Raw genomic sequence first — 144179 nt, 5'->3', positions numbered from 1 at the left:
CAGGCGTCGGATCTTGTTGAGTGTTATTTTAAACAATTGGAGCGGCCTTTGAGGCTCTAAAAGGACAGCTTTGATTTGATTAGCTTGAGCACATGGTTACAATATACCCTATTACAGAATAAAATAAAACAGAGGGGTGAACTATCAATTCATATAATTTATTTGCATAGATTTAATCATCAAATCAATTCACCAAGTAGTGAACATAAATCATTACTTCGTAGAATTGCAGGAAATTCATTTTAAAACAGCCATAAAATCAAGTTTTTGGTGTGGTATCCATGCATCTCAATAAACTGTAACCTAAATGCATTATTACCTTCAACTTGGCCCAATTCACTTTTTCAATTTCCCACCCTGACATAGCCTACCAAGCTAGAACGGGCCCTGCGTCTCAACCAATCGCCAATATAACCAGGCTCTTGGGCTTTGCGGTGACCACTTTGGTTTGGGTTTCCTCAGTAGAACAGTGTCGCTGTAACCAAGTGGTCACATATCGTTCTGGGTTCCACTGCACAACAACAGGTCGGTGGAGTTCTATGAACATCAAGGCAGACACTGTGATTTATTTTTTTCAACGTTCTGAAGTTGTCAAGCCTCCAATGGGCCTCTGCAGTGCACACATGTAGCCAGAGAGAAGACAGGCAAGAAACCACCATTTACCTTGTAATTCAATCATTTTTTCATAACATTTTTGTGAATGGATCAGAATAAATGTTCCTTGTATTCTCAAATTGAAAAAAGTGAGGTCCCTTGGGCTCCCCCAGCACTACACACCTGCTTGCTTGTAAAGCGACCGCAGCTGCACTGCGCTATTTCATCGATAGAAAAGTTGATTGCAGATAAAAACGCAGCCCCCCCACCCCCAAACGACTTCCCGTGCCTATGCACATAGGCCTATCTCTCTGTCCGTTCTTAGCCTGTAATTTCAGCAATTTGTGTGGTATGAAAAAATATTCTGCTAATATGTAAAATTATGTGGTTCTCTGTAGCTCAATTGGTAGAGCATGGCGCTTGTAACGCCAGGGTAGTGGGTTCGATCCCCGGGACCACCCATACGTAAAAATGTATGCACACATGACTGTAAGTCGCTTTGGATAAAAGCGTCTGCTAAATGGCATATTATTATTATGTAGAATTGCATGACATTTTTATAAAAGGCTATTTTGTCTCCAACCTGCAAATACGATGATAGCTTCATGCAATATTTTTACTATGAAGAAGATCTTTCCACCCCTTCTTGTTCGGTTCCGCGGGAGTGCATATAGTATAGCTTAACTTTTCCTATTATGAGTCATTTAGCAGACGCTCTTATCCAGAGCGACTTACAGGAGCAATTAGGGTTAAGTGCCTTGCTCAAGGGCACATCAGCAGATTTTTTCACCTAGTCGGCTCGGTGATTAGAACCAGCGAACTTTCAGATACTGGCACAACGCTCTTAACCACTAAGCTACCTGCTGCCTATTCATTCTCTATGGTAAGTCTTATCACTACAGGTGTAATACATTTCTGGCCACTGGTTGGTTTTGTGTCGCAGTTCCACTCCCCATAGGCCATTGTAGAAATGACACTTTCAGTCTGTCTATTCCAGGGTTCCCCAACTGGCGGCCCCCGGGCCATGGTTTTATTTAGCCCCCCAAGTTTTCTGAGCAAAAAAATTAAAACATTGTTGGACATTAAACTGTAAAAAACACCAGGAAATTAGCTCCAATTGATTTTAATTTGGGAAATCTGTTTCCAAGTATTCCCACGCATAATAGAGACGTGGTCATATAGAAATGTAAGCAAGGATTGAAATGATTATGTTTTAGTCATATTATATCTGTTTGGGATTCTTGCGGTCAATTTGCAGTCTACAAATCTTGTTGCTGATCCCTGGTCTATCCTATAGCTATACCTCATGGAACAAGGAGCGAACAACCATCACTGTAGACACAGACCTCAGTTATTTAATGATAGTTATTACAGACAGATCTGGCATTTCTCCATCTGTAAATTACTACTTACAACACAACTGTCCAAGATAGCTAGCTAGCTACAAAGCTAACTGGCTAGCTACTGTAGCTAGCTAGATAACTTTTGATCCAGTTCGCCAGCAGAGCACCACTCGCCAAAGAGACAGGTTAGTCACTTTTGGTTTTAGAACTTTCTAATCATCTCTTAAGTTGCTTGGCATGCAATCACACTAGCTACATACAGTGGGGAGAACAAGTATTTGATACACTGCCGATTTTGCAGGTTTTCCTACTTACAAAGCATGTAAAGGTCTGTAATTTTTATCATAGGTACACTTCAACTGTGAGAGACGGAATCTAAAACAAAAATCCAGAAAATCACATTTTATGATTTTTAAGTAATTAATTTGCATTTTATTGCATGACATAAGTATTTGATACATCAGAAAAGCAGAAATTAATATTTGGAACAGAAACCTTTGCTTGCAATTACAGAGATCATACGTTTCCTGCACACACTGCACACACTGCAGCAGGGATTTTGGCCCACTCCTCCATACAGACCTTCTCCAGATCCTTCAGGTTTCGGGGCTGTCGCTGGGCAATACGGACTTTCAGCTCCCTCCAAAGATTTTCTATTGGGTTCAGGTCTGGAGACTGGCTAGGCCACTCCAGGACCTTGAGATGCTTCTTACGGAGCCACTCCTTAGTTGCCCTGGCTGTGTGTTTCGGGTCGTTGTCATGCTGGAAGACCCAGCCACAACCCATCTTCAATGCTCTTACTGAGGGAAGGAGGTTGTTGGCCAAGATCTCACGATACATGGCCCCATCCGTCCTCCCCTCAATACGGTGCAGTCGTCCTGTCCCCTTTGCAGAAAAGCATCCCCAAAGAATGATGTTTCCACCTCCATGCTTCACGGTTGGGATGGTGTTCTTGGGGTTGTACTCATCCTTCTTCTTCCTCCAAACACAGCGAGTGGAGTTTAGACCAAAAAGCTCTATTTTTGTCTCATCAGACCACATGACCTTCTCCCATTCCTCCTCTTGATCATCCAGATGGTCATTGGCAAACTTCAGACGGGCCTGGACATGCGCTGGCTTGAGCAGGGGGACCTTGCGTGCGCTGCAGGATTTTAATCCATGACGGCGTAGTGTGTTACTAATGGTTTTCTTTGAGACTGTGTTCCCAGCTCTCTTCAGGTCATTGACCAGGTCATTGACCAGGTCCTGCCATGTAGTTCTCGGCTGATCCCTCACCTTCCTCATGATCATTGATGCCCCACGAGGTGAGATCTTGCATGGTGCCCCAGACCGAGGGTGATTGACCGTCATCTTGAACTTCTTCCATTTTCTAATAATTGCGCCAACAGTTGTTGCCTTCTCACCAAGCTGCTTGCCTATTGTCCTGTAGCCCATCCCAGCCTTGTGCAGGTCTACAATTTTATCCCTGATGTCCTTACACAGCTCTCTGGTCTTGGCCATTGTGGAGAGGTTGGAGTCTGTTTGATTGAGTGTGTGGACAGGTGTCTTTTATACAGGTAACGAGTTCAAACAGGTGCAGTTAATACAGGTAATGAGTGGAGAACAGGAGGGCATCTTAAAGAAAAACTAACAGGTCTGTGAGAGCCAGAATTCTTACTGGTTGGTAGGTGATCAAATACTTATGTCATGCAATAAAATGCAAATTAATTACTTAAAAATCATACAATGTGATTTTCTGGATTTTTTTTTTGATTCCGTCTCTAACAGTTGAAGTGTACCTATGTTAAAAATTACAGACATCTACATGCTTTGTAAGTAGGAAAACCTGCAAATTCGGCAGTGTATCAAATACTTGTTCTCCCCACTGTATACAGTATTTAGCTAAAAAGACTGTTGATGAATTTGATTGTTTCTTTGTAGCTAGCTATATAGCTTGGTTGTAGGCTACAGTAGGCTAGTACAGTAATGTTACAGTAGCTAGCTACACCTTTACTGAATGACAACAATGTAGCCTGAACACTGTTCTGTCTAGCTAGTTGGGCTTAGAAATTGATAAATGAATATATGGAGAAATCACACATTCATGCAGCTGTGGTGGTGTTTTAGCTATCTACCTGCTTTAATAAAAAGTGAAAATACTTCAGCCTTTATCCATACCAGCAGGTCTCCCATTAAAAAAGTGATGTTGACTTCAATGTCCAGGCTCTGTCATAGCCGGCCGCGACCGGGAGACTCATGGGGCGGCGCACAATTGGCCCAGCATCGTCCAGGGTAGGGGAGGGAATGGCCGGCAGGGATGTAGCTCAGTTGGTAGAGCATGGCGTTTGCAACGCCAGGGTTGTGGGTTCGATTCCCACGGGGGGTATGAAAAATAAAAAAATCATGTATGCATTCACTAACTGTAAGTCGCTCTGGATAAGAGCGTCTGCTAAATGACTAAAATGTAAATGTAAAATGTAATGGGACAACCAGGTAATTAAAGCTAAAATGTTATGTGCACTCTCACTAGATAGAAGTGTCTGGTTCAGTGGCAGATTTTCAAAAGAAAATAGACAAAGTATCAGCAATTCTCAATCAAATGAGACACACCTGGTCTCATTAATTTACATATGTTACTTAGATTGAGAATGATTTCCATATCTTTTATTGCTCATGGTGTAACTATGTGCTGTTGTTTTGAAACACACAGTAAACCAAAAGCAGCCACCATTACTGTGGGTGCCGGATAGAAAACGGTGGTAAATATCTCATTCAACTTTCATTAAATTCCTAAATGTAATTTACTGTGTGGATATATTTATAATTTATGTATACTCAATGTTAATGTATATAGGTACTCCATTCCCAAACGTGAAGCTGCCTGACCCTTGCATGAAGGACCAGAAAAAAGTTGGCTTAAGGTATGACTTCGTATTAAGTAAAGTCACTCAAGTTCATATTTAGATTTAGAGTGACTGACATGAATTGGAGCATGAACAGGCTTAGTCTACACTCAGGTGGAACAATGGATATGCAATGCATATCACAGCGGTCGAGAGGTGCGTACATACTTGCAATGTAGCCTACATCCGTAGTTAAACTGGAGTGGTTGTCAGCATGCTTCAGTTCGGCTGGCACCTAGCCGAACTCTGCTAGCCGAACCGAACGAGTGTGCTAGCATACTCCTTAAAAGATCTTCGCTTGAAAAATTTGAAAAAAAGCAGCAATAGGTACTGTTTGTCCATTTTGAGATGCTGTAGCCAGTTATGCACTTCCTCAAAATAGTCCGAATTAATCTAAGATAACTCACGAAATCTGTCATTAATTGACAATTTTGCAGAATAAATCTTAGTCGCGCAATTTTACATCTAACTAAGATGTTTGATGCAGTATTTTTCAATGAAGAAATGTCCATGAAAACGAGATGTCTCTTGTTGAATGACAATAGACTTTATTGAAGAATCCCTACCAATCACCAACGAAGGGGCGTAGACTTCGGCTCCGAACTTCGGCTAGCCTCCAGAAAATGTTTGTGCCCGAACACCTGAAGAAACCCTCACCGCAGTCCAAAACTAACAAAAACGTCACAAAATATCATAATAATATATGCACAAACTCTACCGAACTGTTCGGCTGGGAAGCATTCAGACACCTTAAACCCCAGAGGTTTTGTAACTTCACATGATTAAGCCTATATCTATACCAATCTGAATGTTGATATTCTTTTTAATGTACACTGTTGATAGTAGTTGATGCCAAAGCGAATCACTGAATGTCCTACTACAAGGACTCGGTCAGTTTGACAAACTTCTGTGTCATATGAACATGCACACACACACCAGGGATTGCCAGAGCGAGTACACTGAGCAGTCGGGAAAAGCTCATATTGTGTGTTTAGGGACTGAATGCAACAAAAAGAAACAGCACAGCGACATGATCACACAGTTCACTCTCTGCCTCTCAATCGCCCCATTGCTCGCTCACTCTCACATAGTTTAGCTTTATGATTATTCTCATTTAAGGTCATTGGGGCTCTATTTCAGGAGAGGAATGACATGTATGACATTCTGGCTCTCATCTCTGCTGAGACCAAGCAGCGCAGGCCAAGCTCTAACAGTGGTCCTCTCTACAAGCTGTCCTGTTCCACTCCCCTTTGGCACCAGCTCCTGCCACAACAAAAGAGGAATTCCTGCTGGATACAAGTCATTGAAATGATATCACACACACATACCTATGTGCGCAGGCACTAACTCATTCTGTCTTACACACACACAACACTTGATTTCGGTGAGTGTATAGTAAAGGCTTTGTCATTAAAATAATATTGGGCCTCTCTTTCAGATCTGCCAAACACACCTCTGCCAGCCACACCACCACTGCCCTTGACAGCTTCTCCACTGGGCCCATCAAGAGATGAGGTTGTGCGTTCATCTTGGACCACGGCCGATGGACAGAGCCCATTAGAGCTGCCAGTGATGGGCTACTGGCCAAGCACCACGGGGAAGAAGAGATCCTGAAGTGGGTGGATCTGCTCTGCTCTTAACACCAACCCAGAGAAGCTCCTAAAGACACACAGCTATGGCATTATGTTACTGCAGAGTGAAACGCTCAGTGTCCCAGTCATGTATCCTGCCACCTGCACTTACACAGCAGAAGGCCTCACCAATTCAAGTATGCCATTTGAAGATTTTGCTGCCGCTGCCTTCTTTTAATGGGAGCTGGAGGCCTTGAAGCAGAGGGGGGTAGTGAGGAAGAAGTGAACAGAGGAAATAAAAGATCCTCAGAGCAGCATTCCTCCAGGCCGTCTGTAAAGTTTCTGCCACCAGCCGCTAAAACAAGATCTGGCTTTCCCTTATTGGCAGGAAAATATCGAGTTCCTAGCCAAAATGTTTTCCCTGTACCTGGCACAGGTCATTGGAGGGAGCTCCAACAGTCTGCCTTTTATGAGACTGAAAAGCAGAGATGGATGGCGGAGAAGGTGGAGTGACTCTACAGACACACACAGAAATAAATAGGAGCTGGAAGTGGTTTGGACTCGTTTGATTTGTATTTATTTCACAGTTACTGTCCATTCTTTTACATTACTGTACATACATTGTTGTATATCACTGTATATATTATTGTTCATTTCTATTTTGCGCAATTGTTGCACAAAAACCAACATTTTATTCTAATCCAGGTGAATATGTCTTGAATTATAAACACATTTCTATAATTAGTGTGCAAATAAGTTTGTTGTGCTCCAACACTATCATAAATATGGCTTTGATGTCATTAAATTAAACCTCAACATTTATATTGTCTTTATATACATTAAAATGGCAAATGCAACGTTCTCCAAATCGAAGACGTCCTCCAGCGATTTTCTGAAATTTTACTTTTGAAAAGCAATATCCCAACTTTAAATACAACATCTAACATTTTTAACAAGAGCGTTTTTTATACTTTTTAGGCATTCAATGAGTTGGTCTGATGGGAATCTGTGATGTCACCAGCCTCCCCCTTGCTTGAGGAACAATAGAGAACAAAGGGGGGTCGAAGATGGCGATACTTTGAGCGGGTGTATTTTAATGTATGTCCCGATAAACCAGGAAGATTATAATCAATACTTGAGGATTTTAATACTTTTTTGGGGTAAACTGACCCTTACTTATCTGAAGTAACAGAAGGTGATTGGAAAACACGGTAATCACACGACTACATGGGCAGAAGAAACCGAAAAAGGCAAGGCATGGCTGAACAGATGCTAATCACCTCAGGTGCTAGCAGCGAGACAGAAGCATGCAGCCCACGTGAAGACTTTCCAGAACTCATTGCAAAAGACTCCTCCTTTTCGCCACTTACGCCGAGTAAGAGCCCTTCTACCAAATACAGGGCAGTCGAAAATTGTTCTGCCAACCCTGACATTCTCAAGGCAATCTTTGAGAAACTGGCCATCATTGAAAGGAAAACAGAGACTACCTCCAAATCAATGGTCTCTCTCAGCCACTGTGCAGCAGCTCCTCAACCAGGTGTCAACCCACAGCGAAAAAAGACTAACAATGGAAGCTGCGACAGAATGTCATTGAAATCCAGCGCCAGCGCCACAGCCGGAGATGGAACCTGAAACTGCATGGGGTGCGAGAAGAAGACGGGGAGAACATACGGAACGTTACCATTGACATCCTCTGCAAAGTAGCACCCAGGATTTGAGACAAGCTCCCGGACGTCGTCGACGTGGTGCACCCACCGCCTGGGAAAACGAAGGGATGACAGATCTCCGTGGACAACCATCATGCGGTTCACAATGAGAATCTACAGAGATGTCGTATGGAAAGAAGCAAAGGAGTCCAGGTTTCTCGTGGAGAATAAACTGCGCATCAAAGAGGCTCTCCCTCCAGAAGATGCTGCTGCAAGAGGAAAACTTTGGCCGGTAGTAAAAAAAAAAAAAACTAGAGGAGAAGAGAACATCTTTCAGCAGCCCTTTTGCATTTATCGATGGAAAGAAGATCGTTTGCCAGGACGTCGAGTGAATGTCATGAGAGTACTGAATGTTTTGAAAACACTGTGCTCAGGTACAGTGAGGAGAACAAGTATTTGATACACTGCCGATTTTGCAGGTTTTCCTACTTACAAAGCATGTAGAGGTCTGTAATTTTTATCATAGGTACACTTCAACTGTGAGAGACGGAATCTAAAACAAAAATCCAGAAAATCACATTGTATGATTTTTAAGTAATTAATTTGCATTTTATTGCATGACATAATTATTTGATCACCTACCAACCAGTAAGAATTCCGGCTCTCACAGACCTGTTCGTTTTTCTTTAAGAAGCCCTCCTGTTCTCCACTCATTACCTGTATTAACTGCACTTGTTTGAACTCGTTACCTGTATAAAAGACACCTGTCCACACACTCAATCAAACAGACTCCAACCTCTCCACAATGGCCAAGACCAGAGAGCTGTGTAAGTACATCAGGGATAAAATTGTAGACCTGCACAAGGCTGGGATGGGCTACAGGACAATAGGCAAGCAGCTTGGTGAGAAGGCAACAACTGTTGGCGCAATTATTCGAAAATGGAAGAAGTTCAAGATGACGGTCAATCACCCCGGTCTGGGGCTCCATGCAAGATCTCACCTCGTGGGGCATCAATGATCATGAGGAAGGTGAGGGATCAGCCCAGAACTACAAGGCAGGACCTGGTCAATGACCTGAAGAGAGCTGGGACCACAGTCTCAAAGAAAACCATTAGTAACACACTACGCCGTCATGGATTAAAATCCTGCAGCACACGCAAGGTCCCCCTGCTCAAGCCAGCGCATGTCCAGGCCCGTCTGAAGTTTGCCAATGACCATCTGGATGATCCAGAGGAGGAATGGGAGAAGGTCATGTGGTCTGATGAGACAAAAATAGAGCTTTTTGGTCTAAACTCCACTCGCCGTGTTTGGAGGAAGAAGAAGGATGAGTACAACCCCAAGAACACCATCCCAACTGTGAAGCATGGAGGTGAAAACATCATTCTTTGGGGATGCTTTTCTGCAAAGGGGACAGGACGACTGCACCGCATTGAGGGGAGGATGGATGGGGCCATGTATCGCGAGATCTTGGCCAACAACCTCCTTCCCTCAGTAAGAGCATTGAAGATGGGTCGTGGCTGGGCCTTCCAGCATGACAACGACCCGAAACACACAGCCAGGACAACTAAGGAGTGGCTCCGTAAGAAGCATCTCAAGGTCCTGGAGTGGCCTAGCCAGTCTCCAGACCTGAACCCAATAGAAAATCTTTGGAGGGAGCTGAAAGTCCGTATTGCCCAGCGACAGCCCCGAAACCTGAAGGATCTGGAGAAGGTCTGTATGGAGGAGTGGGCCAAAATCCCTGCTGCAGTGTGTGCAAACCTGGTCAAGACCTACAGGAAACGTATGATCTCTGTAATTGCAAACAAAGGTTTCTGTACCAAATATTAAGTTCTGCTTTTCTGATGTATCAAATACTTATGTCATGCAATAAAATGCAAATGATTACTTAAAAATCATACAATGTGATTTTCTGGATTTTTGTTTTAGATTCCGTCTCTCACAGTTGAAGTGTACCTATGATAAAAATGACAGACCTCTACATGCTTTGTAAGTAGGAAAACCTGCTAAATCGGCAGTGTATCAAATACTTGTTCTCCCCACTGTATATATAGCTACATTGACTTGAAAACGTTGTTGTCCTATTCTTTCTAAGTCAAATGAAATCGTTAAGAGTTAGCTAAATTACTCGAGTAATAAGTCGATTGTCATTTTTACATTCACCCCATTTTATATCACCAGGTTCATAAATGTGAATACGGGTTCATCATATTGATCACAACTACCTCGGTTTAGGGTAGTGCAGTTGTTTTTCAAAGCTCAGGTTTCCTTACTAGTTACCTAGCTTACTAGTTCAACTAGTTATCCAGTTATTCATATCACTACACTTTTGTTTTATTATTGTTTTATTTTTTCAGGTTATGCAAGGTTTTGAATTCAATGAACTAAATATTGTTTCTCTAAATGCCAGGAGTTTACGAAACATAACTAAAAGCAAAGCACTTTTTTATTTTGTAAACACTCTAATGCAGATTTCATTCTACTCCAGGAGACACACTCCTGCGATTCAGATTCTAGTTTTTGGAAATCACAATGGGGAAATAATGTTTATTATAGTCACGGGTCTAATCACTCAGCTGGTATTATGATATTGCTTCATAAGTTTAGAGGTGATATTTCAGAGTCTTGTGTGTCCAAAAATGGGAGATGGGTTATATTGCTCTCCAAACTAGATAATGCTGATTTATTATATGCAATGTGTATGGGTACAATTCTCACACCTCAAATAAGACTTTATTTTTGGATCTTGCTGATAAGCTTACTGAGCTGCAAAACAAGTATACAAATGCTTGGCTTATAATAGTTAGAGACTTTAATGAAACACCTGATAACTCTTTAGACAGATTTCCACCTAGAATAGCTCAAAGATCTCAGAATAGTGACATCATCATCTCATTTTGCAGTAAACTGATAGTGGTTGATACATGGCGTTTCTTTAATACAAACTTAAACGAATACACCTGGTGTAATAGGTCAATGATGGTCAGATCCAGAATTGATCTGTTTCTCATTTCTCCCCCACTTATACAGTATGTACAAAAATTAAGTCATAAACATGCTCCTTTCACTGATCATAAAATTATATTATTGAAGTTAGAATGTTCTGAAAAATCCAGTGGCATACGAGGATACTGGAAACGTAATAATTCACTTGTAAATGATCGAGTCTTTAACAAGAGCATAAAGAACTTGATCATAGACTCATTTAATTCCAATGATTTAGAACCAAAGCATGGAAGTAACTGGGAAATATAAAAATTCAAAAGTAAGATCTAACGCCATTACACATAGTAAGGAACTAAAGTGCCAAAAATGTTTGAAAGAAGATGAGCTTATGAATAAATTGAATGTTCTTTTAGAAAAAAATTGATACCCTTTCAGCAGAGGAAGAAACAGACTTGAATACATCTTGAGTAGAACTAGATCAAATGTACATTGATTTAGCTAAAGGGGCCTTTATTAGATCTAGAGCTAAATGGGTTGAGGAGGTTGAGAAAAACACAAGCTATTTTTTTGCTCTTGAAAAAAGGAACTATAAGAGAAATTCTCTTTCTGCCTTAAATATTGACAATACCTTGTGTAAAGACCCTAAGATCATCTCGAGCGTTGTGTATTCTTTCTGTGAAAATCTGTATAAATCTAATTTTAATGGGATTGAACGTGAACATTTTATGAAACATGGTCATGTTCCAATTATTTCTGATGAGTTCAAGTCCATATGTGAAGATGAGTTTTCTATAGTAGAGATTAGAGATGCGCTTAAGTCTATGAAGAAGGGCAAAGCACCAGGAACAGATTGTCTTTCTGTGGAATTTTATTTACACTTTTGGCAACATTTAGAGGGACCAGTATTCAACATGTTCCAAGAATGCCTAGCTAAGGGTGAGATGATTACTACCACGAAACAAGGGGTTATTTCCTAAAACCTGATAAAGATTCCCTTTTCATAGATAATTGGACACCTCTTACATTATTAAATGCAGATTATAAATTGATAACTTTAGCATATGCTAATAGACTTAAAATGGGCCTAAACCACCTTATTAATGAAACCCAAACTGGTTTCTACATCAGCTGTAACATTAGATTAGTTTTAGACTTGATTGATTATGCTGATTCAATTGACTCAGAGGCTATTATTTTATTCCTCGACTTTTGTAAAGCATTTGATACAATTGAACACAAATTCCTAATACATTCGTTGTACACTTTTGGTTTCGGGACTAGCTTTGTCTCTGTTATCAATATGTTTTACAAATATATTAATAGTTATATTATGATTAATCGTAACATCTAAAATATTTAATATTCACCGTAGTGTATGCCAGGGTTGCCCTATTTCAGCCTTCTCTAGAATTACTATCTATTAGAATTTTATACAACCCTGAATTAAAAGGTATTTCAATATTTGGAAAATAAATAAAAATATCTCAATTAGCAGACGATACAGCTCTGTTTCTAAAAGACAAGGATCAAGTTGCTATTGCACTTAATATTATCAAATAATTATCTTCTGCTTCTGGTCTGGAACTTAACTTAAATAAATGTGAAATATTGTCCATACATAACTCAAATTACCAATCTGTTGAGAATATTCCAGCGAAAAACCATATTGTCCTTCAACATCTCAATTTCTCTCAGAGATTAAAGAAAACAAAATCCATCTTTAATAATGGGCTCCAGCGTGACCTCTATTATTGGAAGGGTTTTATTGTCCAACGCAGAGGGTCTGTCATGGTGTCTACTCTGCTCTATCGCTATTTGTAGCTGATCAAACCAGCAAGGATATCAACAAACTTTCCTAGACTTTATATGGAAAAATAAACAAGTCAAACTTAAGAAGTCTGTAATATCAAACCAAAGAGCTGATGGTGGGTTTGAAGTACTAGACTTCATTGATATCAACAATACCTTCAAAGTAAACTGGATAAAAATATGTATGCTTAGCTCTGAATCTATATGGTACTTCAATCCGTGTCATATTTTTATGAAATTGGGTGGTCTTCAATTTTTGTGGAAGTGCAACTATTCTCCAGCAAAATTACCCATCAAACTGTCCAAATTTCATGAACAAGCCCCTTTAGCCTGGAAACTATGTTATGTCCACAACTTCTCCCCATACAAGGCACTTCTGTGGAACAACAAAGATATTGTTGTTAAAAACAAGTCTTTGTTCTTCCCTAAGTGCTTTGAAATAAATTATATATTTGTGCTTGATTTATTTGATAAAGTAGGAAATATAATCTCTTATAGAAAGTTATTGGAAACATACAACTTCCCAATACATTATAAAGAATGTAATTATATATGCAAAGCAATACCTTCAGGACTTACTCAATTAATGAAATCTCATTTGTGTTTTGGAGAACATGTCAAGGTAGATGAACAACTTCTGTTAGAAGGTTGCCTCCTGCTGGACAATAAATGAAATATTACATTCTTAAGATGGACAGATACTCCAATCTCCGCTGTGGAGCTTTGCAGCTCCTTCAGGGTTATCTTTGGTCTCTTTGTTGCCTCTCTGATTAATGCCATCCTTGCCTGGGCTGTGAGTTTTGGTGGGCGGCCCTCTCTTGGAAGGTTTGTTGTGGTGCCATATTCTTTCCATTTTTTAATAATGGATTTAATGGTGCACCGTGGGATGTTCAAAGTTTCTCCACAACTTTGTCCCTGACCTGTTTGGAGAGCTCCTTGGTCCTCATGGTGCCGCTTGCTTGGTGGTGCCCCTTGCTTAGTGGTGTTGCAGACACTTGGGCCTTTCAGAACAGGTGTATACAGTGGGGAAAAAAAGTATTTAGTCAGCCACCAATTGTGCAAGTTCTCCCACTTAAAAAGATGAGAGAGGCCTGTAATTTTCATCATAGGTACACGTCAACTATGACAGACAAATTGAGAAAACAAAATCCAGAAAATTACATTGTAGGATTTTTTATGCATTTATTTGCAAATTATGGTGGAAAATAAGTATTTGGTCACCTACAAACAAGCAAGATTTCTGGCTCTCACAGACCTGTAACTTCTTCTTTAAGAGGCTCCTCTGCCCTCCACTCGTTACCTGTATTAATGGCACCTGTTTGAACTTGTTATCAGTATAAAAGACACCTGTCCACAACCTCAAACAGTCACACTCCAAACTCCACTATGGCCAAGACCAAAGAGCTGTCAAAGGACACCAGAAACAAAATTGTAGACCTGCACCAGGCTGGGAATACTGAATCTGCAATAGGTAAGCAGCTTGGTTTGAAGAAATCAACTGTGGGAGCAATTATTAGGAAATGGAAGACATACAAGACCACTGATAATCTCCCTCGATCTGGGGCTCCACGCAAGATCTCACCCCGTGGGGTCAAAATGATCACAAGAACGGTGAGCAAAAATACCAGAACCACACGGGGGGACCTAGTGAATAACCTGCAGAGAGCTGGGACCAAAGTAACAAAGCCTACCATCAGTAACACACTACGCCGCCAGGGACTCAAATCCTGCAGTGGCAGACGTGTCCCCCTGCTTAAGCCAGTACATGTCCAGGCCCGTCTGAAGTTTGCTAGAGTGCATTTGGATGATCCAGAAGAGGATTGGGAGAATGTCATATGGTCAGATGAAACCAAAATAGAACTTTTTGGTAAAAACTCAACTCGTCGTGTTTGGAGGACAAAGAATGCTGAGTTGCATCCAAAGAACACCATACCTACTGTGAAGCATGTGGGTGGAAATATCATGCTTTGGGGCTGTTTTTCTGCAAAGGGACCAGGACGACTGATCCGTGTAAAGGAAAGAATGAATGGGGCCATGTATCGTGAGATTTTGAGTGAAAACCTCCTTCCATCAGCAAGGGCATTGAAGATGAAACGTGGCTGGGTCTTTCAGCATGACAATGATCCCAAACACACCGCCCGTGCAACGAAGGAGTGGCTTCGTAAGAAGCATTTCAAGGTCCTGGAGTGGCCTAGCCAGTCTCCAGATCTCAACCCCATAGAAAATCTTTGGAGGGAGTTGAAAGTCCGTGTTGCCCAGCGACAGCCCCAAAACATCACTGCTCTAGAGGAGATCTGCATGGAGGAATGGGCCAAAATACCAGCAACAGTGTGTGAAAACCTTGTGAAGACTTACAGAAAACGTTTGACCTGTGTCATTGCCAACAAAGTGTATATAACAAAGTATTGAGAAACTGTTGTTATTGACCAAATACTTATTTTCCACCATAATTTGCAAATAAATTCATTAAAAATCCTACAATGTGATTTTCTGGATTTTTTTTTCTCATTTTGTCTGTCATAGTTGACGTGTACCTATGATGAAAATTACAGGCCTCTCTCATCTTTTTAAGTGGGAGAACTTGCACAATTGGTGGCTGACTAAATACTTTTTTCCCCCACTGTATATACTGAGCTCATGTGACACTTAGATTGCACACAGATGGACTTTATTTAACTAATTATGTGACGTCTGAAGGTAATTGGTTGCACCAGATCGTATTTAGGGGCTTCATAGCAAAGGGGGTGAATACATATGAACGCACCACTTTTCCGTTAAGTATTTTTTTCATTTCACTTCACCAATTTGGACTATTTTGTGTATGTCCATTACATGAAATCCAAATAAAAATCAATTGAAATTACAGGTTGTAATGCAACAAAATAGGACAAACGCCAAGGGGGATGAATACTTTTGCAAGGCACTTTATATAAGTACCATGTATTATTATTATTATTATTATTATTATTATTATTATTATGTAGATCTGAAAGACTTGGATAGGTTTAATGAATATGGTAGTAGTCACAATTCTTCAACTATCCAGTCCTCTCAGATTTAGGGGCTAGGTGTTGTTTTGGGACAGGTGCTATCTGTCTTCTAGCTTCTCTCTCATCCCTGACTCTAACCCTGGTGCAGTTTGATCTCATGTGTCAGATGAACCGATGTGGATGTGGTGGAGGAGTCAGGCGCAGGACACAGAGGCTTCGTCCAACACTTTACTAGTCGAAAGTGCAAAAATACAATACACGGCCTCGAAAACAAACAGAGGCGAGTGAATACGTAAACCATGCGTAAACACTAAACAAACAAACAGAGCGTCAACACGCAGCTCCGAAATACAGGCAGACAACAACACACAATCTAACCAATACAAAACAGGGAACTTATAGGACACGTAATCAGAACACAAACAGACACAGGTGTACAAGACAGACCAAAGCAATCACACCACGAAACATTCAACGGTGGCAGCTAGTACTCCGGGGACGGCGAACGCCGAAGCCTGCCCGAACCAGGAGGAGGAGCAGTCTCGGCCGAAACCGTGACAGTACCCCCCCCCTTGACGCGCGGCTCCAGCCGTGCGCCGACCCCGGCCTCGGGGACGGCCAGGAGGACGCGGACCCGGGCGCGTGGGATGCCCACGGTGGAACTCAGTCAGGAGGGATGGATCTAGGATGTCCCTCCTAGGCACCCAGCACCGTTCCTCCGGACCGTACCCCTCCCACTCCACGAGATACTGGAGACCACTCATCCGGCGCCTCGAGTCCAAGATGGTCCGGACCCTGTACGCCGGGGCCCCCTCGATGTCCAAAGGGGGCGGAGGGGTCTCTCCTATCTTATCTTCTTGGAGTGGGCCAGCTACCACCGGCCTGAGAAGAGACACATAGAACGAGGGGTTAATATTCTTGTACTCAATAGGCAGTTGTAACCTGTAACACACCTCGTTCAATCTTTTCAGGACTTTAATGGGCCCCACAAACCGCCGACCCAGCTTCCGGCAGGGCAGGCGGAGGGGCAGGTTTCGAGTCGAGAGCCAGACTCGATCTCCCGGTGCGTACACCGGTCCCTCACTGCGGTGGCGATCGGTGCTCGCCTTTTGTTGACGGATGGCCCGCTGCAGATGGACATGGGCAGCGTCCCACGTCTCCTCCGAGCGCCGAATCCACTCGTCCACCGCAGGGGCCTCTATCTGGCTCTCGTGCCATGGTGCCAGGACCGGCTGATACCCTAAAACACACTGGAAAGGTGTTAAATTGGTGGAGGAGTGGCGGAGAGAGTTCTGGGCCATCTCTGCCCAGGGGATATACCTAGACCACTCCTCCGGCCGGTCCCGGCAATAGGACCTCAGAAACCTACCCACATCCTGGTTGACTCGTTCAACCTGCCCATTGCTCTCTGGGTGGTACCCCGAGGTAAGGCTCACCGAGACCCCCAAGCGTTCCATGAACGCCCCCCAGACTCTGGAGGTGAACTGGGGACCTCGGTCAGACACAATATCCTCGGGAACCCCATAGTGCCGGAACACGTGGGTAAATAGGGCCTAGGCGGTCTGTAGGGCAGTAGGGAGACCCGGCATTGGGAGGAGACGACAGGCCTTGGAGAACCGATCCACAACGACCAAAATGGTGGTATTCCCCTGGGAAGGGGGTAGGTCGGTTACAAAATCCACCGAGAGGTGGGACCATGGTCGTTGTGGAACGGGCAGGGGATGTAACTTACCCCTGGGCAAATGTCTAGGCGCTTTACACTGGGCGCACACCGAGCAGGAGGAGACATAAACCCTCACATCCTTAGCTAACGTTGGCCACCAGTATTTCACGCTAAGGCACTGTCCGGCCAATACCTGGATGTCCAGAGGAGGGTGATGTATGAGCCCAATAAATAAGACGATCACGAACCTCGAGCGGAACGTACGTCCGCCCCACAGGACACTCGGGGGGAGTAGGGTCGGTATGCAGTGCCCGCTCGATTTCCGCATCGACCTCCCATACCACCGGAGCCACCAGACAAGACTCCGGCAGTATGGAAGTAGGCTCTATGGCCCTCTCCTCTGTGTCATACCGCCGGGACAGGGCGTCTGCCTTACCGTTCTGGGACCCTGGGATGTATGTGATCTTAAAAACAAACCGGGTCAGGAACATGTTCCACCTAGCCTGACGAGGGTTCAATCTCCTAGCTGCCCGGATGTACTCCAGGTTACGGTGATCAGTCAGAATGAGCAAAGGGTGTTGAGCCCCCTCAAGCCAATGCCTCCACACCTTTAGGGCCTGGACTACAGCTAACAGCTCCCTGTCCCCAACGTCATAATTGCGCTCCGCCGAGCTGAGCTTCTTGGAGTAGAACGCACAGGGGCGGAGCTTAGGTGGCGTGCCGGACCGTTGTGACAGGACTGCCCCAATACCGGTCTCAGACGCGTCTACCTCTACTTGGAATGGTAAAGAGGGATCCGGATGCGCCAGCACCGGGGCCGAGGTGAACAGGTTCTTCAGTTTGACAAATGCCCTGTCCGCCTCAGCTGACCACTGCAAACGAACCGGACCCCCCTTTAGCAGGGACGTAATGGGAGCTGCAACCTGTCCAAAGCCCCGGATAAACCTCCGGTAGTAATTAGCAAAACCCAAGAACTGCTGCACCTCTTTTACAGTGGTTGGAGTTTGCCAATTACGCACGGCCGACACACGGTCTACCTCTATCTCCACACCAGACGCGGACAACCGATAACCCAAAAAGGAGACGGACTACTGGAAGAACAGGCATTTCTCTGCCTTGACATACAAGTCATGCTCCAACAGTCTTCTCAACACTCGGCGCACCAGGGCTACATGCTCGGCTCGTGTAGAAGAGTACACTAGGATGTCGTCGATGTACACTACCACACCCTGCCCATGCATGTCCCGGAAAATCTCGTCAACAAAAGATTGGAAGACTGAAGGAGCATTCATTAACCCGTATGGCATGACGAGATACTCGTAATGACCCGAGGTGGTGCTAAATGCCGTTTTCCATTCATCCCCCTCCCTAATGCGCACCAGATTGTACGCGCTCCTGAGATCCAACTTTGTGAAGAACTGCGCTCCGCGTAATGATTCTGTCATAGTCGCAATCAGTGGAAGAGGGTAACTGTACTTAACCGTGATCTGATTGAGACTACGGTAATCAATACACGGGCGCAAACCCCCGTCCTTCTTCTTCACAAAGAAGAAACTCGAGGAAACCGGGGAAGTGGAGGACCGTATGTATCCCTGTATCCCTTCCGCGGAGCCGTGTATATCCCCTGTCTCAAGAGGAGACGCGGCTATGGAGACTTACATAGCCGAGTCTCCTCTTGAGACAGGGGATATACACGGCTCCGCGGAAGTGCCGCTCCTGTTTGGAGATTTATCGCACAGTCCCCCTGTCTATGAGGTGGTAGCCGTGTTGCCCTCGTTTTGCTGAACACAAGTGCTAAGTCCTCATACTCAGGGGGAATGCGCATTGCGGGCACTTGGTTCGGACTCTCTACCGAGGTCGCCCCTAAGGAAACACCTAGACATTTCCCTACACACTGGGCAGACCACTCCATAAGAGCCCTCTGTTGCCACGCAATGGTAGGATCATGGGCGCTTAACCAGGGAAGCGCCAGCACCACGGGGTACGCAGGAGATCATCTGATCAGCCCTGATTAATCTGATCAGCCCCGACCCCAACGGCCGGCTGTCTAGGGCGTGGACAGGAAAGGGGGCTTCTACCGGCCGAAGGGGAATTCCTAACCTATAACAAAATGCACGATCAATAAAATTCCCAGCTGCGCCTGAATCTACTAGCGCCTTATGCTGGGAATGAGGTGCCACCTGTGGAAATCTCACAGGAATACTCATGTGACCAACAGAGAGCTCTGGGTAAGTGGGGCGCCTACTCACCTGAAATGACTCCCCAGTGCGTGACCTGTTGTCCCCTCTCCCAGGAGACCCTCCCCAGCACCTGGCCGCGGTGTGTCCTCCACGGCCACAGTTGGTGCAGGGGATGGCCCCCCTCGGGTTCTCTCTCCTCCTCTCTCTAGCGCCAGCACCCCCGAGCTCCATGGGAATCGGCTCGGAGGTGCTGGAGGGTGGAATGGACGACCCCCACTCGGGACGTCCGCGGGTAGCCAGCAGGGTGTCGAGACGGATGGAGATGTCCACCAACTGGTCGAAGGATAGGTTGGTGTCCCTGCAGGCCAGCTCACGACGAACGCCCTCTCGTAGGCTACACCGGTAATGGTCGATGAGGGCCCTCTCATTCCACCCCGCATCCGCCGCTAGAGTCCGGAACTCCAGGGCGAACTCCTGTGCGCTCCTCTTCCCCTGTCGGAGGTGGAACAGACGCTCCCCCGCCGCCTTTCCCTCAGGTGGGTGATCGAAGACAGCCCTGAAGCGGCGGGAGAACTCCGCGTAGGTGATGGTAGCGGCGTCTATTCCCCTCCATTCGGCGTTGGCCCACTCCAACGCCTTGCCGGATAGACAGGAGATGAGGGCGGAGACGCTCTCGTATCCCGAGGGCGATGGGTGTAGGGTAGCCAGGTAAAGTTCCACCTGCAGGAGGAACCCCTGACACCCGGCTGCAGAACCGTCATATGCCCTCGGGAGCGAGAGCCGATTGCCCCTGGGTTCCGGTGCTGAGAGAGGAGGATTGGCCGTTGGTGATGGGATGGTGTAAGAAGACGTGGGCACCTCCCCAGTAACCAACCGGCGCAGAGTGTTGGACACCTCGTCCATGGCGGACCCAAGTTGCCGGATCATGGTATCCTGATAGCTGATCCGTTCCTCCAGCGACTTGGGTGTCGCAGCTGCTCCTGCTGACTCCATAGTTGGTGTGTTGTTCTGTCAGATGAACCGATGTGGATGTGGTGGAGGAGTCAGGCGCAGGACACAGAGGCTTCGTCCAACAGACTTTACTAGTCGAAAGTGCAAAAATACAATACACGGCCTCGAAAACAAACAGAGGCGAGTGAATACGTAAACCATGCGTAAACACTAAACAAACAAACAGAGCGTCAACACGCAGCTCCGAAATACAGGCAGACAACAACACACAATCTAACCAATACAAAACAGGGAACTTATAGGACACGTAATCAGAACACAAACAGACACAGGTGTACAAGACAGACCAAAGCAATCACACCACGAAACATTCAACGGTGGCAGCTAGTACTCCGGGGACGGCGAACGCCGAAGCCTGCCCGAACCAGGAGGAGGAGCAGTCTCGGCCGAAACCGTGACATCATGTTAGAAAAAAAAGAGCATTTCTTTGCAATTAAAAGATTGTATGAAGAGAAGGACTCTCCCGACAAGGTTGTTAAAAATATAAATATATTTTGAACCTTTGTATGTTTCCTTTGTATCTACAGTTGAAGTCGGAAGTTTACAAACACCTTAGCCAAATACATTTAAACTCAGGTTTTCACAATTCCTGACATTTAATCCTAATAAACATTCCCTGTTTTAGGTCAGTTAGGATCACCACTTTATTTTAAGAATGTGAAATGTCAGAATAATAGTAGAGAGTGATTTATTTCAGGTTTTTATTTATTTCATCACATTCCCAGTGGGTCAGAAGTATACATACACTCAATTAGTATTTGGTAGCATTGCCTTTAAAATTGTTTAACTTGGATCAAACGTTTCAGGTACCCTTCCACAAGCTTCCCACAATAAGTTGGGTGAATTTTGGCTCATTCCTCCTGACAGAGCTGGTGTAACTGAGTCAGGTTTGTAGGCCTCCTTGCTCCCACACACTTTTCAGTTCTGCCCACACATTTTGTATAGGATTGAGGTCAGGGCTTTGTGATGGCCACCCCAATACCTTGACTTTGTTGTCCTTAAGCCATTTTGCCACAACTTTGGAAGTATGCTTGGGGTCATTGTCCATTTGGAAGACCCATTTGCGACCAAGCTTTAACTTCCTGACTGTTGTCTTGAGATGTTGCTTCAATATATCCACATCATTTTCCTTCCTCATGATGCCATCTATTTTGTGAAGTGCACCAGTCCCTCCTGCAGCAAAGCACCCCCACAGCATGATGCTGCCACCCCTGTGCTTCACGGTTGGGATGATGTTCTTCGGCTTGCAAGCATCCCCCCTTTTTCCTCCAAACATAATGATGGTCATTATAGCCAAACTGTTCTATTTTTGTTTCATCAGACCAGAGGACATTTCTCCAAAAAGTATGATCTTTGTCCCCATGTGCAGTTGCAAACCGTAGTCTGGCTTTTTTTATGGCGGTTTTGGAGCAGTGGCTTCTTCCTTGCTGAGCGGCCTTTCAGGTTATGTCGATATAGGACTCGTTTTACTGTGGATATAGATACTTTTGTACCTGTTTCCTCCACATCTTCACAAGGTCGTTTGCTGTTGTTCTGGGATTGATTTGCACTTTTCGCACCAAAGTATGTTCATCTCTAGGAGTCTCCTTCCTGAGCGGTATGATGGCTGCGTGGTCCCATGGTGTGTATACTTGCGTACTATTGTTTGTACAGATGAACGTGGTACCTTCAGGCGTTTGGAAATTGCTCCCAAGGATGAACCAGAGTTGTGGAGGAATACAATTCTTTTTCTTGGCTGATTACTTTTGATTTTCCTATGATGTCAAGCAAAGAGGCACTGAGTTTGAAGGTAGGCCTTGAAATATATCCACAGGTACACCTCCAATTTACTCAAATTATGTCAATTAGCCTATCAGAAGCTTCTAAAGCTGTTTAAAGGCACAGTCAACTTAGTGTATGTAAACTTCTGACCCACTGAAATTGTGAATTATAAACAATTGTTGGAAAAATTACTTGTGTCATGCACAAAGTAGATGTCCTAACCGACTTGCCAAAACTATAGTTTGTTAATAAGAAATGTGTGGAGTGGTTGAAAAACTAGTTTTAATGACTCCAACCTAAGTGTATGTAAACTTCTGACTTCAACTGTATGTTTTGAACATTTATTTTAATATTTTTCAGATTTTAAAGAAATGGGCTCTGTATTATTTACATTTGCATCATTTAGCAGACGCTCTTATACAGAGCGACATACAAATTGGTGCATTCAACTTATGATAGCCAGTGGGACAACCACTTCCTTTTTTTTATGGGGGTGGGGGAAGAAGGATTACTTTTATACTATTCCAGGTATTCCTTAAAGAGGTAGGGTTTCAAGTGTCTCCGGAAGGTGGTCAGTGACTCCGCTGTCCTGGCGTCGTGGGGGAGCTTGTTCCACCATTGGGGTGCCAGAGCAGCGAATAGCTTTGACTGGGCTGAGCGGGAACTGTGCTTCCGTAGAGGTAGGGGAGCTAGCAGGCCAGAGGTGGATGAACGTAGTGCCCTCGTTTGGGTGTAGGGTCTGATCAGAGCCTGAAGGTAAGGAGGTGCTATTCCCCTCACAGCTCCGTAGGCAAGCACCATGGTCTTGTAGTAGATGCGAGCCTCAACTGGAAGCCAGTGGAGTGTGCGGAGGAGCGGGGTGACATGAGAGAACTTGGGAAGGTTGAACACCAGACTGGCTGCAGCGTTCTGGATAAGTTGTAGTGGTTTAATGGCACAGGTTGCAGTAATCCAGACGGGAGATGACAAGTGCCTGGATTAGGACCTGTGCCGCTTTCTGTGTAAGGTAGGGTCGTACTCTGCAAATGTTGTAGAGCATGAACCTGCAGGATCGGGTCACCGCTTTGATGTTAGCAGAGAACAACAGGGTGTTGTCCAGGGTCATGCCAAGGTTCTTTGCACTCTGGGAGGAGGACACAATGGAGTTGTCAACCGTGATGGCGAGATCATGGAGCGGGCAGTCCTTCCCCGGGAGGAAGAGCAGCTCCGTCTTGCGGAGGTTCAGCTTGAGGTGGTGATCCGACATCCACACTGATATGTCTGCCAGACATGCAGAGATGCGATTCGCCACCTGGTTATCAGAAGGGGGAAAGGAGAAAATGAATTGTGTGTCGTCTGCGTAGCAATGATAGGAGAGACCATGTGAGGATATGACAGAGCCAAGTGACTTGGTGTATAGAGAGAATAGGAGAGGGCCTAGAACTGAGCCCTGGGGGACACCAATGGTAAGAGCACGTGGTGCGGAGACAGATTCTCGCCACGCCACCTGGTAGGAGCGACCTGTCAGGTAGGATGCAATCCAAGAGTGAGCAGCGCCGGAGATGCCCAACTCGGAGAGGGTGGAGAGGAGGATCTGATGGTTCACAGTATCAAAGGCAGCGGATAGGTCTAGAAGGATAAGAGCAGAGGAGAGAGAGTTAGCTTTAGCAGTGCGGAGAGCCTCCATGACACAGAGAAGAGCAGTCTCAGTTCAATGACCAGTCTTGAAACCTGACTGGTTTGGATCAAGAAGGTCATTCTGAGAGAGATAGCAGGAGAGTTGGCTAGAGACGGCACGCTCAAGAGTTTTGGAGAGAAAAGAAAGAAGGGATACTGGTCTATAGTTGTTGACATCGGAGGGATCGAGTGTAGGTTTTTTGAGGAGGGGTGCAACTCTCGCTCTCTTGAAGATGGAAGGGACATGGCCAGCGGTCAAGGATGAGTTGATGAGCGAGGTGAGGTAAGGGAGAAGGTCTCCGGAAATGGTCTGGAGAAGAGAGGAGGGGATAGGGTCAAGCGGGCAGGTTGTTGGGCGGCCGGCCATCACAAGTCGCAAGATTTCATCTGGAGAGAGAGGGGAGAAAGAAGTCAAAGCATAGGGTAGGGCAGTGTGAGCAGGACCAGCGGTGTCATTTGACTTAATAAATGAGGATCGGATGTCGTCAACCATCTTTTCAAAATGGGTGAGACGAAGTCATCCACAGAGAGGGAGGAGGGAGGGGGAGGGGGAGGAGGATTCAGCAGGGAGGAGAAGGTGGCAAAGAGCTTCCTAGGGTTAGAGGCAGAAGCTTGAAATTTAGAGTGGTAGAAAGTGGTTTTAGCAGCGGAAACAGAGGAAGAGAATGTAGAGAGGAGGGAGTGAAAAGATGACAGGTCCGCAGGGAGTCTAGTTTTCCTCCATTTCCGCTCGGCTGCCCGGAGCCATTTTCGGTGAGCTCGCAATGAGTCGTCAAGCCACGGAGCAGGAGGGGAGGACCGAGCCGGCCGGGAGGATAGGGGACATAGAGAGTCAAAAGATGCAGAAAGGGAGGAGAGGAGGGTTGAGGAGGCAGAATCAGGAGATCGGAGGGAGAAGGATTTAGCAGAGGGAAGAGATGATAGGATGGAAGAGGAGAGAGTAGCGGGAGAGAGAGAGCGAAGGTTGCGACGGCACATTACCATCTGAGTAGGGGCAGAGTGAGTAGTGTTGGAGGAGAGCGAGAGAGAAAAGGATACAAAGTATTGGTCGGAGACTTGGAGGGGAGTTGCAGTGAGATTAGTAGAAGAACAGCATCTAGTAAAGATGAGGTCAAGCGTATTGCCTGCCTTGTGAGTAGGGGGGGACGGTGAGAGGGTGAGGTCAAAAGAGGAAAGGAGTGGAAAGAAGGAGGCAGAGAGAAATGAGTCAAAGGCAGACGTAGGGAAGTTAAAGTCACCCAGAACTGTGAGGGGTGAGCCATCCTCAGGAAAGGAACTTGTCAAGCTCATTGATGAACTCTCCAAGGGAACCTGGAGGGCGATAAATGACAAGGATGTTAAGCTTGAATGGGCTGGTGACTGTGACAGCATGGAATTCAAATGAGGAGATAGACAGATGGGTCAGGGGAAAAAGAGAGAATGTCCACTTGGGAGAGATGAGGATTCTTATGCCACCGCCGCGCTAACCAGATGCTCTCTGGGTATGCGAGAACACATGGTCAGACGAGGAAAGAGCAGTAGGAGTAGCAGTGTTTTCTGTGGTAATCCATGTTTCCGTCAGCGCCAAGAAGTTGAGAGACTGGAGGGTAGCATAGGCTGAGATTAACTCTGCCTTGTTGGCCGCAGAACGGCAGTTCCAGAGGCTGCCGGAGACCTGGAACTCCACGTGGGTCGTGCGCGCAGGGACCACCAGATTAGAGTGGCAGCAGCCACGCGATGTGAAGCTTACAGTTACTTACAGTTAGTGAATACATATTTTTTTATACTGGCCCCCCGTGGGAAACGAACCCACAACCCTGGCGTTGCAAACGCCATGCTCTATCAACTGAGCTACATCCCTGCCGGCCATTCCCTCCCCTACCCTGGACGACGCTGGGCCAATTGTGCGCCGCCCATGAGTCTCCCGGTCGCGGCCGGCTGCGACAGAGCCTGGATTCGAACCAGGATCTCTAGTGGCACAGTTAGCACTGCGATGCAGTGCCTTAGACCACTGCGCCACTCAGGCTAATTTTCACCACATTGCTTATACACCTATGTAATCCTCTCAGATTAGTGCACAGGGTTTAGGGTTTAGGTGCTAGTGGTTGATTTGGGACTGGGCTGTACAGTCGTGGTCAAATGTTTTGAGAATGACACAAGTATTGGTCTTCACAAAGTTTGCTACTTCAGTGTTTTTAGATATTTTTGTCAGATGTTACTATGGTATACTGAAGTATAATTACAAGCGTTCCATAAGTGTCGAAGGCTTTTATTGACAATTTCATTAAGTTTATGCAAAGAGTCAATATTTGCAGTGTTGACCCTTCTTTTTCAAGACCCCTGCAATCCGCCCTGGCTTGCTGTCAATTAACTTCTGGGCCATTCTTTATTCATGGCTGTGTTCTTAGGCAAAATTGTGAGTGAGCTCACTCCCTTGGCTGAGAAGCAACCCCACACATGAATAGTCTTAGGATGCTTTACTATTGGCATGACACAGGACTGATGGTAGCGCTCACCTTGTCTTCTCCGGACAAGCTTTTTTCCGGATGCCCCAAACAATCGGAAAGGGAATTCATCAGAGAAAATGTCTTTACCCCAGTCCTCAGCAGTCCAATCTCTGTACCTTTTGCAGAATATCAGTCTGTCCCTGATATTTTTCCTGGAGAGAAATGGTTTCCTCGCTGCCCTTCTTGACACCAGGCCATCCTCCAAAAGTCTTTGCCTCACTGTGCGTGCAGATGCACTTGCCTGCTGCCATTCCAGAGCAAGCTCTGCACTGGTGGTGCACTGATTCCGCAGCTGAATCAACTTTAGGAGACGGTCCTGGTGCTTGCTGGACTTTCTTGGGTGCCCTGAAGCCTTCTTCTCAACAATTGAACCTCTCTCCTTGAATCTTACTAGCAGCAATATCCTTGCCTGTGAAGCCCTTTTTGTGCAAAGCAATGATGAAGGCATGTGTTTCCTTGCAGGTAACCATGGTTAACAGAGGAAGAACAATGATTTCAAGCACCACCCTCATTTTAAAGCTTCCAGTCTGTTATTCTAACTCAATCAGCATGACAGAGTGATCTCCAGCCTTGTCCTCGTCAACACTCTCACCTGTGTTAACGAGAGAATCACTGACATGATGTCAGCTGCTCCTTTTGTGGCAGGGCTGAAATGCAGTGGAAATGTTTTTGGGGGATTAAGTTCATTTTCATGGCAAAGAGGGACTTTGCAATTAATTGCAATTCATCTGATCACTCTTCATTACATTCTGGAGTATATGCAAATTGCCATCATAAAAACTGAGGCAGCAGACTTTGTGAAAACTAATATTTGTGTCATTCTCCAAACTTTTGACCACGACTGTAGACTAAGGTAGGAGCAGTCTAAATTCAGCCATCACTCAGAGCTCAGGTAAACCGGGGAAGACTAACGCTGACATAGTTCTCTCACCTATTAATAGGCACCAATACATAAAACATCTGTGTGAATTCACTTACCTACCTAGTATATAACAAATATGACTAAACCGGTGTTATGTGTGTGTGTGGGCTATGGCTGCTTCATGAGTTATGACAACTGAACTGATGACGAAAATGTGTTTGAACCACTGGCACTGTGTTGATAAACATCAATATTTGATGGCGATATATAAATGCTGGGGCCTGTTCAAGGGGGTGTGACATCACGAAATGTTCACATAGAAATGTATTGTGTAGCATAGATATGTATAGAACAGATATGGGAATATCTTTCATGTAGTATAGGGAATCGTGTTGGCCCAATTCATTACATTTCTACGTGCAAATTTCAGGGGCAAGTTTTCCCGAAAGTTTCATACAGATGTAGGATCTTAATTTGAGCCAGTTTGCTACAGCAGGAAAATAATCCTGCAGCATCAGCAAATGTGAATTATTATGTGGATTATAATTAATGGAATTTTTTTAAGGGATTGATACATTTTTAGTTAGGGCAAATCAAGTCTGAAATTTCAAAGTGGGAATGACAAACTTTAGAAGTCTTTTTAAAACTCAAATACACTACAAGTTTTGATTTCCTACATCTGTAGCACTAAGATCATTTTACAACCATTGCATACAATAGACTTAAATAACAAATATTGTAATGCTATAAATCTTCTGGGAAACTCACCCCTGAACGTTTCACCTCACAGGAGACGAGGGACCTATTTGTGGAAGGAGAGGTGGTGGAAGAAAATGAAAAATATTACCAAATGAAAATGTGGGTCCTTGTCAAAAGTAGTGCACTGTATATGGAATTGGTTGCCATTTGGGACATAACCTTGGTCTGAGTAGCCGAGTCCCGCTGAGACTCACAGTTTTTCTCTGAAGACTGGGTGTTGCTGGGCTGCCCTGGAGCTGATATGGTCGTCAAGGTCATACTCCAGCATGTGAAACAGACAGACTGGTCTCAGAGCACTGGGGGATCAACTGGGACAGACCACAACTTATCCTCCGCAGAAAGTTAAATTACATTGTATGGCTGTGTGCATGCAGAAGTAGGCAGGGCTGCTCCCCGCGACTGGCCCTTTCCACAGTCACCTTGAACTCTCCCAGCTTTCACCCCCCCCCCCCGGACAGTGTCACCAGTCTTCAAACACACACTGCTGCACCTCCATGGCCCCTACACACACTCTATTGAAGTAGCTATCAAGCTCACATGAGTAGTAGCCTATAAGTAAATATGCTGTGTATAAATGGTTAGTTATCTTTTTCACAGAGACACACAAACCCTTACTAACGCTGGCTAAATAGCAAGTAGCAAGCCTACCGTTACAGTAACTTACAGTAGCATTAGCTAGCTAGCTTCAAATGCTAGTTACAGAATCTAGCTAGTTATGTGCACAGCCACTAGGTTAACGCAGTTATATACGTTAGATGGCTCTGGGTTAACGTTAGCTTGCTAGATTACCATTATCAAGTCAAGCAGATAACGAGCAGTGAAATTATTATCAGTCTCTTCCTGTTTAATATGGCTAGAATATCATCTGGCCAGGATATACATGGACCATCCTATTAGAAATATATCATTTTAAATTACACACTAGTCAGAGACGAAGATTCTGTATAGTGAACTTTGGTTGCACATGGTCGATGATCCGTTTTCTTTGCAGTTATAACTAGCTAACATTAACGTAACTACTACCGTAGCCTCGTCAACTCGACCACTGCTGAAGTGTAGTTGACGAAGCAAGCTAACTACTAACTAGCTCTATCTTTTCATATTAACATGTAATCAAAAATACATCTTGGCCTAACAAACAACACAAGCTACAATTGAAAGCTTTACACATTTAAACTCACTGGAGGTTAATTTGGAGTAGCCATTCCAATGTTGTTGCTTTGTGGCCATATGGCTATCCTGTGATCATTGTGTCTTTCTGGCGTTCAGATGTGATGACAACTTCTGCCAAGAATTTCTAGTTCAATGGAGATAGCCAACTGAGAGAAACCCATTGCATTTGTGCATTATTGACACTAATCTATCTCCATAGTACAACACCTGAAAAGACTGATACAAGTCCTGCTGAGACTGGCTGTCCTAACATGGACACCATAACCTTACATGCCAGCTGACCAGGAGAAGTGCCTGGCAGAGGAGAGGCGGCAGGAGTGCATGGCCGAGTGTCTCTCAACTGGAGGGAGAAACAACAGGCGTTTGCAGACATCTTCAGCGCTAAGGAGGACCTCAAGTCTCAGAGGCAGAACAGCCTGACTCCAACCCCTTCTGCAGCACCCAATGTATCAGCAATAATCCTACTTTTCTCAGGTAGTTGAGATGTTAACAGAATGACGACAGACAATAGGGCCATCTAGCTGTTATTGTCAGGCCAGGGGTAAATTCCTCACTTACTCACTAGTTGTTCATTTGATTTGTGTTGACTGATTTCTCCCCAGTGTCAAGCTAATATCAAGAGATTTTTCTTGTGCATGAAGGAGTGACCAGAGGGTGAAGATTCTGAAAAACCAAGATGGCACTCCCAGGAACTTAATGGTGAGAAGGTTTAAACTACCATTTGACAGAACATCACTGTCAAGCGATGAGGTTTGTGCAAAGGTTATTCTATCCCCCCGCTCTCTCTCAGGAAGGGGACCCAGTCTTAATCTCCACACCAGAGACTGGGGCTGAGGATGCTGACAGGAGCTCATCCAGGTAACCAAGCACATTATCGAACTTGGCACTCTTTTTTCTAGAATCCCAGTGAAGTTGTTTTTCCATCCCGCTATATATTTTTGTTCCAAGTCACGTTCAGTTTAGATGTACAGTACTAAATGTTGACACTTTTGTGACTGCTTCCTTTTCCCAAGAGCATGTTCAGAGTATATGCCCCGCGAGAGGCATGTTCAGAGTATCTGCCCCCGCGTTCTCCCGGCATGGGAGAACGAGGCTGGACAGCCACGGAGGAGGAAAACTGGAATACTTCTGGATCCAACAGATGAGGAATGACGAAATTACACACATCGTTCAACACTGACGCGGTACAACCCACTTCAGAATAGCCTCTTTATGATCTAATGATATATTGCAACAAGCTTTTGTTTGTTATCTTTTTCTATTTACAAAGGGGAAAATGTGAAGATGAGTCAACTTATCATGCAAAAGTTGAAACTACAATTAATCATGAGAAAATGGAACACCATTTGTAAAGAAACGTGTAATAGTTTGAATTAAAATAGTGCAAATAACAAAAATGTGTCAGTGCTCAAGAATTGGACTTTATTGACGGTTATGCAATATCGGTGCACAATACTCATCACTTGAATACATGAACAGAATCCATTGCTTTCTACATACACATGGTTTGTGAGCACATTGGCTAATCTTGTTGGGCAAAGTTAATATTTTATTTCATGATTTCATTAATTTTTAAGTTAGCATGTATGCCTTTTTTCGCTATACAAAGCAAGATTACTTTCTCACGTAAGCTTTCATTCGCCAAATTAAAAGACAGTATAGAATTCACTTAAATGTCTGATTTGTGAAATAAATCAAACATATCAGTATACATTTATAAACTCAATATGCTGGGGAAAATATATTCCTGTACCCCACCTTTGACAAACGTTACAGGCAAAAGGGATGGGGAGGTAACAAAAGGTATCCAATTAATTTTGTGTTACGTTCTTAGACGTTCACACTATTAAAACAGATCGAGCTTCATTGGAAGACCAATCCAGGGGTTGTATTGTGTTAGTAGACCAGGATATATATACTTCTGCATTTGCTTGGGCTTTCTTGTATAGGTATTTCTCTAAATAAACAACCTTCTGTATTCCAGCACGAAACGCAAAGCCCATCTAAGAGGTAAAAACACAGGAAACTTTTGAAACGTTACGGCAGCACACCAATGATTAACTTAGTTTATGATTTTATGTAACAATTGAAGTATGACGGAGTATTGCAACCACTCGGGTATGTGTGTATCTTAAGTCTACAGCCTTGCTTGGGAAGAATATAATTCCCATAAACAAAATGCAACATGTCTCCTTATCATCAAAAGGGCATTGAAGAGAACTTTGGTTTGAAACAAAATTGGAAAATGGATTTCAGACAAGCGTCGGTTGACCAAGCACACAAAGACCATGGTTTTGTTGACTTGCTCTCTAGATTGGACATTTTTTGTATGGCCTGTCAAATACAAACCTTTTCTTCAAAGGGGATAACAACTGATATCACATAGTGTTAATGCAATACTAGTCACTCAATTAGTTAATGTGGCAAAACAAAAAAGTACAGATGTGGTTTGAGTCAGTCCATAGGCTACATTAAATTCATATTGCAGAAACGGGACATGGACCCAAACCAAATCAACCATTAAAAGAAAGGTGAAAGGGAAGATATTTCTCAGCCTTTCTCAGCCTCAGCTTCAGTAGCCTATATAGAGCACATATGCCATGATAACATGCTTGGCTATATATTGCAGGACATAAGCAGTCTCTGGTAGTGGTTAGTTTAATAATAAGGGGTGATGAGGGTGGTAATATGTAGATAGCTGTACTGTATGTCAAGGTATGTTTCTCTACTCTATGGTGCCTGACAGTTCTGGTTGGTTGGTTTCTCAGTCGGCCTCTTCTTCTGACTCCTCTTCCTCAGCTGTTTCCAGCCAGGTTAGCCACTGGTTGACCTAACAGGGGAGAGAGGTATAGAGGGTTAGCAACTGTTGACCTAACAGGGGAGAGTATTATACAGGGTCATGTTAAATTGGGCAGTGTAGCAGAATGTTAAGCAAAAATCTGTGTTGTTATTGGACAAGTTCAGGTAGTAGGCTACCTCCCTGTTTCACTCAGTTTCAAAATGCTTTCCAACTACTGTGGTAGCAAGCATAAAGACTTTTCATGATTTACTCACAAAATAATAAAGGACTGGGTACACATGTTTTAGTGTATAAAGCTATCAGTTTGTCAAATTTGACAGATTTCTCTTTTAAAAAATTACCTGGAATAAAGCTTTTCCCTTTCCAGGGAATTCTTGGGTAATATCTTCTTTCCATGCAAGGAAGGCTTCTTCTTCAATGATCTCCATGTCGTAGAAGTGGACATAGTAGCGCAGCAGCATGCCTGAAATAAATACACACAACACTATGACAACTACACACAGTATGCAGCAGCAGATACAGTTGCAATGAAGTCTAGATAGTATTTGGACATGAGAGTAGGATATTCTTCTATCAAATAGCTTCAAACTGACAGCTGAAGCAAAAGTTAATATGTTTCCACCAAGTTGACACTAAATGATTAGTTTCAATGACAGCCTGGCAAGTGGCAGTAAACCTACCTTTGGGAAAGTGGCTGGCGTGGCAGTGCACCTGCAGGGCGTACAGGGCTGAGACCTGCAGCTGGGGCTGGTCGTGTAGGAACTTCTGCATGACGGGTTTGAAGGCCAGCAGCAGCTGCTTCTCCTGGTCCAGCTGCTCTTTGGAGGGCCCCGCCGCCTGCTCCTCTCCACCACTGCTGCTGCCCTCCTCCTCCTCCTCCACACAACACAGCTCCCCCGAGATGTACTGCAAGAAACTGGGAAGAGAGGGGAAGTGTGGGTAGAAACAGTAAGAGCATGGTCAAATATATACACTTTTGGAAGCATTCATTCGTGTATTTTCCACATTCCATTAGTTTATTTGTGTCTTCCCCCACCCCGGTGTCCATTAAATATTGTGCAAAAATAGACTGAAAGGGTGATTCTATATTGTGACAAGTACAGTCCAGATGCCACTGTCATATTGGTCTCAAGCCTTGAATGAATACTTTTATTCAACCATAAGCAGTCTAAATAAAGTGGAATTCAAAAGTAGTCTCCATCCTGGAGGTTCAGTACCTACCTGGTCATGAGGATGTTGACAAAACCCTTGTCGGTGTGGAGCTTGGGGGAGATGTTGTCTTTGATCCACTTGTAGATGGCCTGCGGAGAGGGGTCAGCCTTGATCTGCAGCAGCAGGTCCTTTTCTAGCTTCAACAGGGGGAACAGGAAGCTCAGGCCCTTACCCTCCAGGATCTCCAACATGCGGTCCTTGTTCTGGTCAATCTCTGGAGGACCAGAACGGACAGACAGGTCAGATTAGCCATAGCATCACTGACAAGGAAGATGAATGTGCCGCAGTCTCTAATGATTACAATATGTGAACAGTATCAGCAGTCTTTTTCGTTGGTCATATGTGATATCAAGTGCCTTTAGTATAATGATCACGAGACGTCATCACATGACAAATTTAACATCGCAGTGAAATTCTTACTTTTCAGTCACTAAAGCGCCTTAAGAGGGAGAATGTGGGGAGGGAGGGTTATCGACCTACCGGGTAGCATCTTTTGCATGTTGACCTTGCTCTGTTGGAAGAGGTCAGTGAGCCACTCCTTGTCCTTGAGCTTGGCAGTCTGCTGCAGGCAGAGCAGGAAGAGGGGGAAGTGGGTTGCGTTCTCCAGAGGGTGGGCCAGCTCAGCCACGCTCACCAGCTCAGATATGAGGGCCCGGGCTGCAAACTGGGCCAGGTAGGATTTCACAAGCGGCACGTCCACCTCGATCTTAGGGCACTGGTCCAGCACGTTGAGGAAAGCCTTGGAAGCCAGGATGGAGGAAGAGAGAGAAATAACGTTAGGCAAAAGACATTGGTGAGAGGAAAACAAAGCTATATCAAGCGCATCAAAAGTATTTGACATGAATGTCAAAAACATTGCATGGAAGAGACACATACACTACCGTTCAAAAGTTTGGGGTCACTTAGAAATGTCTGTTTTCCATGACAACATACATTAAATGGAAATATAGCAAAATGAATAGGAAATGTAGTCATTGACAAGGTTAGAAATAATGATTTTTAATTGAAATAATAATTGTGTAATTCAAACTTTGCTTTCGTCAAAGAATCCTCCATTTGCAGCAATTACAGCCTTACAGACCTTTGGCATTCTAGTTGTCAATTTGTTGAGGTAATCTGAAGAGATTTCACCCCATGCTTCCTGAAGCACCTCCCACAAGTTGGATTGGCACTTCTTACGTACCATACGGTCGAGCTGCTCCCACAACAGCTTAATAGGGTTGAGATCCGGTGACTGTTCTGGCCACTCCATTATAGACAGAATACCAGCAGACTGCTTCTTCCCTAAATAGTTATTGCATAGTTTGAGCTGTGCTTTGGGTCATTGTCCTGTTGTAGGAGGAAATTGGCTCCAATCAAGCGCCGTCCATAGGGTATGGCATGGCGTTGCAAAATGGAGTGATAGTCTTCCTTCTTCAAGATCCCCTTTACCCTGTACAAATCTCCCACTTTACCACCACCAAAGCACCCCCAGACCATCACATTGCCTCCACCATGCTTGACAGATGGCATCAAGCACTCCTCCAGCATCTTTTCATTTGGTCTGCATCTCACAAATGTTCTTCTTTGTGATCCGAACACCTCAAACTTCGATTCATCTGTCCATAACACTTTTTTCCAAACTTCCTCTGTCCAGTGTCTGTGTTCTTTTGCCCATCTTAATATTTTCTTTTTATTGGCCAGTCTGAGATATGGCTTTTTCTTTGCAACTTTGCCTAGAAGGTCAGCATCCCGGAGTCGCCTCTTCACTGTTGACGTTGAGACTGGTGTTTTGCGGGTACTATTTACTGAAGCTGCCAGTTGAGGACCTGTGAGGCGTCTGTTTCTCAAACTAGACACTAATGTATTTGTCCTCTTGCTCAGTTGTGCACCGGGGCCTCCCACTCCTATTTCTATTCTGGTTAGAGACAGTTTGCGCTGTTCTGTGAAGGGAGTAGGACACAGCGTTGTACGAGATCTTCAGTTTCTTGGCAATTTCTCGCATGGAATAGCCTTCATTTCTCAGAACAAGAATAGACTGACGAGTTTCAGAAGAAAGTTATTTGTTTCTGGCCATTTCGAGCCTGTAATCGAACCCACAATTGCTGATGCTCCAGAAACTCAAGTCTCAAGAAGGCCAGTTTTATTGCTTCTTTAATCAGCACAACAGTTTTCAGCTGTGCTATCATAATTGCAAAAGGGTTTTCTAATTATCAATTAGCCTTTTAAAATGATAAACTTGGATTAGCAAACACAACGTGCCATTGGAACACAGGACTGATGGTTGCTGATAATGGGCCTCTGTACGCCTATGTAGATATTCCATAAGGAAATCAGCCGTTTCCAGCTACAATAGCCATTTACAACATTAACAATGTCTACACTTAAATGGACAAAAAAAATGATTTTCTTTCGAAAACAAGGACATTTCTAAGTGACCCCAAACTTTTGAACGGTAGTGTACCTGCATGAAGTTCTCCCCGGTGACGAGGCCTTCTGTGCGTAGCGTATGTATGAGGGTGCTGGCGTGCTCCTTATCCTCGTCTGACCGGTCCAGCGACACCACAATGATCTTACTCAGCATCTCCGGCAGGAAGTGCTTGGGAGCCTTCATCTCTCTGACACCGTTCACAGCGTCATTAATGTTTTTGCTGTTCAGGTACTCCGTCACAACAGTCTCCTAAAGGGGGAGGAATGAAAGGTGAGCGTTGTTTAGTGTTGCGCGGTGTATCGTGCCAATGGTATATCATGATAACAAAGCTTAATACCGTCATTTTCAGCAGCTCCTCCCTAGCCGGCGGTGGTTTCTTGCTGGTCTTCTGAGGTTTCTCATGAATGGGAGGGGGGTTGCTTTTGAGGCCGAGCTGTGGAGACTGGGGGAGAAGGGGGAAGACTAGGTGATGAACTACACTGGAACAACAAACAGGGCAAGCCCTCAAAACCCCAGTTGGAAATCGGGGTTGGGGTCAATTCCATTTCAAGAAGTTCCCATTGCTTTTTAGTGAAGAATTGAAATGTAATCGACCCCAACCCTGGTTTGAACACTGGGGGTTAAAAAGGTGAAAGGTGAGGGGTGTGCTCTGCTGATCCCTTACCTGTCCCAATGGAGGGGTGTTGGTGCGGGGGGGCTGGGCGCTGGGGGGGATCATGGTGGGGATTTGGGGCTGCAGCTTGGGAACCTGGTTCTTATTCAGGAGGAACGACTGAGCTGGTCTCAGGCTGATCTAAAACACGGGATCAGCAGAGATCAGAATATCATGCCCTCATATCTCATAATCAGTCAACAGACCAGATACCAGTTGTAGAGAGATGTAGCATAGGAGAGGAGAGCAGGATGGAGGGAATAGGAGATGAGACTGCCAGTAGGTTTTTTCCCTCAGAATAATACGTATTTTTATCGTCACAGGGCATGATCATACAGGGATGCAAACTGGTGAGGGCCAAAAAAAAGGTGACAAAAGATGTTAGCACAGAAACACGCAAACATTTTACTAACAATGTCAAGTATCACGATACCGAGTAGTATCGTCATACCACAGGGTTTGCCCCGGCCACCCCTCCCAAGGATGCCTGTTCCCGTTTTCTATACGTTCTGCATGTGTGCTGCACAAAAACCTGTTCCTGATTGTCTCACCTCTAATAAATACAACACATTGAATTTAACTTCACACTTTTTACTGTATAATAGAAAAGGCAGAACAAATCTGACCATTTTGCTTAAAACGTTTTATTTTGTCATATTATAAACTCAACAATGGGCACATGGCTGTAGGCTGTGTGATAATGTTCCAAAATGCAACTAGCAGGAAAACACTTCTCAAAAGCGCACAGCACACCGAGCGGTTTCATGTGACACAGATGAAAATATTTGTTAGAAATTAAGAAAGGGGAGATCTAAAGTTGCATCAACTAGCATGGGTTACTACTGTAATATGACTATGATTATGTCTTTGGCTGCTGGACAATAAAAGGAATATTGATTTGAAAACCAGTAGAATATGAGAACAATTCTGGTTTCAATGGCATATTAAGTGTTTATAAAATAATTCCCTCAACATTTCTATGGTTGTATTTTGGCTAGGCTACTTTGAAGGTAAGACATGCTTCAGAAAATGACATAAAACGTCCACGTTTTAAACAATTAGGTTCATGGTTAAAAAGGAAAGGTTGCACAATATAAATTACACAAATGTAACAACAGATTGATTATTTTCCATATAAAAAACTGTCTTTATACAAAAGTTTATTTAAAAAAGTATATAAACTTCTCATATACCAAAAATACATTGCAGCTTTGACGACAAGAAAGGAACAGCATGCCGGTGGCTTTGGTGCGTTCTTATTATACCTCAGTGATGGAGGCGAATCGGGTAAGTAGGTACTAAAGTGACCAAAGAGTTGTAATGTTATGTTGCTAGTAGATTATAGGCACCCCAATGGTGGAACAAGCTCCCTCACGACGCCAGGACAGCAGAGTCACTGACCACCTTCCGGAGACACTTGAAACCCTACCTCTTTAAGGAATACCTGGAATAGTATAAAAGTAATCCTTCTTCCCCCACCCCCATACAGTGGTTGTCCCACTGGCTATCATAAAGTGAATGCACCAATTTGTAAGTCGCTCTGGATAAGAGCGTCTGTTAAATGACGTAATTGTAAATGTAATTATAAAAAAACTAAAGACAGCCAGCTATCTAAGTGCACCGGGACATGCAAAACGAACTGGCCCACTCGGACCTAGCATTGTGTTTGGGGATGGAATAAGCTAGCTAGCTAGCTAGCTAGCAAGCAAACAAGCTACAACAACTTCATCAACACGGCATGTTTTCCAGAAATGGATGGTCAAATGCAGTATATCATGGTAGCCAATGTTTGTGTTAGCCATTATACCTGGATTTACTGTTACTGCTGCTAGTAACGTTAGTACTCAGGTTAGCATGTGGCTAGCTATAGCTACCATCGGACAATAACAGTTTTAGCCAGTTTGGTTATAGATGTTCAATGTGTACTATAACGGTAAAGGTTTATCTTGATTTTGTGTAACAATATGAGAAATGCTGATGTGCTTAACTGCTAATAAGTGATGTCTTTCAAGGCTGCTAGTGGTTAGCTAGAAGGGGTAAGCCAGCAAGGGTGTAAAGGGGCTATGCTAGAAGCCTGTGCGCTGTATAAGTCATAAAAATATTTTTAGCCGATACAGAATAAAATGAAATCACAAGATATGGTCAGATAATTTGGCTTTATTCAGTGCCAAAATAAATTTCTCAACAATGAGGACTCAGTATGAAATGGGTCTTCACTGTCTTAGCCTGGTTCCTCTCTAGGTTTCTTCCTAGGTTTTGGCCTTTCTAGGGAGTTTTTCCTAGCCACCGTGCTTCTACACCTGCATTACTAGCTGTTTGGGGTTTTAGGCTGGGTTTCTGTACAGCACTTCGAGATATTAGCTGATGTACGAAGGGCTATATAAAATAAAATTGATTGATTGATTGATTATGTGGACACTCCTGCTGTGTATTCACTCGTGTTCTTAAACGTCACTTTTCCGACATGACTTTGTTCAAATTTGGATAAAAAGTGATATGTCGTATCGGGAGTTGTAGTTGGAAGGATGAAACCAATCAGAATGTTTAACAGCAACCTAATTCTGCAATCTTCCCTTTAAATAGTTTCAAAATACTGACCACCTCCGCTCAGATTTAAAGTGGGTGATGTGCGGCGCACTCTCCGGTCTTGTGACCATTTGATCTGAACGAACCGTGCCTCGAATATGTCGACAGAATCAAGCCTTTAGACATGTTAATTATCCTTCATTATATTTGTCAAACATGACTGGCGTTTATCCTATATTTATGTAATTAAAAGTCTTAATGTTTGGCTACATTTTCTGGTGCCTCCCTCATGTCGGCATCGGTTTGGATATGAGGCTGTAGCCAACATGCATATCACCTACACTTTGACATGTAGTCGTTTTTACGTATACACATGAAAAATTTATTAGAATTTTATTCCAATGTTGGCCTCTCTTATTCAATTCTGATCTTAGTAATTGTTTGATAGTTATTTGTTACTTGTCCCGGACAAGAGGACAAGCTTTAATGTCGAGACCTGAAAGGCTACTGCAGAAAATAGCTGATTTGCTCATATCCAAAAGGCCTAACTGTGATTGTCCAGGATGAATGTAGTAGTAAGGAATATAAATCTGCATTTTCATTGTGGCAGTAAGGTGAAAACATACTAGGCCTATATGAAACCATCTTTAGCCTACTCTTCAGACAACTTTACACACTCAGCCTACACATGCTCCCTCGCTCACTAATTTACTCCCTCTACGTTAGGCACCATACATAATTTAAGGAACTCCAGAAAGAGATTTGATTCAAGTTTAGCTTAGAATTACATTGATTAGGCACATGCATCCTACCTTTGAAGCATCTTGGAGTATTTCATGTGCAATCCAAATTTGTGCATAGCCAAGGTACCATGTTTGCTAGCTAGCCAGTTAACATGACTAAACAAGGTTGTTTGTTATCAAACCAAAAACTTGTGGTCTGAAAAACAGCACGCAACATGGTTTAGAAAACTATATAAAATGTGTGCCAATTCGCGGTAGAAAGGGGAGAAGGTAGCTCCAGTGGTTTTGGCTAGAAACTTGCGGTTTTCAGTGATGTAAAGGCGCAAGCATGACGGTCACTGTGCTCCGTTTTTCCTCTATGGCAGTGGCACTCGGCCTGGTCAGACTGGCCTGCCTGTTCTTACAGGCGAAATTCAAAGATACGTAGCCACTTCGCTCGCACCGCTCCAATAATTAAACAAATGTAACAAACCCCACCATCACGGCTAAATAACATTTAAAAACTGATGGGAGATGCGCAGAAAGAACGAAGAGAAGCAGCTGAGTATGCTAATGGCTGGTTAGAGGATGCGGCTGGCTGCTCACAGCTGTCAGACGTGATATTGGATGAAGCACTCATTCTGACGTGACATATCTGACATCACGCTCTGAACTCTGATATTCTATTTGTGTAGGGATGCATTCTGTGCTCAGTCATTCATTTTGATATGAGAAACATACAACACTATTTAATGATCACACAGGGAGAAGATCTGTTCGGGCCTCTCTTTTATAGCTCAATGGGTGATACACTCTGACTACCTTGTCAGGATCCCCCCCCCCCTGAAACGTTTAACGGATCTACACAATTCATGGGGATGACCTAGTTTGAGATCAAAACGGCCAATATTGCCGAAAAGTGACAAGTTTGCATCCCTGATTATAGTCTGCTTTGAGTAGACCAAAAACACCTTTACAATAAGAAGTTTAGGGCTGGTTTCCTGGACACAGATTAAATTTAGTCCTGGACTACACGCTCTCAATAGAAATTCTACAATGAGAATGCTTTTTAATCCAGTAAGGGAAACCAGCCCATAGAGTTTAACTTGTGCTCTGGTTCTTCCTCATTCTCACTAGGAATGTGGCAAATAGTGCTGAGCCATTAACCGAAATGTCGGTTATTTTTCGGTGTTCAAAACAACTAATTTAAAACAACTAATTGACAGAGGTCGGTTCAATTATTTGAATTCCATTTCATTCAGTTTTGTTTTTGTGTGAGCTCAATGCTAGATGCACTGCAGTTTCTCTAGAGATAAATCAGATCATGCCCGAACTGTGCGATGTAGTAGGGAGTTTTAGTTTACAACAGGCGAATGTTCTACATAACTTAGCACAGAAAATATGATAATTAACCACAATGACCACAATCCATTGCACAGCTACTTGTTCGGTCTGTGTTTCTTTTATGCCTGCTATGTAAGAGAAGAACACGCGATCAAGAGGGGATACAGAGAGCAGTTGCTTCGTGAGGTATTGGTATTCAGCAGTCATAAAAGTATGCCTTATTTACTTTGAAGACCTACTAAAATAGTGATTTTGTCAGACAACATAGGCAGCAGCTCTATAGAGATGATAAAGTCATAAAATAAAACAAATGTAATACACAATTGAAATATTTTATTAAAGTAATGTGAATAACTGATGGTTAATAAGTGATAAACTGTCATGGGCAGTCACTACCATCATGGGACTTGTATTAATTGTTTTATTCTGTGTTGTTACAGCATTCAACTCACATAATGCATAGTGCAGTTAATGTTATTTTTTTATTATCGAAACGGATTATTTTTTAAATAAATCGAACAGACCTCATAAAGCACTAATCGCTCAGCACTAGTAGCCAGACTAGTGCTGAGTTGGGTTACTGTACCTCTTCTAGGTTGAGTTGTCCCTTCTTGCTGAAACGTGGAGGCATGTCCTTGTTGGACTGGACCTGCTGTTGCTGGCTCTGGTGGTTCTGGTTCTGGAAATGCTGATTCTGCACCTTTAAAACAGACGAGACAAGAAACATCAATAGGTGGCACTAGCGGGAACACGTTTCCTTTCCACAAGCAGGAAGAAAGGACAGATAATCTCTGTTGTGTATACACGCTGCAAATTGACTAAACCATTAAAATTATGCCAAAACACTTGTTCTTAAAAATAAAAAAATTGCATTGAATCAAATTAAATCAGATCCAGTTATTTACTGCTAGTTTGATAATAATCAAGGCTGCTAGATTACCTGGTTGGACTTGATAAAAGGCTTGTTGGCGCCCATTTCGAACTGAGACTGTGGTTGGGGGGCGGTGTTGTGGCCACTGTGTCCGTTGACGTTGAAGAGAGGGTTGGAGCGATGACGTCCCAGAGTGGGAGAGAACCTGTCCTGAATGACCCCTGGGCCCGTCCCGATCCCACCGCCTGAGGAGACGGGTTAGAGGAGGAGTGAGAATTTACATCTGGCTGTCACATTTTCTAAGTCGCAGAACGTGTTTGAAGTAGACTACATTAGTCAGACTGGGTAGAATCACTGGTCAACAAAATCACGTTCCATCCCAAATAACTACTTATTATGTGATAAATGATCCCTTCGAACATGCTGGCAGACAATTAGTGGTTAACGGATGAGACCTAGACAAGCAGATAGACAAACCTATGCCCATGCCTACCTGGCATTTGTCCAAACATGTCAGCCAATCCCCCGAGAGTCTCCATTTTCATCCGGTTAGGCATAAAAGGGCCTTCCAGGAAGAAGTCCATCCTCATTCCCTGAGCCATGGTCGCTGGGATGAAAACACCCAAATCCTGGGGAGGAGACAAAAACACACTTCAGTGAGTAGTGCTCAAAAAGGTCCTAAAAATACATCCTATTTGTTGGTTCTTGATGCTGTAGCTATATAGCCATGCGAATTCTCTGCCGCCAATCACGCTTAGATACACTGAGCAACTCCAGACATCTACTAATGGAAGCATGTGATCATTCAGAATACATTTTCTCTGGTGTGTAATAAGTGTGACTTGCTTTTTAAAAAAGAGACCTGGTGGGGTTGTCAGGAAGCTCCAGTTATAAACAGACCTAGGGTTGCTGTAGCAATGCTTGGCCTGAGAAACCACGGGTAGGGCATCACAGGTTCAAAGATGCTACTTTGACTAAGATGGTCATATACACAGGCTCATTCTCAAATTGGTCTTTCCTCGATTTCTCTTTCCTCGCCTCCTCAACTGTATTGGATGAGAAGGTCCAAGGTCTCTCCTCCTTTTGAGGAGGCGGCAAGGAGAGAGGATGCGATGAACAGGCCATAATTCCAGTTCTCTCCACTGACTCACTTTCACTGCCTCCTGACGGATCTGGTTGATGGTCTTTGGTCCGTTGTCGATGAAAGCTTTGCGGGGAACCCAGTTGTTGTCTCGCAGCTCCACCGTGTCCTGCAGCAGGAAGCGGATCCTGGCGGGCAACTCCTTGTTGTTCATTAAGGATAACATACGGCCAAAGTACTGGTCCATTAAAGACTGTAGGGCAGAGATGGACAGTGGTGTTAGGAGATAAGACACATTCTCTCACACACCGGCACATTTGGCCAAAATACTGATACATTTCAAACTGGGGGAGAGATGAAGAGCTGTGTCATGACAGAGAGAGAGACAGACATACAGGCCGTAGGGATGACAGCAGACAGACTGATAGGGACAAGAGAATGTACCTTAGCTTTTTCATGGTCGAGTCTAGGCCCCACTGTTCTCATTATCTGACAGAGGCACTCCAGATCCTCCCCCATATCCTTGAGCTGGACTCTCTTCTTCTTTTCCAAAAGCTGGGGAGAGGAGGATGACAGTTTTATACAAGTGGCATCAGGGACCTGTGCCAGTAGAAAGGTGAACGATAAAGATTGCCAAGCAAAGCAGAACTCAACTGGACACAAAGTTGTATCTGAAGTTGTCAAACAATGATAAAAAGTTACGCAAAACTAAATCCAAAAGAACTAGACTGAAATGGTTGAACATACTGTTTTGATGCACTTATGAAGGATAGATTCATGGATAAGGTTGAGTTTGCCAAGTTCCGAGATGAATTTAATGTTGCCAAGCATCTTGATCTTGGCAATGGCACGCTGCTCCTCCTCCTCAGTAGTAAGAGGGTTGTCATGTTTGTCATAGACTAGTAGAAGGAAAACATCAAGTTAGTACAAGTACAATAGGGAGTCCATGAGTGGACTGGTGGTGGGCCTTTTCCCAAAGGAGCCGTGTAGGGGAGTATTAGTACTCACTTTCGACATTTCTGCTGCGGTTTTCAAATTCATCTTGAAGCTTGGAAATGAGAAGTCTTCTGAAGGTCTGCAAAAATCAGGACAACATTTGAGATTGAACATCAGGACCAGTTACATTCTAAACAGGCACTTGGGACATAAAGAAGAGGAGACCAGAGTTGGTTCTACGCTATCGTACAGCATATACAGATTACCACACAACTAGATTCAAAGACATAACCGTGCAGAAAATACAGGGAGAATAAAAACACGGTATCTAAACTTGATGCTTACAGTGCTCTGCTTTTGGGATGTTTGGATCTCGGGTGAAGGGCCATCAAAGTTTGGTGCGTCCTCTGCCAAACGCAGACATAGCTGAGCATAGAGTGAGCTATACTTCGGCTCTTCTAGGGCTTTGTCTACAATCTAGATGGGAGGGAGGAGAGGGGGGAAAAAATGATATTTTAAAAAGCCATTAAAGCATCAGTTATACATGGAGGATGCCAGGAAATTATGGAATACATTTGCAAAGAGCAGACGGTTAACAGGAAAAAAAATAAGAGGCATACTTACCAGCAAGATGATTGCTTTAAGGACGAGTTTTGTATCTACGCCCACATTCAGGAGCTCAAGGCATAGCTTGTCAAACTTCTCAGGCGTGAGCTTGTTGAGTATGCTAAAGAGGAAAAGGAGGAGCGGGGAAAAAGAGAGGGGAAAGAGAACAGGGGTACATGCATAATCAAGAGGGGTTGAGAAAGCAACAAGAGTCGCTTGTTAGCCAAATAAAAGTTGCAGTGGTCTGCTCTTGTAAACATCTGATAGAGAATCATGTGCTCATGCAGGCGGCAAGGGCACAGAGCATAAAACCAAACCACACACACTGAAAACATCTGAGGCGGCCAAATTGCATTTCTTGACACTTACCCTCTCACTTTCCTGAAGATTGCATCGTGTCGCTCTTTTTCGTTGCTGGAGTTGGCATCTCGTCTAGTGCTTCGTGAAGGAACCCATTTCGGAGCGCTGTGCCCGGGGGTTTTCCCCAGGAACTCGCTGGAGTAACAGAAAGGTGACTTTGTTGAGCTATGGCACTAAGTGATCATACACCACCAGTACTACATACAGGTGACAGCAAATCACAACTACAATGCTGGAGAGCAAACACACTGAGGATGACGTTTATCATTCTAAAGAGCATCAATTCCACTCAGACACATAACCCTCCAGTTCACATACAAAAATGCCTTTTAGCTGAAACAGGGCAGATGGCTCCTGTTCCCAGTATTTATTATTTGTGGATCCCTTAGGATGATTTCTGGGAATCATGCCTGTGTGGTAGGCCTACCTGTTGCCGACAGTCTTGGGATAGTGCTGAGGTGCACCCCTACCAACACCTCCCCCCGAAGAAGCACTGTTAGGGTAAACGGAGAACAACATTGAGTATGCAAGAGCACTGCACAGGAATTGTACATGTTTAACTAATTGAAAGAGTTGATAGCAGCTTCACACCCCCCTCCATAGGTCATTCATGTCCTGTAAGTGTAAGCTAAAAAACTGTTGATTGTGATTTAAGCAACATATGGTTGGTTCCCCAAGATAAGTCAATACATTGTCATCCTTATATTTGGATACAAGGCTCCGTTGGCAACTATTCATTTAGGACTATAGCCTTCAAGCTATAGTTACTGTCTAGATTAATCTGGATATTCACTGAACAAATATAAAACGCAACATCCAACAATTTCAAAGACTTTACTGAGTTACAGTTCATATAAGGAGATCAGTCAATTGAAATAAATAAATTAGGCCTTAATCTATGGATTTCACATGACTGGGAATACAGATATGCATCTGTTGGTCACAGATATGTTTTTTTTTAAAGGTAGGGGCGTGGATTAGAAAACCAGTCAGTATCTAGTGTGACCACCATTTGCCTCATGCAGCGCAACATCTACAGTGAGGGAAAAAAGTATTTGATCCCCTGCTGATTTTGTACGTTTGCCCACTGACAAAGAAATTAGTCTATAATTTTAATGGTAGGTTTATTTGAACAGTGTGAGACAGAATAACAAAAACAAAATCCAGAAAAATGCATGTCAAAAGTGTTATAAATTGATTTGCATTTTAATGAGGGAAATAAGTATTTGACCCCCTCTCAATCAGAAAGATTTCTGGCTCCCAGGTGTCTTTTATACAGGTAACGAGCTGAGATTAGGAGCACACTTAAAGGGAGTGGTCCTAACCTCAGCTTGTTACCTGTATAAAAAGACACCTGTCCACAGAAGCAATCAATCAATCAGATTCCAAACTCTCCACCATGGCCAAGACCAAAGAGCTCTCCAATGATGTCAGGGACAAGATTGTAGACCTACACAAGGCTGGAATGGGCTACAAGACCATCGCCAACCAGCTTGGTGAGAAGGTGACAACAGTTGGTGCGATTATTCACAAATGGAAGAAACACAAAAGAACTGTCAATCTCCCTCTGCCTGGGGCTCCATGCAAGATCTCACCTCGTAGAGTTGCAATGATCATGAGAACGGTGAGGAATCAGCCTAGAACTACAGTGGGGGAAAAAAGTATTTAATCAGCCACCAATTGTGCAAGTTCTCCCACCTACCCACTTAAAAAGATGAGAGAGGCCTGTAATTTCCATCATAGGTACACGTCAACTATGACAGACAAATTGAGGAAAAAAAATCCAGAAAATCACATTGTAGGATTTTTTATGAATTTATTTGCAAATTATGGTGGAAAATAAGTCTTTGGTCACCTACAAACAAGCAAGATTTCTGGCTCTCACAGACCTGTAACTTCTTCTTTAAGAGGCTCCTCTGTCCTCCACTCGTTACCTGTATTAATGGCACCTGTTTGAACTTGTTATCAGTATAAAAGACACGTGTCCACAACCTCAAACAGTCACACTCCAAACTCCACTATGGCCAAGACCAAAGAGCTGTCAAAGGACACCAGAAACAAAATTGTAGACCTGCACCAGGCTGGGAAGACTGAATCTGCAATAGGTAAGCAGCTTGGTTTGAAGAAATGAACTGTGGGAGCAATTATTAGGAAATGGAAGACATACAAGACCACTGATAATCTCCCTCGATCTGGGGCTCCACGCAAGATCTCACCCCGTGGGGTCAAAATGATCACAAGAACCGTGAGAAAAAATCCCAGAACCACACGGGGGGACCTAGTGAATGACCTGCAGAGAGCTGGGACCAAAGTAACAAAGCCTACCATCAGTAACACACTACGCCGCCAGGGACTCAAATCCTGCAGTGCCAGACGTGTCCCCCTGCTTAAGCCAATACATGTCCAGGCCCGTCTGAAGTTTGCTAGAGTGCATTTGGATGATCCAGAAGAGGATTGGGAGAATGTCATATGGTCTGATGAAACCAAAATAGAACTTTTTGGTAAAAACTCAACTCGTCGTGTTTGGAGGACAAAGAATGCTGAGTTGCATCCAAAGAACACCATACCTACTGTGAAGCATGGGGGTGGAAACATCATGCTTTGGGGCTGTTTTTCTGCAAAGGGACCAGGACGACTGATCCGTGTAAAGGAAAGAATGAATGGGGCCATGTATCGTGAGATTTTGAGTGAAAAGCTCCTTCCATCAGCAAAGGCATTGAAGATGAAACGTGGCTGGGTCTTTCAGCATGACAATGATCCCAAACACACCGCCCGGGCAACGAAGGAGTGGCTTCGTAAGAAGCACTTCAAGCTCCTGGAGTGGCCTAGCCAGTTTCCAGATCTCAACCCCATAGAAAATCTTTGGAGGGAGTTGAAAGTCCGTGTTGCCCAGCGACAGCCCCAAAACATCACTGCTCTAGAGGAGATCTGCATGGAGGAATGGGCCAAAATACCAGCAACATTGTGTGAAAACCTTGTGAAGACTTACAGAAAACGTTTGACCTGTGTCATTGCCAACAAAGGGTATATAACAAAGTATTGAGAAACTTTTGTTATTGACCAAATACTTATTTTCCACCATAATTTGCTAATAAATTCATTAAAAATCCTACAATGTGATTTTCTGGATTTTTTTCTCTCATTTTGTCTGTCATAGTTGACGTAATTGATGAAAATTACAGGCCTCTCATCTTTTTAAGTGGGAGAACTTGCACAGTTGGTGGCTGACTAAATACTTCCCCCCCCCACTGTACATACGTTATTACTAATTATCACAGTAGGCAGATCATATTCTTTGGATAACGTAATCTACTCCTGGGTGGGTAAGCCAGTGAGGCCAAATAAATGTATGCTCCCAGGTCATAACGATTCATTGCAGTATTGACTGTGAAACAATGGTGGAAATTGGGAGAAATTAAGTATTGCCATCCCTGGTTTTACCGTTATCCATAAAGCTCAGGCTGTGGTACAGAATTCAAAATCAGTACATCCGAAATGGTAGTGACAGGGGAAACAGTGACCCTGAAATCTTTATTGATAAACATTGCTGATTACCATCGCCAACATACAGAGAGGACGCAAAAAATGTGTCACTGTCTGGTACGACAATGTGCACATTCAGAGTAGGAGAAGGCCTACTCATTGCAGCAGTACATTTACCAACGCAGGCACCACCTAATACTGTAGCTACAACCCCTTACTAAATCAATGGTGCTTGGTACATTGTTGGTGCTCAGGACATTACAAAGTGGCACCCACCCACATACCATTGCACCATTCTTAACAAAGGGCCCATTGAACACAAACATTCTCCATATTTGGAAAAATCTTACCAGAGTCGACGCTATACTATTTTATGTTATACAGTGTCCGCTTAGGCCATTTTTTTGGCCATGGCTTTCAATGTGAATGTGGTTTGACTGCATCCTAACCTGACCCTAAAGCCTCTGGATGACATCAATGTCAAGTGACATGTCCTAGTTTCGTAGATACACTATATAGACACAAAAGTATGTGGACAACCCTTCAAAATAGTGGATTCGGCTATTTCAGCCACACCCGTTGCTGACAAGTGCATAAAATTCGAGCACACAGCCATGCAACCTCCATGGACAAATATTGGCAGTAGAATGGCCTTACTGAAGAGCTCAGCGACTTTCAAAGTGGCACCGTCATAGGATGCCACCTTTCCAACAAGTCAGTTTGTCAAACGTCTGCCCTGCTAGAGCTGCCCCGGTCAACTGTAAGTGCTGTATTTGTGAAGTGGAAATGTCTAGGAGCAACAACGGCTTAGCCACGAAGTGGTAGGCCACACAAGCTCACAGAATGGGACTGCTGTGTGCTGAAGCGCGTAAAAACTGTCTGTCCTCGGTTGAAACACTCACTAACGAGTTCCGAACTGCCTCTGTAAGCAATGTCAGCACAATAACTGTTTGTCGGGAGCTTCATGAAATGGGTTTCCATGGCCAAGCAGCCGCACACAAGCCTAAGATCACCATGCGCAATGCCAAGCGTTGGCTGGAGTGGTATAAAGCTCGCCGCCATTGGACTCTGAAGCAGTGGAAACGCGTTCTCTGGAGCGACTAATCCAGCTTCACCATCTGGCAGTCCGACGGATGAATCTGGGTTTGGCGGATGCCAGGAGAACGCTAACTGCCGCAAGGCACAGTGCCAACTATAACGTTTTGTGGAGGAGGAATAATGGTCTGGGGCTGTATTCCATGGTTCAGGCTCCTTAGTTCCAGTGAAGGGAAATGTTAATGCTACTGCATACAATGACATTATAGAGGATTCTGTGCTTCCAACTTTGTGGCAACAGTTTGGGGAAGGCCCTTTCCTCAGCATGACAATGCCCCCGTGCACAAAGCGAGGTCCATGCAGAAATGGTTTGTCGAGATCGGTGTGGAAGAACTTGACTGGCATGCACAGAGCCCTGACCTCAACCCCATTAAACACCTTTGGGATGAATTGGAACGCCGACTGCGAGCCACGCCTAATCGCCCAACATCAGTGCCCGGCCTCACTAATGCGCTTGTGGATGAATGGAAGCAAGTCCCCGCAGCAATGTTCCAACATTTAATGGAAAGCCTACCCAGCAGTGGAGGCTGATATAGCAGCAAAAGGGGGACCAACTGCATATTAATGCCCATGATTTTGGAATGAGATGTTCGACGAGCAGGTGTTCACATACTTTTGGTCATGTAGTATAGTTTGATAATCAAGGCTACTAGATTACCTGGTTGGTTGGTTGGTCATCTGTGGTACAGAGACGATGCTGTTGGATTACTGTACTATGCTGTAATAGCTACAATATCAGACATTATAAGGAGTCAGGGACCTTTTTTTTCTTCAGAAAAACAACATACTGATCCATGACGAGTGGGGTATGAGGTACAAATGCCACAGCAAAGAGGATCCTGCTTGATGAAAACCCAGTGTGTCAGTATTTGGAAATGTCCCTTCAATTTCTAAAGGGATTCCTATTGAGGGAAGAACATACCTGAAACGAGAAGCACCCCCTACTGCAATCACACTCTCCACTTTGGCGGCTTGACAGAGATGAATCTTTAAAAGAATAATAATAACAGGGAGGGGTGGGGAAAACTGTGCTGTAGGAGAGAAAAATATGGATCATACATTAGTATCATGAGTTTCATTAGTTACCAAAAATGACAAGATCTATTAAACTAAGATGGATTCAACTGCTGCCTTTGTCATGTACAACGACAAGGTAGCTAGCTAACTTTAATTACACTGAACAAAAACATAACCGCAACATGCAACAATTTCATTGATTTTACTGAGTTACAGTTCATATGAGGAAATCAGTCAATTGAAATAAATTCATTAGGCTCTAATCTATGGATTTCAAATGACTGGTAATACAGATATACATATGTTGGTCACATAACTATTTTTATTTTTATTTTATTTTTTTATGGGCTTAACAATATTTCTGTGCGTTAAAATTGCCATTGATAAAATGCAATTGTGTTCGTTGTCCGTAACTTATACCTGCCCATACCATAACCCCACCACCACCATTGGGCACTCTGTCCACAACGTTGACATCAGCAAACTGCTCTCCCACACATGATGTGGTCTGTTGCTGTGAGGCCGGTTGGACATACTGCCAAATTCTCCAATAAGACATTGGAGGCGGCTTATGGTAGAGACATCTATGTTAAATTCTCTGGCAGCAGCTCTGGTGGACATTCTTGCAGTCAGCATGAGAATTGCACGCTCCCTCAACTTGAGACATCTGTGGCATTGTGTTGTGACAAAACCACACATTTTATTGAGTGGCCTTTTGTCCCCAGCACAAGGTGTACCTGTGTAATGATCATGCTGTTTAATCAGCTTCTTGATATGCCACACCGTCAGGTGGATGGATTATCTTGAAAAATGATAAAATGCTAAATAAAACAAGTATGTACCCGCTTTGGTAACGTGATATCAGAAATTGGTGATACTAGCTACTTAACGTTAGCTCATGCTAACTCTAACGTTAACTAACCCGCAAGCTAGCATACATTGAACGTAGCCTCGAGTTAGTTAGCTAGTAGGAAGTGTCATGTTCTGTATATTGTGTTCAACTGCTGGTCATGTGTCATTCATTTGTGTAAAACAAAGTTGTTCGTACTGTTTCAATATATGTCGATAAAACGCCGGTAACCGCATGGTAGCATTAAAACATGACCATTTTATTCCACCACGACGCCATTTTATGCAGTAATCAGGTGGCGAGACTAGCTAGCTTGCATCGGGTAGCCATTTTGGATAAACTGATGCTAATTTGTGAGAAAATTGCACACTTACCTTTACTAAAACAACTTCAGTTTTGTTGGTTGGGTGGCCACCAAAGAAGAAATGTTAAATATTGAAAAGAAAAGCTAATTTGGAAGCGTGAGACAGCCAGCGATATCAGTTACGACAAAGTAGCTAGCTAGCTGGATTTACACTATCTACCGCTTCGTGCTAGAGAATAATGGTGTGTTCAACACAACTGGGAACTCGGGAAAAACGAACTCCGACTGGGAAAAATCGATTAGAACGGTAATCCAACTCGGGCCTCTTTCGAGAGCTCTGACTTTCCGACCTGAAGATCACTGACGTCATGGTTCGAGCTAGTATTTTTTCGAGTTCCCAGTTGTCGTGAACGGACTGGAGTCAGAAGCAGATATTTCTGAGTTCCCAGGTGCTTTGAACGTGGCATTAGACTGTAAAAAGTAACCAATCTACGACGTCATTCTTGAAATGTCACAACATGCATTGTCATATTTTTAAGAAATTGGGTGGTATTCAATTAATTTGGAAGTGCAACTATTCTCCAGTAAAATTACCCATCAACTTGTCCAAATTTCACGAACAAGCTCTTTTAGCCTGGAAACTATGCTATGTCCACAACTTCTCCTCATACAAAACACTTATGTGGAACAACAAAGATATTGTTGTTAAAAACAACTATTTATTCTTCTCTAAGTGGTTTGAAAAAATATTATAATTGATCTTGAATTTTTGATAAAGACGGGAATATACTCACTTATAGAACATTTTTAGAAACATATAACTTCCCAATGCATGATAAATAATGTAATTCTATTTATATGCAAATCAATACCTTCAGGATTTACTCAATTAAATCTAATTTGTGTTTTGGAGAACATTTCAATATATAAAATTTGTTAGAATGTTGCCCCCTGCTGGATAAGACATTTAATAATACATTCTTAAGGGAACTTTTTCACTCCAAGAACAAGATCTCTCCTAGAGGGAAATTCTTCTGGAACGCACATATTACTGAAATTGAATGGAAGAAAGCTTGGTTGCTCCCTCACAAATGTTGTATATCAAATAAAGTAAAAGAAGTTCACTTTAAAAACTTGCACAAAATATACCCCTGTAATAACGTGTTGTCTAAATTCATGGACTTAGAGGACATCTGCCTTTTTTGTGATAAAGAAGGGGAAACTATTATACAAATGTTTTATGTGTGACTGTTATTTTGGAGCGGGCTAAGTAATTACATTTTTTTATTTCATTAATAAGGCCCATGTATTTACAATTAAAGATGTAATATGTTATTATTGAAATGAAAACAAAGCTACTGAATTAGTTAATTTTTTCATTCCCTCTGGTCAATTTTACATATACAAAAACAAACATTTGAAATCTGTCCCCAAATGCAATATATTTTTTATTGATATTTACTATTTAATAAAATGTATAGAATTAGTCAACAAAAAATGTATTCTTACAACTCTATAATAGGTTTATTCAATTGTAACCCCTGACCTTATTCCATTTATTTTATTTTAGGTACTTTAACTTTTGAAACTGCAATTCACGTGTAGTGATTTTTATTTGTTGTTTTTTGTTTATTTGCTTTAATTTAATGTTATTTTGTTTCTTAAGAAAACATTATACTTATACTAATGCCCTATTTTGATTTGTTATTGTACTGTAATTTAACATTTAATAATAATAATAATATAAAATATGCATTGTTCACGCAATTCGTTGCTATGTCTCTTTTAGCGAATCACAACTAATACATCTTTTTTTGTACACGCTGAATGAAGGTGGAAAGGATATTCGTGAACACACAGATGGAGTGGTCAAAGTGAAGTGGTCAACGTGTTTGAGATTCAGCCTAAAACTAGAAATGACCATGATTTGAAGAATGAGAAGTTGTCTAAATCCCTCAGTCACTATTACTAGTGGTGGGGCAGAGATAGGCTAGTACAGTGGTTCCCAAACTGTGGGTCGGGACCCACTTCTGGGTTGCGGCAGTGGTCCAGGTGAGTCGTGGGATGATTATAATATTTTTTGTTAAAATACATGTTCGGGATGGAAAAACGCTTTCAGTGTAAACTTAAACTAATACAACCAAATAGAAAGTATGTAGAGAACATAATGGACCTATACAGTATATTTTAAAATAATAGCCTATAATCTTTGAGAATTTACAATCAACTAAATAAAAGCTAGAAAATCAGGCCCCCATTGATTTAGTTATAATGTTTGAGCATAAGAACACAGCATTAGCCATGGCAAAATGTATAGAATTGCAGAACATTTTGCTTTAAAATCGCACCATTTCTTTTCAGCTCCATGGCAAAATATGTAGAATTGCAGGAAATTAGCTTTAAAACTAAAACATTTTCTCTCCCCTTCTAAAACAATATTTTTTACTTATTATTTGGTCTGTGTGAGGTTTTTCACCGCTCAGCCCTTATGGTGAAGTTTGTGAACCCCTGGGCTAGTAGACCTATCTCTGTCTGGGTTCCGTAGATGATAGATGATCAAAACCCAGCTTCCACATTTGGTTCCTTGGAAGCTGTGGGAATGTACATTACAGATCAAAAGTTTTAGAAAACCTACTCATTCAAGGATTTTTCTTTCTTTTCACTATTTTCTACATTGTAGAATAATAGTGAAGACATCAGAACTATGAAATAACACATATGGAATCATGTAGTAACCAAAAAAGTGTTAAAAAAATCAAAATATATTTTATATTTGAGATTCTTCAAATAGCCACCCTTTGCCTTGATGACAGCTTTGCACAATCTTGGCATTCTCTCAACCAGCTTCACCTGGAATGCTTTTCCAACAGTCTTGAATGAGTTCCCACATATGCTGTGCACTTGTTGGCTGCTTTTCCTTCACTCTGCGGTCCGACTCATCCCAAACCATCTCAATTTGGTTGAGGTCGGGGGATTGTGGAGGCCAGGTCATCTGATGCAGCACTCCATCACTCTCCTTCTTGGTCAAATAGCCCTTACACAGCCTGGAGGTGTGTTGGGTCATTGTCCTCTTGAAAAACAAATTATAGTCCCACGAAGCGCAAACCATATGGGATGGCGTATCGCTGTAGAATGCTGTGGTAGCCATGCTGGTTAAGTATGCCTTGAAACCTAAATGAATCACAGACAGTGTCACCAGCAAAGCACCGCCACACCATAACACCTCCTCATCCATGCTTTACGGTGGGAACTACACATGCGGAGATCATCCGTTCACCCACACCGCGTCTCACAAAGACACGGCGGTTGGAACCAAAAATCTCCAATTTGGACTCCAGACCAAAGGACACATTTCCACCGGTCTAATGTCCATTGCTCGTGTTTCTTGGCCCAAGCAGGTCTCTTCACGTTGATAGTGTTAACTAACGGGGAAAAATCTAGAAAGTTGAGTGAAATTCAATTTCGTGCTTCTCTGCGCGTGCTGATATTTCTTCTGCGCATGCAGCTTAGAGGGAACATTGCCTAGAGTTACTGACTGTTTTGCTAGCGCTGAGGCAATTCCTTCCGATGTTGGAGGGCCAGCATGTGTTGATAAGGTCCGACAACAGGACGGGGGTGGCGTACATCAACAGGCAGTGGGGGACTCGGTCTCTCTCTCTCCTAAACCTGGCCTGCTCGTATGGAGCAGTGCGCATTTCCTGTCGGCCGACGTAGATGTTCACGCATTGCAAGAAAACGCGCATTGTCGTCTGTTCTTCTCAATGAGGGATCTGGGCGCTCCGTTGGGAACGGATGCTTTGGCGTATCAGTGGCCTCTGACCCTGTTCTATGTGTTTCCTCCAGTGGACCTGATTCAGGCCACCGTGGAGAGGGTCCATCAAGAGGGTGTATTGTTGATTCTGGTGACCCAGACAACCATGGTTCCCGGAGATCATCTGCCTGTTGGGCGGGGACCCATGGAGGGTTCCGTGTCATCGGGATCTATTGACCCAGGCACAAAGGAGAGTTTGGCACCCACGACCGCAGATATAGAATCTGTGGGTTTGGCCCCTGAAAGGTTTAATTTGATGGCTAGGGGTTTACCCTCGAACGTGAGTACGACTATACAATCGGCGCTTGCGCCCTCTTTGGGAGGGTTGTATTCATAAATGTGGTACGTGTTGGAGGGTTGATGTCAGGTTAAAGGAATTTATCATTTGCAGAGCTCTTTGGTGGACATTTTGATGTTCTTTCAATAACTTTTGGAGCACAGCCTTTCTTTTTCCACATTGAAGGTTTATATGGCAGCCATCTCGGCGTGCCATGTAGGGATTGACGGCTCTACCCTGGGGTCTCATCCTCTTGTGGTGCAGTTCCTGAAAGTCATGCGTTGGCTCAGACCAGTGTCTAAGCCTATGGCACCAACCTGGGACCTGGCTTTTGTCCTGGACACTGTTTGAGCCTCCTTTTGAACCATTGGAGTCTGTGGACCTGAAGGTCCTTTCGTAAAAGACTGCCCTGCTGACGGCCTTGGCGTCGGCCAAGCTTGTTGGGGAGCTCCATGAGCTGTCAATACACTCTTCCTGTTTGGAGTTCGGGTCTGGCATCTCCAAAGTCATGTTACGTCCTAATGCAGCTTTTGCTCCTAAGATTATGCCTATGTCTTACAGGTTCCTGGCTTTCGAGCTGTTCTCTTTCTCACTTCCTCCGTTTGCTTCCAGGGAACAATGGAGGTTGAATGGCCTGTGTCCGGTGCACGCTTTACACACGTATATGGATAGGACCAAGGATATCCATGTTTGTGACCAGCTTTTTGTCTGTTTCGCTAATCCAGCTCAGGGTAGGGAGCTTTCTAAGCAGCGTATTTCTCATTGGATTGAGAACAGCAAAGGACAGCAAAGGACAAGGGTTGCCTAGCGGTGTGTGTGCTCACTCCACTGGCGGCTTCTTGCGCATTGTTCAGGGGCATGACGATCTGTGATATCTGTGCTGCAGCGAGTTGGGGTTCCCACATTCCTTTGTGAGTTTTTGTCACTTGGATTCAACTGCTCCCAGTGTGGCTCATAGTGTTCTTATGGCTATGTCTGGGAGTGGGTGTTAGGCAGCGTGCATTTATCCGTCACAGTTCCCTGTGGGTTTGAACCTTGGGCGGCCTTGGCAGCGCGCAAGTAGACATTTTCCAGGTTACTGCAGGTTTGCTGTGGGTTTGAGCCTCGGGCTGCCGCGGTTCATTGACTCTGGTCGATGCTATGCAGCACGTGTGCACTTTACCAAGTCACGACAGGTGTTCTGTTGTTTTGGACTTGCGGTTCCTTGTACGAGTTTTTACATTTCAGGCTGGCAACGTAAGTATTGTTTTTGGAACCGTGGGGTCTATGGACTTTTGCTGCAGTGGCAGCGTGTCAGTGCGCATAGCCAAGTTGCGGCAGATTCTGGTTCCCTATATGGGTCTCTGACAGTTCAGGCTTCTCAGGTAACTATTAGGAAAAAAGTTGCTTCTATAACCCTTTTTTAGAGCCGGTGGAACCTGTGTGTGCTTGGGCTGCCGTGGGCCTTCTAGTTTGGTACCCTCTGAGCCGGCTTGGGGTGTGATTGTATGTTATACCGAATGACTGACTGAAAGGGAAATACAGTTATGAATATAACTACTGTTCCCTGAAGGAGGGAAAGAAGTATAACATATTTTGGACCGTGCTGTCAAGGGGTTTGGGCTCGCTGAAGAGCGGTACTGAATTGAAGAAATGAATGCGAGCGCCGGTATTATAGCCAGGAAGTCGGGGCTTCTGAGGGCGGGCTCAGTATTCTTCAGGTGAATATGATTGGTCATTGACTCCCATAGTATGTTATACTTAATTCCCTCCATCAGGGAACAGTAGTTATATTCATAACTGTCCGTTATTTGGAGGTTTTTTAATAACTTCCTTAAAACTTTCACTGAATGTTTCAATAACACTGCTAGGTTCTTTTGTTTTTACTTTTTTGAACTTCAAGCACAGATAGGACACATGGAAATGAATTTCCTTAGGCATTAATAATGCAAACACATTTGTTTTTTTATTGTGACACAGCATCAGTGCGATTTCAACCTATAATATTCTGTTCAAAATCCATGGAATTAATCCACTGCGCCACCAGGATGGAGCTACCATGCCATGTTTTTTTACCCATCCAAAGCTGTTCTATTCAAACAGATCCCATTTCCAAGGAAACAAGCATTCATTAAGCCCAGGCATGGCCACACCTGAACACAACACTTAACAAGATAGAGGATAGTTTTGTTGATGCTGAGAATGGAATGTATATGTTTTTAAATAACATTCATAGAATGTTCTCTTAAAATTACTCATGTTTTCTTGTGTTTTTTATGGACAGTGTTTTTCATGTTCTGAGAACGGAATGTATGTTTTTAAATAAAATTCTTAGAACGTTCTCTGGACGTTACTTAAGGTTTCTTGTGGTTTTTATGGAAACTTTTCGTGACGTTCTCGGAACAATTTGCAAACAAGACTTTAAATAGAACCATGAGGAAACCTGTAGGAAATGTTATGCTGAAGTACTGAAATTCTCACAGAAAAACGTTGTTTCTAATGTTCTTGGAAACATTCCCAATGTCAAACCAGTTGGAGAACATTCCTAGAACATTGCCAAACTTTTAATTAAATGTAACAATGTTTGAACCTTTAGTAAACTTTCTGTTAAAGTAATGAAATACCAAGTTCCTTAAATGTGCTGAGAATGTTCGTAAGCCAAGCAATTACATTTTACATTTACATTTTAGTCATTTAGCAGACACTCTTATCCAGAGCTACTTACAGTTAGTGAGTGCATACATTATTTTTTGTAAATCATTTTTTTCATTCTGGCCCCCCGTGGGAATCGAACCCACAACCCTGGCGTTGCAAGCGCCATGCTTTACCAACTGACCTACACTGGCCCTTTTTCCAGTACTGGACACACTGACGTTACGCACAGATGCGTGAGACTCTTGGCGGCAGTAAGAAAGCCATTTGCGACCATTCAACATAGATTTACGTTTTTATGACTTCTAAACAAAATAATTTTTAACGTTCTCATATGCTTACAATGATGTTTTGATTCTTGCTTGAACAGTCGCTATGACTACATTTGGTTGTGATCTTTGCAAAATATATATTTTGGATGCAGCAGTTGTTAGCTAGAATGCTAACGCTCATTGATATAGGCTGTAGCAAAAGCTAGCTAGAGAGCCATTTTACTGGTTGAAGTATTTTTTAAGTATAATGCCGTTGATTTTCGATGATGACACAAACATTATATTAAGCAGGACAGTCATACAAGCCTTAAAATCGAATTATAATCCACAAGTAGTGTGAAATGCACTCATAAGCAACATGTAAAAATAGGCTTTTTCTGCTGGCGTTCTTAAAGAACTCCTCCTTGTTCTGCCACCAACTTGCGCACAAGTTCAGATAGTACCTCACCGTTTCACTGTTTCGAAGCGTTTTCTTCCATTTCGTGCCTAGTGAACACAACCCTGTCCAGCACAATCTCTGGGCCGTAGTTGGAGCGTATAACTAACTAGGCCTGGAGACTTTCACCCAGCCACGTTAAGGTGAATTGAAAACTCATCCTGCCCTATTTCCAGAAAGTTGTATGCAAAATAACCATAGGACAACCACGCTCTCACCTAGATCTATGAAATTCTCAGAACGTTATTTTTCTCTCTCTCTCTCTCTCTCTCTCTCTCTCTCTCTCTCTCTCTCTCTCTCTCTCTCTCTCTCTCTCTCTCTCTCTCTCTCTCTCTCTCTCTCTCTCTCTCTCTCTCTCTCTCTCTCTCTCTCTCTCTCTCTCTCTCTCTCTCCCTCCCTCCCTCCCTCCCTCCCTCCCTCCCTCCCAGGGAAGTAGTGCTCCAGCTACAGACAGAGCAGCGATATTAGAAATGGAAAAGGAAGCGAAACATCTCACTATCCTTTTTTTCTGGTTCATATACAGTCAATGAACTAGCATATCAGACACAGCTGCTATGGCATTGGTGACTATAGGAGAGGCACCCCTTAAAGGACAATTCCGCCACTTTGTAAGAAGTTATTATGCTGTTAGTATATACTGTATGTACTACTGTCAGATTTTATGTTTTATCGTTTTTGTTAGTCTCTTAGTTAGCCTGCAGTTAGCTTAGCTAGCTGGCTATTCATGATTTTGCCCAGAAGGATACAGCCTTTACCAAAATTGACTTTTCATAGCAGGTTTAGAATTTACGCAGCAGGTTAGGATAATTAGGTTAAGGTTAGGAAAAGGGTTAGGGCTAAAGTTAGCTAAAATTCAAAAAATGTAACTTTTGACGTCAATTTGACAAAAGCTGTATTCCATCTAGACATGACCGCTATCAAGCATAGACAAAGCTTAGTCTAAATATATTGCTTATGTCATAAGTTATGAGTACATTTCACATTACTCTTGGGTTGTAAATATATTATAATGCTTGCATAAATGTCATGCTGAATATATGTTCATGTCATTGTCACCAATCAACTATAATGCACTCAAAATTAATTTGAATTTAGATGCTAACTAGCTATGCTAACCATAACATAGAGTTACTGTATGTAGATAGCATGCTAGCTAGCCCGACTGCTACATCCAAAATAATAGTGTTTGCTACAATAACGGCCGACTTTCATCTTAGCGACTGTTTTTAACAACAGTCCAAAAAACATGTAGGCGTGTTAGAAGAACACAAAATGCATTATGAAATGTACAGGCAAATCATTATGGAATTCTAGTCGCTCAGCCTGTATCTTTGGTGCTAACGTTAGCAATGCTAGCTAGCTAAGCATCTAAACCTGTTGCATCTGAAATAAAGTGTTTCCAACAAAAACGAACACAAACAGCCTCCGCGACTGTCCAAGCAAACACTGGAGGCCTTTTGGAACAAACATTTGGAAAGGGCACAATAGCTGCCGGAGCTGCAACTCTGGTCGGTGATGGTGGGAGTGGTTTTGCCGAATGGAGTCGTGGGAGTTTGAGCCTTGAACATTGGCGTACGCTACCTATAAATATAAAACTATAGGTTTTTGAGCGTCTATTTAAAATATTTACAGATGTTATTAGACAAAGACAACCAGAGTAACATATAGCCTAGCAGGGTGTTCCAATATGATCCAATACCAACTGACCTACACTGGCCCTTTTTCCAGTACTGGACACACTGACGTTACGCACAGATGCGTGAGACTCTTGGCGGCAGTAAGAAAGCCATTTGCGACCATTCAACATAGATTTACGTTTTTATGACTTCTAAACAAAATAATTTTTAACGTTCTCATATGCTTACAATGATGTTTTGATTCTTGCTTGAACAGTCGCTATGACTACATTTGGTTGTGATCTTTGCAAAATATATATTTTGGATGCAGCAGTTGTTAGCTAGAATGCTAACGCTCATTGATATAGGCTGTAGCAAAAGCTAGCTAGAGAGCCATTTTACTGGTTGAAGTATTTTTTAAGTATAATGCCGTTGATTTTCGATGATGACACAAACATTATATTAAGCAGGACAGTCATACAAGCCTTAAAATCGAATTATAATCCACAAGTAGTGTGAAATGCACTCATAAGCAACATGTAAAAATAGGCTTTTTCTGCTGGCGTTCTTAAAGAACTCCTCCTTGTTCTGCCACCAACTTGCGCACAAGTTCAGATAGTACCTCACCGTTTCACTGTTTCGAAGCGTTTTCTTCCATTTCGTGCCTAGTGAACACAACCCTGTCCAGAACAATCTCTGGGCCGTAGTTGGAGCGTATAACTAACTAGGCCTGGAGACTTTCACCCAGCCACGTTAAGGTGAATTGAAAACTCATCCTGCCCTATTTCCAGAAAGTTGTATGCAAAATAACCATAGGACAACCACGCTCTCACCTAGATCTATGAAATTCTCAGAACGTTATTTTTCTCTCTCTCTCTCTCTCTCTCTCTCTCTCTCTCTCTCTCTCTCCCTCCCTCCCTCCCTCCCTCCCTCCCTCCCAGGGAAGTAGTGCTCCAGCTACAGACAGAGCAGCGATATTAGAAATGGAAAAGGAAGCGAAACATCTCACTATCCTTTTTTTCTGGTTCATATACAGTCAATGAACTAGCATATCAGACACAGCTGCTATGGCATTGGTGACTATAGGAGAGGCACCCCTTAAAGGACAATTCTGCCACTTTGTAAGAAGTTATTATGCTGTTAGTATATACTGTATGTACTACTGTCAGATTGTATGTTTTATCGTTTTTGTTAGTCTCTTAGTTAGCCTGCAGTTAGCTTAGCTAGCTGGCTATTCATGATTTTGCCCAGAAGGATACAGCCTTTACCAAAATTGACTTTTCATAGCAGGTTTAGAATTTACGCAGCAGGTTAGGATAATTAGGTTAAGGTTAGGAAAAGGGTTAGGGCTAAAGTTAGCTAAAATTCAAAAAATGTAACTTTTGACGTCAATTTGACAAAAGCTGTATTCCATCTAGACATGACCTCTATCAAGCATAGACAAAGCTTAGTCTAAATATATTGCTTATGTCATAAGTTATGAGTACATTTCACATTACTCTTGGGTTGTAAATATATTATAATGCTTGCATAAATGTCATGCTGAATATATGTTCATGTCATTGTCACCAATCAACTATAATGCACTCAAAATTAATTTGAATTTAGATGCTAACTAGCTATGCTAACCATAACATAGAGTTACTGTATGTAGATAGCATGCTAGCTAGCCCGACTGCTACATCCAAAATAATAGTGTTTGCTACAATAACGGCCGACTTTCATCTTAGCGACTGTTTTTAACAACAGTCCAAAAAACATGTAGGCGTGTTAGAAGAACACAAAATGCATTATGAAATGTACAGGCAAATCATTATGGAATTCTAGTCGCTCAGCCTGTATCTTTGGTGCTAACGTTAGCAATGCTAGCTAGCTAAGCATCTAAACCTGTTGCATCTGAAATAAAGTGTTTCCAACAAAAACGAACACAAACAGCCTCCGCGACTGTCCAAGCAAACACTGGAGGCCTTTTGGAACAAACATTTGGAAAGGGCACAATAGCTGCCGGAGCTGCAACTCTGGTCGGTGATGGTGGGAGTGGTTTTGCCGAATGGAGTCGTGGGAGTTTGAGCCTTGAACATTGGCGTACGCTACCTATAAATATAAAACTATAGGTTTTTGAGCGTCTATTTAAAATATTTACAGATGTTATTAGACAAAGACAACCAGAGTAACATATAGCCTAGCAGGGTGTTCCAATATGATCCAATACCAACTGACCTACACTGGCCCTTTTTCCAGTACTGGACACACTGACGTTACGCACAGATGCGTGAGACTCTTGGCGGCAGTAAGAAAGCCATTTGCGACCATTCAACATAGATTTACGTTTTTATGACTTCTAAACAAAATAATTTTTAACGTTCTCATATGCTTACAATGATGTTTTGATTCTTGCTTGAACAGTCGCTATGACTACATTTGGTTGTGATCTTTGCAAAATATATATTTTGGATGCAGCAGTTGTTAGCTAGAATGCTAACGCTCATTGATATAGGCTGTAGCAAAAGCTAGCTAGAGAGCCATTTTACTGGTTGAAGTATTTTTTAAGTATAATGCCGTTGATTTTCGATGATGACACAAACATTATATTAAGCAGGACAGTCATACAAGCCTTAAAATCGAATTATAATCCACAAGTAGTGTGAAATGCACTCATAAGCAACATGTAAAAATAGGCTTTTTCTGCTGGCGTTCTTAAAGAACTCCTCCTTGTTCTGCCACCAACTTGCGCACAAGTTCAGATAGTACCTCACCGTTTCACTGTTTCGAAGCGTTTTCTTCCATTTCGTGCCTAGTGAACACAACCCTGTCCAGCACAATCTCTGGGCCGTAGTTGGAGCGTATAACTAACTAGGCCTGGAGACTTTCACCCAGCCACGTTAAGGTGAATTGAAAACTCATCCTGCCCTATTTCCAGAAAGTTGTATGCAAAATAACCATAGGACAACCACGCTCTCACCTAGATCTATGAAATTCTCAGAACGTTATTTTCTCTCTCTCTCTCTCTCTCTCTCTCTCTCTCTCTCTCTCTCTCTCTCTCTCTCTCTCTCTCTCTCTCTCTCTCTCTCCTCTCTCTCTCTCTCCCTCCCTCCCTCCCTCCCTCCCTCCCTCCCTCCCAGGGAAGTAGTGCTCCAGCTACAGACAGAGCAGCGATATTAGAAATGGAAAAGGAAGCGAAACATCTCACTATCCTTTTTTTCTGGTTCATATACAGTCAATGAACTAGCATATCAGACACAGCTGCTATGGCATTGGTGACTATAGGAGAGGCACCCCTTAAAGGACAATTCCGCCACTTTGTAAGAAGTTATTATGCTGTTAGTATATACTGTATGTACTACTGTCAGATTTTATGTTTTATCGTTTTTGTTAGTCTCTTAGTTAGCCTGCAGTTAGCTTAGCTAGCTGGCTATTCATGATTTTGCCCAGAAGGATACAGCCTTTACCAAAATTGACTTTTCATAGCAGGTTTAGAATTTACGCAGCAGGTTAGGATAATTAGGTTAAGGTTAGGAAAAGGGTTAGGGCTAAAGTTAGCTAAAATTCAAAAAATGTAACTTTTGACGTCAATTTGACAAAAGCTGTATTCCATCTAGACATGACCGCTATCAAGCATAGACAAAGCTTAGTCTAAATATATTGCTTATGTCATAAGTTATGAGTACATTTCACATTACTCTTGGGTTGTAAATATATTATAATGCTTGCATAAATGTCATGCTGAATATATGTTCATGTCATTGTCACCAATCAACTATAATGCACTCAAAATTAATTTGAATTTAGATGCTAACTAGCTATGCTAACCATAACATAGAGTTACTGTATGTAGATAGCATGCTAGCTAGCCCGACTGCTACATCCAAAATAATAGTGTTTGCTACAATAACGGCCGACTTTCATCTTAGCGACTGTTTTTAACAACAGTCCAAAAAACATGTAGGCGTGTTAGAAGAACACAAAATGCATTATGAAATGTACAGGCAAATCATTATGGAATTCTAGTCGCTCAGCCTGTATCTTTGGTGCTAACGTTAGCAATGCTAGCTAGCTAAGCATCTAAACCTGTTGCATCTGAAATAAAGTGTTTCCAACAAAAACGAACACAAACAGCCTCCGCGACTGTCCAAGCAAACACTGGAGGCCTTTTGGAACAAACATTTGGAAAGGGCACAATAGCTGCCGGAGCTGCAACTCTGGTCGGTGATGGTGGGAGTGGTTTTGCCGAATGGAGTCGTGGGAGTTTGAGCCTTGAACATTGGCGTACGCTACCTATAAATATAAAACTATAGGTTTTTGAGCGTCTATTTAAAATATTTACAGATGTTATTAGACAAAGACAACCAGAGTAACATATAGCCTAGCAGGGTGTTCCAATATGATCAGAAAACTACAGAAGGGTTATATATATAGCTGAAAATGACTGTCCATAATTTATTGTAGAGTTCTCATCAGGCTTGAAAATTCGAGCCTGGTGTTACCCAAGTCCGGTGAGCTGAAGCCCAAGCCCGACATCACAGAAATGTAATGAGCCCAAACATGAAAAAAAGCCTGATTTCTAGAATACAGTATATTGATGTAAACTGGTGTTGAGAACAATGCGGCAGAGGTGGACGTTAGCGGAGTGAGGAGACGAGGAAACAGCCCTTGTCTTACAAAAATGCGGAGAGAAGAAAACTGACCTTAGTTATGATCAACTGAATGATGAAAATATTGGAATAAAGTTGGCTAATGCAATTGATGGCATGTATCAAATTCTTGCTTATACTGAAACTCCCAAAGTCCAACCGTTATACTAAATTTAAAGCAATAGCTGTGTGTGGTCAATTATCAATTCAGCACTGTTTTGATTGGGACAGCTTCATCGCGCTGCTTTGAGACAAGCGTGGAGTACTTGATAAATCAATCAACATCAGAATTGTTTTTCACTGAATCTTAGTTTTTTGGATATTTGGTAATAATTAAGATGGAAAAATGTTAGGTTGAGGTGAGTGCTCATGATCATCTTTACTCTAGTTTGCTCATGTTTTAGCTGATCAGAACATTTAGCAAGCATGTTATGCAACTTAACAAGTGGATTTTGCTCTTCACTCGTGTAGTATCCTGTCCTACTCAAAAGTCTGTGACTAAAATAGTAATCAATCAATGTGAAATAGTTTCAATGGCATTATAAAAAAAACATGCTTCTGGCAAACAGTTGAGGCAAGCTCATATTCTCACATGCAAACTAGTTTTTTGGCAAACTGTTGCGGCAGATTTGCAGCGACTTCTTTCCTTCTGGCAAAAAATGATGTGAAATTTGTGGCGAACATTCTACAGTTTGTGTCACGACTTCCTCCGAAGCTGCCTCCTCTCCTTGTTCGGGCAGGCTTCGGCATTTGTCGTCACCGGCCTTCTAGCCACTGCCACTCCTCATCTCATCATTCCATTTGTTTTGTCTTGTTTATTACACACACCTGGTTCATATCCCCTCATCAGTACCTGTATAAGTGTTCCCTCTGCCCCCTTGTCTTTGTGTGTGATTGTTTATTGTGGAGATGATTATAGCTCGGTAGAGCTCTTTTGTATTTTGTATCGCCGGGATATTCACCCGTGTGCCTTGTTGTTTTCCAGTGCGCCGTATATCTGCACTGGAGTGTTTTACGCATAGCTGCGTACCGCTGTGTTACGGAATAAACCATTTATTCTGTGAATTACCCTCCGGCGCCTGACTCCTTGTAAATCACTCACCACAGTTTGCTGAAAACTCAGTATGAATATGCAAATTATATCAGGTAGTAACAACATTGAAATGCTGTATCTACATAAACCAAATCACATATAACTTTAAATGAACTTTCTTCTCACAGAGAAAACTAAACTAAACATACTAAATTTACTAAATATACTAAACAACATGTATTCAATGTCTTAACAGATAACAATACATCCAATACAAATTGAAATCATCAGCATGCTAAAGAAGAAAAGACCATTGACTGGATACTTCCCAAATAAATTGTTTATTTAATCTTTTTATGTACAGTTGACGTTGGAAGTTTACAAACATTTAGGTTGGAGTCATTAAAACTCGTTTTTCAACCACTCCACACATTTCTTGTTAACAAACTATAGTTTTGGCAAGTCGGTTAGGACATCTACTTTGGAGGTGTACCCGCGGATGTATTTCAAGGCCTACCTTCAAACTCAGTGCCTCTTTGCTTGACATCATGGGAAAATCAAAAGAAATCAGCCAAGTTGTAGACCTCCACAAGTCTGGTTCATCCTTGGGAGCAATTTCCAAACACCTGAAGGTACCACGTTCATCTGTACAAACAATAGTTGTGACACTCTGGCTCCATAGACTTTGATATTTGAGCCAGGGTTGTTCATTGTCGTTTGTTTGAGGGTATTTCTATGTTGGGGATCTAGTTGTTTCATTTCTATGTTTGGGTTTTGTGCTTGTTTAGTCATATGACTCCCAATCGGAGGTAACGAGTGTCAGCTGTCGGCTCGTTATCTCTGATTGGGAGCCATATATATTCTGTGTGTTTTCTCCTTTGTTTTGTGGGTTATTGTTCCATTGTTCCTGTTGTTCCTGTGTTCCAGTGTTCCGTGTTTTTGTCACTGAGGACGTTACGATCGTGTTTTGTTTCATTTTCGTGTGTGCGCTTTATTAAAATAAAGTATGTACGCTTATCACGCTGCGCCTTGGTCCGCTCATTTCGAAGACGATCGTGACAGAATAACCCACCATAAAAGGACCAAGCAGCGTGTACAGGAGCAAAGAGACTGGACATGGGTGGAGGCGCCGGGTAAGGAGATCGAGAGGCTGGCGATGGCCCAGGTGGGCAAATCGTGGTCCTGGGAGGACATGCTCGGGGGCAAGGGACCTTGGGGGAAGATCAAGGCCCTGGCGAGAGAGGAGCATCGGCGGCAGCAGGTTTTTCGTCGGAAGGACGAGAGGCAACCCCAATAAATTTTTTGGGGGGGGCACATGGCTTGGGCAGCTGGGCAGCAGGAGGCTGCCACAGGGAGAAAAGGAGAGAAGGCTAACGGAGTACGGGAGTCATTGGCGAGTAGAAGGAGGGAAGTGTGTGTGGCACGGCGTGAAGGACTGATGTGTGTTGCCAGTCCGGTCCGGCCCGTTCCTGATCCTCGGTTGAGGCCAGTGGTGTGTGTTCCCGGTACGGACCGGCCTGTTCCTACTCCAAGCACCAGGTCCACGGTGTGCTACGCCAGTCCGGTCCGGCCTATTCCGGCCACTCGCACCAGGGATGCGGTGCGCGTCGCCAGCCCGGCCCGGCCTGTTCCGGCCACTCGCACCAGGGATACGGTGCGCGTCGCCAGCTCAGCCCGGCCTGTTCTTACTCCACGCACCAGGGATACGGTGCGCTTCGCCAGCCCAGCCCGGCCTGTTCCTACTCCACGCACCAGGGATGCGGTGCGCGTCGCCAGCCCGGCCCGGCCTGTTCCGGCCACTCGCACCAGGGATACGGTGCGCGTCGCCAGCCCAGCCCGGCCTGTTCCTGCTCTCCGCACTAGGCGTGAGGTGAGTCCCCAGGGTCCAGCATGCCCTGTTCCGGCTCCCCGCACTAGGCGTTATGGGAGTCCCCAGGGTCCAGCATGCCCTGTTCCGACTCCCCGCACTAGCCCTGAGATGCGTGTCCTCAGCCCGGTACCTCCAGTTCCGGCACCACGCATCAGGCCTGCGGTGCGTCCCCAGGGCCAAGCATGCCCTGTTGCTGCTTCCCGCACTAGCCCTGAGATGCGTGTCCTCAGCCCGGTACCTCCAGTTCCGGCACCACGCATCAGGCCTACGGTGCGTCCCCAGGGTCCAGCATGCCCTGTTGCTTCTCCCCGCACTAGCCCTGAGATGCGTGTCCTCAGCCCGGTACCTCCTGTTCCGGCACCACGCACCAGGCCTACGATGCGCCTCAGACGGCCAGAGTCTGCCGTCTGCCCAACGGGGCCTGAACTGCCCGTCTGCCCAAAGCCTGCAAAGCCGCCCGTCGGCCATGAGCAGCCAGATCCGTCAGCCAGCCATGAGCAGCCAGATCCGTCAGCCAGCCATGAGCAGCCAGATCCGTCAGCCAGCCATGAGCAGCCAGATCCGTCAGCCAGCCATGAGCAGCCAGATCCGTCAGCCAGCCATGAGCAGCCAGATCCGTCAGCCAGCCATGAGCAGCCAGATCCGTTAGCCAGCCATGAGCAGCCAGATCCGTCAGCCAGCCATGAGCCGTCCAGCCAGGATCCGCCAGAGCCGTCCAGCCAGGATCCGCCAGAGCCGTCCAGCCGGGATCCGCCAGAGCCGTCCAGCCGGGATCCGTCAGAGCCGTCCAGCCAGGATCCGCCAGCCAGCCAGGATCCGCCAGAGCCAGCCAGCCAGGATCCGCCATTTAGTCAGGTGCTGCCCCTTAGCTCGGTGTTGCTCCTTATCCTGGTGCTGTCCCTTATCCTGGTGCTGTCCCTTAGCCTGGTACTGCCCCTTAGTCCGGTACTGCCCCTTAGTCCGGTACTGCCCCGTAGTCCGGTGCTGCCCCTTAGTCCGGTGCTGCCCCTTAGCCCGGTGCTGCCCCTTGTCCCGGTGCTGCCCCTTATCCCGGTGCTGCCCCTTATCCCGGTGCTGCCCCTTAGTCCGGTGTTGCCCCTTAGTCCAGGTGGGGTTAGTTGGAGGGTGGTCATTGGGAGGAGGCTACCGAAGCAGGTTGTGACTGTGGTGGGGTGGGGATCACGACCGGGGCCAGAGCCGCCACCGTGGACAGACGCCCACCCAGACCCTCCCCTAGTCCTGATGTTGGTGCGCCCGGAGTTCGCACCTTTAGGGGGGGGTACTGTGACACTCTGGCTCCATAGACTTTGATATTTGAGCCAGGGTTGTTCATTGTCGTTTGTTTGAGGGTATTTCTATGTTGGGGATCTAGTTGTTTCATTTCTATGTTTGGGTTTTGTGCTTGTTTAGTCATATGACTCCCAATCGGAGGTAACGAGTGTCAGCTGTCGGCTCGTTATCTCTGATTGGGAGCCATATATATTCTGTGTGTTTTCTCCTTTGTTTTGTGGGTTATTGTTCCATTGTTCCTGTTGTTCCTGTGTTCCAGTGTTCCGTGTTTTTGTCACTGAGGACGTTACGATCGTGTTTTGTTTCATTTTCGTGTGTGCGCTTTATTAAAATAAAGTATGTACGCTTATCACGCTGCGCCTTGGTCCGCTCATTTCGAAGACGATCGTGACAATAGTACGCAAGTATAAACACCATGGGACCACGCAGCCGTCATACCGCTCAGGAAGGAGACGTGTTCTGTCTCCTAGAGATGAACATACTTTGGTGCGAAAAGTGCAAATCAATCCCAGAACAACAGCAAAGGACCTTGTGAAGATGCTGGAGGAAACAGGTACAAAAGTATCTATATCCACAGTAAAACAAGTCTTATATCGACATAACCTGAAAGGCCGCTCAGCAAGGAAGAAGCCATTGCTCCAAAACTGCCATAAAAAAGCCAGACTACGGTTTGCAACTGCACATGGGGACAAAGATCGTACTTTTTAGAGATATGTCCTCTGGTCTGATGAAACAAAAATAGAACTGTTTGGCCATAATGACCATCGTTATGTTTGGAGGAAAAAGGGGATCGCTTGCAAGCCGAAGAACACTATCCCAACCGTGCATCATGCTGTGGGGGGGACTGGTGCACTTCACAAAATAGATGGGATCATGAGGAAGGAAAATTATGTGGATATATTGAAGCAACATCTCAAGACATCAGTCAGGAAGTTAAAGCTTGGTCGCAAATGGGTCTTCCAAATGGACAATGACCCGAAGCATACTTCCAGAGTTGTGGCAAAATGGCTTAAGGACAACAAAGTCAAGGTATTGGAGTGGCCATCACAAAGCCCTAACCAAAAATGTGTGGGCAGAACTGAAAAAACGTGTGCGAGCAAGGAGGCCTACAAACCTGACTCAGTTACACCAGCTCTGTCAGGAGGAATGGGCCAAAATTCACCCAACTTATTGTGGGAAGCTTGTGGAAGGCTACCCGAAATGTTTGACCCAAGTTAAACAATTTAAAGTCAATGCTACCAAATACTAATTGACTGTATGTAAACTTCTGACCCACTGGGTATGTGATGAAAGAAATAAAAGCTGAAATAAATAATTCTCTCTATTATTCTGACATTTCACATTCTTAAAATAAAGTGGTGATCCTAACTGACCTGACAGGGAATTTTTACTAGGATTAAATGTCAGGAATTATGAAAAACTGAGTTTAAATGTATTTGGCTAAGGTGTATGTAAACTTCCGACTTCAACTGTACATGAGAGAAATGTGAACGCTATGGGGATTTTGACCTTAAAATGTTTAAAAGGGCAACTACAGAATTTACATGAGCCAAGTGATAACTGAGCAATAGCGTTCAACCAATGTAAGTTTAAAAGATAATTAACAAAATGTTAATAATTAAAACAACGAAAACTAAAGCAAACCCAGTACATTTTTGAGTGAACTTTGGAGGTGGTGGCCCTGTGGAAGTTCTTCAGCCAAAGCTTGTTGAATGTATGCACTGAAACAATCAGAAAACACAAAACAAAAACAAAATGATGATCCTGAAAACAAGTAATGAAAATATTTTCTATTTTGGTATCTTAAAAGTAGACTCAGCAGCTAATGGGTGGGGTTGGCTTTGGAAAAACAAGGTGAGTTGTTACAAAGTTGTCTTCATGTTGCTATGCTTCTCACTGAAACTGGCATTCTCTCTATATTTTTCAGCAAGAAAACAATGTTTCTGTCTTGTATAAATGCTATATAAACAAATGATGTACAGTAGCTAGCATGAACTGGGACTTAGTGTCACACCCTGGCTCTGTGGACTCTATATGTTGAGCCAGGGTGTGTATATTCTATGTGTTTGTGGTCTATGTTCATATTCTAGTTGTTCTGTTTCTATGTTGGCCAGAGTGGTTCTCAATCAGAGGCAACAAGTGTCAGCTGTGGCTGGTTCTCTCTGATTGGGAACCACATTTATACAGGCTGTTTTCCCACAGTAGTTGTGGGATCTTGTTCCGTATGGTTTATGTTGTAGCCAAGGACTTCACGTTTCGTTATCGTTTGTTGTTTATCGTGGTTTCTTTTAATAAATATAAGTATGTTCGCTCATCACGCTGCGCCTTGGTCTATTCACTCTAACGATCGAGACAGAAGATCCCACCATACCAGGACCAAGCAGCGTGTCCAGGAGCAGGCAGCCTGGACATGGGAGGAAGCGCCGGGAAAGGAGCTGGAGAGGTTGGCGATGGCCCAGGTGGGCCAATTGTGGTCCTGGGAGGACATGCTCGGGGGCAAAGGGCCATGGGCTAAGGTTAAGGCCCTGGCGAGAGAGGAGCAACGGCGTCAACAGGGTCGTCGTCGGACGGACGAGAGGCAACCCCAGAAAATTTTTAGGGGGGGGCACACGGCATGGGCGACTGGGCAGCAGGAGGCTGCCACAGGGCGAATTGGGAGATTAGGAGAGGAGGCCACCGGGTTTGGGGGGCCAGGAGGCAGGTTGGCGGAGCCTGGATGGAGAGCAGAGCCAACTCCCCGTACTCAGGCATGGCAGCATGAGACTGGGCAGGTTCCGGGGTATGCGGAGCTGCGTACTGTGCCACGAGTGGTCCGGCATAGTCCGGTACGTCCTGTGCGAGCACCCCGCACGTGTCGTGCGAAGGTGGGCATGCAGCCAGGACGGAGTGTGCCGGCTCAGCGCTCGTGGCCTCCAGTACCTCTCCTCGGTCCCGGATATCCTGCGCCAGTGTCACGTGCTGTTATGCCAGTACGGGTACACAGCCCTGTACGTCCTGTGCTGATGCCTCACACAGAGTGTGTGAAGGTAGGCATTCAGCCAGGATGGGTTGTGGCAGCTCTTCACTCCAGGCCTCCTATCCGTCTTCACAGCCCGGCCCGGCCTGTTCCTGCTCCTCGCACCAAGCCTCCGGTGCGCATCGCCAGCCCAGCCCGGCCTGTTCCTGCCCCTCGCACCAAGCCTACGGTGCGCGTCGCCAGCCCGGCCCGGCCTGTTCCTGCCCCGCGCACCAAGCCTACGGTGCGCGTCGGCAGCCCGGCCCGGCCTGTTCCTGCCGCTCGCACCAAGCCTACGGTGCGCGTCGCCAGCCTGGCCCGGCCCGTTCCTGCCCCTCGCACCAAGCCTACGGTGCGCGTCGCCAGCCCGGCCCGGCCCGTTCCTGCCCCTCGCACCAAGCCTACGGTGCGCGTCGCCAGCCCGGCCCGGCTTGTTCCTGCCCCTCGCACCAAGCCTACGGTGCGCGTCGCCAGCCCGGCCCGGCCTGTTCCTGCCACTCGCACCAAGCCTACGGTGCGCGTCGCCAGCCCGGCCCGGCCTGTTCCTGCCACTCGCACCAAGCCTACGGTGCGCGTCGCCAGCCCGGCCCGGCCTGTTCCTGCCCCTCGCACCAAGCCTACGGTGCGCGTCGCCAGCCCGGCCCGGCCTGTTCCTGCCCCTCGCACCAAGCCTACGGTGCGCGTCGCCAGCCCGGCCCGGCCTGTTCCTGCCACTCGCACCAAGCCTACGGTGCGCGTCGCCAGCCCGGCCCGGCCTGTTCCTGCCACTCGCACCAAGCCTACGGTGCGCGTCGCCAGCCCGGCCCGGCCTGTTCCTGCCACTCGCACCAAGCCAGGGGTGCGAGTCGTCAGCCCGGTAAGGCCCGTTCCTGCTCCACGCACCAAGCCAGGGGTGCGCATCGTCAGCCCGGTACGGCCCGTTCCTGGTCCACGCACCAAGCCAGGGGTGCGCATCGTCAGCCCGGTCCGGCCCGTTCCTGCTCCACGCACCAAGCCAGGGGTGCGCATCGTCAGCCCGGTCCGGCCCGTGCCTGCTCCACGCACCAAGCCAGGGGTGCGCATCGTCAGCCCGGTCCGGCCCGTTCCTGCTCCACGCACCAAGCCAGGGGTGCGCATCGTCAGCCCGGTCCGGCCCGTTCCTGCTCCACGCACCAAGCCAGGGGTGCGCATCGTCAGCCCAGTCCGGCCCGTGCCTGCTCCACGCACCAAGCCAGGGGTGCGCATCGTCAGCCCGGTCCGGCCCGTTCCTGCTCCACGCACCAAACCAGGGGTGCACGTCGTCAGTCCGGCACAACCCGTGCCTGGGTCACCGGTGCCTGGTCGGGTACCGGTCAGCGGCTCCACACCGGAGCCTAAGCAATCCGCTTCTACGATGTCCAGTCCAGCTCCAGCCAGCGGGGCCAGACCGGACCAGGGGCGCCACGGGGGGATGGTTGAAGGGTGGTGGGCAAGCCCGGAGCCGGAACCGCCTCCGAGGAGGAATGCCCACCCAGCCCTCCCCTGGTTTGTTTATGTTTAGGCGCGGTCGCAGTCCGCGCCTTTGGGGGGGGGGGGGGTACTGTCACACCCTGGCTCTGGGGACTCTATATGTTGAGCCAGGGTGTGTATATTCTATGTGTTTGTGGTCTATGTTCATATTCTAGTTGTTCTGTTTCTATGTTGGCCAGAGTGGTTCTCAATCAGAGGCAACGAGTGTCAGCTGTGGCTGGTTGTCTCTGATTGGGAACCACATTTATACAGGCTGTTTTCCCACAGTAGTTGTGGGATCTTGTTCCGTATGGTTTATGTTGTAGCCAAGGACTTCACGTTTCGTTATCGTTTGTTGTTTATCGTGGTTTCTTTTAATAAATATAAGTATGTTCGCTCATCACGCTGCGCCTTGGTCCACTCACTCTAACGATTGTGACACTTAGGCCTACTAAATCTACCTTTAAATGTGTATCCAACTGTTCATAGGGAGCCACAGTATACAATATTTTTCTCCAGCTAAGCCTCAACACAATTGATTCAAACTAATCAACTAATTATGATATTCAATCTAGACTGGAGACTTCATAATTAAGAGACGGTTGTCTACTAGTTGTCTCTTTTTCCTGACTCAGGTGTATAAGACATTGGTGGAAGAAAAGCAACATAAAATTGAGTTATGCCTAATATGGCAATTCATATTATTTTTCCAAAATGAATTATTGGTAACTTACATCAAAAAAGCCATGCATGCAAGAAGCCTTGACCTGGTGCACACATATTTATCTGGCCTCAATCTGTCTTTTTGCCTTGTAACTGATTGCTTCTAAAAAGAGAAAAGAAACAACACATGATCAAGATGCGCTAGATTAAAGCAATAAAATATCTCATTGTTACAATGAATTAATGTATGGGGTACATTTATGAGAATAATACATGCATTTGCTTATCTTATCAAGCTTGAAGACAATACATTCATTTATCACTCAAAAAGGTGTTATGAGTGAGTGCACCACAAACATCTTTCCAGGGTGTTGATGCATCATCCTACCAATACATACAGCATCTTCCAACACCACGGGTAGGGGAAGGGTATCCATCTGCAAAAATAAAGTTTTGCTTGGATGTCAAGTCAGCTCATATTGTTTCTACCTTAGCTGTTGCGCTAGCTAACATGCTACTGAACAGTGACACTAGCATATTGGCATGACATTAAAAGACAGCAGCATATTCACCAAAAAATATAAAATTTAGGAAAATAATTAATTAGCTAGCTAGCTATCACATTAATTGTGCAAAAATATGATAGCTAATGTTAGCTACGCTAGCCAGCTAGCTAAGCACTAGCCAGTCACTAGCACTGAGAGATTGAAACTGGTATCAACACAATGTGTTTCACTCTATCCCATAAAACATGACATTGCTAACTAGCCATCAATTAGCTAAGTTTATTAGGAAGTTTAATTAATAGGTTAGACACTCACAGGACAACTTTGGTAGATAGCTAGCTAGATCGCTTGGTTTCCCTTTTCCAACAGATTTTTCAAATCCCCCTGATTGGTTGTCAATCGTTACAGGTCTAGGAATTCATGTGTTCATTAGAAACAGCTTCTGGTAAACTGTTTGCCACAGGTTTGCCACAAATTCAAATAGAATTTTGAGAGAATTGTTTGCCAGAAAAAACCCTCTTGCGAGCTGTTTGCCACTAGTGGCAATAAATATTATTTTTGCCAAAGGTGGTAGCTCATTTATTTGTTTACTCATCTATCACTGATCAGAAACATTTAGCATGCAATAATGTAGCCTAAATCAAGTGTATTATTTTGCTCTTGACTCGAGGCGGGCGGCAGGTAGCTTAGTGGTTAAGAGCGTTGTGCCAGTAACCGAAAGGTCGCTGGTTCTAATCCCAGAGCCGACTAGGTGAAAAATCTGTCAATGTGCCCTTGAGCAAGGTACTTAACCCTAATTGCTCATGTAAGTCGCTCTGGATAAGAGCGTCAGCTAAATGACAAAAATAAAGCGTATCCTGTTTTATCTAACGTAACTTACTTCAGTATAATAAATCAATTGTTGATTCATGTCATCACACAGCATAGAAGTCATTCATGCCTTTAAATTAAGCTGTGCTGCCTGTCGTGGTCTTGTGGATTATCATTCTCCCGAGTGCACTCCAGGCTATTCGTATCGCATCATGGCCTCAAATATTGGAATCCTGGCGCCGCTAGTGGCTGCAGCTGTTGCTGAGAGGGAGCCGTAGTAAAAGGTGCGCAGACACGCACAGTTTTTCTTTCTCAACACAGCACGGCAAGCCAGAAACAATTCACAGAATTGAGCCCCATTGAGTTCAGGCTGAGAATGAGAACTCTAATTTCTTGTATTAGTCATCTCAGGGATCCTTCTTGAAAACGTCAAAGAGTCAATAGACATGAAATTATAAAATTACACAAAAACTATGTAGGATATCACTAAATACTTCATAATAACAACCCAAATGTTAAACGTGACTGAGTTGTCACTCAGTCACCAGAAATGTGAAGAAAAGAAACTATGGTAAACGGCTGGAGTGGGACATCTTCATTTATCCACCATCTTTGGTGATATCAGTACCCTAATGGGGAGCACCCAGCTAACAACAAATGTTCCCACAACTTTAGAGAACATTCCCTTAAGAGTTTCAGTAAGTCAATACCTAACGTTTTCATAGGAATGTTCCAGTGATGTGCAAGGTTTCCAAGAGACCATTCCCTTAATGTCAAACAGAACTTAGCCAGAACATGGTTACCATGTTCTCAGAATATTATTGGGGTGACAATAGCAGGCTTTGGTTGAAGCTAAATGTTATATTAAAATCTCCCTACCATCATATCTAAGCCAATATGACACCAATGTTGATGCAAATCCCCATCCGGCTGTTACCGAGAACCACATACCGGATTTTTAAAAGGGTCATTAGCATTAGGAAAAAAGAAAATGTCTTGTACCGACCTAGCTCAATATCTAGGCGTTGGATAAGAACAAGACTACAGCGTCCATAAATTCTTCATTAGACTTGCCACCTTTCGGACTGAATACGTTTGTAGGGGCAACAGTTTTGATTAAATGTTATTGTTTTTTTATTTCATCTTTATTTAACCAGGTAAGCCAGTTGAGAACAAGTTCTCATTTACAACTGCGACCTGGCCAAGATAAAGCAAAGCAGTGCGATAAAAACAACAACAACACAGAGTTACATATGGGATAAACAAAACATACAGTCAATAACACAATAGAAAATCTATATACAGTATGTGCAAATGTAGTAAGTTAAATTTATAATTTACAGTGCATTCGGAAAGTATTCAGACCCCTACACTTTTTTTCACATTTTGTTACGTTACAGCCTTATTCTAAAATAGATTAAATTATTTAAAAACAGAAATACCTTATTTAAATAAGTATTCAGACCCTTTGCTATGAGACTCAATTGAGCTCAGGTGCATCCTGTTTCCACTGATCATCCTTGAGATGTTATTACAACTTGATTGGAGTCCACCTGTGGTAAATTCAATTGATTGGACATGATTTGGAAAGGCACACACCTGTCTATAAAAGGTCCCACAGTTGACAGTGCATGTCAGAGCAAAAACCAAGCCATGAGGTTGAAGGGAATTGTCCGTAGAGCTCTGAGACAGGATTGTGTCAAGGCACAGATCTGGGCCCGTATCTCTAAAGAATTTTTGTGCAAAAAGTGGCTCCAAGCGGCCAAATTCTAAGAAAATTCTCAGAGGCATGACGTTTTCTTAGAATTTCCCCTAAAAGTGACACGAAAATCCCAGTTAATATAAAAGCTATTCCTCAAGAGTCCTAGCGCTTAAAAGGGCTCCTAAGGCGAGATCTGCTAAGAGCAGGGAAGAGGACTTTTAGTGGCTTAGGAGTTACCCTAAGCAGCTGCACAAAATGGCCAACAGAGGAGGCAGGAGAGATGTCCTGCAAACACTGGATGACAGGGAATTATTGAGACGCTACAGATTGGATCGTGCAGGAATCATGTTTGTGGTGGATCTCCTTAGAGATGCAATTACTTCACCAACTCGACGCCACAACGCTATTACACCGGAGAAGAAAGTAATCACAACCCTGAGGTATTTGGCAACAGGGAAAATGCAACAATGCAGCAGTGATGACTTGGGTCTGTCCCAATCCTCCGTCAGCAGAGTCATCACCCAAACACTGACAGCTTTGTCACAACCTAATATTGTGACACAATTTGTTTCATTCCCGCTGGATGCCCGCACTTTACACACACATAAAAGGGCATTTATGGACATTGCAGGATTCCCTGGCGTTGTGGGTGTAATTGATGGAACACATGTGAGAATAATTGCGCCATCAGAGGACGAGGCTGTCTTTGTTAACAGGAAGAATTTCCACAGCATCAATGTGCAAATAGTGTTCAATGCGGCCTGGAAGATTTTGGACATTGTGGCTAAATGGCCAGGCTCCACACATGATGCGAGAATGCTCTCCGAGAGTGGCATCAGACAGCTTTTTGAGAGACGCTATGTGCCAGCTAATTGCCACTTGTTAGGGGACAGTGGCTACCCATGCAAACCATGGCTCCTTACACCTTACCTCCAGCCACGCCAAGGGCCCCAACTAAACTATAACAGGTAAGCCAAACAATACAAAAATCATGGAAATGAAATGCAAGCAATATGTTAGAGCATCCAAGTAGTGCAATATTTCCATCAAATAATTAAAGGTCTGTATTCTATTGTAGGGCCCACAAGACAACAAGAGCGGTGGTGGAGCGTGGCATAGGCCAGCTTAAGAGGCGCTTTCATGTTCTCCACGGAGAGGTGCGGCTGAGGCCTGAAAAAGTCAGCAAACTCATCATAGCCTGTGCAATATTACACAATATTTGCAAGGTTAGACAGATTGCAGAACCTCTGGAGGATGGCGATGAGGATGAGGATGGAGACAACGATGAGGATGGTGGTGAAGAAGATATTCACATTCCACAGGGGAACCTAGCCCAGAGTGGACTGCCTTACAGGGCAAACTTCACAAATTTACATTTCAGGCAAGCTGTAGCCCCATGTCATTTGAGAACTTGTGATGGTATTAAGAACTACCACAGTTTTACTGCACATCACCTGCAACTGTTAAATGCAAGACACAGAACACAATCTCTAAATGGTTTATTTTTTAGGTGTTCAATTTTAAGGCGGTAGTACTCCTCCTGAAGGGAAAGGACTTTTTTTTGTTGTTCAAACACATCAATTGTGAGTTGCAATCTTCTCTCCTGCAGGGATGCTGACGGAGCAGGTGCTGCGGATGGGAATGGTGTTTGATCCGCCGGGCTATCCTGAGTAGCAGCTGCAGATGGTTCAGGCGGCAAACTTGATGGGCCCGGTTCTTGTGATGGCTCCATGCTACAGAAATACATAGGCCTAGTTTAATTATTGTTTTGATTAAATTAATTTAATACAATGAGCATGGATAACACATGAAATGGCTTCTGCAATGAATAAACACTGTTGATATGAATAACCCTGTGTCCTACCTTTGCTGCATTTCAAGGGCCTGCATCATTGACGTGTCAATGCCTGTTGGCAGCCCGGTGACACTGACCTCAGAGTGTCCCAGGACTTGAAAGACAGTGTCGGCCACCTGGGACAGCCGCTTTGCAGGTGGTCCACCCCCTAGAAAGAAACAGTCAATGAACACAGTACTTAGGCATGTAAATTAACTTTGCCAGCAGGAGCAAATTGCCAGATTATGTGGTAGGCCATAGTATTTTGCTCACCTGTGAGTGAGGATTCCCGCTTGTGTGCTGCAATCTCATCTTTTGCCTTGGACTGCAGCACATACCACCTTTTCTCACAATCGTCGCCTGTCCGCACCACCAGTGGAAAAGAGGCATTGATTGTTTGGGATATTGTGTCCCAGGCGCGCCTCTTGCCTTGGCTAGTGACAGTTGGGCCAAATTTTCCTCGTAACATACCTTTATGTTCGTTCACCAACTGGGCCAGCAACAAACCTTGCTCCTCAGTCCAGTTCGGCTTGCGATTCCTTTTTTTCTCAATTTTCTGTGTTTGTAGGATATTTGTTAACAAGCCTTCATAAATAGACCAGCCAGCAATCACAGACATTGTTAAAAGCTGAGCTGTGTTACCCTCGTTAAGTTCACACTGAGTTGTAACGTTGCAATTTCTACTTCATTAAGGACAGCCCCTTGAGATAGGCCATCTTGTTTTCAATGGGGTCCATATGGAAGTGAAAGTACAAAATATGCCAGCTAGGATATTAATATGAGCAAATGAGACACAAATCATTATTTGAACAGGGTGTAATGAGCTTAAGTTTTCACATATTTTAGATTCTAATGTTAGGCTATAACCCCTACAGCTTACTATTCATTTTCCAGATATTTTCTTGAATGTGAAATATTATTTACAATTATAGTCTGCATAAGATTAGAGTGTATAATTATGTTTATTGATTTGAGGGTACATCCTTTGCTCATTATCACCAAAAGTTCATTTTCATCAAACTTGTAGGATCAACCAATCACGGCTTTTGAAATGATGACTCATACCTAGCAACGGGGTCAACCACACCTCCTCACTAAGATAGGATTTTTCATCCATTCCTGGCTCAGAGTTCACTGAAAATGTTCTGGAATCACTTCTAAGCTAAAACTCCTGGCAAGGAATTTTTAGGTTAAGTTAGGAGCTCTCTGAGAGGATTCTCAGAATCTTTAAGGATACGGGCCCTGGGGAACAGTATCAAAAAAAATGCCATTCTTAAATGGAAGATGTTTGGAACCACCAAGTCTCTTCCTAGAGCTGGCCGCCCAGCCAAACTGAGCAATCGGGGGAGAAGAGCCTTGGTCAGGGAGGTGACCAAGAACCTGATGGTCACTCTGACAGAGCTCCAGAGTTCCTCTGAATGCCAAGCGTCACGTCTGGAGGAAACCTGGCACCATCCCTATGGTGAAGCATGCTCCCCATCCAACCTGACAGAGCTTGAGAGGATCTGCAGAGAAGAATGGGAGAAACTCCCCAAATACAGGTGTGCCAAGCTTGTAGCGTCATACCCAAGAAGACTCAAGGCTATAATCGCTGCCAAAGGTGCTTCAACAAAGTACTGAGTACGGGTGTAAATATGATGTTTTTTAAAAATGTTTACACATTTGCAAAGATTGATAAAAAGTAGTTTTTGCTTCGTAATTATGGGGTATTGGGTGTAGATTGATGATGGGAAAAAAATATTTAATCAGTTTTAGAATAAGGCTGTAATGTAACAAAATGTGGAAAAAAGTGAAGGGGTCTGAATACTTTCCGAATGCACTATACAATGAGGGAAAAAAGAAGTTGATCCCCTGCTGATTTTGTATGTTTGCCCACTGAAAAAGAAATGATCAGTCTATAATTTTAATGGTAGGTAAATCCACACATTCTATTATAATTCAATTCCCTCTCCCTGTAAATTCCATTTAATTGAATTACATTTCAGGTCAGTCTTTGAATTTAGAGATAATACATTTCCTCTCAATTCCAATGTTAGGTAAATTCAAAGAATTCAATTCCCAATTCAATATTACTCCCAATTTACAATTCAAATTATATTCCTTCAGGCTTTTAGGCTGATCATGTCATTGTTCAGACAGCCTAGCTATACTGAAAATATAGAAATACAAGTGGAAATGATTTAAAACAAATCCTTCTGTCTATTTTTGATACTACAGTGAGGGAAACAAGTATTTGATCCCCTGCTGATTTTGTACGTTTGCCCACTGACAACGAAATGATCAGAATAACAACAACTAAATCCAGGAAAACGCATGTCAAAAATGTTATAAAGTGATTTGCATTTTAATGAGGGAAATAAGTATTTGACCCCCTCTCAATCAGAAAGATTTCTGGCTCCCAGGTGTCTTTTATACAGGTAACGAGCTGAGATTAGGAGCACACTCTTAAAGGGAGTGCTCCTAATCTCACCTTTTTACCTGTATAAAAGACACCTGTCCACAGAAGCAATCAATCAATCAGATTCCGAACTCTCCACCATGGCCAAGAACAAAGAGCTCTCCAAGGATGTCAGGGACAAGATTGTAGACCTACACAAGGCTGGAAGGATGTACCGTCAAATCTAGGGTGAGAACCTCCTTCTCTCAGCCAGGGCATTGAAAATGGGTCGTGGATGGATATTCCAGCATGACAATGACCCAAAACACACGGCCAAGGCAACAAAGGAGTGGCTCAAGAAGAAGCACATTAAGGTCCTGGAGTGGCCTAGCCAGTCTCCAGACCTTAATCCCATAGAACATCTGTGGAGGGAGCTGAAGGTTCGAGTTGCCAAACGTCAGCCTCGAAACCTTAATGACTTGGAGAAGATCTGCAAAGAGGAGTGGGACAATATCCCTCCTGAGATGTGTGCAAACCTGGTGGCCTACTACAAGAAACGTCTGACCTCTGTGAATGCCAACAAGGGTTTTGCAACCAAGTACTAAGTCACGTTTTGCAGAGGGGTCAAATACTTATTTCCCTCAATAAAATGCAAATCAATTTATAACATTTTTGACATGCATTTTTCTGGATTTTTCTGTTCTTATTCTGTCCCTCACTGTTCAAATAAACCTACCATTAAAATTATAGACTGATCATGTCTTTGTCAGTGGGCAATCGTACAAAATCAGCAGGGGATCAAATACTTTTTTTCCCTCACTCTATATATATATATATATATATATATATATATATATATATATATATATATATATATATATATATACACACACACATAAATACATACGTACATACAGTATATATCCTTTAAAAATATATATATTTTCCTTTATTACTTTCCAACCCCACCACCACTCCCCTAGTTTTAGCAAACTAGTGAACAGCAACGCCTCTACTTCCAGCTTATACTATACACATTTTATGAACACAGTCAATTTTACAATAGCTCCATTTTGTTTGTTTCTAGTCCTGAACTTCCTCTACCCTCAACCTCTCCGATCATTTTCATCCGGTTTGCTTCTATATGCCATATCTTTCAAACTGTGCTCTTTCACAAAAGTTCTTAACCTATAACCTATATACTTATTATGGACACAGTATGTTTTACATTGGTTATGTTGTTGTTATTAGTTGTTATTAGTCCCAACCTTCAGCTCCATTCAACACCTCCCATCTATCTCTTAACACCATCCATATTGGATTTCTATTTGACATATATTTTTCAACTGTACTGTGATGTTTCACAAAAGTTCTGAACCTTTCTATTCTCATTGTTTCTACAGATTGTAAATTGAAAATAAACATTTTTGCTAAAACTATTATTATATTATATTATTGATCGATTGACTATGACTTTTCAGATCACCCAGTATTGCTATCTGCAGGGTTAGTTCCAGGTAAATATTGCAATAATCATCCATTCCTGGACCTGTGACCAAACACAAGCTACAAATGGACAGTACCAAAACAAATTATCTAATGATTCTGTCTCTTCGCAGCAAAATCTGTAGAGCTTGGAAGATTGTATCCCCCATATAAATAACATTCCATTGGTAGCAAGAATTTTGTATAATAATTTAAATGGAAAAATTCTAAGTTTTGGATCCAGCGTCGTTTGCGTATCAGTTCATAAACCATGTGCCATGGAATCGGTACGTCAAAAATCTCTTCCCAACTATTTTGCAATCTATATGGGATGGCTGCCAATCCTTTGGTCCTTAAATGAAACTGGTATACTTTTTTATTTATCACAATTTTCTTTAACCAATTATGATCTTTAATGCAGGGCCGAAAGACTAGTTCCTTCATTTTCCCCCTTCCACTTTCCTCTTCCATTTTTGCGGTAATGCTGCAATTATTTGGTTGTAATTTTGGGTAGAGCAGACATTTCCATATGTTTTTGTTAGCTGCAAGTGCGACATAACTCCACCAGTCCTACCTATGATATAATTTAAGAAGATTTTTTTATTCAAAACATAATGTTTTTTTAATCAATTAGTATATTTGAGTTTAACCACAATATTTGTTGCATTATTTGTTCTGTCGTTTCTGGAGGATACAACTGAAATTGCAACCAACTTTCTATGGCTTGTTTTAGAAATAGTGATATTTGGGAGATTATTTCCTTTTCAAATATCTGAAAGTGAGAGGTTGTAATCTGAATAAAGGGAAAAAGGCCATTCTTGAACATGGGGTGAGACAATCTTACTAATTTGTTAGAGAACCAGTTCGGATTGAAGTATAACTTTTGTATGACTGAAGCTTTTAGTGATAGGTCTAATGCTTTAATATTTAATAATTTCTGTCCTCCTCCTCATTTGAATTCCATGCTGTCACAGTCACTAGCCCATTTAAGCTTAATATCCTTGTCATCTATCGCCCTCCAGGTTCCCTTGGAGAGTTCATCAATGAGCTTGACGCCTTGATAAGTTCCTTTCCTGAGGATGGCTCACCCCTCACAGTTCTGGGGGATTTCAACCTCCCTACGTCTACATTTGACTCATTTCTCTGTGCCTCCTTCTTTCCACTCCTCTCCTCTTTTGACCTCACCCTCTCACCGTCTCCCCCTACTCACAAGGCAGGCAATACGCTTGACCTCATCTTTACTAAATGCTGTTCTTCTACTAATCTCACTGCAACTCCCCTCCATGTCTCCGACCACTACTTTGTATCCTTTTCTCTCTTGCTCTCCTCCAACACTACTCACTCTGCCCCTACACAGATGGTAATGCGCCGTCGCAACCTTCGCTCTCTCTCTCCCGCTACTCTCTCCTCTTCCATCCTATCATCTCTTCCCTCTGCTCAATCCTTCTCCCTCCAATCTCCTGATTCTGCCTCCTTAATCCTCCTCTCCTCCCTTTCTGCATCCTTTGACTCTCTATGTCCCCTATCCTCCCGGCCGGCTCGGTCCTCCCCTCCAGCTCCGTGGCTTGATGACTCATTGCGAGCTCACAGAACAGAGCTCCGGGCAGCTGAGCGGAAATGGAAGAAAACTAGACTCCCTGCGGACCTGGCATCTTTTCACTCCCTCCTCTCTACATTTTCTTCATCTGTTTCTGCTGCTAAGGCCACTTTCTACCACTCTAAATTCCAAGCATCTGCCACTAACCCTAGGAAGCTCTTTGCCACATTCTTCTCCCTGCTGAATCACCCCACCCCCCGCCGTTCCAAATAAAATTGAATATTTTTTTTCTCATATATTTTTTTTAACTGTTCGCTCGGCGTAGGCAAGTCCATAGGCAAATAGGTAAACTGGGATAATACTAAAGAGTTAAACAGGGTGATTTTTCCACAAATAGACAGGTATTTACCTTTCCATGGTAGCAAGATCTTATCTATTTTTGCTAACTTTCTATTAAAATGCATTGGAGTGAGATCATTTATGTATACCAAGTATATCCACATCACCATCAGACCATTGTATTGGTAAACTACATGGTCATGTAAACATTTTATTTTTTAGTGATCCAATACGTAATATAGTACATTTATCATAATTTGGTTGTAATCCAGAGAGGATAGAAAATGTATCTAGATCCTCTATGAGGCTGTGGAGGGATTCAAGTTGTGGAATTAAAAGAACATGAATCATCAACGTACAAAGCCCTGGATTTCTAGTCCCTTGATATAATTGATGGATCTGATTTTAATAGCTAACATTTCGATGGCTATAATAAATGGATATGCCGATAGTGGACAACCTTGTTTTACTCCTCTTGACGGTTTTAAACTTTCTGGAGAAATAGCCATTATTTACTATTTTACACCTAGGGTTACTATACATTATTATTATATTATTATATTATATATTATTATATTATTATTATACATGATTTATATATTTTTATATATTTATATACACTGCTCAAAAAAATAAAGGGAACACTAAAATAACACATCCTAGATCTGAATGAATGAAAATAATCTTATTAAATACTTTTTTCTTTACATAGTTGAATGTGCTGACAACAAAATCACACAAAAATTATCAATGGAAATCAAATTGATCAACCCATGGAGGTCTGGATTTGGAGTCAAAATTAAAGTGGAAAACCACACTACAGGCTGATCCAACTTTGATGTAATGTCCTTAAAACAAGTCAAAATGAGGCTCAGTAGTGTGTGTGGCCTCCACGTGCCTGTATGACCTCCCTACAACGCCTGGGCATGCTCCTGATGAGGTGATGAGGGCCAACTCCTGGACAGTCTGTGGTGCAACGTGGCGTTGGTGGATGGAGCAAGACATGATGTCCCAGATGTGCTCAAATGGATTCAGGTCTGGGGAACGGGCAGGCCAGTCCATAGCATCAATGCCTTCCTCTTGCAGGAACTGCTGACACACTCCAGCCACATGAGGTCTAGCATTGTCTTGCATTAGGAGGAACCCAGGGCCAACCGCACCAGCATATGGTCTCACAAGGGGTCTGAGGATCTCATCTCGGTACCTAATGGCAGTCAGGCTACCTCTGGCGAGCACATGGAGGGCTGTGCGGCCCCCCAAAGAAATGCCACCCCACACCATGACTGACCCACCGCCAAACCGGTCATGCTGGAGGATGTTGTAGGCAGTAGAACGTTCTCCACGGCGTCTCCAGACTCTGTCACGTCTGTCACATGTGCTCAGTGTGAACCTGCTTTCATCTGTGAAGAGCACAGGGCGCCAGTGGCGAATTTGCCAATCTTGGTGTTCTCTGGCAAATGCCAAACGTCCTGCACGGTGTTGGGCTGTAAGCACAACCCCCACCTGTGGACGTCGGGCCCTCATACCACCCTCATGGAGTCTGTTTCTGACCGTTTGAGCAGACACATGCACATTTGTGGCCTGCTGGAGGTCATTTTGCAGGGCTCTGGCAGTGCTCCTCCTGCTCCTCCTTGCACAAAGGCGGAGGTAGCAGTCCTGCTGCTGGGTTGTTGCCCTCCTACAGCCTCCTCCACGTCTCCTGATGTACTGGCCTGTCTCCTGGTAGCGCCTCCATGCTCTGGACACTATGCTGACAGACACAGCAAACCTTCTTGCCACAGCTCGCATTGATGTGCCATCCTGGATGAGCTGCACTACCTGAGCTACTTGTGTGGGTTGTAGACTCCGTCTCATGCTACCACTAGAGTGAAAGCACCACCAGCATTCAAAAGTGACCAAAACATCATCCAGGAAGCATAGGAACTGAGAAGTGGTCTGTGGTCACCACCTGCAAAACCAGTCCTTTATTGGGGGTGTCTTGCTAATTGCCTATATTTTCCACCTGTTGTCTATTCCATTTGCACAAGAGCATGTGGAATTTATTGTCAATCAGTGTTGCTTCCTAAGTGGACAGTTTGATTTCACAGAAGTGTGATTGACTTGGAGTTACATTGTGTTGTTTAAGTGTTCCCTTTATTTTTTTGAGCAGTGTATATTTATATTTAAACATTATATAAGAGATTCTCCAAAATTGAAATGCTCCAGGCATTTATATATACACTCCAGTCGTACTTTTATCAAATACATTTTCAACGTCTGCTATGAATAGCAGGCCTGGTTTACCAGATTTTTCATAGTGTTCTATTGTTTCCAGTACTTGCCTCATATTATTAGTCTGATTAGAATGAATAATGTCCGACAATACCTTTTTAATTCTATGCGCTATACATTTTGCTAGAATCTTTGCATCACAACACTGAATGGACTGGATCTTTATATTTCCCACTTGTATCCTGTTTCAGTAATAATGAAATCAGACCTTCTTCTTGAGTGTTTGATAATCTACCATTTACATAGGAGTGGTTAAAGCATGCTAATAACGGTCCTCTGAGTATATAAAAAAAGGTTTGTTATACCTTGACTGGTATGCCATCCAACCCTGGAGTTTTCCCGGACTTAAAGTCTTTAATTGCATCCAGAAGTATGTTAATTTTACATTATCAATAGAAAACAAATCCCTACAATTAGCTTCAGTTAGAGGAGATGGAGGCGACTGAATCAAAAAACAGATGCTTAAAGTACTTTGCTTCCTCCTTCAAAATATCATTTGGTGAATCATGGGTGACTCCGTCATTTGTAACCAGTTTCAGTACATTATTTTTGGTAGCATTTCTATGTTGAAGATTAAAAAATAATTTGGTGCATTCTTACCCATATTCCATCCAGTTTGCTTTATTTTTATAATATATTACACTTGATCTTTCTTGAATAAGTTTCTCAATTTCGTTTTGTTTTTCCTCTAATTTATTCTGAGCCTCTATGTTACAGTTTTTATTGCTATCTATCTGTTTTGATAGACCTTCTATTTCCTTTGTTAGTATGGACTCTTTTGACTTTTTTTTTTTTGATGAGTACTGAATTGCATGGCCTCTAAAGGCACATTTAAAAATGTCCCATACAATAAGAGGATTTGCTGTACCTATGTTATGTCGGAAAAATTCAGTTATAAATTCCTCTGTCCTAGTTAAAAATAAGTTATCATCCAATAGGCTTTGATTACATTTCCAATACCCTCACCCACGTGGAAATTCAGTAAGAGTAATGTATATGCCAATTACATGATGGTCCGACCACATTCTGTCCCCTATCAACACTTTTTAAACTTTTGGTGCCAACGAGAATGACATAAGAGAGAAGTCAAGACGACTAGCTTGATTGAGTCTCCGCCATGTATATCTTACTAGGTCAGGATATTTAAGCCTCCATATATCCACTAGTTCTAATATATCCATGACATTCATGATTTCCTTAAGAGCACGAGGGTGATAGTTTGTAGTGTGATTTCCTTTACGGTAAATTGAACTATTTAAAACAATATTATAATCTCCCACCATAATAATAGAGTCTTGTATTGCTTGCAGGGTCAATAATTTATTATACAGTATATATTTTCAAAGAAGCGTGGATCATCATTATTTGGTCCGTAAAGGTTAATGAGCCATATCTGTTTATTGTCCAATAACATATTTAAAATCATCCATCTACCTTGCAGATCTGTTTGGACAATTTGCAAATTCGGATCAAAATTACTGTTAATTAATATCATCACCTCTTTTGAGTTTCTTTGCCCATGGGAGAAGTATATTTCTTCATCTAGAATTGTTGAATGAGTTTCCTGTAAACAATAGATATTATTTCCCTTCTCTTGCAGCCATGTACATATTGTCCTTCTTTTGTTATTATCTGCTAAGCCATTACAATTATAACTGGACATACTTATTTCACCATTTACCATAATGAGATACAAGTTTCAAATCTATCTATCATAATATATGTTTGTAAATGTAGCATTAAAAAGTATGATAGTGGTTGAATGTCATATAGCTGTTCCATGATATTTGCATTGCTACTAAGTAGACCTCCAATTGTTCTCCACTATTCCCCCCGCTAAAGCCCCCTCCCCATCCCAAGTTGGGTTGTCATCGCAGTGATCGGCAGACCACCCCCGTCCCCCCGGATCCCTAGGCCCCCCGAGAGGCCAGGACCCATCCTTCGAAAACAGCACACAGTGCCACCAACAGAACAGAAGCAGGTCAACCGCCAAAAGCATTTCCAATGCTCTCACCTCAATTTACTTTATATATATAGCTATTAAAAATATATACACTACCAGTCAAAAGTTTGGACACACCTGCTCATTCAAGGGTTATTCTTTATTTGTACTTTTTTTTACAATGTAGAACAACAGTGAAGACATCAAAATTATGAAATAACACATACAGTGAGGGAAAAAAGTATTCGATCCCCTGCTGATTTTGTACGTTTGCCCACTGACAAAGAAATTATCAGTCTATAATTTTAATGGTAGGTTTATTTGAACAGTGAGAGACAGATTAACAACAAAAAAATCCAGAAAGACGCATGTCAAAAATGTTATAAATTGATTTGCATTTTAATGAGGGAAATAGGTATTTGACCCCTCTGCAAAACATGACATAGTACTTGGTGGCAAAACTCTTGTTGGCAGTCACAGAGGTCAGATGTTTCTTGTAGTTGGCCACCAGGTTTGCACACATCTCAGGAGGGATATTGTCCCACTCCTCTTTGCAGATCTTCTCCAAGTCATTAAGGTTTCGAGCCTGACGTTTGGCAACTCGAACCTTCAGCTCCCTCCACAGATGTTCTATGGGGTTAGGTCTGGAGACTGGCTAGGCCACTCCAGGACCTCAATGTGCTTCTTCTTGAGCCACTCCTTTGTTGCGTTGGCCGTGTGTTTTGGGTCATTGTCATGCTGGAATACCCATCCACGACCCATTTTCAATGCCCTGGCTGAGAGAAGGAGGTTCTCACCCAAGATTTGACGGTACATGGCCCTGTCCATCGTCCCTTTGATGCGGTGAAGTTGTCTTGTCCCCTTAGCAGAAAAACACCCCCCAAAGCATAATGTTTCCACCTCCATGTTTGATGGTGGGGATGGTGTTCTTGGGGTCATAGGCACCATTCCTCCTCCTCCAAACACGGCGAGTTGAGTTGATGCCAAAGAGCTCCATTTTGGTCTCATCTGACCACAACACTTTCACCCAGTTCTCCTCTGAATCATTCAGATGTTCATTGGCAAACTTCAGACGGGCATGTATATGTGCTTTCTTGAGCAGGGGGACCTTGCGGGCGCTGCAGGATTTCAGTCCTTCACGGCGTAGTGTGTTACCAATTGTTTTCTTGGTGACTATGGTCCCAGCTGCCTTGAGATCATTGACAAGATCCTCCCGTGTAGTTCTGGTCTGATTCCTCACCGTTCTCATGATCATTGCAACTCCACGAGGTGAGATCTTGCATGGAGCCCCAGGCCGAGGGAGATTGACAGTTATTTTGTGTTTCTTCCATTTGCGAATAATCGCACCAACTGTTGTCACCTTCTCACCAAGCTGCTTGGCGATGGTCTTGTAGCCCATTCCAGCCTTGTGTAGGTCTACAATCTTGTCCCTGACATCCTTGGAGAGCTCTTTGGTCTTGGCCATGGTGGAGAGTTTGGAATCTGATTGATTGATTGCTTCTGTGGACAGGTGTCTTTTATACAGGTAACAAACTGAGATTAGGAGCACTCCCTTTAAGAGTGTGCTCCTAATCTCAGCTCGTTACCTGTATAAAAGACACCTGGGAGCCAGAAATCTTTCTGATTGAGAGGGGGTCAAATACTTATTTCCCTCATTAAAATACAAATCAATTTATACAATTTTTGACATGCGTTTTTCTGGATCTTTGTTGTTGTTATTCTGTCTCTCACTGTTCAAATAAACCTACCATTAAAATTATAGACTGATCATTTATTTGTCAGTGGGCAAACGTACAAAATCAGCAGGGGATCAAATACTTTTTTCCCTCACTGTATGGAATCATGTAGTAACCAAAAAAGTGTTAAACAAATCATATGAGATTCTTCCAAGTAGCCCCCCTTTGCCTTGATGACAGCTTTGCACACTCTTGGCATTCTCTCAACCAGCTTCATGAGGTAGTCACCTGGAATGCATTTCAATTAGCAGGTGTGCCTTCTTAAAAGTTAATTTGTGGAATTTCTTTCCTTCTTAATGCATTTGAGCAAATAAGATGTGTTGTGACAAGGTAGGGGGATATACAGAAGATAGGCCTATTTGGTAAAAGACCAAATCCATATTATGGCAAGAACAGCTCAAATAAGCAAAGAGAAACGACAGTCCATCATTACTTTAAGACATGAAGGTTAGTCAATACGGAACATTTCAAAGTTTCTTCAAGTGCAGTCGCAGGAACCATCAAGCACTACATTAAACTGGCTCTCATGAGGACCGCCACAGGAATGGAAGACCCAGAGTTACCTCTTCTGCAGAGGATAAGTTCATTAGAGTTACCAGCCTCAGAAATTGCAGCCCAAATAAATGCTTCACAGAGTTCAAGTCAAAGACACATCTAAACATCAACTGTTCAAAGGGGACTGTGTGAATCAGGCCTTCATGGTCGAATTGCTGCAAAGAAACCATTACTAAAGGACACCAATAAGAAGGAGACCTGCTTGGGCCAAGAAACACGAGCAATGGACATTAGACCAGTGGAAATGTGTCCTTTGGTCTGGAGTCCAAATCGGAGATTTCTGGTTCCAACTGCCATGGCTTTGTGAGATGCGGTGTGGGTGAAGGGATGATCTCCGCATGTGTATTTCCCAGCGTAAAGCATGGAGGAGGAGGTGTTATGGTGTGGGGGTGCTTTGCTGGTGACACTGTCTGTGATTTATTTAGAATTCAAGGCACACTTAACCAGCATGGCTACCACATGATTCTGCAGCGATACACCATCCCATCTGGCTTGGGCTTAGTGGGACTTTCATTTGTTTTTCAACAGGACAATGACCCAACACACCTCCAGGCTCTGTAAGGGCTATTTTACCAAGAAGGAGAGTGATGGAGTGCTGCATCAGATGACCTGGCCTCCACAATCCCCCGACCTCAACCCAATTGAGATGGTTTGGGATGAGTCAGACGGCAGAGTGAAGGAAAAGCAGCCAACAAGTGCTCAGCATATTTTGGAACTCCTTCAAGACTGTTGGAAAAGCATTCCAGGTGTAACAGTGTACGCTGGGAGTCAGGAAGCAAGTACAGGAAGTGCATTTAATGATAAATAAAACATGACACAAAATAAGAGTAGCGCACAGACAGGAACAGAGTAACAGGATCAATAACGCCTAGGGAAGGAACCAAAGGGAGTGACATATATAGGGGAGGTAATCAGGAAGGTAATGGTGTCCAGGTCAGTCTGATGAGGCGCTGGTGCATGTAACGATGGTGACAGGTGTGCATAATAAAGAGCAGCCTGGTGACCTAGAGGCCAGAGGGGGAGTATACGTGACACCAGGTGAAGCTGGTTGAAAGAATGCCAAGAGTGTGCAAAGCTGTCGTCAAGGCAAAGGGTGGCTATTTGAAGAATCTCACATATAAAATATATTTTGATTTGTTTAACACTTTCTTGGTTACTAGATGATTCCATATGTGTTATTTCATAGTTTTTATGTCTTCACTATTATTCTACAATGTAGAAAATAGTAAAAATAAAGAAAAACCCTTGAATTAGAAGGTGTTCTAAAACTTTTGACCGGTAGTGTATATGATCCTTAACTAGCCTCTCAAAGCAGTTCATGTTGACAGAAGTGAGTGCTACGGGGCGATAGCCATTTACTTCAGTTACCTTCGCTTTCTTGGGTACTGGAACAATTGTGGACATCTTGAAGCAAGTGGGGAAAACAGACTGGGATAGGGAGGGATTGAATATATCCGTAAATACTCCAGCCAGCTGGTCTGCGCATGCTCTGAGGACGCGGCTAGGGATGCCGTCTGGGCCGGCAGCCTTGCGAGGGTTAAAATGTTTAAATGTCTTACTCACGTCGGCCACGGAGAACGAGAGCACACAGTCCATGGGAGCGTTGGTGGCCCACGTCGATGGCACTGTGTTTACCTCGAAGTGGGTGAAGAAGGTGTCGAGCTTGTCCGGGAGCAAGACGTCGGTGTCCGCAACGTGGCTGGTTTTCCCTTTATAATCTGTGATTTTCTGGAGCCTGCCACATAACGTCTCGTGTCTGAGCAGTTGAATTGCGACTCCACTTTGTCTCTGTACTGACATTTTGCCTGTTTGATTGCCTTACGAAGGGCATAACTGGACTGTTTGTACTCGACCATATTCCCAGTCACCTTGCCGTGGTTAAATGTGGTGGTTCACGAACGCTGCCATCTATCCACGGTTTTTGGTTTGGATAGGTTTTAATAATCACAGTGGGAACAACATCCCCTATACACTTCCTGATGAACTCAGTCACCATGTCAGTGTATACGTCAATGTTATTCTCAGAGGCAACCTGGAACATATCCCAGTCCGCGTGATCAAAACAATTTTGAAGCATGGATTCCGATTGGTCAGACCAGTGTTGAACAGTCCTTACCACGGCTACTTCCTGTTTGAGTTTCTGCCTATAGGAAGGGTGGAGCAGGCTGGAGGCGTGATCTGATTTGCTGAAGTGATGGCAGGGGAGGGCCTTTTAACTGTCCCAGAAGGGAGTGTAGCAATGGTCGAGAGTTTTTGATGCACTATTGGCGCAGCAACTTCGGTAGTGTTTTCCCAAGATTTGCTTTATTAAAGTCCCCAGCTAAAATATATGCGGCCTCAGGATATGCGGTTTCCAGTTTGCACAAAGTCCAGTTTAGTTCCTTGAAAGCCATCGTGGTATCGGCTTCAGGGGGAATATACAGTACATGGCTGTGACGATGACTGAAGATAATTATCTTGGGAGGTAATGTGGTTAGCATTTGATTGTGAGGTATTCTAGGTCGGGTATGTTACCACAATCACACCATGAGTAGTTAATCATGAAAACCACTACATGAGTACGTGGACACCTGCTCGTCGAACATCTCATTCCAAAATCATGTGCATTAAAATGGAGTTGGTCCCCCCTTTGTTGCTATAACAGCCTCCACTCTCCTGGGAAGGCTTTCCATTAGATGTTGGAACATTGCTGTGGGGACTTCCTTCCATTCAGCTACAAGAGCATTAGTGAGGTCAGGCACTGATGTTGGGCGATTAGGCCTGGCTCGCAGTCGGTGTTCCAATTTATCTCAAAGGTGTTCGATGGGGTTGAGGTCAGGGCTCTGTGCAGGCCAGTCAAGTTCTTCCACACCGATCTCTACAAACTATTTCTGTATGGACCTCGCTTTGTCATGCTGAAACAGGAAAGGGCCTTCCCCAAACTGTTGCCACAAAGTTGGAAGCACAGAATCGTCTAGAATGTCATTGTATGCTGTAGCGTTAACATTTCCCTTCACTGGAACTAAGGGGCCTAGCCCAAACCATGAAATACAGCCCCAGACCATTATTCCTCCTCCATCAAACTTTACAGTTAGCACTATACATTGGGGCAGGTAGCGTTCTACTGGCATCTGCCAAACCCAGATTCTTCATTCGGACTGCCAGATGGTGAAGCGTGATTCATCACTCCAGAGAAGGCATATTGAAAGACTGGTCATGGCTCACATCAACAGCATAATCCCAGAAACCCTAGACCCACTCCAATTTGCATACCGCCCCAACAGATCCACAGATGATGCAATCTCTATCGCACTCCACACTGCCCTTTCCCACCTGGACAAGAGGAACACCTACGTGAGAATGCTATTCATTGACTACAGCTCAGCATTCAACACCATAGTGCCCTCAAAGCTCATCACTAAGCTAAGGATCCTGGGACTAAACACCTCCCTCTGCAACTGGATCCTGGACTTCCTGACGGGCCGCCCCCAGGTGGTAAGGGTAGGTAACAACACATCTGCCACACTGATCCTCAACACGGGGGCCCCTCAGGGGTGCGTGCTCAGTCCCCTCCTGTACTCTCTGTTCACCCATGACTGCATGGCCAGGCACGACTCCAACACCATCATTAAGTTTGCCGACGACACAACAGTGGTAGGCCTGATCACCGACAACGATGAGACAGCCTATAGGGAGGAGGTCAGAGATCTGGCCGTGTGGTGCCAGGACAACAACCTCTCCCTCAACGTGACCAAGACAAAGGAGATGATTGTGGACTACAGGAAAAAAAAGAGGACTGAGCACGCCCCCATTCTCATCGACGGGGCTGTAGTGGAACAGGTTGAGAGCTTCAAGTTCCTTGGTGTCCACATCACCAACGAACTATCATGGTCCAAACACACCAAGACAGTCGTGAAGAGGGCACGACAAAGCCTATTCCCCCTCAGGAGACTAAAAAGATTTGGCATGGGTCCTCAGATCCTCAAAAAATTCTACAGCTGCACCATCGAGAGCATCCTGACTGGTTGCATCACCGCCTGGTATGGCAACTGCTTGGCCTCTGACCGCAAGGCACTACAGAGGGTAGTGCGTACGGCCCAGTACATCACTGGGGCAAAGCTCCCTGCCATCCAGGACCTCTATACCAGGCGGTGTCAGAGGAAGGCCCTCAAAATTGTCAAAGACTCCAGTCACCCTAGTCATAGACTGTTCTCTCTGCTACCGCACGGCAAGCGGTACCGGAGTGCCAAGTCTAGGTCCAAAAGACTTCTCAACAGCTTCTACCCCCAAGCCATAAGACTCCTGAACAGCTAATCATGGCTACCCGGACTATTTGCACTGCCCCCCCACCCCATCCTTTTTACGCTGCTGCTACTCTGTTAAGTATTTATGCATAGTCACTTTAACTCTACCCACATGTACATATTACCTCAACTAGCCGGTGCCCCCGCACATTGACTATGCAACGGTACCCCCCTGTATATATAGCCTCCCTACTGTCACTTTATTCTATTGTATATATAGCCTCCCTACTGTCACTTTATTTTTTACTTCTGCTCTTTTTTTTCTCAACACTTTTTTGTTGTTGTTTTATTCTTACTTTTTTTTGTTTAAAATAAATGCACTGTTGGTTAAGGGCTGTAAGTAAGCATTTCACTGTAATGTCTGCACCTGTTGTATTCGGCGCATGTGACCAATAAAATTTGATTTGATTTGATTTGATTTGATTTGATTTGATATCCACTGCTCCAGAGTCCAATGGCGGCGAGCTTTACACCACTCCAGCCGACGCTTGGCATTGCTCATGGTGATATTAGGCTTGTGTGCGGCTGCTCAGCCATGGAAACCCATTTGTGCTGACGTTGCTTCCAGAGGCAGTTTGGAACTCGGTAGTGAGTGTTGCAACCGAGGACAGATGGTTTTATCGCTTTACGCACTATTTTCCTTAAATGTTTTGAGAATGTTCCAAAGCCAAGCAACTATCCTGCATCATTCCAATAATGTGGTGGGAAGGTTTTATGCAAAATAACCATAGGACAACCACACTCTCACCAAGCTCTAACAAACATATGGTTCTCAGAACGTTATGTGCTAGCTGGGATGCAATCAACTTGCGCATTGTGCACCATAAGCAAGTAAGCAAGTTCATCCTGCAAGTTTTAAATAACATTCTTAGAATGTTTTTTGAACGTTACCAATGTTTTCTTGTGGTCTTTATGGAAAGTTTTAATGTTCTGAGAACGGAATGAATATGTTTTTAGAACTTTCTTAGAACTTTCTCTGAATGTTACTAAAGTTTTCAGAAGTTCCCACAGAATAACGGTCTATGCCTGCAGCTTAATTTGGTGACTTTGTATAGGCCTAACCATATAGTTGTAACCTAGTACAGACAGACACAACCCACACACAGCCCAATCAGAAATCATGTCTGCGTACTGTTTGCAATGCAATCAGACACATTAAACATGCCTGTCAAAGACATGATTATAAATCTGACAGCCAAACCTGGTCCAGAAATTGCGTGTCTGTGTGATTGCAGCATCTCATATGGAGTTAGGAATCTCCAACCAACACTCATACAATATAGGAATGGGTCCATTTCCAATACAGGAACAAGAGACGAGGAAAAAAAATCAACACCATCCTTTGATTTATATTCAAATGAGCTGGACACAAGAACATTTGATTTGATTTTATCTTCCAAAGGCATCGTTCTTTCTATGTTATTATTCATCTATGTGGATAAGAGTCGATTCCTCATTTTGTGGCGCAGCACAGAGAAAGTTACATCCACAAAGGAACATCATGCACCAAAATTAACATCAGCTTCATCATCAAAACTTCATCTCCTTCTCTCCTAGAAGGAATTGCTAAGCTAACACCATAACCCATGGCCCTTTTAAGAAATCTCTTTCTTTCACATTTACACATGAAAGACACTCTTCTTAATTTTTTCTAAAGACAGACTTAAACATTAAATCTTCATAACAGAATAAATCAAGGACAGAACTGGTTGAAGTCACTTCATGGTGCATAAAGCAATTCAGTTCACTACCCATTGAGGAGGACTTGGATCAAGACGAATATGCGTCCCAAATGGCACCCTATTCCCTGCATAGTGCACCCTATTCCCTATATGCCCTGTTTGACACCCCTGGTCTAGTCAGTCATAGTGCAGCCTAATGATGTCGGTAGTGTCATAATGCTATATGCTACTTGTGTCATTATGGAAGTCATTGTTTGTCAGTGGGTATGAAAAACTCATGTTACTGTAGGTCTCTGTAAATAAATTAAAATAACACTGAACATATTAGGCCTATGAAATTATATGTATAGATACTGTTGGCCTAGAGAATCTTTCATGTCAGTGACTGACTATATAAAGATCCATTAGGTATGCTTTAATTTCAGCTTTAAAGTGTAAATGGTGTTGATCTGACGACTGATCAGTGCAGTACCAATTACAAATGCAAAAATGGCGGCAGTGCAAAAACAAGGTTTGATGACATTTACCTTTTCACAGTGTTGCATCCTCTTTCCTCTTCTCAAGATCAAATATGTCCACTGGGCTGTATACTGATCTCTTCTGAAAGGGAGATTTTTTTTCAAGAGTTCCGTGTAAAAAAGTTAATTTCATCCACACCTGAGCAAAATTCAGATGTTTCATTTTGGCAAACAACCTTCCACAACGTTCTGGGAATGGTGCAGGATAGTTGATTGGCTTTGGAACTTTCTCAGCACATTTAAGGAACTTGACAGAATTTTTTTATTTTCTTGGTATTTCATTTCTTAAACAGAACATTTCCTAAAGTTCAAACATGGTTCCATTTCATTTCATTTGTAGTAATGCTCTAACTGGTTTGACATTGGGAATGTTCTCAAATAGTTCAGAGAACATTAAGAAACAACGTTTTTCTGTGGGAATTTTAGTACATTTTTACATTTTACATTTTAGTCATTTAGCAGACGCTCTTATCCAGAGCAACTTACAGGAGCAATTAGGGTTAAGTGCCTTGCTCAAGGGCACATTTACGTCATTTAGCAGACGCTCTTATCCAGAGCGACTTACAAATTGGTGCATTCACCCTATAGCCAGTGGGATAACCACTTTACACTTTTTTTTTTTTTTTTTTTTTTTTTTTTTGGGGGGGGGGGTAGAAGGATTACTTTATCCTATCCCAGGTATTCCTTAAAGAGGTGGGGTTTCAAATGTCTCCGGAAGGTGGTGAGTGACTCCGCTGTCCTGGCGTCGTGAGGGAGCTTGTTCCACCATTGGGGTGCCAGAGCAGCGAACAGTTTTGACTGGGCTGAGCGGGAACTATGCTTCCGCAGAGGAAGGGGAGCCAGCAGGCCAGAGGTGGATGAACACAATGCCCTCGTTTGGGTGTAGGGACTGATCAGAGCCCGAAGGTACGGAGGTGCCGTTCCCCTCACTGCTCCATAGGCAAGCACCATGGTCTTGTAACGGATGCGAGCTTCAACTGGAAGCCAGTGGAGTGTGCGGAGGAGGGGGGTGACGTGAGAGAACTTGGGAAGGTTGAACACCAGACGGGCTGCGGCATTCTGGATGAGTTGTAGGGGTTTAATGGCACAGGCAGGGAGGCCAGCCAACAGCGAGTGCCTGGATTAGGACCTGTGCCGCTTCCTGTGTAAGGCAGGGTCGTACTCTCCGAATGTTGTAGAGCATGAATCTGCAGGATCGGGTCACCGCCTTGATGTTAGCGGAGAACGACAGGGTGTTGTCCAGGGTCACGCCAAGGCTCTTCGCACTCTGGGAGGAGGACACAACGGAGTTGTCAACCGTGATGGCGAGATCATGGAACGGGCAGTCCTTCCCCGGGAGGAAGAGCAGCTCCGTCTTGCCAGGGTTCAGCTTGAGGTGGTGATCCGTCATCCATACTGATATGTCTGCCAGACATGCAGAGATGCGATTCGCCACCTGGTTATCAGAAGGGGGAAAGGAGAAGATTAGTTGTGTATCGTCAGCGTAGCAATGATAGGAGAGGCCATGTGAGGATATGACAGAGCCAAGTGACTTGGTGTATAGGGAGAATAGGAGAGGGCCTAGAACTGAGCCCTGGGGGACACCAGTGGTGAGAGCACGTGGTGCGGAGACAGCTTCTCGCCACGCCACTTGGTAGGAGCGACCGGTCAGGTAGGACGCAATCCAGGAGTGAGCCGCGCCGGAGATGCCCAGCTCGGAGAGGGTGGAGAGGAGGATCTGATGGTTCACAGTATCAAAGGCAGCAGACAGGTCTAGAAGGACAAGAGCAGAGGAGAGAGAGTTAGCTTTAGCAGTGCGGAGAGCCTCCGTGACACAGAGAAGAGCAGTCTCAGTTGAATGACCAGTCCTGAAACCTGACTGGTTTGGATCAAGAAGGTCATTCTGAGAGAGATAGCAAGAGAGTTGGCTAAAGACGGCACGCTCAATAGTTTTGGAAAGAAAAGAAAGAAGGGATACTGGTCTGTAGTTGTTGACATCAGTGGGATCGAGTGTTGGTTTTTTGAGAAGGGGTGCAACTCTCGCTCTCTTGAAGACGGAAGGGACATGGCCAGCGGTCAAGGATGAGTTGATCAGCGAGGTGAGGTAGGGGAGAAGGTCACCGGAGATGGTCTGGAGAAGAGAGGAGGGGATGGGGTCAAGTGGGCAGGTTGTTGGGCGGCCTGCAGTCACAAGTCGCAGGATTTTATCTGGAGAGAGAGGGGAGAAAGAAGTCAAAGCATAGGGTAGGGCAGTGTGAGTAAGACCAGCAGTGTCATTAGACTTAACAAACGAGGATCGGATGTCGTCAACCTTCTTTTCAAAGTGGTTGACGAAGTCATCCACAGAGAGAGAGGAGGGGGGGGGGGGTTCCTCATGGTTCTATGTATATAAAGTCATGTTCTCAGAACTTTCAGAGAACGTTAAGAAACAACGTTATTCAGTGGGAATTTCAGAACTTTAGTAACATTCAGAGAATGTTATAAGAATGCTTTTGAAAAACATATTCATTCCGTTCTCAGAACATTAAAACTTTCCATAAAAACCACAAGAAAACATTAATAACGTTAAAAGAACGTTCTAAGAATGTCATTTAAAAACATATACATTCCGTTCTCAGTGTCAACAAAACTCTCTCTATCCTCTATCTTGTTAAGTGTGTTCAGGTATGTTGGCCACACCCACTAATTGGCCACACCTGAGTTATTGTTTCCTTTGAAATGGGGTCTGTTTGAATTTACTAAAATGAACAGCTTTGTATGAGTTTAAAAAAGCATGCTAGCTCCATCCTGGTGGCGTAGTGGACTAATTCCATGAATAGAGAACAGAAGATCATAGGTTTGAATCTCACTGATGCCTTGCCACAATAAGAAAGAAATGTGTTTGCAGTTAACCTCAGCTAGCAGTGTTATTAAAAGTCTTACTGAAACGTTCAGTGAAAGTTTTAAGGAAGTTATTAAAAAACCTCCAAATAACCTTTACATTTAGTTCAAAACATTCACAACATTTAGAGAATGTTCTCAGAATGTTATTTAATTACTTTCAAATAACCTATAATTTTCGTTTTCAGAACTTTAATAAAACCTCACAGGAAAACTTTCAGGGAACCATAATAACATTTTCTCAAAACCTCCCTGCAACCTAAACATTTACGTTCCTAGGACAGGCACAATGTTCATTTCTGTTCTCAGAACGTTTAAAAACATTTTAACATTCAGGAAATGTATGGCTTCGTTCCCAGAACCAATGGGAAACCAAAAACATACGTTCCCATAACTTCCAAGGAACCAATTGTGCTAGCTGTGTGATGACTGTGTTGTGCGGGTCTGAATTCGACTGAATTAGGGAGGTTGAAAGGCAGACAGGTGATCATTTTATTAAGTTGATGGCAGATTGGTGATAGGTTAATCATTAATTTGATAACTATTATTTAGTAATAATAATTAGTAGCCTATTATTACTAAATTTATACTACTAAACTAAATAATGTAATGCTTATTGGGATCATTGTAAATATCAATCAGCATGTAAATTATACTTTATATAATAGCAGTTTTGTATCACACTTAATTTTTTGGATATCTGTGTGCAGTTCAGGAATACTGTTCCTACCTGGAGATATAAAGGGAAAATTCAACATTTCTAAATGTAACCACTTGCCAGGCCTGAGAAGTCCTTTAATCTTGACCCCCATAACCTTGACAGAGGAAAGGAGAGCCGAAATAATGGATTCCAGGGGGAAATTGAAGAATAGAGTGGTGCATTGTAAATCATTGGTGGGAGGGCCACCAAGGGCTTGTTATGGTTACACTGTATAAATATAGTTTGATATCTCACAGCCTAAACTTGACTTTATTTAACTCACAATGGATACATATAGGTCCAATGTAGCAATAGCACATTGTAGCCTACACCATGTAGTGCACTAAATATTGTAACATTTCATCCAATGCAACCCAACGTATCAAGGAGAGATCCATAACCTGTATTTCCTTGTGTTATGTCACCACAGTACATAGTATAAGCAAACTTATGAAATAGACTGGGAGCAATCAGAAATGTTGTATTTTTAAGATATGGCACACAAAACAAGAATATATTGTAATATTGTATGATAGACAATCAGAGAAATGGCTCTTGTTGGTAATTAGCTACTATGATGGGGTTTTCCTTGGTTATCAACACACTCTGAATGGGATTCTTCTTTCCTCCTGTGATTAATCATTAGATTTGACTGTATGTGTCAGCGGGGAAAAGGTAGGATAGTTCACATTTCTGTTGTTGATATTCAGGTCGTGTTCTCTCTCTCTCTCTCGATCTTTCTCTCTCCATCTCCCTCTCTCCATCTATCTCTGTACAGCAGCTAGCTCCCTTTTGTAGTTGACATACAGGGAAGAACATTTACATTTTACATTTTAGTCATTTAGCAGACGCTCTTATCCAGAGCGACTTACAGGAGCAATTAGGGTTAAGTGCCTTGCTCAAGGGCACATCAACAGATTTTTCACCTAGTCGGCTCGGGGATTAGAACCAGCGACCTTTCGGTTACTGGCACAACACTCTTAACCACTAAGCTACCTACTCACTCTCTTCCTCTTGCTCTCCCTCTCCATCTCTCAAAAACAAAATCCATGTCAAAATGTGGTGATGGATTTTCCATGTCCTAAATGCCACTTGATTTAAACCAAATCTAACAGCTTTGTGACATTTTAGTTCTTATACCTGCAAGTGGGGGCCATGTTTTTATTTAGAACGGTGATGATTGCCCTTGACATCCTTTGTTAACACCTGATTTTCATGTCACCGTTTTCTGCTCCCCCGTCTCTGTTGGTTCGTTCTGCGCCTTGCTGTGTCCTGACACAACGCAGCAGCCCTCCAGCGATCTGAGCAGGGACCTGCCTCCAAACACAATTAAGAAATCACAAACTGGTTAGGTTTCCCACCGCGCTAATGCCACAAAGTAGGGAGCAGTGTGGGGGAAATGGAGGGAGAGGAGATGTGAGACTCTCTCTTGAAAGCCAGCTTGGGCATATGCTGCTGGTATTAATTGGCCACAGCAAGCTAAGCATATCGTTTTTGAGTGTATGTGCATATCATTTTTCCATTCACCTGCTTTACATATCTGTTATATGTAATGGAGCAGTTTTAGCCCTTGCATCAATTATATACTAATATTTTCTTGTATGCTTTTTGTCTGCCCTTTTTTTGGGGAACATTACAACACTGCACACTTTGCGCTTATTGTCCTTTTCTTGGAGTTCTAACCTCCGTTACATCAGCCCTTTTGTCACTACACTTCCCCTCTTCTTTCTTTTCTTGGAGCAAATACTGCATCATTATTCATTAATCTCTCCTCCCCTTCCAATAAGGTTATTGCATCTGACGGCGTGCTCCCAGGACATCATCTCAGCGGCGGTCGGTGCCATTTAAGTTGAGGGAAGATTTTTTTTTTCATGAGCATGGCCTCATTTCTATTACAGCATATTGGATGACTGTCATTCATATTCCATTCACCCAGCTCAATGTAACATTGATAGGTTTAGGCTACTACATGGTACTCACATTTTCCCTATACCCATCATGAGGTTGCTACAACCTAGTCTACGAATGAAAGTTTACAGCGTAGGTGCACAGGTCAAGAGAAATGTGAGTCATAAAGGTGACAGACAGTGATACATTCAATACCGCCTTGCACACTCTTGCCTGCATATAGCTGATCTAGGGTGTAATCATTAGTCCAAACAGTTGCAAACGAAAGTTTTTATTGGAGAAGTTCAGGTATGTTTATCAGCATTCTGTTCCGTTTGCTTCCGTTTAAGAAACATTTTAACAGAATCGGTGGAATGAATAAACCCCTGATCACCCCCAATCACAGTTCACTCTCATAGCAGCCACATACAAACAGCTCATTGTATAATTCCTTCTCGCATCTACACCCTACTCTGTGACCAGGCGAAAAAAAACGTTCCAAGCCAAATCTTCATACCATAACCGCTACACACTGCCTACATCAGGGTTTCCCAAACTCAGTCCTCGGGACCCCAAGGGGTGCACGTTTTGGTTTTTGCCCTAGCACAGCTGACTCAAATAATCAACAAAATAATTTGAATCGGCTGTGTAGTTCTAGGGCAAAACCCAAAACATGCAACCCTTGGGGTCCCGAGGACCGAGTTTGGGAAACTCTGTCCTACATTGCTGTCAAAATAGCTACTAGAAATAACGCGTTAGTAAACCCGCTACAATCATGCAGTACAGTGTACAGCAAGCAGTTTAGCAGTTACACCGGCGTGCCCCAGTGGCAATACATTTATAAAACCAAAAGTTTACCTTGACTTGGAGGAGTATAGTTCCAGTGTTTGATAGCCATAGCCAGCTAGCTAACATAGCATTCCTCTATTTGAGCCAGGTGTTTGAGTAGACTAAACTAGCTAGCTAGCTTACTATTTCACAGCAGTTTAGATGGTACAATGATTCTCTACACTATACTTGCTTGTTTTGTTACAAACTGAAATTAAGTGAACTATTCAAATTTTAGCGAGAAGGAAATGGCAGAGCAATTTGAGTGAAAGTAAAAAAATGTATACAACGAAATATAGCTAGCTCTCTCTCTCTTGCTTCTCCTTCATTTTTTTATACATTTATTTGTTCAAAACTATTCAACTATTGTCTCTCTCTTTTTTTGAGTCAGCTACTCATCACATTTTATGCACTGCTGTGCTAGCTAGCTGTAGCTTATGCTTTCAGTACTAGATTCATTCTCTGATCCTTTGATTGGGTGGACAACATGTCAGTTCATGCTGCAAGAACTCTGATAGGTTGGAGGACGTCCTCGGGAAGTTGTCATAATTACTGTGTAAGTCTATGGAATGTGGTGAGAACCATTTTACATTTTTAGTCATTTAGCAGACGCTCTGAACCAGAGCGACTTACAGTAATTGAACCCACAACCCTGGCATTGCAAGCGCCATGCTCTACCAACTGAGCTACAGGAGGCCTCCTAGGTTTTGTATTGAAGTCAATGTACCCAGAGGAGGACGGAAACTAGCTGTTCTCCGGCTACACCATGGTGCTACCCCAGAGAGTACTGTTGAGGCTACTGTAGACCTTCATAGCAAAACAGTGTGTTTAATTAGTTATTTGGTGACGTAAATATGTTTAGTATGGTTTCACTCCTTTTTTTTATGAGATTCACTGAGGAGGATGGTCCTCCCATTCCTCCTCTGAGGAGCCTTCACTGGTGTGTGTGAGTGAGAAAAGTGTGTATGCAGGAAATTGTAAATGTGGGTGTGTGCAGGAAGGGAGCCCTGCTTTGGCAGTGACAAAAACACTATTCGGTGACTCAACTTCGTGCTCCGCAGCTAACAACCTAAATACATAAATGTCAAACTCTCCTGACTGCCTCACTAATGAAAGAAGTCTTAATTGACTCGTCACAGCATCTCTAGACTAGCACAATTTCTCAGTTCCATATTTTCATAGCGGGATTACCTCCACATAATATCTGCTCAGAGAGCTTTTAATTGGCTATAGATTGGAGTCCTCCGGTCTCCTGTCTCCTCTTCTTCAGGTCAAACACCGTAGATGTGATGTCAAGCTACAACTAATTAAACATGAAACGCCAGTAGAGGGCTCCAAATGACATACTGTAAAACTACATGAACCAAGGGCAGAGTCCTAGGCAGATGGGCTGCTGAATTTAACTTTCTGGACAGACATACATTTGCTAAGCATTCACCAGCACTTTCCAAAGTATTGCAGAAGATTCCAAAGTATTTCCACCATGTAGATGGCGCATGACTTTTATATACTGTAGGTAAAGAGAGAGGCCTTAACAAATGGGAGTGGTAAATGTTGTGGACAGTTTCACCCAACTGGAACATCCTTTAGGGTTCTACTCTCACCGAGAAAATGGGTTTGAATCAGCTCTCTTCACTGGTGCAAAGACAAATGTATAAATAAAATGAAACAATCATATTCTAGAGCTTCCAGGTTGCAGTTTGTTGGAATTGATACTTTGAAAGTTTAGGTTAGATCACACCACACTTGCCTGAAAGCTCTCCAACTGTAATGAGATACAGCCCAAAAGTTGGCAACTTACACCTTAAAGTTCACCTTTTATATGACAAGAAATCGATTATCTTGGCTCATTTATGCAGATATTTTCCATCAACTACTGTAAGCTACATCAGATGAAATATCTGATTCGGACACTCAGATTTGCTTCTAATGTGGAATGCTAGGTAGCGCTAATCACATGTCTTAGACTAGCAGCTCTCAGTGAAACCCCAGTGGAGACCGAGAGGTGTGGGAAATACAGAGCAGCATTGAATTGCTAGTAGTACTGAGTTTTGCCTACTTGCTTGCTTATGGCGGCACAATGAGCCAGATGATGACATGCCATAGCTCTCTGTTGTTCACGACAGCTGGTAGATCGTGAGGGGACTTGAATTGCAAGAGGAGATACAGAGGCTATGCATCAGTATGATCTAGGTCTAGGCTAGTAGTCCTCCTGAGTTTTACATTAAGAAATCATTACTGACTGCCTGGTTCCATGAACTACATGTTAGGTAAACCGAGATGAGCTAAATATGTCATCCCCATGAGAAATATCCATATCTCTTTATGTTCGTATTGCTTATTCACACTCAACTTCAATCTTAGAGGAATTAAGTTCCCATTAAGGACTAAATGGAAAAATCATGAGGTACCTGAAATGAGGAGATTTTTATGTATTCTATCATAAAGATTGTAGGCTACACAGGAAATACTACTATTTTCAACAGGACATTACATCTTAGCTCTCAGCATAGAGGGGAATATACACTGAGTATACAAAACCTTTCCATGACATAGACTGACCAGGTGAATCCAGGTGAAAGCTATGATCCCTTATTGATGCCACTTGTTAAATACACTTCAAGCAGTGTAGATGAAAAAGAGGAGACAGGATAAAGAAGGATTTTTAAGCCTTGAGAATATTGAGACATAGATTGTGTATGTGTCCCATTCAGAGGGTAAATGTGCAAGACAAAATATTTAAGTGCCTTTGAACAAGTTATGGTGCCAGGCGCACCGGTTTGTGTCAAGAACTGTAACGGTTTTTCACAATCAACAGTTTCCCTTGTGTATCAAGAATGGTCCACCACCCAAAGGACATCCAGCCAACTTGACACAATTGTGGGAAGCATTGGAGTCAACATGGGCCAGCATCCTAATGTTTTGTATCCTCAGCGTTGCCATTCTAGGATATAGAGTGAAAAGTTATGACCAGCAGTAAAACCTAGTTGCATGTCAAACAGGGTTAGAGGTCAAATGGTTACAGCATTCGGCCACGGCAGCAGTCTAAGTCTTTGGTTGCCATGCTGTCTTGGCCTGGCTACCATTCCACCTACCTCCAGCATTCCTCAATCGATACGGACGGATACAGACGGTAAATAAGCTTAGGCACTCTGGGAAGGAGGCAGAATTACATGATCTCAATCAATACACTGGCCGGCGTATTTCACCTCAGTTAGCACACCCATCCACCATGTCTGTGGTCTGTAATGCAGAATCTCTATACGGGTGTAGTTACTGATATCTGCTAATTAATTTAATGAATGGACAATTAATACTTCATGATCTGTCTTCCACTGCATTAATAATGTACTAACAAGCATTTTGTTTTCGTTCTCTCTGAGGGTTTGAGGAACATTCTTCAAACATGTCAATGTGTTCCTGCAGGCATACATTTCTTCAGCAAAAACAACACTGAAAGAGAAGAATAAGGGTATGTAAATGTCTGATATTTTAAAAGATGTCAATGCCGTTAACAAGTCCAGAACGGAAAATGTTATCTTCTGAGAGACAAATCAATAGAGCCAATCTCACACCCAGGAGAGCTTACTGCTCAAGCCTTTATTGATGCTTTTTGAGGCGCCACCCCTCTGCCTTGCCTCGGCTCCCTTTCTGCCCCCACCACACACAAACACACACACACACACCCACACCCACACCCACACACACACAAACACACACACACACACACACACACACACACACACACACACACACACACACAGTTATAGATCAGAAGAAAACCTTCAAGACAAAATTGACTGTATATCATTTCCGTGGAGTCTTCTTACATTTTCTTAACAAAAGTGTGTTTTCCTTTGAAACCACTAAACCTTTATTTTTATTTATTTTTACATCAATCGAAGCATGTAGTTTAGCGATAGATGAAACGTGAAAGTGGTTCTCTGTTCACTTGTGGCCCTATTCCGCCGTTCTTATGTACGCCTTTCCTACGCACTTCTAAGTAGTTGGTATTCAGACACCTTATCAAGGTACATAACAGGCTTTGCAGGCGTGGTTCCCTTGCGTGCTGAATAAATGTAATTCAACGGCTGAAAACCTTCTCACTTGCTGGCCAACAGATTTTCTCATGGAGTTTTCATTCAATAGGGTTTTCAGTACATTTATCTTAAGCCATCCCTTTAAATACAGTGTACCTTTTAGTTAGAATTTTGTCAACAGACTCAATAGAATATATTGAGAGAACGGGTTCAGAATATTAGGGATCAACTGTTAAGGCTTGGTCTGCGCTCCCTTCTTAACGATTTAATTAGTATTTTTTTAAATATTTAATTAGTATTTTTTTTAATATGATCAACTGTTACTAATAATCCTCAGCAACAACCACATGACGGTGTTTACAGAGGAAGCAAATTCAGGTAAATGAAATAATGTATTTAATAATAATAATATAATATGCCATTTAGCAGACGCTTTTATCCAAAGCGACTTACAGTCATGCGTGCATACATTTTTGTGTGTGGGTGGTCCCGGGGATCGAACCCACTACCTTGGCGTTACAAGCGCCATGCTCTACCAGTTGAGCTACAGAGGACCACATATACAGTTGAAGTCGGAAGTTTACATACACCTTAGCCAAATACATTTAAACTCAGTTTTTCACAATTCCTGACATTTAATCCTAGTAAATATTCCCTGTCTTATGTCAGTTAGGATCACCACTTTATTTTAAGAATGTGAAATGTCAGAACAATAGTAGAGAGAATGATTTATTTCAGCTTTTATTTCTTTCATCACATTCCCAGTGGTCAGAAGTTTACATACACTTAATTAGTATTTGGTAGCATTTCCTTTAAATTGTTTAACTTGGTCAAAGGTTTCTGGTAGCCTTCCACAAGCTTCCCACAATAAGTTGGGTGAATTTTGGCCCATTCCTCCTGACAGAGCTGGTGTAACTGAGTCAGGGTTGAAAGCTTCATTACTTGCACACGCTTTTTCAGTTCTGCCCACAAATGTTCTATAGGATTGAGGTCAGGGCTTTGTGATGGCCACTCCAATACCTTAATATTGTTGTCCTTAAGCCATTTTGCCACAACTTTGGAAGTATGCTTGTGGTCATTGTCCATTTGGAAGACCCATTTGCGACCAAGCTTTAACTTCCTGACTGATGCTGCCACCCCCGTGCTTCACGGTTGGGATGGTGTTCTTCGGCTTGCAAGCATTCCCCTTTTTCCTCCAAACATAACAATGGTCATTATGGCCAAACAGTTCTATTTTTGTTTCATCAGACCAGAGGACATTTCTCCAAAAAGTACGATCTTTGTCCCTATGTGCAGTTGCAAACCGTAGTCTGGCTTTTTTATGGCGGTTTTGGAGCAGTGGCTTCTTCCTTGCTGAGCGGCCTTTCAGGTTATGTCGATATAGAACTTGTTTTACTGTGGATATAGATACTTTTGTACCTGTTTCCTCCAGCATCTTCACAAGGTCCTTTGCTGTTGTTCTGGGATTTATTTGCACTTTTCGCACCAAGGTACGTTCATCTCTAGGAGACAGAATGTGTCTCCTTCCTGAGCAGTATGACGGCTGAGTGGTCCCATGGTGTTTATACTTGCGTACTATTGTTTGTACAGATGAACGTGGTACCTTCAGGCGTTTGGAAATTGCTCCCAAGGATGAACCAGACTTGTGGAGGTCTACAATTTTTTTCTGAGGTCTTGGCTGATTTCTTTTGATTTTCCAATGATGTCAAGCGAAGAGGCACTGAGTTTGAAGGTAGGCCTTCAAATACATCCACAGGTACACCTCCAATTGACTCAAATGATGTCAATTAGCCTATCAGAAGCATCTAAAGCCATGACATCATTTTCTGGAATTTTCCAAGCTGTTTAAAGGCACAGTCAACTTAGTGTATGTAAACGTCTGACCCACTGGAATTGTGATACAAAGAATTATAAGTGAAATAATCTGTCTGTAAACAATTGTTGGAAAAATTACTTGTGTCATGCACAAAGTAGATGTCCTAACCGACTTGCCAAAACTATAGTTTGTTAACAAGAAATTTGTGGAGTGGTTGAACAACGAGTTTTAATGACTCCAACCTAAGTGTATGTAAACTTCCGACTTCAACTGTAAATGGAATGATAATGTAGTCTATACCAACTGACAGGGAACTAACATTGAATTGGCAGTTGAATATGTGTTATTTGGCCTACTGATGGTTTAACATGTTAGAAATAAGAAACAGAAAAAGTTGGGGTAGTCTATAATTAAAACATTTGAGTGTGCCCATCCCTGCAAGTTAGAAGGCTGTACAATAAAAAGTATACATAATGGCACAGCATTTCATCAACTTTATTGTGGGAAAGGTGATATGTTGATTTGCTTCAGTTTGCTGTCATATGACTGGTTTCACATTTGTCTCCAGCAATTATAAGGTAACATACAGTGAGGGAAAAAAGTATTTGATCCCCTGCAGATTTTGTACGTTTGCCCACTGACAAAGACATGATCAGTCTATAATTTTAATGGGAGGTTTATTTGAACAGTGAGAGACAGAATAACAACAAAAAAATCCAGAAAAACGCATGTCAAAAATGTTATAAATTTATTTGCATTTTAATGACGGAAATAAGTATTTGACCCCTCTGCAAAACATGACTTAGTACTTGTTTGCAAAACCCTTGTTGGCAATCACAGAGGTCAGATGTTTCTTGTAGTTGGCCATCAGGTTTGCACACATCTCAGGAGGGATTTTGTTCCACTCCTCTTTGCTTATCTTCTCCAAGTCATTAAGGTTTCGAGGCTGACGTTTGCAACTCGAACCTTCAGCTCCCTCCACAGATTTGACGGTCCATCGTCCCTTTGATGCGGTGAAGTTGTCTTGTCCCCTTAGCAGAAAAACAACCCCAAAGCATAATGTTTCCGCCTCCATGTTTGACGGTGGGTATGGTGTTCTTGGGGTCATAGGCAGCATTCCTCCTTCTCCAAACACGGCGAGTTGAGTTGATGCTAAAGAGATCGATTTTGGTCTCATCTGACCACAACACTTTCACCCAGTTCTCCTCTGAATCATTTAGATGTTCATTGGCAAACTTCAGACGGCCCTGTATATGTGCTTTCTTGAGCAGGGGGACCTTGCGGGTGCTGCAGGATTTCAGTCCTTCATGGCGTGGTGTGTTACCAATTGTTTTCTTGATGACTATGGTCCCAGCTGCCTTGAGATCATTTACAAGATCCTCCCGTGTAGTTCTGGGCTGATTCCTCACCGTTCTCATGATCATTGCATCTCCACGAGGTGAGATCTTGCATGGAGCCCCAGGCTGAGGGAGATTCACAGTTCTTTTGTGTTTCTTCCATTTGCGAATAATCGCACCAACTGTTGTCACCTTCTAACCAAGCTGCTTGGCGATGGTCTTGTAGCCCATTCCAGCCTTGTGTAGGTCTACAATCTTGTCCCTGACATCCTTGGAGAGCTCTTTGGTCTTGCCCATGGTGGAGAGTTAGGAATCTGATTGATTGATTGCTTCTGTGGACAGGTGTCTTTTATACAGGTAACAAGCTGAGATTAGGAGCACTGCTCTGCTCCTAATCTCAGCTTGTTACCTGTATAAAAGACACCTGGGAGCCAGAAATCTTTCAGATTGAGAGGGGGTCAAATACTTATTTCCCTCATTAAAATGCAAATCAATTTATAAAATTTTTGACATGCGTTTTTCTGGATTTTGTTGTTGTTATTCTGTCTCTCACTGTTCAAATCAACCTACCATTAAAATTATAGACTGATATTTTCTTTGTCAGTGGGCAAATGTACAAAATCAGCAGGGGATAAAATAATTTTTTCCCTCACTGTATATCTAAAACAAGTGTGATTTATATTTACAATTCCCTTATCCAAACCAATTACTCAGTTACCTAGTTCTTATATACAGTAGGTCTTATCAAGTTGTAAATTACAGTGCATGGAAAATGGTGTTATTTCTATCTGAAAAAATAATGTAAATGGTTTTTCCACTTGGAACCAGTAGGTTTGCTAGACCTTATGTAGACACACCTCTGCCACACCTTCAATTATTTGTTCTCCACCCAAAATGAATAGCAGGTGAATAGCACGCTATACTCATGCTGAAATTCAAGGTCAGAATACACAGAGAGAAAAGTACATAAACATTGAATTACGTCCACGCTTAACTCGGGTCAGAATCAGGACCAAAAAGGCTATTTATTTTGCCTGTGGAACATCTAAAAAGTCTCCCGGTTAATCAAAAGAACAATTTAAGACCAATTCAATGGGAAAGAACGGTGAAGGATGACAGAATATTATACAGTATGACTGTGGAAAATGTTACAAAATGGAGCCGTGAATGGACACTGGTGTTATTTGTGCTTCATTGTAGTCAGAGAAATTGTAGTAGTAACAATCACTCTTTTTGGGAGGGACAAACGTCCTCTTTCTCTTCAAGAGCAAATAGATGAGAGGCTTTGATCTTTGACTATTTGTAATAATAGAAGCTATATCTCTGTTGGATGTGATACTCTACCTATCTGTAGCCTGGTCACAGATCTAGTTGTGCTGTCTTGCCAATTCCTATGGTCGTTGTCATATACTAGCCTGTCTCTCTGCAGCCATATCTGAGTCAGGTTGACTCCATGAGGCAGGATTTAACTGCAGGGAGTGGTGGACGTTTATTAGACGACCTGGTATTTAACTTTGTAAGACACATTTGTATTGATTGGTCTTTGTAATTTTCTCTGCGGTAGATTGAGCCCCTCTTCAGAGGCTGGCTGTGTGTATTAAAACAGACACACAGCGCTCGGAGCTTCGCTGTCGCTGAGTCATGCTGGGCCTTGGAGACCCACTTCACATTATCATCACAGTGGTTTAGTTGATAAGGGGGGCCTCAATAGACTACTAAAATTGGGTTTAGTTTAGTTGAAGAGACACACATTACATTTTGACTTATCCAGCAGTGTATAATTAAGCAATAAGGCCCGAGGGGGTGTGGTATATGGCCAATATACCATGGCTTAGCCGTGGTATATTGGCCATGTAACACAAACCCCTGAGGTGCCTTATTGCTATTATAAACTGGTTACCAACGTAATTAGAGCAGTAAAAATAAATGTTTTGTCATACCCGTGGTATACGGTCTGATATACTACGACTGTCAGCCAATCAGCATTCAGGGCTCGACCACCCAGTTTATTATTGAAATTGCGGGGCAGTCTTTCAGTAGTATAACCACACATTTATACAAATCTTGTGTTAAAAAATAACAGATTTGTACTATGCCGAAACATGATTCCTTGTATATCTAGTCTCCTTACTCTAGATGAAGTAGTTTAAATGCACATTAAAAGGTTATTAAATTCAAGAATGCAGTACAGAAACTACATTTGGATCAACTCCAAAAAGGAGTAGAGAGGATCTTTCACACACCAGAAAAGTCCATCACGCTCCCTCAAACACATTTTTGACCATCCATGGCCCTGTTTTGTAAGTCAGTGGACCACTCTGAGTGCTGCCCCTACTTCACCTGTATTCTCTATTCATGGCCTCTCTCATTCTCTCAGCTCTGAAGTGGCTGCAAGTACCAGTTGGACCTTGAAAAACATCAGGCCCCCTTTCAGAATACCTTGCACTTCAATCAGGCTTGTTCAGCTAAAAAATGTAGTATAGTTTGAGTGTACTGTATAGCTCTGCTGTGACTGGGGTACTCAAAATCAAAGCAGAGGGGGTATCTTAGTGCTTGTAAGAGATGTGATAGCTGTACAGCAGCTATTGAGGGGTGGTGTGACACGTAGTTTCAGTGTTGCCATGATTTCATCAGGTCTTTAGATGGATATAATTGGAACTGCAAAGGGACATGAAGAATGCCTATCAGAGTTCTCGCACAACATGAAATGGCACAATCCAACTTACGATAAAGATCTGCCACACACAAAATATATTATTGCATAAATAAAGAAATCATCCTTCTCAGTGATATCTACAGAACTTCATGTCAAGTGTCAACTTGCTAAAATATCTGACAGTGTTTGTGTATGTGTGTGCATGTGTATGTTGTTCAAACAGCTTGTGTGTGTTCACGCTAAAGGTCACACAGATTTCTACAGTCACACATGCTACTCCAGCAGGTCACTAAATCAGATATATTAATCTTTCCACTTCATCCTCAATGACTGAGGCTCCTTTTGTTGAGCATCAGTGAAGTGTATACAACAAAAGATGAGGCCTTTTTCTGAAGAACAAGGGTACTGTATGTATTGAGGCCAAGAGAAGATGTTGGAGTGTTGTCTATTAACATTTTACTGCAGTGAGCTAAATCCGGGTCACACAGAGTGTTTCTTGGTAATCTTAAACAAATCTACTTTGAAACAAAAGTACATGGTTATGGGCTTTAAAAAAAAGAAGACACCTGTACCATATCAGATACAGAGTTGAAATGTATTCCATTTTGAGTTTGCATCCCAATACTACACTTTATATACATCACAGAAGACTGAAATAAAAACAAAACCGTTTGACATGGAAACACCGGATTTTCTGCAGTTAAAAAAATATAATGTTTATTCATTATGAAATTATTACCGTTGTCACCTTCTCACCAAGCTGCTTGGCGATGGTCTTGTAGCCCATTCCAGCCTTGTGTAGGTCTACAATCTTGTCCCTGACATCCTTGGAGAGCTCTTTGGTCTTGGCCATGGTGGAGAGTTTGGAATCTGATTGATTGATTGCTTCTGTGGACAGGTGTCTTTTATACAGGTAACAAACTGAGATTAGGAGCACTCCCTTTAAGAGTGTGATCCTAATCTCAGCTCATTACCTGTATAAAAGACACCTGGGAGCCAGAAATCTTTCTGATTGAGAGGGGGTCAAATACTTATTTCCCTCATTAAAATGCAAATCAATTTATAACATTTTTGGCAAACGTACAAAATCAGTAGGGGATCAAATACTTTTTTCCCTCACTGTAGAATCAACAATGGACAGAAGGATTTGTTTTAAATTATTTCAACTTGTATTTCTATATTTCCAGTATAGCTAGGCTGTCTGAACAGTGACATGATCAGCCTAAAAGCCTGAAGGAATATAATTTGAATTGTAAATTGGGAGTAATATTGAATTGGGAATTGAATTCTTGGAATTTACCTAACATTGGAATTGAGAGGAAATGTATAATCTCTAAATTCAAAGACTGACCTGACATTTAATTCAATTCATTGGAATTTACAGGGAGAGGGAATTGAATTATAATATAATTTGTGGAATTAACCCCAACCCTGTTGTTAACCTCCCTTTAAGTGGTATCAAACTATTTGTAACACTCTCAACTTTGCTGTGCTTGATTCGTTAGCAGAGTATGACACAAACTTTAAAGTAAAGCAAAACAGTCTGACAATGTACCCAGCAAGTCTACATGTTTAGATAATTACCTTGCATTTCCATCACCCTTTTAACTAGCCTAAATAGTTCATTAGGACTTGATGAAAGGTATTTGTATGCTATATTACATAGACTATTAGTGAAACATCAGTTGAACAGAATGACTAGACAACTGTGAAACAAGTGTTTTCACTCAGTGTGGTGAAAGATACAGTATATCCTGGGTACAGGGAGTCAGAAGCAGAATCCCCGTGGTGACGATCTGGGAACAGTGTCTCTCTCCTCACAGACAGACACATACCAGTTGGTTTTGCGGGTCTTAGCTTGAATAATTAAAGATTTTTAGCAAATGTATATCAGTCTCCTTTTAAATGTAATCAAGCCAGGCTGTAATTATCTCCCACGGAGGACCTTTCAACATACCTTCCAGGCACACAAAATACAGTAAGCTACAGAAGTATTGGGACAGTGACAATTTTGTTGTTGTTTTGGCTTTGTACTCCAGCACTTTGGATTTGAAATTATACAATGACTATGAGGTTAAAGTGCAGACTGTGAGCTTTAATTTTAGGTTATTTTCATCCATATCGGGTCCCCCGATTTTATGTGTATTAAAGTAGTCAAAAGTATTTGGTCCCGTATTCGTAGCACGCAATGACTACATCAAGCTTGTGGCTCTACAAATTTGTTGGATGCATTTTCTGCTTGTTTTGTTTCAGATAATTTTTTGACCAATAGAAATGAATGGTGAATAATGTATTGTGTAATTTTGGAGTCACTTTTATTTGAAAATAAGAATAGAATGTTTCTAAACACTTCTACATTAATGTGGATGCTAACATGATTACGGATAATGTTACAGGAGGGGGTCACAGTTCCGGAGCGACCCACTAGGTGTCATCCTCTGACAACCTTAGGCACCTCCTCACTCACAGTCAGGACTAATCATCATCCTATTGGTGTCACCTGTGTCTATTGGTTCACCTGTGTATTTATGCCCTCACTTCCCTGTGTTCCTTTGCTCAGTTCTCTCTGCAAGTTTCTCTGTCCAGCAGTACTACTCAGTGTCTGATCGGAGACCTATGTACAGGTACTTGAGAAGTGTTCTCCCTGTTTCGTTATTTGTTTCAGTCGAAGGTAGTATTTTGTATTTTGACTGTCAGACGGTTTTTGGAGACTTATTTGCTACGCCTTTCTTTTATCGTGATAAGTCCGTTATTTTGTATTTTGGCTTCGGGACCACCAGTAAAGATCCTTGTTTCACCATCACTGCCTACTGCCTACTGTATATCCTGCACCGCACCTGGGTTACACCTCACCCCAACCCTTACAGGATAATCCTGAATTAATCGTGAATAATGATCAGTGAGAAAGCTACAGACGCACAAATAAGGTAGAATTACATAAAAAATGGTGTGCAATGCCTGGATTCTCTCATCCTTCTACTCAACTCCTTAAACAACAAGGGACGTGTGTCCTGCTTTCTCTAAAGAGGTTACAGTATTCCCAAAGGTGTGTGTGTCTGCGCGTGCGTATGTGTGCACGTATGCATGTGTGTACACATGCTTGCATGTGTGTACACATGCTTGCGTGTGCGTGAATGCATTTGTTTCTGTTTACAGTATGTGTGTGTGTCACTATTTCTATTTTTATTATTTCTCTTTAACTCTGCATTGTTGAAAAAGGACCTGAAAGTAAGCATTTCACTGTTAGTCTACACCTGTTGTTTACGAAGCATGTGACAAAAACATTTTGATGTGTTAGTTTGTGCGCATGTGTGTTTGAGGCGGTCCTGGATATAGGAAAGAAACTCCACTAATAGCCTGTCTAGGGCCCTATAAAATCAGCGATGTGGAGAATGCGGACGGAATCACGGAATCCAGACATTAAAACGGAATTCAACAATATGCAAAAATGTATTGAATTTAGCAGGGAATAAACTAAATGTATTGAAAATGAATTAGCTTAAGTGTATCATAAGACAACAGAATGCATCAGTGATTCGTATTTCCTGCAACTTTCTGAAGAGGCAATGACAATTCCCTGTGTACAGTGAGGGAAAAAAGTATTTGATCCCCTGCTGATTTTGTACGTTTGCCCACTGACAAAGAAATGATCAGTCTATAATTTTAATGGTAGGTTTATTTGAACAGTGAGAGACAGAATAACAACAACAAAATACAGAAAAACACATGTCAAAAATGTTATAAATTGATTTGCATTTTAATGAGGGAAATAAGTATTTGACCCCCTCTCCATCAGAAAGATTTCTGGCTCCCAGGTGTCTTTTATACAGGTAACGAGCTGAGATTAGGAGCACACTCTTAAAGGGAGTTCTCCTAATCTCAGCTTGTTACCTGTATAAAAGACACCTGTCCACAGAAGCAATCAATCAATCAGATTCCAAACTCTCCACCATGGCCAAGACCAAAGAGCTCTCCAAGGATGTCAGGGACAAGATTGTAGACCTACACAAGGCTGGAATGGGCTACAAGACCATCGCCAAGCAGCTTGGTGAGAAGGTGACAACAGTTGGTGCGATTATTCGCAAATGGAAGAAACACAAAATAACTGTCAATCTCCCTTGGCCTGGGGCTCCATGCAAGATCTCACCTCGTGGAGTTGCAATGATCATGAGAACGGTGAGGAATAAGCCCAGAACTACACGGGAGGATCTTGTCAATGATCTCAAGGCAGCTGGGACCATAGTCACCAAGAAAACAATTGGTAACACACTAAGCCGTGAAGGACTGAAATCCTGCAGCGCCCGCAAGGTCCCCCTGCTCAAGAAAGCACATATACAGGCCCGTCTGAAGTTTGCCAATGAACATCTGAATGATTCAGAGGAGAACTGGGTGAAAGCGTTGTGGTCAGATGAGACCAAAATCGAGCTCTTTGGCATCAACTCAACTCGCCGTGATTGGAGGAGGAGGAATGCTGCCTATGACCCCAAGAACACCATCCCCACCGTCAAACATGGAGGTGGAAACATTATGCTTTGGGAATGTTTTAATGCTAAGGGAACAGGACAACTTCACCGCATCAAAGGGACGATGGACGGGGCCATGTACCGTCAAATCTTGGGTGAGAACCTCCTTCCCTCAGCCAGGACATTGAAAATGGGTCGTGGATGGTTATTCCAGCATGACAATGACCCAAAACACACGGCCAAGGCAACAAAGGAGTGGCTCAAGAAGTAGCACTTTAAGGTCCTGGAGTGGCCTAGCCAGTCTCCAGACCTTAATCCCATAGAAAATCTGTGGAGGGAGCTGAAGGTTCGAGTTGCCAAATGTCAGCTTCGAAACTGTCACGCCCTGGCTCTGGGGACACTTGTATGTTGAGCCAGGGTGTGAGTTTCATTTGTATTCTATGTGTTCTATTTCTATGTTGGCCAGTGTGGTTCTCAATCAGAGGCAACGAGTGTCAGCTGTGGCTGGTTGTCTCTGATTGGGAACCACATTTAAACAGGCTGTTTTCCCACAGTAGTTGTGGGATCTTGTTCCTTTTGGTTTGTACCGTAGGACTGCACGTATCGTTTGTTGTTTTGTTCGGGTATCACAAATAAAAGAGTATGTTTGCTTTCAACGCTGCGCCTTGGTCCTCCTCTGTTCCCGACGATCGTGACAGAAACCTTAATGACTTGGAGAAGATCTGCAAAAGGAGTGGAACAAAATCCCTCCTGAGATGTGTGCAAACCTGGTGGCCAACTACAAGAAACGTCTGACCTCTGTGATTGCCAACAAGGGTTTTGACACCATGTACTAAGTCATGTTTTGCAGAGGGGTCAAAGACTTATTTCCGTCATTAAAATGCAAATCAATTTATAACATTTTTGACTTGCGTTTTTCTGGATTTTTGTTGTTGTTATTCTGTCTCTCACTGTTCAAATAAACCTACCATTAAAATTATAGACTGATCATTGCTTTGTCAGTGGGCAAACGTACAAAATCAGCAGGGGATCAAATACTTTTTTCCCTCACTGTATGTGCCACTTTGTGTAGCCATTAGCGATGATGCTGATGAAAATAATTCTCAATTAAATGTTAATTACAAAGTAGCCTATGCTTACCTGGCAGAATGATATCATGATTATTTGCATCAATCCAGTGGGTATTTGTTTCGCACACTCTATCAACACATGTGCGCTACAAAAACACTGCATAACAACAGCCTCTTGCTAGGTGCACACTGGAACTAAAGGGTAATTTAGTGTAGCTCAGTTGGTAGAGCATGGCGTTTGCAACGGCAGGGTTGTGGGTTCGATTCCCACAGGGGGCCAGTATGGGGAAAAAAAAAAAATATATATGCACTCACTAACTGTAAGTCGCTCTGGATAAGAGTGTCTGCTAAATGACTAAAATATAAATGTAATTACACCCCAAAATAAAATAAAATCTGACCTCAAAAGTGGTCTCCTGATGTGGTTTAAGCATTGTTGTGGACTTACAACATCCAATATAGTTGTTTTTCTATTAATAAAGTGTGATTTTGAGATTGAAAACCTGAAAAAACTGGGGAAAACGGAAACCTGGAAAAACAAAACTGAGAAAACAGAACTTGGAAAAATAAAAAGGAATCAGGCAAAGAATAAACCGATTTTTAGGGCCTTACCTGTCGTCTCTGCAGGGCTATTAAAATATGATATGCCCAGCCTTTACACACGCTGTACCTGGAAGTTGGAGAAATAACGTATAAACCATTCCATTAATCACGCAACTCCTGGGTCATTAAGCCTCCTCTCCCTGAGCGCTAGCTAGCTTGCTCCATCTGACTTATATATACACGTTCGCTATCTCCCACAATGGCCAGGAGTTGTGACACCGCTCTTAATAACATGCCGCCATCTGAACATCGTACTCCCTAAAGCCATCTCTCTTTCGTAGTAGTAGGTTAGAGACTGCCTGAGTGATACGCCGCAAATATTTTGAGACACATGTAAATCGGAGGGTAATGAAAAAGATGAGGGCTCTTCTCTCAAACTCCCAGTGTAATGCCTGAACGTTAACACCTCGTTACGTCACAGAAGAGCACCTCTGCTGTTTAATTTCGTTTCACCCTCACCCTTTCGTTTTACCATCCCCTCATGTTGTTGAACAGCAGAGCAAAGGCTTAAAGGAGAATTAGCAGTCATTTTCCTTCTTGATTTAACTTGATAGGACATCTACTTGGATAAGTATTATCATTGCTTTTACTTTTTCACTTCTTTCAAGAGGGTTAACCCATCAAATAGTGTTTTAATTAATTGTTTGAGCGGAAGACTGATGCGTCCAGCAATGGGGAGACTAGTGCGATGTGTGCTGATTTGTGGGACAGCCAGGCTAGCTGGTGGGTGCTGCTGGGGAGTTAGCGTGTGACACGTGTGTTTTATGGAGTTCTTCAGGGGCTCTTGGGGAAATATCGTTCTAAGCACAGCTCCTCAAGGATTGAATTAGCCTTTTGATCTGCTAATCAATTTGGAGAGGGAGAAGAAATTAACTGTGGATTTTCCACTCTCTCGCTCTCAGCCGACTAGCAAATAAATCACTCTTGCTGCATTTAATTCCATTTCAAAGGAAAATGGTAAAAAATATCGTTTTTTTTCTGTAATACTTTTAATACATGCAGGCCTATTCTACACATTAGATTAGGTGGTTCTCTGTACTGGTTACAGAGGTAGGCCAGAAAATCTGAATATATGATAAAGACGTTAATAATTCACAATCAGTGTTGGGGAGTAGTGAACTACATGTAGTTCAACCAGTAATTTAATTACATTTTGCAGTAGCTTGGTGGTAGTTGAACTAAATTCAAATCTAGGTACTGTTTTTTCAGTAGTTAATAACGTTTGCCTTGTAGCAGTGTAGCTTACTACTGGAACTACACATTTGCAAAAATATAATAAAATTACATTTTATTTGTCACATGCTTTGTAAACAACAGGTGAACAGTGAAATGCTTACTTCCCAACAATGCAGAGAGAAAAATATAGAAAAATAATAACATGAGGAATAAATACACAATGATTAATGATAAAGTGGCTATATACACAGGGTTCCAGTACCGAGTTGATGTGAAGGGGTACGAGGTAATTGAGGTAGATATGTACATATAGGTAGAGTAAAGTGACTAGGCAACAGGATAAATGATAAACAGTAGCAACAGTACATGTGATGACTCAAAAGAGTTAGTGCAAAGAGGGTCAATGCAGATAGTCCGGGTAGCTATTTGTTTAATATTTAGTAGTCTTATGGCTTGGGGGTAGAAGCTGTTCAGGTCCTGTTGGTTCCAGACTTGGTGCAATTTTTAGGGCCTTCCTCCAGCACTGCCTGGTATAGAAGGTCCTGGAAGGCAGGGAGCTCGGCCCCAGTGATGTACTGTCTGGGCCGTACGCACTACCCTCTGTAGTGGCTTGCAGTCGGATGCCAAGCAGTTGCCATACCAAGCGGTGATGCAGCCAGTCAAGATGGTCTCAATGGTGCAGCTATATAACTTTTTGAGGCTCTGAGGGCCGATGCCAAATCTTTTCAGCCTCCTGAGGGGGAGGAAGCGTTGTCGTGCCTTCTTCACGACTGTGTTGGTGTGTGTGGACCATGTTAATTCCTTAGTGATGTGGACACAGAGGAACTTGTGGGATGTACGTTCGCCAACAAAACAGAGGGCAATGGTGGTCTACATGCTCCCCAATGTAGTTTAATCATGACACCGCCTCGCTTGCCTCTCTTTCGCTGCCGCTTCCTCTTTCGAGTCCTGGGGATCAGGTCCTGGTATGGGGTAAGCATCCAGAAATCTTCATCCAAATCGAGGTTAGTGATCACTGTTCTGATATCCAGAAGCTGTTTTCGGTCATAGGAAGCGATGTTGGAAAAATGATGTACAAAAAAAGTTATCAGCATAAAAAAACACCAAATGGCAGAATTGGTCAGGAGACTGCAGCTAACCACTGCAGCGCCATCTCGACATGAGATGGGTGAAGTGGGCAAGAATTCTCACTTAAAACATAGTTTTTGTGTTTAAATTACACATTCTGTTCACATATGACCACAAAGTGACCGGTCTTGCAATTTGTAGTGTATGACATTTCAGATTTATATTTGACAATTTTTCAGGAAGTAGTTTGACTACTTGTTTTTAAGTAAACTATATTTTTCTTTAGGGCAGCTTTAGTGTAGATTAACTTCTTCCAATGTGAAGTAATTGTTAGCTTGGTAAACTATATTTTCAGAGTAGCTTCCCTTCAGAGTAGCTTCCTATGTTTCAGAGTAGCTTCCTAAATATCTACACGTCTTCAACAACCTACATAAATCATATCCTATGGCATATTTAAGGTATTATCATACTGATAATTAAATATTCAAATGTGCGAGGGCGAGCAGTAGAATGGAACAGGTTATTCAGTAATGATGACATAAACCCCTTCAAAGAATAAATGTGATTCATGGGAAATTAATCTGAGCTGCACCAACCCTCTGCATGACTGATGAGGGCAGAAAGTGGGTCAAAACCACAGGTTGGCTGCAGAACTGGGCTGTGATACAAAACCCAGAACAATCCTATGATATCTGAGTCCTCTTCACCAAAGGTTAATTAATTAGCATTGCTGAGACCAGGCCAACAGCTCTGTCAACGATTGTGACTCATATGAACTAATACAAATGGAAAATAGGCTTGAAATTCCACAGAAACTCAACTATACAGAAAAACTAAATTTAAAAATACATTCTAAGTTGTCAGTTGGTCTGTGGAGACTCAAACTTCAGTCGTGATGACTTTGAACTCAGAGGTAACCGACCATGGAATCTCAAAGGAAGTCCTACTTGCCAAACAGAGGCGGTCTACCCAAGCCAAAACAATAAGTGCATCATACATTAAACATGAGAGTGGTGCTCAATTTGAGTAACACACCTCTTATAAAAGTTTGGAATTTTTAAGGAATTAATATTTGAATAACACCATCAGTGCAATTAATCATAGCAGTGTTTAGGGTGAGAGTGATGAATATTCAATTGCCCAACGTAGACACCGGAGCTCTGACCCTGCTTTCCCTCATTTTAAATATATTCTATTCAGTTATATTCCCTCTGCTTCGCTGTGGAACTGCTACTATTTACTTCTCTGCACCTTAGCCTCCTAGTGTGGTACCAGTACAACAACCTCTCCCTCAACCTTAGCAAGATAAAGGATCTGATCGTGGACTACACGAAACGGAGGGCTGAGCACGCCCCCATTCACATTGAATGTAGTGGAGCGGGTCGAGAGCTTCAAGTTCCTCGGTGTCAACATTACTAAGGACCTATCATGGTCCAAACACACCAACACAGCTGTGAAGAGTGTACGACAATGCCTCTTTCCTCTCAGGAGGCTGAAAAGATTTGGAATGGGCCCTCAGATCCTCAAAAAGTGATACAGCTGCACCATTGAGAGCATCTTGACTGGCTGTATCACTGCTTGGTATGGCAACTGCTTGGCATCTGACTGCAAGGCGCTACAGAGGGTAGTGCGTACGGCGCAGTACATCACTAGGGCCGAGCTCCCTGCAATCCAGGACCTCTATACCAGGTGGTGTCAGAAGAAGGCCCTAAAAATTGTCAAATACTCCAGCCACCCAAGTCATAGACTGTTCTCTCTGCTACCGCACGGCAAGCGGTACCGGACCGCCATGTCTGAGATCAAAAGGCTCCTGAACAGCTTCTTCCCCCGATAAGCTATAAGACTGATGAACAGTTAATCAAATGGCTACCCAGACTATTTGCATTGACCCCCTTTGTTTTTGCACTGGCTCTCTTGCACTGGCTCTATGCACTCTGGACTCTACCCACACATTACACACACACTACAAACCAGTGGATGCTGCTGAGGGGAGGACGGCGCGAATGGAACGGCATCAATCACATGGAAACCATGTGTGTTGACGTATTTGATACCATGCCACTCATTCCGCTCCAGCCATTACCACGAGCCCGTCCTCCCCAATTAAGGTGCCACCAACCTTCTGTGCTGCATATGCTCACAGACACAATGCACACACAAATATGCCTATTGACGCCACACACACACAGACACACTTTCACACTCTGTTGCTACTCTGTTAATTATCTATCCTGGTTGCCTAGTCACCTTTACCCCTGCCTACATGTGAATATTACTTCAATCACCTCAAATACCTCATAACCCCAGGACATTGGCTCGGTACAGGTACTCCTTGTATATAGCCTTGTTATTGTTATTTTATTGTGTTACTATTTCCTTATTTTTGGTGCTAATGTTCTTACTTTTTAACTCTGCGTAGTTGGGAAAGGGCTTATAAGTAAGCATTTCACGATAGTCTACACCTGTTCTATTCGGCCCATGTGGATTGTAACATTTGAATAGATTTTTGAAACCACCTCAGTATGTTAGAAAATTAGTTAACAGTTTCTCGATTGCTTGAGCACATTTGTCCAAAGATAATTCACACGCAACCCCAAACTGAAACACCTTGTCCAAAATGACACATTTCATTTTCAAAATGCATTGACTCGCAAAACATTAAATACATGACACAACATCAACTACCTCCATCAAAACATAAAGCTTGTTACCTAATTAAAAGTTATTACAATCAATCGTTACACAATGGCCCAATAAATACTAACTACAACTATCAATATACCCTAACATGGTTAACCCTCTTTTATATGTCTGGGCCATTTGTTGATACTATAATGATAGTATGCACTATAAAAGGCAAGTAAACATATTATCACAACATGGTCTGTATTATTTTACCAGAATGTCACTTGAGCATAAATATCCAGAAACAAAAGGCTTTATTTGACCTTTTTCCAATTTAACTGCGAGCTATATGGGCCCCTCTACCTCTCCTTTGTCCTTGCCCTCGCTCGGCCTCTTACTTGGAAATAGCAACTCAGAGATGACCTCTTTTATGCATGAATAAGGACTGATTGCTGATTGAACAATTGTGCAAAGAAGTTTTGCACATGTGCAGAAGAGGTTTACATTCATGGGAGTAATTTGTATCAGCTGTGACCAAATGTTTTAATTTAGTTTGTCATGATTTATTCAACTGAGTTTTGCGTTTTTTGTAGAGAGTTGTGTTTAGTGTTTTGCAAAAATGTACTTAGCATTTGCATTGTGTGTGTGTGTGTGTGTGAAAGCAATGAGAAATGACTTAAAGTTTTGCCCCAAAAAATATTGTTGTGCTCATTAGGTTATGATGGAGATCAAATGGACCCCAGTTTCATTTAAAAGTGTCTTGGCAATCGAGAACTGTAAATGCAGATAACGTTTATAACTTTCCGGTATGAAATCCTTCTACCTTTACGCACTAAAGAAAAACATAAGAGCCCATAGATGTAGCTAGCTAAATGCTCTCTTGGGTAAATAAATTAAACAAGCTCCAGTAATCTTTTTGAGTGTGAACTGTATTACTGTACTTTATTGTATTATACTGTATTATATGGACTGGAATTCAGCACATCGTTCAAACCATGATAAAGCAGAAGAGAACATGCGATTCTGGTACAGCACATTAGGCCTACAAAGTTACAAGTATAGGCTACTGAATTTGATTTGAATTTTTAAATATAATAGGGCCTATTTGCATAATATTTCCCCTAATGTTATTAGCCTGCCTCCTCTTTCTCTCTCTATTGTTGCTTCATTCCTTCCTCGCGTTCAACAGTTAAATGGAATACGTTTCGTTGTCCTTATCTTCATCATTCTAATGACATCCTTGTATAATATAGGACTATAATTAGATGCAGAAGGCTTTCAGTTCTGTTCACGAAGATTGAATGGGGTCTGAATAAATAACTGCCATAGCCTACCGCCATCGCACGTTCGCTCTTCTTTCAAACTACCCTTGAGTTCTATTGGCTGCTGTATTTAACATTCAGCAAACAAGAGCTTGCGTCTATTGGTATAAGAAATGCACAAAAAAATAATGTCCAGCAAGCTATTCTAGTCTAGCTTTACCTGCATGGGACATAAAGAACTAAGGAGCGTTTTTTAAGGAGAGGCCAGCGGAGCACAGGTGCGTGCGTATTGCGCAAGAGACAGAGGCTATAAGTTAGAAGCTTATTATGCATAACCCATAATTAATTAGCTAAATATAAGACTAAAACAGCATTGAATGTATTACCTGGAAGAGGTAGGCTAGGACATCTACAGTGAGGGAAAGAAGTATTTGATCCCCTGCTGATTTTGTACGTTTGCCCACTGACAAAGAAATGATCAGTCTATAATTTTAATGGTAGGTTTATTTGAACAGTGAGAGACAGAATAACAACAAAAAAATACAGAAAAACACATGTCAAAAATGTTATAAATTGATTTGCATTTTAAATGAGGGAAATAAGTATTTGACCCCTCTGCAAAACATGACTTAGTACTTGATGGCAAAACCCTTGTTGGCAATCACAGAGGTCAGACGTTTCTTGTAGTTGGCCACCAGGTTTGCACACATCTCAGGAGGGATTTTGTCCCACTCCTCTTTGCAGATCTTCTCCAAGTCATTATGGTTTCGAGGCTGACGTTTGGCAGCTCGAACCTTCAGCTCCCTCCACAGATTTTCTATGGGATTCAGGTCTGGAGACTGGCTAGGCCACTCCAGGACCTTAATGTGCTTCTTCTTGAGCCACTCCTTTGTTGCCTTGGCCGTGTGTTTTGGGTCATTGTCATGCTGTAATACCCATCCACTACCCATTTTCAATGCCCTGGCTGAGGGAAGGAGGTTCTCACCCAAGATTTGACGGTACATGGCCCCGTCCATTGTCCCTTTGATGCGGTGAAGTTGTCCTGTACGCTTAGCAGAAAAACACCCCCAAAGCATAATGTTTCCACCTCCATGTTTGACGGGGGGGATGGTGTTCTTGGGGTCATAAGCAGCATTCCTCCTCCTCCAAACACGGCGAGTTGAGTTGATGCCAAAGAGCTCCATTTTGGTCTCATCTGACCACAACACTTTCACCCAGTTCTCCTCTGAATCATTCAGATGTTCATTGGCAAACTTCAGACGGCCCTGTATATGTGCTTTCTTGAGCAGGGGGATATTGCGGGCGCTGCAGGATTTCAGTCCTTCATGGCGTAGTGTGTTACCAATTGTTTTCTTGGTGACTATGGTCCCAGCTGCCTTGAGATCATTGACAAGATCCTCCCGTGTAGTTCTGGGCTGATTCCTCACCGTTCTCATGATCATTACAACTCCACGAGGTGAGATCTTGCATGGAGCCCCAGGCCGAGGGAGATTGACAGTTATTTTGTGTTTCTTCCATTTGCGAATAATCGCACAAACTATTGTCACCTTCTCACCAAGCTGCTTGGCGATGGTCTTGTAGCCCATTCCAGCCTTTTGTAGGTCTGTAGCTCAGCTGGTAGAGCACGGCGCTTGTAACGCCAAGGTAGTGGGTTCGATCCCCGGGACTACCCATACACAAAAAAATTTATGCACGCATGACTGTAAGTCGCTTTGGATAAAAGCGTCTGCTAAATGGCATATTATTATTATTACTATCTTTTCCCTGACATCCTTGGAGAGCTCTTTGGTCTTGGCCATGGTGGAGAGTTTGGAATCTGATTGATTGATTGCTTCTGTGGACAGGTGTCTTTTATACAGGTAACAAACTGAGATTAGGAGCACTACCTTTAAAAGTGTGCTCCTAATTTCAGCTCGTTACCTGTATAAAAGACACCTGGGAGCCAGAAATCTTTCTGAATGAGAGGGGGTCAAATACTTATTTCCCTCATTAAAATGCAAATCAATTTATAACATTTTTGACATGCGTTTTTCTGGATTTTTGTTGTTGTTATTCTGTCTCTCACTGTTCAAATAAACCTACCATTAAAATTATAGACTGATCATTTCTTTGTCAGTGGGCAAATGTACAAAATCAGCAGGGGATCAAATACTTGTTTCCCTCACTGTATATATAGGGCTATATATCAACATAGAACAGGATTCTCTATTTTGGATGCAATTTGAATGGAGCTCGCGCGTGCACTGATTGAAAGCAACGATATTCGAGTGATAGCCTGTTTTAAAACTCTGCAGCTGCAATAAATAAATAAAATATTTACAAATAAAAAAGGTGACCCCTGAAGCAAATCAACATATCACCTTTCCCACAATAAAGTTGATGAAATGCTGTGCCATTATGTATACTTTTTATTGTACAGCCTTCTAACTTGCAGGGATGGGCACACTCAAATTTTTTAATTATAGACTACCCCAACTTTCTCTGTTTCTTATTTCTAACATGTTAAACCATCAGTAGGCCAAATAACACATATTCAACTGCCAATTCAATGTTAGTTCCCTGTCAGTTGGTATAGACTACATTATCATTCCATTTACAGTTGAAGTCGGAAGTTTACATACACTTAGGTTGGAGTCATTAAAACTCGTTGTTCAACCACTCCACAAATTTCTTGTTAACAAACTATAGTTTTGGCAAGTCGGTTAGGACATCTACTTTGTGCATGACACAAGTAATTTTTCCAACAATTGTATACAGACAGATTATTTCACTTATAATTAACTGTATCACAATTCCAATGGGTCAGAAGTTTACATACACTAAGTTGACGGTGCCTTTAAACAGCTTGGAAAATTCCAGAAAATGATGTCATGGCTTTAGAAGCTTCTGATAGGCTAATTTACATAATTTGAGTAAATTGGAGGTGTACCTGTGAATGTATTTCAAGGCCTACCTTCAAACTCAGTGCCTCTTTGATTTTCCTAGGATGTCAAGCAAAAGAAATCAGCCAAGACCTCAGAAAAAAGATTGTAGACCACAAGTCTGGTTCATCCTTGGGAGCAATTTCCAAACGCCTGATGGTACCATGTTCATCTGTACAAACAATAGTATGCAAGTATAAACACCATGGGACCACGCAGCCGTCATACCGCTCAGGAAGGAGACGCGTTCTGTCTCCTAGAGATTAACGTACTTTGGTGCGAAAAGTGCAAATCAATCCCAGAACAACAGCAACGGAGCTTGTGAAGATGCTGGAGGAAACAGGTACAAAAGTATCTATATCCACAGTAAAACGAGTCCAATATCGACATAACCTGAAAGGCCGCTCAGCAAGGAAGAAGCCACTGCTCCAAAACCACCATAAAAAAAGCCAGACTACGGTTTGCAACTGCACAAAGATCGTATTTTTGAAGAAATGTCCTCTGGTCTGATGAAACAAAAATAGAACTGTTTGGCCATAATGACCATCTTTATGTTTGGAGGATAAAGGGGGTGCCTTTCAAGCCGAAGAACACCATCCCAACCGTGAAGCACGGGGGTGGCAGCATCATGCTGTGGGGGTGCTTTGCTACAGGAGGGACTGGTGCACTTCACAAAATAGATGGCATCATGAGGAACGAAAATTATGTGAATATATTGAAGCAACATCTCAAGACATCAGTCAGGAAGATAAAGATTGGTCGCAAATGGGTCTTCCAAATAGACAATGACCCCAAGCATACTTCCAAAGTTGTGGTAAAATGGCTTAAGGACAACAAAGTCAAGGTATTGGAGTGGCCATCACAAAGCCCTGACCTCAATCCTATAGAAAATGTGTGGGCAGAACAGAAAAAACGTGTGCGAGCAATGAGGCCTACAAACCTAACTCAGTTACACAAGCTCTGTCAGGAGGAATGGGCCAAAATTCACCCAATTTATTGTGGGAAACTTGTGGAAGGCTGCCTGAAACGTTTGACCCAAGTTAAACAATTTAAAGGCAATGCTATCAAATACTAATTGAGTGTGTGTAAACTTCTAACCCACTGGGAATGTGATGAAAGTAATAAAAGCTTAAATAAATAATTATCTCAACTATTATTCTGACATTTCACATTCTTAAAATAAAGTGGTGATCCTAACTGACCTAAGACAGGGAATTTTTAAATGTCAGGAATTGTGAAACTGAGTTTAAATGTATTTGGCTAAGGTGTATGTAAACTTCCGACTTCAACTGTACGGACTTGTGCTAGCTTATACAGCCATGTCATTCATATTTTAGCAGTGCTATAGCCTAAGTTTTCCTACTCTTTCCTTTCAGAACCACAAAGTTAATGTCAGTTCTCACTGGACATGATTCTCAGTTATCTCAACCATGAGTGGTCAAATATGTGTGTGTGTGAATGTGTACATCTTCTTCCAATAAACTCCCCTTAACCTGGATATCCGCCTCATCCTTGTTCTGACCGGACATTCTGTTGTGGTTGCTACAGGCCTTAAGCCGGCACCTAAGGTTTCTTATTACATTCATGGTCCTTCGATTCTCTACAACCCTACCCTTATTTTTTACTTGGTCTTTTATCTGTTTGACCTGCTATTTAGCCTTCTCCTATGTATAGCCAAGCCAACTGCTATGGTAACATGGCATGACAACTGTCATACATTAGGAGTTAGCAAGACAGCATAAACAGACTATAACATTTTTACAACCTGCACCACAAGCTTAGTATGTATAGCAGCCACCACCAGCATCAACCTATGAGGGTTAGAGCGGGGACCAGTTCAGCTGCTTCTCTGCCAGTTGAATGTAACCTGTCTCCCCTGTCTGTGTATCTCATACTCTTCGTCCTAGTCTTCACCAAGGAGCTCCTCATCAAAAGCATCTCCCTCCAAGAAGTCCATGACCTCATGGTCCTCCTCATCCTGCAGCCCTTCCTCAGCGATGACCCTTTAGCACATTTAGGAGATCATGAATGGAAGGGAATTGTGTAGCCAAAAGTGATCATCCTGTTGACAAGTTACATTTTATATTCTTAAGGTTTTCACTCTCACATTTGAGAACACATAAAATAATTTAATATTTGATAGTCCATAACTGAAATAATATGATCATGTATGCCTGTAGCAAAGTCAAACCAGCTAGACCTTAAGCCTGAGCTTTCATAAGATATAGCATAATGGTTATACATTCATTTTTGCATTCAACAGCCAGAAGGCTTACAATTTTTTAGGAAACATATCACAGATACACATACATCTAATGACTAAAATGTAAATGTAAATATCTAGCTAGCTAATATTAATAATAGCTACCCTCTCTCTTTCTTCTGGCTGGCAGGCTAGTAGCTACAAATCCAATTACAAGACAGTTCGTTTTAGCTAATGATAAATACTTTACAAATGTGACTAACCCTCAAATAGATTCAATCTTACTTAGAAAAATTAGATTTTTTTTTCTTCATTGGATAAAAGTAGAGACTCAGATCTACAAAATGGTATATTATACACTGCAGTTGAGGAACAATGGGAAAGTCATTCTGCTTTGAAAGTTGATAAACTTGTAACCCCACTTTTGAGAAAATGGCCCTTGAATGTTTTGGTACACCTACTGGAGAGCTCTTCTTTGTCTACACCTATTCAGCATTGTTCACACCCTCTTAAGCCCCACCCATCTCTTTAATGATTCACATGTGAGGCCATGTGCTAAACAGAGTGAGTAAGGTAGTGTAGTAAACAACCAAAGATTAAGACTAAAATTGGTGAAAGTAGTAGCCTACAATAAAGAAAAACTCCAGGTAAAAATAACGTTATCTAGTCCTTGGCCTATATCCTAATCTGACTTTTGAAAGTGTCCAGCTAAAAATATTGTATAATTATTACATGATGCTTACCCAGACACTGTCTAAATTGATAGGTTATGTGAAAAATACTATAACCAACTCATACCAGCCACATCAAGCTAAGTGGATGGGTCACTATTGTGTATGAAATACAATAGGCAATCTATGTATGAAATACAATAGATTGCCGTAATCACCACAAGACACACCTGGCTAAATTGATGGGTCATGTAATCATTCTCTTGCGAAGTGGTGTCTTTTGTTTAGACATGTAGCTAGCTAGCAAGCTAAACAATGAACCATACTCCCGATGCATAGCTACAGTAAAAACGGATTGTCATAGCTAGCCACTATGCATGAAATGCTGGAGTATGAATCTGCAGGTAGCTAAAGCTAACCAACTAGGTTCAATGTTAGCTAGCTAGCTAACATTAGGCTATAACTAGCAATGCAAATGACTTTCTGAGGTACAAATAATATTACTACACAGATCATACATGTAACGTTAGCAAGCGAGACAGCAATCTAACGTTCGCTAGCTAGCTAACAGTTTGCTTTATCTTGCAATAAAAAAAAAATTCTGACAAAATTTAAAACATATCATATCTGAAAATGGCTGGCGGGAAGGTTCCTGTCTTTTTCCGTAGCTAAACCAACTAGGCTCGTAATTTAACAATTGTATTCGTATTTACAGATGGCATACAAGTTTGTTATTAAGGCACATGAAAGTTCACATGTTCCAGAAGACATTTCTGCCAAGAAACACATTTTGATCAAAAATAAAATAATCATTCAAATGCCTCTCCTGTGAAGTAATGACGTGCGACATATGCCTAGCTTCTTGAAATGGGTCACAAATGGTCAATTTGAGCATTTATTTTGTACAGTCATCAAAGAAAACACTAACATAAAAAAGACAAGACACAAGCCAAATCAAGTAGGCTATCTTGGTCCGTTTTGGGTGACTGACGCTGACTGCAGCTTGAACAACAATCAACAGGCTAGCTACCATTAGTTAGCTCACAGACTTCTGTAAGTAGCAATCTAGCTAGCATTATCTGAGGGGACATAGTGGCCTGGAAATACGATGGCATTGCTAAAGTAGGCAAGTAATTAGTAGGAAACAACTTTGTCATTATATTTACTTTACAGAGATGGGAATTGCCATAGCTAAAAGTTAGTAAAAATTGCTAGCTAGCAATGCTAACGTTAGCTAGGATAAATACGGTCCTGTCCCTCAATCTTCTCTAGCTAGCTAAAGGTATACTCCATCTAAACTCAATCTGGCGACATTACAGCGACGACAAAAGGTTTTCCTACAAATGATTTGCCTCCTTTAGAAATGTCATTGTTTTTCAAGTCACTATAATGCACTTTAAACTACATCTTCATCAACACATGGCGGCATATCATATCAAGAAGATGATTAAACAGCATGATCATTACACAGGTCCACCTTGTGCTGGAGACAATAAAAGGCCACTCTAAAAAATACAACACAATGCAACAGATGTCTCAAGATTTTACGGAGCGTGCAATTGGCGTGCTGACTTCAGGAATGTCACCAGAGCTGTTGACAGAGAATTGAATGTTAATTTCTCTACCATAAGCCGCCTCCAACGTCGTTTTAGAGAATTTGGCAGCACGTCCAACCTGCCTCATAACCGCAGACCACGTGTAACCACGCTAGCCCAGGACCTCCACATCCGGTTTCTTCAACTTCGGATCGTCTGAGACCAGCCAGGAATTTCTGCACAAACTGTCAGAAACCGTCTCAAGGAACCTCACCAGGGTGTTGACCTGACTGCAGTTTGGCGTCGTAACCGACTTCAGTGGACAAATGCTCACATTCGATGTCCACTGGCATGCTGGAGAAGTATGCTCTTCATGGATGAATCCCGGTTTCAACTGTCCCGGGCAGATGGCAGACAGTGTGTATGGCTTCGTGTGGGCGAGCGGTTTGCTGATGTCAAAGTTGTGAACAGAGTGCCCCATGGTGGTGGTGGGGTTATGGTATGGGCAGGCATAAGCTACGGACAACGAACACAATTGCATTTGATCAATGGCAATTTCAATGCACAGAGATACTGTGACAAGATCCTGAGGCCCATTGTCATGCCATTCACTCGCTTCCATCACCTCATGTTTCAGCATGATAATGCACGGCCCCATGTCGCAAGGATCTGTACAATTCCTGGAAGCTGAAAATGTCCCAGTTCTTCCATGGCCTGCATACTCACAAGACGATGTCACCCATTGAGCATGTTTGTGATGCTCTGGATCGACGTGTACGACAGCATGTTCCAGTTCCCGCCAATATCCAGCAACTTCGCACAGCCATTGAAGAGGAGTGGGACAACATTCCACAGGCCACAATCAACAGCCTGATCAACTCTATGTGAAGGACATATGTCACACTGCATGATGTCACACCAGCCTTTGCTTTGGCTCCCCCTCCTGTCCAGCTCAGGTGTTCGGCGTCACCAGCCTTCTAGCTGCTGCCAAACCTACAGCTGGCAAACACCCTTCACTCATCAACCCCGGACTTGTCTCATCATCATTATACACACCTGGTTCCAATCCCCACTCTATCACTGTATATATACTCCTTCTGCCATTTGTCTTTGTCGGTCATTGTAAATGTTACTTGTTTTCCTGAGAGCAATCTCTCCTACTATTTCCTGAGTACTTTATATTTTGCACTTTGGGTTCGCCCTGTGCCTTTTTGTTTATGAAGACATATTTTGAGCACAACAGCGTTTGGGTTTCGTCCCGCTTTGATCTATGGTGCATAAATAAATTCAGTAGTTCTAAACCTGCGGCTGCCTCCTGCCTACTCCTCTCTACACCAGTGACACATGAGGCAAATGGTTGTCACACCAGATACTAACTGGTTTTCTGATTCACGTCCCTACCTTTTTTTAAGGTATCTGTGACCAACAGAAGCTTATCTGTATTCCCAGTCGTGAAATCCATAGATTAGGGCCTAATGAATTTATTTCAATTGACTGATTTCCTTATTTGTGCTTTAACTCAGTAAAATATTTGTTGTTGTTGCATATTGCGTTTATATTTTTGTTCAGTATATCTAGACAACTTACTTAATTAATGGTTGCTGGTGCTGCTGATTTCAAGATCCTTGTGATGCTTGGTGGAGCTGCTGGGAAATCTATGTGTACCTAGCCTCATTTTCAGTGTAGTCCAATGCAACGTTTGCTGTGCAGGAGGTTCGAATTAACTTCTCTGATAGTTGATTATGAAAGTGATTGAAGATTAAGTGATTGTTCGGATGGAATATAGTGCAAAGGCAGCCATACTGCACAATCTCTCTTGCTTTTGGGCCAGCACCAAAACTTGGACAGAATATGTAAAAAACAATTAACTTTAATTGGTCTATTATAATCAGATCGCCAGGTGACGTTATGTGTCACACCCAAATTACATCCCACCCAAACAGGCTGAAAATCGATGCGATTTTTTTCAAACATCTCTTACACAAAAAAGTTATTTCGACCTCATAGTGTGGAAATAACACCAGAAAAACAGGAAAAACACGCTTTTAAATCCACTGCCCCTTTAAAATACTCCTGCATATGGATCAGCACTCACTTCAGGGGGATAGAAGGCTGGAGGGTCATACATAATAATGATGAATTTAGTTTATATACTGTAGCACCATACAGTCTTGTATGTCCACTGCCTGGTAGGAAAAACAGCAGAACACACTGGAGGCCAGAAACGACTCACAGACATTGAGGGAATTTCTCATCATCTCTCACGTTTACCATACCTCCATCCTTTTAACATATATTGTTCTGGGTTCCCACCCAAAATACCTGATACAAAAAAGAACCCACTGGTGTGTGTAATCATAATTGATGTGTGCATGAATGGTGAAAACAGAAAATATGTGGATGTGATATCCATCGTGATCCTGCATACTGTTTGATATGATGAATGACTATTGATCAGCAATAGGCTGGGACACAAGATGGAACGCCATCCATAGATTCAGTCCTACATGATCGGATCAATGTGTGTGCATGCCAGAAACATGCATCATCTTTTCAACACTGGGAAGGAAAGTCAGAGCAAGACCAGTAGAGAATGTAAATCTCAGGAACTGATGACAAAGCAAATATGCAAAAATAACAACAGAGAGATTGCCACATTTCTGTGGAATCGAAGAAACATCTTTCAAGTAGGAATTCACAAGGACACTGGGAACAGAAGAAAGTCATTGAGGAAAAAATATTACACTACCGGTATGGCATGTTTCTGAGAAGCACCCTGTTACAATGTGAGATGATAGGCATCTAGTAATATATAATATTCTCTTCTCAAAACACAAGAATTGCCAACATAATGATAGAAGCTTATCACCAGTTTACATCCATGCCAAGCCAAGAAATCATTCCAGATTCCCACAAAATTCAATCATGCGAGTAGAGCAGGTGAGTGAGTAGGGTTCAAGGGCACACCTCATGTATGGCTTGCACACCTAGATGAGCAGAGAATGGAGCTCGCAGGCGTACTCGCATCTCCAGATTCACCTGGACACCCAGAAATGAATTCTGCTATGATTAACACAAGGAATAGGGAGTGAATATCCTCCTCAGATAAAATGGAGAACATTGATCTGCTCCATTATAAAGTCCCAAAATGAATAGGTCCGGACTAAGCTCACTGGGCCCCGGCACTCCTATAAAATGTTTAAGAACCGCTAAGCATCTCAAGACAGCAATTTAACGCTTTAGTTCCCCTAGCCACGCTGCCTGAGAAATTACAGAGCTGGTCCGCTGGAGACAGAACTATTAAAGAAGAGCTCCTCCAGAGCGTCTCATTGCCTGCCAGGGATTCTATATGCAGATGAGGCCAGATGGCAGACGGTAGAGGCCTTCACGGGTCCAAAAAGTTGGACCTGTTCTGAAATGGACCTGGTGCTTTCCCAATCGGACCCGATATGTATAAATTCTTTTTTTTTTTTATATAGAGAATCGTTCCGAACGGACCCGAGGACAACTAGACCCATTCCATATATAGACCTGGTTATGGTTTGGGAAGCAGCAGAACGTGCATTTTTATGTTACTTTATTAACCAGAGCTGATAAAGCGCGAGGGAGAGAAGGTAGAGAGAGGTGATGCTCTATCAGGGCCAATGTTGTATGTGTAGGCTACTGTGAGTGTGAGCGAGTGACAATGGAGCAGGGAGGAGGGAGGGAGAGACGAGAGACCGCAACCAACCAAGCCAACTCACACTTTAGTAGACTAATAGCTGCCACAGCTAGGTTACTTATCATCCAATATGATTACGTAGCACCTGTTTTGACTACATCAAACCGGGAGAAGCTAGTTAAGCTAGGCTAGCTAGGCTAATTGAGGCTGCATGCGAACAACAACAACTCCATACAGAATATTAAGTAGCAGCCTACCTATTAGCTCTTGGTCGTTGTAGCCTATTCTTCTCCTTTAATTTTTTATTCCGTAATTTTAATTCCATTTTCCATTGATTAGCCTAGATATCTCCTTACTTTTGCAACACACGGAGGCTACAGTAAAATGACTGTAGCCATTTTACCGCGTTGATGACTTGGCCAGCAACAACAACAAATCTACAAGCACCACTCTCATGAAAAGCAAGAGCAGCAGCATAAATTATACAATTTTCCTATCTCACTACTGCAGCAGACCTGTTTGGATCTGTACGGGTCCTTCCAAACAAGTCAGTTAAAATTACACATACCCAAGACCCGTGACAATAATATCAGATCCAACCCAGACCTGTGACATTATTTAGAATTCAGGATCCTGACCCGCTCAGGTCTCGGGTATTTGGGTACAGGTGGATCCATGAAGCCTCAGGAGGAACCTACAGGTAAAGTAACAGCATGTCTAAGATACATTTCCACATCTCTAACCCCTGGAAATCATGAAGTGTCTGCTCCAATTCTTTCCTCAGACACTGCACAGTAACTGTGACAGTATAAGGTGTCGGCAGGAGCCTGAAGACGATGGAAGGCTTCAGTGATGGTCTCTAAGGGAGAGGCCTGTGAGAGTACCTACATCACTCTGAATAACAGTGCGTAGGGACATAGACCAGGGCCCGGTTTCCCAAAAGCATCTTAAGGCTAAGTTCATGGTTCTAAGATGAACTTAGCCTTAAGATGCTTTAGGGAAACCGGGCCCTGGCAAGGAGGAGGGGTTGGCAGACAAACATATTACTTGACCTTTCTGTGAGTGGATCAACAGAATTAATATTTTGACCTCTTTATGAAGAACATTTGGATATGGCAGACAGTCCCGCTCTCCCACTCAGCAGGTGGTCTCCCTGATGCTGTGTTTGTCCCTCACCCCCTCCTGAAGTGTGATTCACCAGGCTAATAAAGGCAGCAGCAGCTGATGAAATCAGTCAGGGCCCCAGCCAGCTGGGAGGCATCGGGCTTGAGAGGCGCATCAATTACCCTGAAGACTCAAACCTCAATTCCTGTTTAAAACATGGGTTCATTACCCGCTCTGGATACAGTATGTCCCCCAGGGACTGGTCGATATGCTTTCGCCTCAGCAGCCTTTATGCTGAGAATCATGAGCAGCGGGAATAAGTAAATGGAAAATCAATTCATAACCTGTTGCAGAAATAGGCCGGGAGTACTTTCTACCTAGAGCCCAATTATAGCACTACTCACCTCTGACTGATCCATCTCCTGACTCACACCCCCCGTGAAGACATTGATGTTCTAGATGCACTGAAATACATGTCAGAGTAGAGGCCTTACCCTGGATGTGTCCAATCACCCGTTTGTTCCATGCTATTGTTGTTACTGGCACATTCAAACTTTACCAATAAACGTTATAAAGTATAATCACTTCAAAACAACATTTTCAGTGTTGGCTTTTGAATTTTGAATGTACGTTTCTCATTTAAAGCACCACAAAAAAAGAATACTATGACTTAAAATGAATGCATGGCTTTGCTAATCAATACCAGAAGAGACACTGCACTGAATATTTGAAGATTTCCAAAAAAGTTACTATTTCTAACTGAAAGTCACTTAAGAAACTTTCCCCATTTAAAATTAAAAGCTTTGAGAGACAAAACCACCATTGTGGCTATGACAGCATGTTATAAGAAAAATCTATATGTGCAGACAGAGTTGAGGCGAAGAAAGTATCAGTGTTGACGTCTTTGAATGTTGCCACAATAATTGAAAGGAGGCCTCAGAGGACAGAAGAACATCAGATGTTTATTTTATTTTTATCTAGAAGCTTCAACTTTAAAGTGGCCTTGACAAAATGACAGCAGCAGAACTCTCTCTGCCTCTTACAGATGCTTCTCCACATTTGATGTAAAAACACTCCAGTTAAAATGCCTGTTATGTTTGGCAAATGCAGTTGCACAAAATGGTCTCCAAGCACACCTCCTCTACAGACTTAACTGAACGGAAATAGGTATAAACTCATGCCTAAATTGAAGGCGGAGAGCAGTGTGCACATACCTATTTCTTATGTTCTAATGTAAAGCTTTTCAAGTGGGAGCTATTGAATCACTCTTAATTAGACTTTCCCCTCTATTGTCAAGTGCTCTAACAGTTTAGTCTAATAGGGGGGAATTCAGACCAGAGTTTAATTGTTTCAAATCTATTTCACCTTATGATCGCTGGAGACAAATTTGAAACCAGTCATATTTCAGCAAACTGAAAAGCATATCAACATGACAGGTATTTTGGCCTCCTTTCCACAGTGAAGTCTAAATAGCTGTGTCGTTATTCCGAATTTTAATTGTAGGCCTATGGCTTTATAATTTGTGGGGGCTGTAGTCCAGGGGTGTAGCCCAGGGGTCTCCAACAGGTAGATCGCAAGCTGCCAGTAGCTCGCAGCCCACCTATGAGTAGCTCGCCAAGCAATTCTGAAAGTACATTTATTTTTTCATAAATATAAAGTTCTGGGCTACGTTCCAAACAAATCCACATTGACCTTATCCCACCACTGGTTAGCCACTATTGGTTTAAAAAGCCAAATGTATGACAATATCTGCCAATTAATTTCCAGCAATATTTCCTGTATGTCTGTTTGGTGCGCATGTTTGTTTATCACTCCTTATGTAGCCAGTTAGCTATGCTAATGAGGATAGACAAAGACTTTCCATTAAATATTAACTGCAAAGTAGGCTTACCTGACAGAACTATATCATGATTATTTGTATCAATTGGGTGACCATTGTTTTACAAACTTTGCCATGACGAGCTGCAGCAGTAGGCCTAACAACAGAAACATCACTAGCCCGACACGTTCCTCTCTTGCTAGATGCACAAGGGGAATTACAATTTTTTTTTTTTTACATTTGTTAGTTTTTTTTCCAGACCTCCAATTGTATTCTGATGTGATTTAAGCATTGACATGGATTCAGAACATCCATTTTCGTTGTTTCTCTATGAATAATTGTAATATTGAGAGTAAAAAACTGATGGTGCTTGTAGAAATCCCAAACCAGGAAAAATAAAACAGAATTCGGGAAAATACTAAAGATACTTTTATGGGGCCTATCAGGCCAAATACTGTTTATTAACCATTATTTTACCAGGTATATTGATAGAAAACCCATCTTTGTACATCAAGGACCCCGGGGACAAGTTGCAGGGTAGAGGAGAAGAGAAGAATGTGCGTAATTTAAAAGCTATAAAAAATAGTAGCTTGCGTTTTTAAGTAGCTCTCATGCTACAAAAAGTTGGAGACCCCCTGCTGTAGCCCATGGAAACCTGTGTGCACTGACAGTAGCACCCAACCTACCTAGTTGATTTACAGTGGGGAAAAAAAGTATTTAGTCAGCCACCAATTGTGCAAGTTCTCCCACTTAAAAAGATGAGAGAGGCCTGTAATTTTCATCATAGGTACACGTCAACTATGACAGACAAATTGAGAAAAAAAAATCCAGAAAATCACATTGTAGGATTTTTTATGAATTTATTTGCAAATGATGGTGGAAAAAAAGTATTTGGTCACCTACAAACAAGCAAGATTTCTGGCTCTCACAGACCTGTAACTTCTTCTTTAAGAGGCTCCTCTGTCCTCCACTCGTTACCTGTATTAATGGCACCTGTTTGAACTTGTTATCAGTATAAAAGACACCTGTCCACAACCTCAAACAGTCACACTCCAAACTCCACTATGACCAAGACCAAAGAGCTGTCAAAGGACACCAGAAACAAAATTGTAGACCTGCACCAGGCTGGGAAGACTGAATCTGCAATAGGTAAGCAGCTTGGTTTGAAGAAATCAACGGTGGGAGCAATTATTAGGAAATGGAAGACATACAAGACCACTGATAATCTCCCTCGATCTGGGGCTCCACGCAAGTTCTCACCCCGTGGGGTCAAAATGATCACAAGAATGGTGAGCAAAAATCCCAGAACCACACGGGGGGACCTAGTGAATGACCTGCAGAGAGCTGGGACCAAAGTAACAAAGCCTACCATCAGTAACACACTACGCCGCCAGGGACTCAAATCCTGCAGTGCAAGACGTGTCCCCCTGCTTAAGCCAGTACATGTCCAGGCCCGTCTGAAGTTTGCTAGAGTGCATTTGGATGATCCAGAAGAGGATTGGGAGAATGTCATATGGTCAGATGAAACCAAAATATAACTTTTAGGTAAAAACTCAACTCGTCGTGTTTGGAGGACAAAGAATGCTGAGTTGCACCATACCTACTGTGAAGCATGGGGGTGGAAACATCATGCTTTGGGGCTGTTTTTCTGCAAAGGGACCAGGACGACTGATCCGTGTAAAGGAAAGAATGAATGGGGCCATGTATCGTGAGATTTGGAGTGAAAACCTCCTTCCATCAGCAAGGGCATTGAAGATGAAACGTGGCTGGGACTTTCAGCATGACAATGATCCCAAACACACCGCCCGGGCAACGAAGGAGTGGCTTCGTAAGAAGCATTTCAAGGTCCTGGAGTGGCCTAGCCAGTCTCCAGATCTCAACCCCATAGAAAATCTTTGGAGGGAGTTGAAAGTCCGTGTTGCCCAGCGACAGCCCCAAAACATCACTGCTCTAGAGGAGATCTGCATGGAGGAATGAGCCAAAATACCAGCAACAGTGTGTGAAAACCTTGTGAAGACTTACAGAAAACATTTGACCTGTGTCATTGCCAACAAAGGGTATATAACAAAGTATTGAGAAACTTTTGTTATTGACCAAATACTTATTTTCCACCATAATTTGCAAATAGATTCATTAAAAATCCTACTATGTGATTTTCTGGAATTTTATTTCTCATTTTGTCTGTAATAGTTGACGTGTACCTATGATGAAAATTACAGGCCTCTCTCATCTTTTTAAGTGGGAGAACTTGCACAATTGGTGGCTGACTAAATACTTTTTTTCTCCACTGTATGTGCTCTAGCACTGTATTTGCTCTAAATATTTGCTACTCGGTAGCCAGCGTCAGTAATACCCACATAATAACTGTCACTTTAGTGCAGTGGCTGTTCGTTTCCTTCAATTTGTAGCCTATGTTTTGCATCATTCCTTTACATAATTCGTTTCCCTTTCTTGCCTCCTGTTCCTGAGGGTCGCTAGCAATAGTGGATCATATTAGGCTAACCGATTACATGTTAATGTCAATAATTTGGGACAAGAAGCCTATTTAAATCATTATGGAATGCAGTTTAAACCAGTCTGCCGCATGGTTTACGTCGACTGGACCTTTGTCATCACAGTTCCGTGATTAGTGAGGATTAGGGTAGATTTATAGGACTATTGTTCAACCGCTATTGTACACTTTTCTCACGTTCCAATATTTCATGGATTGAACAATTGAATATTGCAACTTTCAGAATGAATCAAACCACTGTATTTTTGATTCACCAATATATTTAGTGCACAAAGGCTCTCCAACCCTGTTAATGTATGATTCATAAATACTTTCCTAACCTGTAAATAATCAGTGTTTTTAATTCTACCAATTGGTGCTGAAAAGGAGATGAAAATGTGTGTATTTAGATGGATTTCTTTCATTGATCCCTATTCTGAACCCATTCTCTCGATATACAGTATATTCGAGTGAGTCTGTCGAGAAAATTCAAGTTAAATGTACACCGTGTTTAAAGGAATGGCTTTAGATTAATGTACTAAAAACACTATTGAATGAAATTTCAGCAGTTTAATTACATTTATTCGGTGCACACAAGGGAGCCACACCTGCAAAGCCATTACGCACCTTCATATTGTAAGTCTGAATACCAACTACTGAGAAGTGCTTAAATCAAAAAGTGTTAAAAAGGAATAGATTTCCTAAGTCTGAATCAGGCCCTTAGGGTGTGATTCAAGAGGAGCAAATTAGTGGTTTTAAAAGCCAATTCAAGACTCCATGAAGGTTAGCAACTCAAAATCAGAGACATTTCCTCCATGTCCTTGTTCTATTTGATTTTGCGTGTACTTGAGCAAGCAGGCTGTGTGCCCTTACTCTGCTGCATTACAAAAAATAGCTACATTCAGATAGGTAGGATGTGGGTGCTGGAATGCTTTAAGGTAGAAACAACATTTGGGGTCATAGGGGGTCATATTACGCCTGTTGGATGTTCAAAAATATGTTTGCGTAGGTAACAATTTCACTCCAACACATAGTCTATTGCATAGAAGTAGAGAGCTGCATTCCCGCGGCTCCTGCGGCCCGACAGAGAGCATTGCAGCATGGTCTGCCAGACAATTTTGGGATTCTTTTTCTTTTTTGTCCCAGAGATTATTTGGAACTGTTGTCTTTCTGTTTTGTATGTGTTATCTATTGTATTAAAAGTCAGGGAAAAAATT

General features: G+C 42.9%; 1 protein-coding gene, 1 long non-coding RNA gene and 1 pseudogene across 3 annotated transcripts in view; all 3 read right to left on the bottom strand.

The window, feature by feature from the left end:
* Positions 1-8189, bottom strand: part of LOC311137013 (RNA ligase 1-like) — a 14826-nt pseudogene extending 6637 nt beyond the window's left edge. Inside the window, exon 1 of the transcript in view lies at positions 8072-8189. The product of the transcript in view is annotated as an RNA ligase 1-like (transcript). The remainder of the gene's footprint in view (positions 1-8071) is intronic.
* A 22539-nt stretch (positions 8190-30728) lies between these two features.
* On the bottom strand, positions 30729-51846 carry LOC311137622 (eukaryotic translation initiation factor 4 gamma 2-like). Its single transcript, XM_084172126.1, has 21 exons — positions 51669-51846; positions 50350-50458; positions 45277-45342; positions 44859-44984; positions 44508-44610; positions 44229-44360; positions 43956-44022; positions 43695-43846; positions 43392-43502; positions 43018-43200; positions 42360-42495; positions 41936-42111; positions 41582-41695; positions 36416-36544; positions 36089-36193; positions 35785-36000; positions 33822-34080; positions 33351-33555; positions 32810-33045; positions 32471-32592; positions 30729-32159 (listed from the first exon to the last, which is right to left on the bottom strand). The coding sequence occupies exons 8-21, from the start codon at positions 43776-43778 to the stop codon at positions 32094-32096; spliced, it is 2142 nt and encodes a 713-aa protein (XP_084028252.1). The 5' UTR covers positions 43779-43846; positions 43956-44022; positions 44229-44360; positions 44508-44610; positions 44859-44984; positions 45277-45342; positions 50350-50458; positions 51669-51846; the 3' UTR covers positions 30729-32093.
* Positions 51847-79090: 27244 nt separating this feature from the next.
* LOC311136808 lies at positions 79091-80141 on the bottom strand. Its single transcript, XR_014613893.1, has 2 exons — positions 79473-80141; positions 79091-79341 (listed from the first exon to the last, which is right to left on the bottom strand). It is a non-coding gene; the product is annotated as an uncharacterized lncRNA (long non-coding RNA).
* Between the last annotated feature and the right edge of the window lie 64038 nt (positions 80142-144179).

Source organism: Coregonus lavaretus (assembly GCF_964263955.1).
Source record: "Coregonus lavaretus genome assembly, chromosome: 11".
Taxonomy (NCBI): Eukaryota; Metazoa; Chordata; class Actinopteri; order Salmoniformes; family Salmonidae; genus Coregonus; species Coregonus lavaretus.
This window is presented reverse-complemented; position numbering and strand designations above follow the sequence as displayed.

Coding starts and splice junctions, on each gene's coding strand:
- LOC311137622 (XM_084172126.1), bottom strand. CDS start 43,778: ATGCTTGGCAACATTAAATTCATCTCGGAACTTGGCAAACTCAACCTT. Junction 33,556..33,821: donor CATGCAAAAGATGCTACCCG/GTAGGTCGATAA, acceptor CTGGTCCTCCAG/AGATTGACCAGAACAAGGAC. Junction 32,160..32,470: donor AGGGAAAAGCTTTATTCCAG/GTAATTTTTTAA, acceptor CTCCCCTGTTAG/GTCAACCAGTGGCTAACCTG.